This window comes from Pelodiscus sinensis, chromosome 20, assembly GCF_049634645.1.
Source record: "Pelodiscus sinensis isolate JC-2024 chromosome 20, ASM4963464v1, whole genome shotgun sequence".
Taxonomy (NCBI): domain Eukaryota; kingdom Metazoa; phylum Chordata; order Testudines; family Trionychidae; genus Pelodiscus; species Pelodiscus sinensis.
Window position 1 is genome coordinate 25,391,026 of NC_134730.1, and position 144,179 is coordinate 25,535,204.

Below are 144,179 nucleotides of genomic sequence, written 5' to 3' on the forward strand. Positions count from 1 at the left end.
AGGAAGGAGTTAAACCCTATGGCTGCCTTGTGCACCAGGGCCCAGGGAAGATGACAGCAAAAGCTTCAGCCAACCTGGGCAGAGGAGGGTGCTAGGGGATGCAGCAGTCCCTTGATCCATGATGCAGGATGGAAGCTGCTGACGAAGAAGATGCTAAGCCACTACCTGGAGGGTTGATGTGGAGCCTGCAGGTTCTGGGTGCAAGCAGGCCAGATCAACGTAATTAATGAGATAACTGGCTCTGTGAGAATGGGGAAAGAGTATAGACATGATCTACCTTGACTTTAGCAAAGCTTTTCTTGCAGTCTCTCTCAAGATTCTGGCCAGCAAGTTAAAGCAGTCGGACTAATGAATGGACTCGAAAGTGGATAAAGTTGGCCAGCTCGCTAGGCTCAGCTGGTAGCGATCAATGACTTGATGTCTAGGTGGCAGCTAGCATCAAGCGGAATGTCCCCGGGGTTGGTCCTGGGGCTGGTTTTGTTCAGCATCTCATGATTTGGGTGATGGGACGGATTGCTCCCTTAACAAGTTGGTGGTTGGCATGAGGAGGGTGGTGAAGCACAGGAATGGGTTACCTAGGGAGGTGGTAGAATCCCCGGCCTGGGAGATTTTGAAGGCCTGGCTTGACAAACCCCTGGCTGGAATGATTTAGTTGGGATTGGGCAGTGCCAGTGTTGTACAGAGCTTTGGCACATGCAGGACTCAGCTCTTCCTGGGCAGTGCCTTGGGCCAGAGGGTTTTGGGCTTTTCTGGGGTGCTGACCCAGCCAGAGATAGTGGGGGAAGGAAGCAGCCTGCCAACCAGGTCTTTGGTGAGCTGAGTGCTCCAGCCAAGGACTTTTGCTCTCCACACAGAGCTGGGAAGGCAACAGGGGATACATGTAAAGTGCGATGGGTGGGCAGATGAGGCGACACATAACCAGCCCCTGCCTGGCATTTGCCTGCCCACACCAGCCTTCCCAGCTCACTGAGCTCAGCCAGTGCCAGCCGGAAACGGGATGGGGGGACGCATGCTGCATCTTTACCCAACCACCAACCTTGCACATCCACCTCCATCATCGGCCATTGGACTCTCCTGTTCACCACCGGTGGGAGGGCAGTTGGTGAGCAGGGATGTTCCAATATTGGGGGAGGGGGGCACAGAAAATATGGGACAACTGCAGGAGAGGTTAAATATGGGTCTGTCCCTTAAAAATGGGATGTCTAGTCTTCTACACAGAGGTAGCTCTGAGCTCTCTCCCTCAGGTGGTTGGCTGGTTGTTTCTTGCTCACATGCTTAGGGCCTAATTAATCGCAATATGTGGGGGTGGAAAGGAATTTTCCCCCAAGTCAGTTTGACAGAAATCTTTGGGGAGAGGGGTTGCCTTGCTTTGTGGCATATGGGTGCAAGGCACTTGACAGGATTATCTGATATCTCATTTAATTTCCCTCCGGGCCTCAAGCATTGGACCCTCCTCTTGTTTGCCCCTGGCACGTAATAATCTAGTCTTCTGGGGATGTGATACTTTGCTCTAATTTTGGTTGCTGAGTTTAGTGAGCGGATGCTGGATGGTACTGATGGCCTATGATATTCAGGAGATCAGGTCTGGTGACTGCTTCTGGCTTTAAACTCAATGAATCTATGACCTCTACCTAGCATGCTACCAACATATCAGGGGATCTCAAGCTGCCCCAAAATTCTTTCAGTGACAACTTGCAGCGGGTTCATTTGCAGTTCTAACTGCAGCCGTTTGCTGTAAAACATTAACATTAGTCTCGATGAGCTCAGAGTTAAGGTTGTGCATTTGTGTGCACTTTGGATAGTTGCAAAGTGGATGTGACCATGTGTGCATGCACTTGGGAGATTTAAAAGCAAGTGAGTCAATGTCAGTCTTGATACTAGTGTTGGCTTAATTGATGACTTTCTAGATTTTATTCTTATTATGATCTAGTGTTTGTGTTGAAAGGAAATTCACTTGTGTAACTTTAATTTCAAGCTAATGATATTGTTTTAATATTCCCCAGTGGAAAAAAAATCAGGCCCGGATCTGGCTATTTAAATCAGCATCACATGCATATTTCCTTTCAGGACCTTGTTGCTAATTAAAATACACAATGCATTCCTCAGGGCTCAGAGACTTGCAGCACAGCAGAAAAAGATAATAGTTTAATTACTAGAATCTGGTACCCTTCCAAAGTATACTGTGTCAGCTTGAGGAATGTGAGGTTGGGAAACACAGGGAAGTTGGTATTTGAAAAAACAACTCTCAAGGTGAGTCTTGCAACATAATGCTAGCTGCACTTTAGCGAAAGACATCAGATGTCTGGTCCCATCTGCTTAGTAGGCATTGCCTTCAGCTTGTGTGCGATATATTGTATGTCCTTCTTATCCAGGCTGCTATCGAATAAGAATGGTCATACTGGGTCAGACCAAAGGTCCATCTAGCTCAGTATCCTGTCTTCCAATTGTGGCCAATGCCAGCTACCAGAGAAACAATGAACAGAATAGGTGATCATCAAGTGATCCTGGCTAAAGACCACTGATGGACCTATCCTTCATTAATTTAACTAATTCTTCCTTGGACCTTGTTAAAGTCCTGGCCTTCATGACATCCTTTGACAGGGAGTCCCACCTGTCGATTGAGTGTTGTGTGAAATTGTGATAGGCTGTGCAGTAGTGGGCGATATTTCAATGGGCATTAGGATCATGCCTAACTAATTCATCTCTTACTGCAATCTGGTGGGAAAAAAATCCAACGGCCAGGTCATGGCCACTGAAGGCATCATTCATGGTGAACCATCACCAGATAGTTAGTTGTTGATCAAAACCAGGAAGAGGTATTTGCTACAAAGAAGCTCTAAGCAAAAGGCGTGCGATCTCCTTTCACCTTACTTAGGCATTCACAGATGGCTCCCAGTGAAAATATTTTCCATTTGGACCACTTTCGAGCCTCCCAGGCAAGAGATGGGTGTAGTGTTCTCACCATAGCAACATCGCTAGGAAACTACGATTTTTCCCCATTAAATGTAGACAGAGGTCAAATGTTAAGTTATCCAGAAGGATTCACTCACTCATATTCTGCTCCATTCCTCATTTCTTTGAACCTTCTAGCATGAGTGGCCTCCATTGATTTTTCCCCTAGGTCTCATCACTATTGGTCAAATTGCTTTTTGATCTGCAGCTTCTGGTCTCTGGAAAACTCTTCTTGTATCTCCATGGACTCTCCAACTTCATTCAGATCTTGTTTGGAAGTGTTCGCTGTCCCTGTTGCCTGTAATCATCTTATTTCTCTTTCATGTCTACGGGCTACTTGACTCTTTAAAGCATTTGGAGATTATGGCTTGTATGAAGGATGCTATAGAAATAAATGTATACAAGTTGCACCTCCCTGGTCCAGCACCCTCAGGACCTGACCAGTCCCGAACAAGGGAGTTTGCCATATCAGGAGAGGTCCCCACTACTAGCCCCCCAGCTTGTTAACCCTGCCCACTGCCTGCTGCTTCTGTCCCAGTTGGCCACTGGCACTGGCCAGCAACCGGCCCCCTTACCTCTGGCTCCAGCCTGGGCTGCCATGGGCCGCAGTGTACTCCCAGCCCCAGCCAGGGCTGCTGTGGACTCACGACCCTGTTGTTCTGGGCTGCCACAGGCTACCGGCTAGAACTACCACTGGCTGCTGGCTCTGATTGGGGGTGCCGGCTCTGCTTCTGCAACTGCCAGATGCTCTGGACTGCCAGCCCCACTCATGAGGCTGCTGGATGCCTCAGACTGCTGGCCTTGATGCCCAGGGCTCCCAGCCCTGGCTGGGGTGCCCAACTCCAACCCACTGCCCCTGGGCTCCCGGCCTCAGGGCTCTTTGGTCCAGGGACATCCATGATCCTGCTAGACCACAGATGTTGCCAGACCGGACAGTCCCAGCTTAGGGAGGTCCAACCTGTACTTTATTTTTCTATAACACCCTAAATATCCCTCACAATAGATTCCCTGACTAAGAATGTGTGTGTGTGTTGTTGTTGCATGTAGGGGACCTTAGTTAACATCAAATCCTTTTCTGGCCAGGCACTGTACAGCCACAGAATAAAATACCCCGTTCTCCCAGAAAATGGTCTGCCTAAGATGAAGACAACATGGGTGACAGGGGAAGGATCACTTGATAAATCACCTGTTCTTTTCCTTCCCTCTGGGGCACTTGGCTTTGCCCACTCTTGGAAAACAGGATCCTGGTCTGGATGGATCTTCAGTTTGACCCGGTCTGGCCGGGCTTATGTTCTTCTCAGCCCTTTCATCCTCCAAGCTGCTGTGAGGCTTCCAGGTGCTAGTGGCTGGCAGGGCCTTTGGTCAGTGGGCTAGCGTAGGGTGATGTGCATCTCATGACAACGGCATATACAAAAAATGCCAACCCCCAATGCCACTTCTGGCTTCACTGAAGGGTTGAATAATCAGCGCGGTAGCCATGTTAGTCTGAATCTGCAAACGCGGCGAGGATTCTACAGGCCTCTTTCCTCAGATCCCACTAAGGAATACACTAAGGAACGGCATCATCTGCTCAGGACACTCCCCCCACAAGCACAGGAACAAATTAACACACCCTAAGGCTGTGTCTAGACTACATGCCTCTGTCGGCAGAGGCATGTAGATTTGTTTGTTCAGCAAAGGTAAATGAAGCCGCGATTTAAATGATCGCGGCTTCATTTACATTTACATGGCTGCCGCGCTGAGCCAACAAACAGCTGATCAGCTGTTTGTCGGCTCGCCGCTAGTCTGGACGTTCCCCCTGTCGACATCAAAACCCTTTGTTGGTATCCCCGTCACTCGTCGTGGAATGAGGTTTACCGGGGCTGCCAACAAAGGGCTTTGATGTCGACAGGGGGAAAATCCAGACTAGCGGCGAGCCGACAAACAGCTGATCAGCTGTTTGTCGGCTCAGCGCGGCAGCCATGTAAATGTAAATGAAGCTGCGATCATTTAAATCGCGGCTTCATTTACCTTTGCTGAACAAACAAATCTACATGCCTCTGCCGACAGAGGCATGTAGTGTAGACGTACCCTTAGAGTCCTGACTGGGGTTGTTCTATCTATTACCCAAGATCCACAAACCTGGAAATCCCGGACACCCCATCATCTCGGGCATTGGCACTCTCACTGAAGGACTGTCTGGATATGTGGACTGTACTCCGACCCAACGCCACCAGCACTCCCAGTTACCTCCAGGACACTACTGATTTCCTGAGAAAACTACAATGCATTGGTGATCTTCCAGAAAACACCATCCTAGCCACCATGGATGTAGAGTTCTCTACATAAACATCCCACATGTAGATGGAATACAAGCTGTCAGGAACAGTATCCCTGATGATGCCACAGCACAACTGGTGGCTGAGCTCTGCGACTTTATCCTCACACACAACTATTTCAGATTTGGTGACGGTATATACCTCCAGACCAGTGGCACTGCTATGGGCAACTGCATGGCCCCACTATACACCAACATTTTTATGGCTGACCTGGAACAACGCTTCCTCAGCTCTCGTTCACTTACGCCCCTTCTCTACCTACGCTACATCGATGACATCTTCATCATCTGGACCCATGGGAAGGAGACTCTGGAAGAAGTTCACCACGATTTCAACAGCTTCCACCCCACCATCAACCTCAGCATGGACCAGTCTACATGGGAGGTCCATTTCCTGGACACCACGGTGCAAATAAGTGACGATCACATAAACACCACACTATATCGAAAGCCTACCGACCACTATGCTTACCTGCATGCCTCCAGCTTCCATCCCAGACACACCACACGATCCATTGTTTACAGCCAAGCACTGAGGTACAACCGCATATGCTCCAACCCCTCAGACAGAGACCTACACTTACTAGATCTTCAACAAGCATTCTGTAAACTACGATACCCACATGAGGAAGTGAGGAGACAGATTAGCAGAGCCAGACGTGTACCCAGAAACCTCCTGCTACAGGACAAGCCCAAGAAAGAAACCAACAGAACACCACTGGCCATCACCTACAGTCCTCAGCTAAAACCTCTCCAACACATCATTAGTGATCTACAACCCATCCTGGACAATGATCCCTCACTTTCACAGGCATTGGGAGGAAGGCCAGTCCTCGCCCACAGACAACCTGCCAACCTGAAACATATTCTCACCAGCAACTATACACCACACCATAATAACTCTAACTCAGAAACCAATCCATGCAACAAACCTTGGTGCCAACTCTGCCCACATGTATACACCAGCAACACCATCATAGGACCTAACCAGATCAGCCATACCATCACTGGTTCATTCTCCTGCACATCTACTAATGTAATATATGCCATCATGTGCCAACAATGCCCCTCTGCTATATACATCGGCCAAACTGGACAGTCCCTACGTAAAAGAATCAATGGGCACGAATCAGATATTAGGAATGAAAATATACCAAAACCAGTACGGGAACACTTCAGTCTCCCTGGACACACAATTTCAGATCTAAAGGTAGCCATCCTGCAGCAAAAAACTTTGAGACCAGACTTCAAAGAGAAACTGCTGAGCTACAGTTCATCTTCAAGTTTGACACAATCAACTCAGGATTAAACTCAGAATGGCTCACTAACTACAAAAGCAGCTTCTCCTCTCTTGGAATTCACACCTCCAGATCAGCTACTAGAAGTGGGCCTCATCCTCCTTGATTGGATCCACCTCGTCATCTCTAGCCTGATTCTGGCCTGCATATTTATACCTGCCTCTGGAAATTTCCACTACATGCATCTGACTAAGTGGGTCTTTGCCACGAAAGCTTATGCTCCAACACTTCGGTTAGTCTATAAGGTGCCACAGGACTCCTCGCTGCTTTTGTGATTTAAATAAGCATCTTGTAACATCTCGTGTCACTGGCTGAATTTTGTTTTTGTGGACAAGTGTGTCACCTGTATCATCAATGCTGATTTACAAAGGGATTGTAATTCTAGGAGAGTGGTGAATCTTTGCAGCAGGGCATGACTGCAGTAGGAGGTGTGGCTTTTATCCTTAATCACTCTCCTCTGGAATAACAAGGCACAGCTCAGCCAGGTGCATCTCATTTTCCCAGGGAGTTGATTATCTCATGATAACCACATCCTCTGAATTTGCTTTGCTACTATATTTTCTCAGGTTCTCATACAAAGGAGCAATTAAGATTAAATTGAATTGACCAGCGAAGTGTGGGGGGAGGGGAAGAGGTTAGTTAGTATCAGTCGAGAAGTTTGCCAAGTGACGTGCCTCTTTTAAAGGACACTGACTGGACAATAAATCAAAGAGAGATGTTTCTAAACTGAAATAACGGCAGTCTACTTTTAATTTTAAACTGGCGTGCCCAACCCATTACATTAATGCTTCAGATTGCCATGCAAACTCTGAACTCTGTTGGAAGCTTGTTGGCATTAAATTCATTTTTGTAAACCAAGTGTCACTGAGGGTATGTCTGCACTACAGAGTTTTGTTGGAATAACGGCTGTTTTTCCGACAAAACTTGAGGAACATCCACACTGCAATCGCATTTTTCCGCAAGAAAATCAAAAGAACAGAGGAGGTTTTCTGGCATTGGTAATCCTCATTCTATGAGGAAGAAGCCTTTTTGTGAAAAATCTCTTTTGCAAAAAGGCATCTATGGATGGGGAAGAGGGAGTTCTTTCGGAAGAAGAGGAAAGAGGAAAAAGCTCAGGTGTCCTGGCCACTCCATCCATAGCAATCACCGCTTATATACAAAAGAGCATCCATTCAGTCTGGATACTCTCATTTGAAAAAGCAGATCGCTTTTTCCATGCATGTTTGCAGTATGGACGCTCTCTTTTGGAAGAAGTTTTTTTCAGAAGATCTCTTCCGAAAAAAGCTTCTTCCGAAAGAAGCCTGTAATCTAGACATAGCCTGAATGTCTCATAGCTGAGCAATAATTTTATACTGAAGAGCAAACCAGTCAATATGAGGGTCTTATGGTGATGTAACTGTTTTATATACTGATCCAACACTTTTCCAAGGAGGGCTAGTACCAATACTAGAACTGGTTGGATACATTCTTTTTCTTTTTTGAAAATATTCATTTATCGCAAAAAACCTGCTAAAAAGTACTGAAAAACATTTTTTTGTTGTTTCTGGCCAAAAAGTTTTGGATTTTTGTGTTTTTCAAAAAATGAGGAAAGCAGATACTTCCGATGAAATCTTTCATTTAATCAAATGACCAGTTTTCCAATGAAAAACGTTAGATGGAATTCTTTTTTGGCCAGCCGTATGCATTAACAGTTGCTCAGACTGTGAATGAGGAATACTTTCGATTTACATTCATGTATTCAGAATCAGAACTTGGCCCCAGGGCAGGCAGATTTATAACTCTTGACAGTGTCTGGTTTAGTATTTCTGTGCCAGAAACCATTTGCTCAAACCTTGGTAACACAGGAGTAAGTCAGTGGCAGTTACTAAAGCTAGAACTGGCTAAAATTGACGTGAGCAGAGAATCCATCAGTCCAGCTGGTCAAAGGAAGTGTGTGCTTCCTTACTTCTCTCATTTGCCGCAGTTTTACACTGGTGTTACTCCACTGACTTGGTGGCGTGTTAACTGCTTTATTTACTGCTGTAAAATCCAAGAAGCATTAGGCTTAGTGTCCTTATAATTCATACAATTAGCCATGATCTTCTAAGACCCCTCCTACGACATGTTCCCCAGAGTACTGCTGAGACATTTATTTAACCAGAGAAGTATTTGCTTGGGAAAGGATATGCTTGAGTCCCATTCTATCTCTGGATCCATCAACCCGTCATCTTTCACTGGCAGAAAAGGGACAACTCTTTAAGAGTTAGGCATATCCTTAATTGGAAAAATCAATGATTTCCAACAAACTGCACATACCGATGCCTTTTTTGAAGGGAAGGATGGGCAAGAGGTAAAGTTAAGCTCTAAGAACATAAAATGGCAATGCTGGGTCAGACCAATGGCCAGATGTTTCATGGAGAAAGAATAGAATAGGGCAATAATCAAGTGGGCTTTTCCCTATTGTCCCATCGCAACCACCCGTGTCTGCACTGCAAATAAACATCATTTTGTAACTGTTTTCTGAGTAGGAGCAACAGGGAATAGCTGTAGAAATGAGACACAAATGGGAATTCTCCATAATAGGTGATCTGTAATATTCAGTATTAGGTCATATTCCTCTACATCGGGGTGGGCAATAAAATGGCGGGGGTTCACCAGGGTTGCCACTACATTTAATGCGCCTCCCCAGGTACAGGCAATCGCAGCTCCCATTGGCCAGGAACAGCTATCCGTGGCCAATGGGAGCTATGATCCCCCATATCAGTGGAGGCACAGGTCAACACAACAGTGTGGGGCCCCTCCAGGGGCTAACCCTAGCAGACCAAATCTGGCACATGCCCCAGTATTGGCCCACCTCTACCCTACATCCATTTCAACATCATGTGCCCAAATGCTGGAGTAAAGACTGAAACCATAAGGTCCTGAGCCGTAGGCGAGGACATCACCAGGTAGAGTCAGAGTCAAGCGTGAACTGCTTTGTCTTAGAGACAGAGCATTTCTGCATCTCTGAGACCAGCATGGAGAGTGGTAGATTTTAACGTTCATAGGCAAGAAAATGTGTCAAGGGCTAGGATCCAGGAGTCCTGTCTCTGTCTCTTCCACCAACTTAGGGAGTGGGCCTGGAAAAATCACTTAACCTCTTTGTGCGTTGGTGTCTCCCCACCTGGAGAATAGGATACTAATCTTTCATGGCTTCTATACAACTTAATGAATTAATGTTCCCTCAATCACTGATTTGATTCCATTGAAAGGTGTAATAGACATCAAAAATAATATTAATACAAATGTGAATATCTCAAAAGTGACTTCATACGTCTTACCCCATTTTCTTATTACATGTTGAATCTCTCACCCTTGAGACCTGACTGGTGTCAAATCAGAGAATTTGCTGAACGGTAGGTCAAGATTGTCTAGCAGCATTTCCAACACTACCACTACTTACTGGGCTCTTAGAAGACATGTAGGAGTAAAATAGAGTGAAATAGCACAGAATACTGAAAGCCAAGACTGGTGGTGATAAACAAGCTTTATCTTACCTCAGGAAACATGGCTACACCCTCAGGAAGTGGACAGCTGTCGAACAAAAATCATGCCGGACCATGGATGTTGCTGGACCAGAGTATGCCAGACTAGAGAGGTTCAACCGGTACTGTTATGCCTAATTCTTCAAAATACCTTATAAAGCTGTTAATAGTCTCCTTATCGGGAGAGCCCAGACCTCTGTGTCTTGTAGTAATGCATCCTGCATCTAAAAAGAAAAGGTAAGTGGTATAGAAAGTGTCTGAGAGCTATAAACCCACCCCTGGTGAAGATGAAAGCTTTTTGTGAGGCGGCCAAGTTCCAGATTTTTCAAAAGTTCGAGTGGAAGTCAAAAATGCTAATGTCACCCGGGTTACTTCCTCACGGCCATTTAAGTTTTGATCCCTGATAAAAGTAGTGAAATGAGCTAGCCCCTTTTTCCTTGTGTGGAATGTGACTTGCAGAAGTATATGGTGTGGTTAAGGGTCTGATTCTAGAAATACCTGCTCAAGGAGCAGGGCCAATCTTGGGATATATGGAGCATTCCGCAGTTCTATTGAACTCCTGCCCCTGTGCCTGAGGGGAGCCATTTTTTAGAGATGAGATTTTATAATCTTCAGCAATGCACTAGTGGAATATTTTTAAAACAAACTTTAAACTAAGACCCGGTCGACGTACATAGTCAATTCAGAAACGGACAATATATACCTGGGGTTGACAAACGCCCGTTAGATGGCGTCATTGCCACTTGGAATGGCTCTTATATAGGTTCAGTGTTCTGCTAGTAGGTCTGGCAGGTTTTTTTAGTTTTAAGTTCAACAAATCCTCTCCAGAGGAAGCGGCGCCAAAGAACCAGGAGAGGAAGAGGCGGATGGGTGGACATAAAGAACCAGCAGTGTCCCAAATTTTTGGGTGCCCTATGCAGCTGCGTATTCTGTGTATGGGTAAGGACGGCCCTGTCAGGAAGGGCAAATTGCATCCTAACATTTTTAGATTTGGTCACTTCACAAGTGTATAATTTTTTTATGCCTCAGTCTCCCAGGGGAATATGTCTGCCAATGGGAAGGGCAAAGTGAGCAATTGTCCTGATGGATGGCAATTCAAAAGGGCCCAGGACTCCTGGCCAGTGCCTCTACCACAGCAGCAGCGGCGGTCAGAGCCTGGACCCTTTTAACTCACTGCTGGAGTGCCACACAATGCACTCTGGGAAGCTCGGAGACTGGGCGGAGCAGCGTGGTTTGCTCTAGGTGGCATTGAGGGCTGGCTACCCTGGCCCCGCCCCTTCCACCTGAGGCCACGCCCCTTCTGGGCCCCTCCCACTTTGCCCAGGGGCCCAACGAGGCTGTTGGTTCTGCGGGAAATATGTTAAAAAATGCCTAATTTTACAGATTTAACTAGCCAAAACTTTACATACCAAGTCAGTGGCGAAGCCAGCAATAGAAACCAAGGGCCAGAAATGGATCTGAAATGTAACACAATGTCCATAGACTATTCATAGCTGCTCCTCCCTAGCAACTATTCCCACCTTTAGTTCCAAGTCCAGCGCAGGGATGAAGTGTTTGGAATCTGCAATTTTTGCAGAACTGAGACCTCTGCCTTAAGCTGACCCATGGTGTATAACTTAGCCTGTGAACGGAAATTTCAGCAGTGCCTGGCCTGTAGTGGATAGAATTGGTTCTTTCCTGCAATCCAGTCCAACACATTTGAAAGTGAGACTTTTGCTGTATCGACTTCAATGAGATCATGTCCCTCATAGGAGCATTTGGATGACATTGGCTGGAAAAAAAGTCAGTTCAAATTTGCTTTCAGAAATGGAGAATGATAGGGAAATACTTGGGATAAGCGTGGGAGGAGGCCGCTCAATAGAATCCAAGTTGACCAGGAATGTTCAAAAAAGTTCTGCTCAGGAATTTTGCAGTGAGGCAGACAGATCCAGGTATCTTTTCCCCCCTGAGGGCAGTGTGGGAGGCTAAAATATTTTTCGCCCACATTTGGTTCTTCCATCTCTCACTTGGAGTTTCATCCCTTCAGGAAAGGAACAAATATTTTAACTGACGAAGGAAGTGCTGGGATCCAAAACCAAGCCCTGAAGTGTGAAGCTATGCGAAAGGGCTGGCGGTGTTGGTATTTTGGAATTCAGGTGTGGGTGGTTTGTGTCTCTCTCTACCCCTCTGCAAGCTCCAACAAGGTGCTGTTTGAGAAGCCCCAGCAGAATACTGGAAATCCCCAGGCTCATACAAAATATACATTTTTTCTGGCAGTTCAGACAGTGAAGTTTTAAGGAATGTCTGACTAAGAGGGTTTTCTCTATCCAGTTTTAATAAACATCAGCCAAAACTTTTTCTTTGCAACCTATATCTTCTAGTGGGCAAATACTCTAGCACTGTGAATGTCCATCTGAGAATCCACTGATTTCTGCTGCAAAGTGTTATCAGGGAAGAGAGCAGGGATGTATGAGCTAAATTCTACTTCCGAGAATTTATAATCCACCTACCTAAAACTCTTGCTGCAGCTTCAGTTAGTTACAGCGTTCTTTGGGTTCCACCCTAAAATTTCATGTAGAGGAGCTGTGCACTGAGGTTATGTCTACACTGCATGCTTATTTCAAAATAAGCTATTCTGAAATACTCCAAAATAACTTATTTTGAAATAGCACGTCTACAATACAGGGATGTCTCAAAATGAGTCAGAGGCAGGCTTCCCTAGTGTGGACGTGCTATCTTGACTTAGAGCCCCAGGAGGCACTGGGGAGTAATTAGTTTAAATGACCCTGGGAAGGAGCTATTTCAAAATACCAGCAGTGGAGCATCCACACTCCAGCTATTCTGAAATAGCTATTTTGGAACACACATTATTCCTCATGGAATGAAGTTTACAGAAGTCGGAATAAACCGTCTGTTATTTTGAATTTATTTTGAAATAACGGAATTGCTATGTAGAAGCTTGCATTGTTATTTCGGATCAACGGCCGTTGTTCTGAAATAATGCTGCTGGGTAGATGCACCCTTAGTAATTAGCTGCCATGTGCACTTCCAGAAGTAGCTGCACTTCAAGGAGGGGGAGAAGGAATGCTTGTCTGATGTATATAATAATTTGCTGCTTAAAAAGCCCTTTGACCTCTGGGTGAAAGAAACAGACAGTCTGAATGAGGATCCAGGGTTTTGATTTCCACCCACCTCTAACATCCTAAGGAACTTTAAGCATACTTGAAATATAGAAAATGGGATCTACTTCCACATTTTGTAGCATGTCTGTATTATGGACCACCCCAGTCTAAAACATCCCAAGATTTTGGTGTGTTCAAAACCCTGAATCTGAAGTGTACAGTATGTGTCCATCTCTAATATATTAATAGATATCGAGGTCACTGTCATTCCCTTAATTACTGTTGGAGAGACAAAAGGATTATAAGAATGGGTTGCTTCTGTAACTTTCACTTTACTAAACTAACAAAAGGCTGTCGAAGAAGCAAACAGTTTGTGCAGAGGTATTTATAAAATGGAGGGGACGCTTTATGCTTCGCTTCTTTGTTGGGAGCAGGTCTCATAAAAAAAGTGGAAGTCACACAAAACTTTAGCAAAAGGGAGAATTTTTATTTTGTTTTGTTTATTCCAAAATTGTGTCTGTTATTTTCGACCAACTCTATGAATTATACGGGACAGGATTGCTGTATCTTTCTTTGTTTTATTAAGTTCTTCCAGCTGCAGAAAGAGTTTGCAGATAGACACCTCGGCTACGTCTACACTGGCCCCTTTTCCGGAAGGGGCATGTAAATTTCACGAGTCGTCGTAGGGAAATCCGCGGGGGATTTAAATATCCCCCGCGGCATTTAAATAAAAATGTCCGCCGCTTTTTTCCGGCTTTTAAAAAAGCCGGAAAAGAGCGTCTAGACTGGCCCCGATCCTCCGGAAAAAGTGCCCTTTTCCGGAGGGTCTTATTCTTCTTCAAAGTAAGAATAAGACCCTCCGGAAAAGGGCACTTTTTCTGGAGGATCGGGGCCAGTCTAGACGCTCTTTTCCGGCTTTTTTAAAAGCCGGAAAAAAGCGGCGGACATTTTTATTTAAATGCCGCGGGGGATATTTAAATCCCCCGCGGATTTCCCTACGACGACTCGTGAAATTTACATGCCCCTTCCGGAAAAGGGGCCAGTGTAGACGTAGCCCTCTTGTTTGGGGATAAAAGTAATGCACACAGGACAGCTTCCTGGATGTTAGACCTAGACTTATCTCCTAAGTTCCTTGCATCTCCAGTATCTGTCATTTTGGGCCTTGCAGTTGATATGTGATTGATGTATGTATCCTTCCTAGTATCTTTTGAAATGATTGCCCTTGGCATACCAGTGTCTCCTCCTTCCTCCTTTCATACTGAAGCAAAATAAATATACAGGATGCCAACAGATGGCAATATTTTATCATCATTACACAATGGAGAGCCCTTTCTTCTGCGGCTTAGTTAAAAGTTTGCATCGAGCTCTTCGTTGTGAGACAAAAGGCGCTGAAGCTTTTGCTTGTCAAGCCCAAGAAAAACCTCTGGAATGATTTTCAGTATGTTTTGCTATGTCACAATTTTTACAACAGTCACTTAGAAAGCTGCGTCACTTACAATGGCCGATGGAATCACGCTTTGCCCCAGCTGGAAAGAGAAGAAAGCACCGTGAGGAAAATGCACATGGAGTTAAAGATGACTTTGTTTTCAGGAAGAAAGGGTGGAAAGCATTTGGAAAGGATTGGACTCGATGACCTCCTGAGGTCTCCTCCAACTCTATGCTTCTATGATTTTTTAGTCTGTGCTGTGAATGTTGCAAGCGGAAACAAGTGAATGCCTAAAAGACTGTTGGTGATTAGATCTGGAGGTATAAAAATGACAGATTAAAGTCCTATTTCATCAAAATACCTTGGCCCCCACTTAACTTTTTCCCAATTCTGCATATTGAAAAAGACGCAAAAAGCGATTGGATATTTATATGGCCATCAAGAAATTCCCAGAGATATAACTGAGGCTTAAAAATATTGGAAGAGATATTTGGGGTCCTGCAAGACTGTATTTGGGGGAAAATCCATGCTAGAATCTGAGTTTACAACAGTCACTATGGTTTGGACAATGTTTTTCATATGATACTTTTTCCCCACAACTGTAGAATGTGGACCTCTTGTTTGTGCACCGTATGCATAGTGGATGAGACTGACAGTCAGAGGAACCAGTGTTTCAGATGTATTTTAGATGGAAAAGGGAAGGGTTTATCTGAAAAGAACTTCCAAACCTTGAGATGCTCACTAGTTCCTAATAGCTCCAGCTTTGAGAATTAGATGTGTCGTCGTAGCAGGAGCACCAGATTGAGAATTGTCACTGTCCCTCCGACTCATTTGAGGCATATATTTTAACTTCTCTGCCTCTTCCGCCATCTATAAAATGGGGTAATTAAAAAGACCTGCTTCAAGGTGTTGGCAAATCGACCACATTCAGAAGAGAGTTGCGTATTTCAATGGTGACCACATGTTAGGCACCTAGGAGTGTGAAGTGGAAGAGATGACTCGTGTTTTGATAATGGTGGGTGGAACGGACTATCCCATGAGTCTGGATGGAGTTAGGAAGGTGGAATGGCCGCCTTTTTGAATATTGGGCTCTACCCAATAAGAGTTGTTGGTTCAATGTGACAACACTTTCCCCAGGTCCTACCCTTCACAATTTCTCTGCCCTTTATAAATACATTCTCACCATTTTGTAACATTTCCACAGGCAGCATGCAAATGGAAAATAAGACAACATAAAGCAGTGTCCAGAACTGCCCTGGGGTGAAAATGATTGTTTATAGGGGTATGTCTACACTACCCCCCTAGTTCGAACTAGGGGGGTAATGTATGCATACCGAACTTGCTAATGAAGCCCGGGATTTGAATTTCCCGGGCTTCATTAGCATAAAGCCGGCGCCGCCATTTTTAAAAGCTGGCTAGTGCGAACCCCGTGCCGCGCGGCTACACGCGGCATGGACTAGATAGTTCGGATTAGGAAGCCTCTTAGGCGCCGGCTTTATGCTAATGAAGCCCGGAAAATTCAAATCCCGGGCTTCATTAGCAAGTTCGGTATGCATACATTACCCCCCTAGTTCGAACTAGGGGGGTAGTGTAGACATACCCTATCAATTAAGCCTATACATAGTAGCTTTCCTCTTTCTCTTAATCAGGCCTGGTCTACACTGAAGGGGAAAGTTGACTTTAAGAGACACAACTCCAGCTACATTAATTATGTAGCTGGAGTCGACATTTCTTAAATCGTGCTTTCAGGCTATCCACACAGTGGGTATGTCTAGACGACATGCCTCTGTCACCAGAGGCATGTAAAATAGCCTATCCGACATAGTCAATGAAGCTGGGATTTAAATATCCCCAGCTTCATTAAAATAAAAATGGCCACCGCACTGTGCCAGCTCAGCTGATTGTCGGCACAGCGCAGGACTCAAGATGCGGCTTGTTCAACAAGGGAAGCCTTTGTCGACCGCTCCCTTATGCCTCGTGAAACGAGGTTTACAGGCTTCATTGACTATGTCGGGTAGTCTAATTTACATGCCTCTGGCGACAGAGGCATGTAGTCTAGACATACCCAGTGGGAGGTTGACAGAAGCAAATACTCCCGTCAACTTCCCTTACTTCTCGTGACAAGTGGGACTACTGGCACCAATGGGGTCTTCACTAGACCTACTAATAAGAATTCTAGAAGATTGACCTCCAGAGGCTTCATCTTCTCTGTAGTGTAGACAAGACCACAGGGATCCAACAGCTTCTTTTCCCTCTTACACCTTCTAGCACTGAAGCTTCCATGTAAGCGGAAGAGAAACACATCTACTGCTGCCGGGGCAGACTTGTGCTGACATTTAATCCAGAAAATAAGAAATCCATTAGCTTTGGGCCATATTGGACTGCATGGAAAGAAACTTTACATGAGCATCTTTACATCCATCAACCCTCTTGGTTCAGGAACATAACCTTGAATGCAAACAGCCAACGACTATTGCGAACAAGGAATTTGTTGTGGGGAAAGGTACAAAAAGGAATGTAACATGTCCCTTTTCTCTCCTTCACAAGCAGTTCATTTAAGGAGAAAAAAATGGTAGACGGGGTCTTTCTTCCTTTTTTTTTTTTTTTTTTTTTTTTTTTTTTTGGCCAGGAATTTGTGTGCGTGCGTTCATATAAAATCTTCAGTGAAGCCTTATTGACTATCTCTGTTGTGATTACAATAGCCCATGCAGGTATAAACCATGCTTCATATCCTGTAACAATACACATCTGCTCAGAGCCACTAGAGTGGGGGCAGAGCTCAAACGTCGAAATCCACAGGCAATAAAAATGAAACCACCAGAAAACCAGCTGCCATTTATTTCTTTTTTAAAATGTTTTCCCTCTTTCTTTCCCTCAGCAGCTTTTCCCCATGTTGAAAAGGATCCCCTGGTCAAAAGACAGCAGGCAAGCTTGTAGAAAGCTTTGATAGTCATTGATGTGGAACATTACAACACATGGTAGTAGCATGAACCAATAGTGAGTCTCCTCTCTGGGTGGACCTCCCTCCAAGAATAACCTCTGTTCATTATTCTTTCAGGACCCCCTCTAGAAGTAGAGAGCCCATTCTTCCACCGGTCCCAGGACTGCCTGGGTCCCAGTTTGCCTTTTTCCATCAGTATTGCTAAAGCAAATAGCACACAGTATTTACTAGGTGTGATGTTTTAAATCATATTCATCTAACCAATAAAAGGATTTATTGCCAATAAAAGTTCCACAGAGGCATAGCTTATTCATAGAGAAGACGGTCGATGAAATCACGCTTTGCCCCTGTCTGGAAAGAGAAGAAGGCACCGTGAGGGAAACGCACATGGAGTTAAAGATGACTTTGTTTTGGAGGAGAAAGGGCGGAGAGCGTTTGGAAAGGATTGTACTCCTGAGGTCTCTAACTCTATGATTCTATGATTTTTTTTGTCTGGGCTCTGGATGTAGCAAGTGGAAACAAGCAAATGCCTAGAAGACTGTAGGGCTACATCTACATTGGCACCCCTTTCCGGAAAAGGGATGCTAATGAGACGGGTCGCAATTGCAAATCCGCGGGGGATTTAAATATCCCCCGCGGCATTTGCATTTACATGGCTGCCGCTTTTTTCCGGCTCGGGGATAAGCCGGAGAAAAGCGCCAGACTAGACGCTATTCTCCGGAAAATAAGCCCTTTTCCGGAGGATTTCTTATTCCTACAATATTTGTAGGAATAAGAAATCCTCCGGAAAAGGGCTTATTTTCCGGAGAAACGCGTCTAGACTGGTGCTGTTCTCCGGCTTATCCCCGAGCCGGAAAAAAGCAGCAGCCATGTAAATGCAAATGCCGCGGGGGATATTTAAATCCCCCGCGGATTTGCAATTGCGACCCGTCTCATTAGCATCCCTTTTCCGGAAAGGGGTGCCAATGCAGACACAGCCTTGGTGATTGGATCTGGAGGCATAACAATGACAGATTAAGGTCCCATTTCAGCAAAAGACTTCATCCACTGCTTAACTTTATCCCAATTCTACACATTGAAAGAGATGCAAAAAGCGATTGGATATTTATATGGCCATTCAGAATTACCAGAGAGATAACTGAGGCCTAGAAATATAGGAAGGGATATTAAACCTTGGCTTTCATGGCTTAGGCCAAGTCACTAAGGATTTGTCTACACTACAGTGTTATTTCGAAATAAGTTATTTTGAAATAACACGTCTACAACAAAATGCATTTCGAAATAGCATTTTGCTATTTTGAAATCACACATCCACATTGAGTGGACTCTGAATCGCATTTAAGGCAGGCCGGAACCAGTTCCAGCAGGGCACCAGGTCAGGATTTACTGTGTGGGGCTGCTGCCTGAGGCTATCTGAGGTCTGTGCTTAAAGGGTCCCCCCTGGACAGCCGGTTCTCAGGTTTCCCTGCTTGCTTGTCTACCTCTGTGAGGGACAGCAAAGCATTTTGTCTCTGTGTGCTCTGATTGCCCTCACTCGGGACACCACAGCACTTGGTAACATGTAGCCAGAGCTGCCCCTGGGCACTCTGGTGCTTCTCTTGGATACGTTGCTGCGAGCCTGGCTGCACTTTCTGCAGGCTGCCATCCGGGAGGTCCCTCAGGGGGCTATCAGTATCCAGGAGGCCCTGCAGGAGAGCTTCCACCCTGAGGAGCACTAAGAGCCTCCCTGGTCTGCCCCACTGGGGGCTTTTGCCTCATTCCTCCCTCATATCCTTCCACTTACCCCTCCCTAAACCCCCTTCCTGATGTCAAATAAAATACATGGATTTTCATGAACACAAACTCTCTTTATTTAACAAAACTGGGAGGGGGAGGGAATGAAACTCTGGTGAGACTGGCAAAAGGAGGAAGGAGAGGGGAGGGAGGAGGGAGCTGGAAGGAGGAAACAAGGGGAAGAAGGGGGAGGGGAAGCTCAGGGCCCAGGGTTGTGGGTCTTGCCGGACCAACTTGATTTTCATGTGAACCTCCTCCTGGGTTTTCATGTGGCCTTTGGTGGCCAGGCTGGCAGCTATCCTGCCATAGATGGCCGCGTTCCTCCGTCTAGTGCTGAGATCATGAACGTTGGGGGCATCCCCCCAAAACCTGAATAAGGTCCATCATCTCTGCCCTGGACCAGGAAGGCCCCCACCTTCTCCGGGCCCTGGTAGGCTGCTGGGAGCTGGCAGACTGCTCCTGGGGAGTGGCAGAAGTCTGGCTGCCAGTGGCTTGCTGGCTCATGTTTTGGGGCCACTGGGTCAGGTGCAGTGACTACTAGCTCTCGGCTGGAAGGCTTGAGCTGGCACAGGAACTGTGGCCAGAGTCAACCCCTTTAAGGGGATGGGGGGAGGGAGAGAAGTATTCTTGGTTGAGGCTGGAGTGGCCACCAGGGCACCCTGGGAAGGCTGGAGGCCCCCTATTTTGAAATAAGTGTCTACACAGCACTTCTTTTGAATTAGCTATTTCGAATTTGGTGTTATTCCTCGTAGAATGAGGTTTACCAAATTCAAAATAAGCTGATGGATCAGGACAACTGGAGCCAATGAAGACTGAGACTCTGGTTAACCTCTCCTCAAAGTGCATGAGGAGTGAGGAGAGATGGTGCTGTGGAGGGTCTGGGAGGAGCAAGCGCAAGCAGGTACCAGGAGGAGGAGCCTGCGGTAAGGAAGGTGTTGAGGAGAACAGTGGAGAAGTGGCCCAGGGCATCATAGCTGCCACACAGCTGATACTGGGCACTATACAGGCAGCTGATATCATAGAGCCCCAGAGCTGGAACCTGGTGTAGAGGACAGACCTCAATTCCTCCCTCCACCAACACCCCAATTCAGCACTGAAGAAGGACTAGTTTTGATGAAGGGGTCTGTCTTGCCCTATACCTCTAAGAGAGGCATCAGAGACTATGGAGTTTGGTCTTCTTTCCTGTCCCCATGCTGGCCAATGATGAGAGTGGCTGCACAAAACAGCAAGCTGGTGTCCCAGAGAAAGACTATGTCTAGACTAAGGTGTTTTCGAAAAAGTGGCCTTTATTCAAAAAAACTTCACTTGCGTCTAGACTGGCGCCACTTTTTTTTTAAAATAAATCGAAAGAACGTTGCAGTTTTTTCAACAGTGGTAAACCTCATTTACGAGGAAGAATGCCTTTTTTTCGAAAGAGCTCTTTCGAAAAAAGGCATTCTTGACTACAAACAGGACTTTTTCGAAAGAGAGCATCCAGATTGCATGGGTGCTCTCTTTCGAAGAAGAGGATTGCTTTTTTGAAAAAAGTTGTCTGTCTAAACGATCTCTTTCGAAAGAAGTGTGTAGTCTAGATGTTGTCAACGTGTCTAAACGGAAAGCGTCTGTTTGCTGCTGAGGCAAGCCATCCGCCCAAAAGTGCAGGACCTACCAAAATGCAGAAAGAGCTTTCTCACAATGGCTGTATTATTTTTGTGCTGTGCATGGCTTCACCCTTATCTGTGCTGAATTTCATCTGACATTTTGTTGCCCAGTCGCCACTGTTGTCAAATCCCGCCCCTCTTTTACATCTTTCCCATCAGCTTTGGATGGCGCTATCTTGAATATCTTTGTATCATCTGCTAACTTTGATGCTTCACTGCGCTCTCTCTTAATGAATTGGTTGAACATACTCCCCAAAAGGGAGATGACTAAGCTGACAGTGTTGGGTTTTTTTTTAATAAAATAAAAATGAATCATATGTGCTTCCCAAACCATAGCCCTGGCCACATGATTGGTTCGCTTCCAACAGGCTTGTTCCAGAACTTGCAACACCATTGCTTCTCTTCTCTGAGTGGGCAGATGACTCAAGCTTTTGCTAATGCTGTGGACCACACATGACATTTAGTATGATCCCTTTTGATTTATCACGGAAACAGTGTATTCAGGGGGGTGAGTACCAGACTTGTGGCTGCTCCAGGTCAAAATCACAGGCGAAGCATGCTGTAGCTCATCTCAGCTTCCCGTGTGTGTGAGTTAAGGTCACTTCATAGAGGGCCCTTCAGCGATGGCTGTTTTCTGGACTATTCGGCAACTTTCTCGAGGCTACAGCAGAGTCTCTTGTGCCGTAGGCACTCAGCATTCATGGGGCTATCCGCCCCAAGGAGGTAGAATGATGATGATATTCAATTAGCTGTGATTAGTTGTTGCGGGTCAGTTTTACACTGCCAAGACATCACACTCGCTTGTGGGTCACATTGCACAGTATACAGCTGGAAAAGTAGTGATAGTGGAAGAAACAAGACAAGGACTCATTTGTATAAAATTCCTGCTTCCACGACCTATTGTAAAGCTTAATTTATTTACTACAGAGATCTTTGGAAGGAAGGCACAACCAAAGGGCATTTTGCTGTTGTCTCAGTGAAGGCGTTAAACCAGCCGTGGCCAACCTGAGGCTTGCGAGCCTCATGCGGATCATGAAATCTCCCCCCCCCCCGTGGTTCTCTGCAGCTCTGCCCCTGCACCCCCAAAAATGGCCCTCTCCTCTCCTCCCAGCTCCCTGTGTTGATCTGTGCATGGAAGACGTCTGGCACAGCCATGAAAGATTAGACTTAAAGATAGTGGTGGGAGCCTGCTGTGGCCAAAAAGACTCAAAACACGTTTAAATGCATTTTCTTAAAGGGGCAGAGCTTTTTTTTTTTTTCCACCTCGACAATTTTGCCCTGGTTCTTCATGCTGGATCCATTGCTATCTTGGCTCTTTGCTCAGAATGGGTTGGCCACCCCGCATTAAACATAGGTGACCACCTGTGTTCCCTGTAAGCTAAGAATTTGTGTGGCCATGCAGGAGAGATTCAAATGCCATCCAGCTGATTGGCAGAACACCCACAATGCCAATGGCTGGCAGCATGTGTTCCTACTGGTGGTGCACGTGGATTGGTGAACAGAACAAAATTTATTCTGTGCACAGATGGGAAAAACAGAATAAACATGGGTGACTCAGACCTACTTTCCCGTGGGATCCTGCAGTGCTCATGGGTTAGAGTGACCTCTCATTCCTGCTGTGGGGTCACAGATGGAGATGGTTTTAGTGGTGGTCACTGCTCCCTGCTTCCAATCTCCCCATTTAACAACTGCACCAGTGTAAATTAGAGACCCTCTGGCATTTTAGAGCCTTATAGATCATAAGCCTGTCCCTGACAGAGTGTATCGGAGAGGCCAGTCTTCTGGTATCTATAACAAGTCATCTGTGGGCAGAATCAAACCTGGGACCTCTGGTGCTTAGGGCATGAGCATCTACCACATGAGCTTCAAGCAGTCTCAGTGCCACTAGATGGGACAGTACCACCACACTCAGCAGGTGTATGGGTTATACTTGCAACCTCTGTCCTGCTCCTGAATTGAAGGAGCCATTCACCAAACAGCTTGAGCTTTCTGGAGAAAGATCAGTTAGATCTACATTATCTATCTGGTATATGGACAATATCTTGTATGCCTGGCTTCAGAGCATCTTAAGAAGTATATAGATGTAGAAACCACACTCTGAACATGCTTTTTTCTTTTGTTTTCTTCCTTTTTAGGGAGATAAAAGAGGTTCTGGCAAAGATGAATCTTGCATTCTGTTCTGACGGCGATATGTTTGTTGTGGTCATTCTTAGCAATCCTGGGGCTTTGTGGTTGGCTGATGTCTATATCTTCAGCTAGAGACCTTTCACCAAAAGGAAAAGTTCTCCTCTCTTTGTCAGACTGTAAAACCGGCCTGCAGCTTTGGTGTCATTCTTGTGCAGCAGTGCTGACATCCTGAAACCCAAGTGTAAAAAACCCTCTGCAGAAACAGAACCTTCCATGAACACAAAAACATCCAAGGGTCCCTGAGTTTTTATTATTTCATAGAAAGGCCAGAAACTCTGGATTTCAAGTTGAATGACTTGCGCTGGATTATGAGATGCACATTAACACCTTCACATTCATATATATGTGAAAACTAACTCCAATTAGCTTTTTTTTAAAATTGAGTTTCCTACTCTTGATGACTAAGTGTGGATAATGAAGTCAGGATCACTTTTTCCACTCCACCCAAAAACCTGTTGCAAGTTTTCCTGATATTTTGTGCCCTCTCTCCACATCAACCGTGCTTTTGTAATTTTGCTAATTAATGGGTTTGTGGATAGTTTCACATGATGATTTATGTTCAGGTTTAAAATGCTATAGATATAGATATAGATATAGATATAGATATAGATGGGGAGAGATGGAGAGAGTCTAAATATGAAGGTGTAGGAACCTGGATGCATTGTGAAAAGTTAGGTTTTTTTAATCTCTTTTTATTGAAAATATTAGAAGATAATTTTCTCTTGAGTTTTCAATAACATCTAATTTTAAAGCTTTAGAGGGGTAGCTATGTTAGGCTGTAACTGGAAAAACTTAAAATACAATGAATAATCTAGCAGCACTTAAAAGACTAATAAAACATGTAGTTGGTATCAAGAGCTTTTGTGGGGACAACCCACTTCTTCAGATGCCTGGAGTTATTAAAGGTCCAGTTCCAAAATAAATAGGGGATGGGGTGAAGAGAAGGAAGGGAAAAAGGGGGGAGGAAGTCAATTAGAGTGTTTATGGTACATGAAGCTGATAGAGAAGGTGCAACTTTTTCTTAAGTTTGGTTTTTTAAGTCATTGGGACATGGAAGTTAGTGTGTTAGCCAGGTCATGTTTTATTCATACCTTTGTAACGGGTCCCAAACTTGTGAGCGAAGTTAAATTCCAAGCCTTTCCTGTGTATTTGGCTTGTGGAATTGGCCTGAAACAACACTGTGACTTTGAGTTCCATTAACGAGTGCCAGGGCAGGTTGAAGTGTTCTCCAACAGGTTTCTGTGTGTTGCCTTTTTGGATATCTGATTTGTGTCCATTAATTCTTTCCTGTAGATACTGTCCAGTTTGGCCAATATGCATGGCAGAGGGGCATTGCTGACGCTTGATGGCATAGATCACATCAGTGGATGTGCAGTTAAACGAGCCTCTGATGTGGTGGCTGATGTGGTTGGGTCCAATGATGAAATCACTTGTGTAGATGTGTGGACAGAGTTAGAGTTGGCGCTGGGGCTGATTGCAGGGGTGGGTTCCTGGATGAATATGATGGAGGTGTGGTGCGTAGTTACCAGAAAAATTGTTTGAGGTTAGGGGGTTGTCTGCAGGCAAGGATAGGCCTGTCCCCCAAGGCCTGTGAGAGTGATTGGTCATTTTCCAGGATAGGTGTAAATTGTTGATAATGCGTTGGGAGGGATTTAAGCTGTGGGCTGTAAGGGCATGTCTAGACTGCATCCCTCTGTCAGCATAGGGATGCAGATTAGGCAGGTCGACATTGCAAATGACATGGAGATTTAAATATCCTGTACTTAATTTACATAAAATGGCCACCGTTTTTGCCAACTCAGCACAGTCTAGAGGGGGATCTGTCGAGAAAGAAAACCTTTTTTGACAGATCCCTTATGCCTCCTGCAAGGAGGTTTATAGAAGGGGGAGGGGACTTTGGACAAGGGGGCGGAGCAGCAGTGAGAAGGAGTGGAGCAGGGGTGGGGCTTGGTGAAGGAGTGGAGCAGGGGTGATTTGTGGGTGGAACTTTTAATGTGAGGGTTGCCCTGAGCCCTGTACCCGGAGCATTGGGAAGGGGCTGCCTTAGACCCTACAATCCCCTTAGGGATGGCCCTGGATAGAAGGGAAAATAGCACTGAGTTGGGGGCACAGATACAGAAAAAAATAAAATTGCTTCACAGAGGTTCTTAAAGAGGAACGGCCAGGTCTGAGCACGGGGACAGAACCCTAGAAAGATGGACAAATAGAGAGTTCCTATAATAATGCGTCATAGCAGTAGGCCAGGGGGTTAAACACAAGAGGAGAGGTAGGAACACAAGGTAGGAAAACAGTTGTCCTTGCCAAGTTTTGTATTGATTCAGAAACAGGTGACCTAATGCTTGCATGATGCAAAACTAGAGATGCCAAATGATGTAAACATTCATGTTTTATCACAGGTAGCATTTAGTTTTGCTTCTGGACATAATAATAAAGGAAACATCTTAAGAACATAAGAACGGCTGTACTGGGTCAGACCAAAGGTCCATCTAGCCCAGTAGCCTGTCTGCTGATAGTGGCCAGCTCCAGATGCCCCTTAGAGTGTGGACCGAAGACAAAGATCAAGCAATTTGTCTCCTGCCATCCTTCTCCAGCCTCTGACAAACAGAGGCCAGAGACAACATTTCTATCCCCTGGCTAATAGCCTTTTATGGACCTAACTTCCATGAAATTATCTAGCTTCTCTTTAAACTTTGTTATAGTCCTAGCCTTCACAGCCCCCTCTGGCAAGGAGTTCCACAAGATGAGTATCTTAATGATACTTCAGCTGTTTCTTTTTCAAGTGAGGGTATGTCTACACTTGCAGCCTATTTTGGAATCGGGCTTCAAATGTAGGCATTCGGAATTGAAAATCAAGCCTGGGATTTAAATATCCCATGCTTGATTTGCATGTTCCCAGCCGGGCGCCATTTTTGAAATTTACAAGCCCAAAGTAACTGCCCACGTCTACACGCAGCAGTGAAACAGACATTCGAAATAAAGCCCTATTCTGAAATACCTGTAAAACTTCATTTCAGGAGGAATAACAGGTATTTTGGAATAGGGCTTTATTTTGAACGCCCGTTTCTCTGCTGCATGTAGACACAGGCAGTTACTTCGGGCTTGTATATTTAAAAAATGTAGCTGGGCCGGGAACATGCAAATCAAGCACGGGATATTTAAATCCCAGGCTTGATTTGCAATTCTGAATGCCTACATTTGCAGCCCTATTCCAAAATAGGCTGCAAGTGTAGGCATACCCTAAGGGTATGTCTAAACTACATGGCTCCATCAATGGAGCCATGTAGATTAGGCTGATCGGCAAAGGGAAATGAAGCCGCGATTTAAATAATTGCGGCTTCATTTAAATTTACATGGCTGCCACGCTGAGCTGACAAACAGCTCATCAGCTGTTTGTCGGCTCAGCGCACTAGTCTGGACGCTCCCGTGCAGACCTGAAAGCCCTTTATCGACCTCCCTGTTATGCCTCGTAGGATGAGGTTTACCAGGGAGGTCGATAAATGACTTTCATGTCGACAGGGGAGCGTCCAGACTAGTGCGCTGAGCCGACAAACAGCTGATCAGCTGTTTGTCAGCTCAGTACGGCAGCCATGTAAATTTAAATTAAGCTGCGATTATTTAAATCACGGCTTCATTTCCCTTTGCCAAACAAACAAATCTACATGGCTCCGTCGACGGAGCCATGTAGTTTAGAGATACCCTCAGTAAACATGTACATTGTTTCTTGCAGTATGTGTAGATGTAGCTGGGTACACACGTATCTACTTCCGTTGTTGCTTTGCTCCTACGTCCCTGCTGAACTGTGAATTTCAGCTCAACCATGTCTTTATGGCTTTTTTTGTGTGTGTGTCTACTCAGCTGCGATTCTGAGATGCAACTAGACAACTTGCTTTGGGCCAAAATTCAAAGGAACATCAAAGAGACTGTTACGAAAAAATGAATAATTAAACTTTAATTAACAGCTGTCATTTTTGGCAGGTGCAAACTTATTACTTCCAGGAAGGATATTTTTTATGACTCTTTCTGCAATCATTACGTTAAAAAAAAAAAGACTTGTGCCCCATAGGAAAGTAATGGGATGCAAGTCACTGTTTTAATTTGTGGTCAAAGAATATGTCTGAGTCTTTTATGGAAGGAGGTAACAAAGTGTGTTTAATAGGTAAATAAGGAGAGGTGATTGCAGAGAAGAACTGAGATTTGTCATCTTTTTTTTAGTCTCCAAATGTCATATGCAATTATAGACTACTAGAACTGGAAGGGACTGCAAGACCCCTCAAATCCAGTACCCGGCACTCAAGGCAGGACCAAGCACCATAGACCATCCCTGACTGATGTCTGTCTAATCTGCTCTTAAAAATTCCAACAATGGGTATTCATCAACTTTGCTAGGCAATTTATTCCAATTTTTAACCACCACGATTGTTAGGCAGTTGTTCCTAATGTCCAGCTAAAACCTCCTTTGTTGCAATTCAAACCCATTGGTTTTTGTCCTGTCATCAGATGGTAAGAATAATTGTTCTCCCTCCTCCTTGTAACAACATTGCTTGTTGCAACAGTGCTGCTGAAGCTGTGTTGGAACCAGGATATTAGAGAGCAAGCCAGGTGAGGTAGTATCTTTTACTGGACCAATTTCTGGCAGTGAGGGTATGTCTACACTAAAGCGTTATTTCGAAATAAGCTATTTCAAAATACTTAATTCAAAATAGCTTATTTCAAAATAATGCGTCTACACACAAAATGCACTGAGTGGACGCTGAATTGGATTTAAGGCCAGCTGGAACCAGGTCTGACAGGGTATCAGGTCAGGATTTACTTTGTGTGGCTGCTGTCTGAGGCTATCTGAGGCCTGTGCTTAGAGGGACACCTCCCCTTCCCCCCGGACAGCAGGTTCTCAGGTTTCCCTGCTTGTTTGCTTACCTCGATGAGGGACAGCAAAGCATTTTGTCTCTGCGTGATGTGATTGCCCTCACTCGGGACACCACAGCACTCTGCAACGTGGAGCCGGAGCTGCCTCTGGGCACTCTGGTACTTCTCTTGGATGCGTTGCTGCGAGCCTGGCTGCACTTTCTGCAGGCTGCCATCTGGGAGGTCCATCAGGGGGCTGTCAGTATCCAGGAGGCCCTGCGGGAGAGCTTCCACCCTGAGGAGCACTAACAGTCTCCCTTGTGCCTCATTCCTCCCTCACGCCCTTCCACTTATCCACCCCAGCCCCCCTTCTTTATTTAACAAAAATGGCGGGGGGAATGAAACTCTGGTGAGACTGGGGAAAGGAGGTGGGAGGGGGAAACCAGGGAGGAGGGAGATGGAAGGGGAAAGCAAGGGGAAGAAGCGGGAGGGGAAGCTTAGGGGTCTCGCCGGACCATGTGAACCTGCTCTTGAATTCTCATGTGGGCTTTGGTGGCCAGGCTGGCAGCTATCCTGTCATAGATGGCCGTGTTCCTCTGTCTAGTGTGGAGATCATGGACGTTGGGGGCATCCCCCCCAAACCAGAATAAGGTCCATGATCTCCACCCTGGACCAGGAAGGCCCCCGCCTTCTCTGGGCCTTGTCAGGCTCCTGGGAGCTGGCAGACTGCTCCTGGGGAGCGGTCGAGGTCTGGCTGCCAGTTTCTTGCTTGGGTCATGCTTTGGGACCACTGGGTCGGAGCAGTGACTGCTGACTCTGGGCTGGCAGGCTTGGAGCTGGCACAGGAACTGTGGCCAGAGTCTACCCCTTTAAGGGCTTCAGGGAGGGGAGAAGGGAGAGGAGTGTTCTTGGTTGAGGCTGGAGTGGCCACCAGGGCACCCTGGGAAGGCTGGAGGCCCCCTATTTCGAAATCAGTGTCTACACAGCACTTCTTTTGAATTAGCTATTTCGAATTTGGTGTTATTCCTCGTAGAATGAGGTTTACCAAATTCTAAATAAGCACTCCACTATTTCAAATTTATTTCGAAATAGCAGTTTGGTTGTGTAGATGCTGGGAAAGTTATTTCGAAATAAGGGCTGTTATTTCGAAATAACTTTGCTGTGTAGACATACCCTAAGAGAGGCAGACTTCTAAGCTCAAACAGGGCTGAAGAAGATTTCTGTGTAAGCTCGAAACCTTGTCTCTCTCACCAGCAGAAATTGTTCCAACAAAAGATATTACCTCACCCATTCAGTCTTTTTTATTCTCCAAAGCTGCTTACCTTTCAGTATATCTCATTAGGTTCTCAGAAACCATGGAACCTTCAACACCTCTCTTCTGATTTAGGGTATGTCTACACTACCCCGCTAGTTCGAACTAGGAGGGTAATGTAGGCATACCGCACTTGCAAATGAAGCCCGGGATTTGAATTTCCCGGGCTTCATTTGCATAAGCGGGGAGCCGCCATTTTTAAAACCCCGCTGGTTCGAACCCCGTGCAGCGCGGCTACACGGGGCTCGAACTAGGTAGTTCGAACTAGGATTCCTATTCTGAACTACCGGTACACCTCGTAGTACACCTTTGCAAGTGCGGTATGCCTACATTACCCCGCTAGTTCGAACTAGCGGGGTAGTGTAGACATACCCTAAATCAGAAGAGAGGTGTTGAAGGTTCCATGGGGTAGTGTAGACATACCCATAGGGATCAGAATCTGTAAACCCTTTATGAGATAGTAAACTGGAGTGGAAGGATGGCCCAATGGTTAGCATACTGATGTGGGCTTCAGGTGACGGGATTTTAATTACCTGGCATGTTAAGGACACCTTCAGTAAAGGCATGTCTACACTAGGAAATAATTTCAAAATAACTTGTTTTGAAATACTTCAGAGGGGTAGCAGAGTTAGTCTGTAACAGGAAAAACTTAAAAACAACAAATAGTCTAGTTCAGCCATGGCCAACCCATGGCTCGCGAGCTCCATGTGGCTCTTCTTTCCTTAAAGTGCAGCTTGTGAACCCTCCCCCATGGTTCACGAATCTGCCCCTGCTCCCCTAGAAATAGCCCCCTGGCTTCTGGTTCCCTGAGTTCACCGGGTGCCTGGAGTCGTCCGGTGCGGCAAAGCAAAATGGCGCCGGCAAGATGGCACTGGCCAATGGGAGCCTGATGTGGCCAAAAAGCCAACATGTTTTTTTTTTAAGGGGCAGTGTTCTTTTTTTTTCCTCAACAACTTTTTCACCCTGGATCTTTGTGCTACATGCACAACTATTTTGGCTCTTTGCCTATAATGGATTCGCCACCCCTGCTCTAGTTGTTAGTCTTTAAGGTGCTACTACACTATTTATTGGTTTTTAATTTTTTTCTTATTTTAAAATAGTAACTCCCAAAATAACTATTTTGAAATAGTGTGGCCACACTACAGGGAAGCCCCGAAATTAGTCCGAGGCAGGCTCCATTAATGTGAACACGCTACCTTGACTTAGAGCCCCAGGAAGCACTGCGGAGAACTTACTTTGAATGACTCTGGAGAATAGTTATTTCAAAATGGCAGCAGGCGAGTGTCCACACTACTTCTATTTTGAAATAACTGTTTTGAAATAAGTGTTATTTCTCATGGGCTACATCTGTACTGCAGCACTATTTCAGGATGCCTTTGGTATCCCGAAATAGCTATTCTGCATCTTTTGAGCACGCCCGTTATTTTTTCTATGCCTCTGTTCCTCATCTTCATAAGGGGGACAGTAGAACTGTCCTGAATCCCAAGGGTGTTGTGAAGCTCTGTCACTGAACATTGTGAAGTACTCATGTCCTACAGCAATCAGAGCCATATAAGAACATACGATAGAACGCCGATAAGTGGTGCCTCTTGAAGTCAATGAAAACCACCTGCATAAGAAGGGATGGCTTCTCTGAGTATAGGATTGTAGGACTAGACCCTAAGTATTTCGTATGATTCATTGGTCATTGACACAGCTCAAATTCTTTCATTATGTACTTTTGTTAGGCTCCTCACATGATAGCCGCAGAGAGAATCTTGGGTGATTCTCATTCCAGTCTCATCATGAGGGCAGGATCTGCCTTTTTTTAAATTAGTTTAAGTGGGACATTGCCTTCCATTGGGCAGGATGCAGGACCGGGTCACACAAGTTCAGGTTTCTGTTCCCAGCGCTAAAGCTGCCCTGCTGGATGACTTTGGGCAAGTCACATCAGCCCTTTGGTTTGCCCATTCCTGGAGATAATACGATCTATTTTGCCAGGATGCTCTTAAAAGTAAACAGCAATAAATTTTGCTATGAATGAGTCTACAGTAGTAAGACTGACTTCACTGCTATAAAGAATGTTGCTTTGATTCATCACTTATTGAAAAGCAGAATTTTTGGCAGGTGGGGGAATCAACTGTGTTTTCCTTAGTTCCAGTTAATAAAAGGACCATAGCAATTACCGTTGCTACTAATTGCACAGTGCTGGAGCCAAAATCCATGGAAGCCTGCCATTTAAGATCTCCGTTTTGTTCAGTGTGCCTTGTATTAAACCTGTGTGTGTAAGGAAAGTGATTAATTTAAAATGTGTGTTTTACCCACAAATAAGAAGAGTCTAGCTTTAGCCATAGCTAGAAGCACAGAGATACCAGAGGGGAAACCTGTACCTACAATCAGAATTTTTTTATATTGTTTTATATACAAATGGATATTTATAATAATACTTGGCGACTTTCTATCCAGCTTGTCCCAAGTTGCTGGCATGTGTATTAACCCTTAGCACCTTCACTAAATGGAAATACGAAGAAGTATGATTGGGTTCTTGAAATGGGAGCTTGCATCACACTTCAAAACTCCCACCTTTCCATTATGATACAGGCTGAACCTCTCTAGTCCGGCACTCCAGCAACATCCATGGTCCAGCATGATTTTAGTTAGCTGGATGTTCACTTATGGATGTGGCTAAGTTTTCTGCAGTCCCATAAAGTTTATTTACAGCCACCAGTCCTGGCTCTTGGGGTACGTCTAGACTACAGGCTTCTGTCGACAAAGAGCGTCTAGACTACATTGAGTTCTGTCAACAAAGCAAGCTGCTTTGTCGACGTGGTAGTGTAGACGCAAAGGACAGTTTACATGCAATAACACCTTCTGTCGACAGAAACTCTTTCGACAGAAGGCGTTATGCCTCGTAAAATGAGGTTTACCAGCGTCGACAAAACTGCTGAGTTCTGTCGACGTTATGTCGACAGAACTCAGCGGTAGTGTGGACGCTGGTATAGTTTTGTCAACAAAACCCTGTATTCTAGACACACCCTTTGTGTTCTGTGCTGTTGTTTAGCTCTAATTTACCCCTAAGTGTCTTCTAACAGCCCAGTAAAAAGTGGAAGTATTATTAATGCTGCTAGACAATATGGACCTCCCAGGGTTCGGCAAATTCTCTGGTTTGGCACCAGTCAGGTCCTGAGGGTGCTGGAGGAGAGACATTCAACCTGTAGTTGTATGAGCACCTTGTTTGCTCTGCAGTAAGGTTTATCTTCCCAAAAGGGAATCGAGATCAGTTGTTCAAGTGGTCAGTCAAGTTGATCTGGATTGTTCCCTTCATGGTACCAGGTGTCAGCTGGAGCAGAGCATGGTCCAAACCTCACCGGAGGTATTCCGCACCTCCCAGAATCCCGTAAATATCCTGTAGGCTGCGGTGCCTGCCTGAGCTTGTGGGCTTTCCTGAGCGATGTTGAGCTGTCAGCTCTTCTGCCTCTGTCAGCACGGGCTTGTTTTATCTTGTCCTCCACTGAAAGAATTCCCACAGAGCGAACAATAAGGAAGGTTCAGGTACAGGTTACAGCCTCCCAGTCATCCAGAAAACTGACACAACAGGAGATGAATTTGACTGTCTCTCTTTTCTACAAAGCTTTTCCTAATGTGCAAGAAAATAGGAAGAATAAACAAATCCTCTTGTTCTGGCCATTCTGCTCCTTTCATTATTGGTAGCGCCAGCAGGCTCCGGCGGAGAGCGGGTCCTCATTCTGGCTTGTGCTGGGCAACCATACAATAGGACAGTGCCTGCCCTGAGGTGTTTGCAGTCAAAGACAATAAATACTTTATTGTCTTTAATAAGGACAAATGCAAAGTGTTCCACTTAGGAAGGAACAACCAGTTTCACACACTCAGAATGGGAAGCGACTGTCTAGGAAGGAGTATGGCAAAAAGGGATCTAGGGATTGTGGACCCCAAGCTAAATATGAGTCAACAATGTGACGCTGTTGCAAAAAAAAGCAAACATCATTCTGGGATGCATTAACAGGTGTGTTGTGAGCAAGACATGAGAAGTCATTCTTCTGCTCTACTGTGCACTGATTAGGCCTCAGTTAGAGTCTTGTGTCCAGTTCTGGGCACCACATTTCAAGAAAGATGTGAAAAAACTGGAGAAGGTCGAGAGAAGAGCAACAAGAATGATTAAAGGTCTAGAGAATATGACCTCTGAAGGAAGGCTGAAAGAATTGGGTTTGTTTAGTTTAGAAAAGAGAAGATTGAGGGGGGACATGATAGCAGTTTTCAGGTATCTAAAAGGGTGTCATGAGGAGGAGGGAGAAAGCTTGTTCATCTTGGCCTCTGAGGATAGAACAAGAAGCAATGGGCTTAAACTGCAGCAAGGGAGGTTTAGGTTGAACATTAGGAAAAAGTTCCTAACTGTCAGGGTGGTTAAACACTGGAATAAATTGCCCAGGGAGGTTGTGGAATCTCCATCTGTGGAAATATTTAAGAGTAGGTTAGATAAATGTCTAGCAGAGATGGTCTAGACAGTACTTGGTCCTGCCATGAGGGCAGGGGACTGGACTCAATGACCTCTCAAGGTCCCTTCCAGTCCTAGTATTCTATGATTCTATTAAAGGACTGGAGAAAAAGGAAGCAATGGTGAAAGGAAAGAGTGAGTGGAGAGAATGAAAAGGTGAAGAAGGGAGAAGATGGGTTTTCATAGGCATGAAAGGAAGCCCACAGACCAAAGCTCCTACATGAAGCTGTGCTGGTACAACTGTACTGATGGTAAGTCAGGGTCATCCATCATCCCTGAGGCTAATGGGATGTGATGTGATGTGATGCTGTAGCAGGCCTTCAATCAAACCCACACATGATCAGGATGGGTATGTCTATACTACCCTCCTAGTTCGAACTAGGAGGGTAATGTAGGCATACCGCACTTGCAAATGAAGCCCGGGATTTGAATTTCCCGGGCTTCATTTGCATAAGCGGAGAGCCGCCATTTTTAAAACCCCGCTGGTTCTAACCCCGTGCAGCGCAGCTACACGGGGCTCGAACTAGGTAGTTCGGACTAGGCTTCCTATTCCGAACTACCGGTACACCTCGTGGAAGCCTAGTCCGAACTACCTAGTTCGAGCCCCGTGTAGCCGCGCTGCACGGGGTTCGAACCAGCGGGGTTTTAAAAATGGTGGCTCCCCGCTTATGCAAATGAAGCCCGGGAAATTCAAATCCCGGGCTTCATTTGCAAGTGCGGTATGCCTACATTACCCTCCTAGTTCAAACTAGGAGGGTAGTGTAGACATACCCGATAAGAACAGTAGAGAGACCGTAGGCCCTGGTCTACAACTAGGGAGTTACTTTAAAATAACCCCCTTAGGTTGAATTGATAAGCAGAGCAGCCACACGACCACGCCTGTTGTTTCGAAATAACGGGCTGGTTATTTCAAAATTTCTTCCCCTGCTTCCTTTGGGGAATAACGCTATTTTTGAAATAGTTTTTTCGAAATTGCGGTAGTGTGGATGCTCCAGTGCCGCTATTTCGTCATAAGTGCTCTCCTGAGTAATCTGAACTAATTCCTCCCAAGTGCTTGCTGGGGCTCTAAGTCGAAGTAGCGCGTCCACATTAACGGAGCCTGCCTCAGACTAATTTTGTGCCTTCTCCATAGTGTGGACACACTAGTTCAGTTTTGTATCAGAGGGGTAGCCGTGTTAGTCTGAATCTGCAGAAGCGGCGAGGAGTCCTGTGGCACCTTATAGACTAACTGAAGTGTAAGAGCATAAGCTTTCGTGGGCAAAGACCCACTTCGTCAGATGCATGTCATCATGCATTTGACAAAGTGGGTCTTTGCCCACGAAAGCTTATGCTACTACACTTCAGTTAGTCTATAAGGTGCCACAGGACTCCTCGCCGCTAGTTCAGTTTTGTTATTTCGGGAGTTATTAAATCGATTTTTAGTTACTGTGAAATAGTTTCCTAGTGTAGACAGGTCCAAGTAGCTTTTTACACTGGATTCCCCAAGCCCAGTCCCGCCAATTAATCACCTCAACCAAAGAGGTCACCATTGCTTTCAATGGCCTTTCACTGGGGAAGACAAAAACAATGCTGGTGTGGAATCTGAGTCTAGCAAACATCAGCCCAGTGGTTTGGTTTACATTAAGCTACAGCTGAGTTGTGGGTTGCTTTTCATCCAAAAGCATGGAGAATAGTCATTAGCATCTCAAGGTGCTAACCTTTTGGGGCTTTCCTTTGATACTGACCACCGAGATACAGGGTCATTTGGGTACCAGATGACTCTGTAATCTAGGAGACACAGACATAACCAATTTCAGTGGCTGGAAGCTTGAAACGAGACACTTTCAAAATGAGAATAGGGGAAAATGTTGAGACCCCTGAGAAGAAGTAAGTGTTGGCATTCCAAGGAAAGTGAAATCTTTCCATCGAGACCAAAGTCTCTCCTCAAAGGAGTTGATGTAGTTCAACCACAAGTTATTGGGCTTCATCAAGGAATCAAGGAGTGAAATCCTATGGCTTTGTTTCATGAAGGTCATCAAAGTAGATGACAAAGTGTCCCTTTTTGGAGAATCAACAACAGAACTAGGACAGATGATGAAGCATGATTCCATCTGAATGCTCTCTCTGTAATCAAGGTGCAGACACGGAACTGGTTTCCTAAGTATATTCCCTGGCCACATTGGTCAATTAACTAAAACAACATAAAGAACATTTTGAGATATTTAAGAGAAGACATTCTCAAAATTGACCCCACTTTTGTGGTTTGCACTGAGACTTCCTTGAAGTGTGGGAACCTCCTTCTAGATGGATTTATCAATGCAATCATCCTATTGCATTTTGTTCAGCAAGTCCTAAGCTGACTCCATTCTAATTGATAATTGTATGGGAGACATCCCTGGTGGTTAGAGTTGTCAGTCTGGTAAATATCTTATTTTAACAACTGAAGAGCATTGGCATCAATGTAAATGATCTCTCATGATTTACAATGAAAAGCAGTGGGTGTGAGTTGTAAATATTCATATCAGATCCATTCCCAGAGTAGTCATACTTGCCTATTGCAGCACAATTACTGGCTTTTTAAATACGATTTAAAAATAATTGGCAGGGTAGTTTTGGACCCTTGACAACAGTTCTGTTTGGTTGACTTCCTTTCACCCAAACTTTCTTACCACAAGTTGTTCAAGAATGGAGGAAAAATGTTGACCCAAGAAAAGCCAAAGTTCATATGTGATTGTGGCATAGGTTGAACCTCTCTAGTCCAGAAGTCTCTGGTCTGGCAACATCCGGGGTCTGGAATGATGTTAGTCAGCCAGATGTCCACTTTTCATGGGTGTGACCAAGTTTCCCAGGTTCCCATCAAGTTTGTTTACAGCCACCAGTCCTGACTCTCAGTGTTCTGTGCTGTTATTTAGCTCTAATTCACCCCTTAGTGTCTTGTAAGAGCCCAGTAAGCAGTGGAAGTGTTGGTCATGCTGCTAGACAATTTGGTCTGGCAAATTCTCTGGTTCAGTACTAGCTAGTTCCTGATGGTGACGGACTAGAGAGGTTCAACCTGTATGAAGAATTTTCCCGCTTGATATTCCTGTTTCCAGAAGGCAATGCATTGGCATCAAAATGAAATTCTGGAAGCCCAAGTTAAGGATATGAATAGTCCAATGGGCCATATAGATGCTCTAGTAGCTTGTTAAATTATGGCTTGGGAAACAGCCTCTAAACAGAATCAGAAGAGAGAACAGAGATCAGCTCCAAGCACTCAGACAAATGTTTTTGACTGAAATAATCCCCAATGTCATAATTTCACCTTAAGCATGCATTATAAACGTGATACATTTGCATAATGGATTCCTGATCTTAGTTTAATTGTGAGGCTGTGTCTAGACTACATGGCTCCATCGATGGAGCCATGTAGATTAGACAGATAGGCAAAGGCAAATGAAGCCGCGATTTAAATGACCGCGGCTTCATTTAAATTTACGCGGCTGCCGCGCTGAGCCGACAAACAGCTGATCAGCTGTTTGTCGGCTCAGCGCGGCAGCCATGTAAATTTAAATGAAGCCGCGATCATTTAAATCGCGGCTTCATTTGCCTTTGCCAAAAAAACAAATCTACACGGCTCCGTCGATGGAGCCATGTAGTTTAGACGTACCCTGAATTTGTTCAATGTCATCACAACATTAAGCAAGAAAACTAATCCCACATAATCCACACTGCTGATTTTTTTAGGATTAAATGTGGATCAAAGATACTTACACCTTTCTTGTTGAACACCCTATGTATTTGTTTTCTGACTTCTGTCCAGATCCTCTTCTGAAGGAGATAAAGGTCAAATAATGCAAGAAAGTTGCATAAGGATTAAACCAAACTCCCAACAACCTATTATTACCTATGTGCAAGTGAATTTAAACCAGTGTTCCAGAAGTATGGGGCTCAAGATGCAAGCATCCCTTATCCTGAAATATCCAATCTTCCTCACCTGAGATAGAATCCTAGAACACTAGGAGTAGAAGGGACCTTGAGAGGTCATCAAGTCCAGTCACCTGCCCTCATAGCAGAACCAAGCACCATTTAGATCAGCCCTGATAGATGTCTATCCTACTTGCTCTTAAATATCTCCAATGATGGAAATTCCACAACCTCCCTAGGCAATTTATTCCAGTGTTTAACCATCCTAACAGGATGTTTTTCCTAACGTCCAACCTAAACCTCCCTTGCTGCAATTTAAGCCCATTGCTTCTTGTCCTGTCATCAGAGACCAAGGGGGACGATTTTTCTCCCTCCTCCTTGTAACACCCTTTCAGATACTTGAAATAGACCCAGATATTCAAACACCCTGCCCGTAACACATTTGTGGTCTCCAGATGCTCTGGTTAACATTTCAAATAAACAAAACAGGCAATATTAAATTGTCGAATGCTTCTAGAGCTAGAGAGATTGCATCTCTAGTAGTAGGCACACATGTAGGGCTACATGGGTTGTAAAAATTAACCCCAGCAGATGAAGCTGATCTGTGCAAACAGAAAATAGGTATCTGCAGCGCCAATGCTTGTCGAATTTCAAAGAGCTCCATGCGTTTGTTGCCATTAGGCTGCTGCAAACTTTCTCCATGCTTACTCCCCGAGGGTCACATCTTATAATAGGAAGCCCTCAGACCCTCTGTCCCTATCAGCCACATGCATGAGAAATTTCCCCAAACTCTCACCCTCTTAGGGTGTTGCCAGGTGCCAGCAAGAGTTTTCTCAGTTTCAACACGCCGTTGGCTCCAATGAAGGGCAAGGCAAAAGGATGGTGTGATATCTGCGCAAGCGTGGGCCTGCAGAACCAAAGCAGACCTGGGGGTGGGAGTGAATTTCAAGCCTTGACAATCTCCCTTTAACCACCTTGGAAGGAGGGAGGCCTTATTATCGGTCCCAATGCCTTGTTCTCATTACCTCGTCAGCCAAACAGTTTTATTAGGGAAACAAGTCTACACAATGAGTCAAGCAAGCAGCTGCTCTGCTGCGGACCTGGGATGGTCCTGTTTACAGAAATGAGTCTGCTTCCTCCCTCCGGGATGTTTTCCTTCTTTTGGGGCTGTAAAAAAGGTACAGCCATTTCTATAGAAATTACGTGTTAGATGCTGTCCAGCGACAGGGAAATAAAGGTTTTGTAGTTGAAGCACTGGTCTGGCATTCAGGAGATTGGCCTGGAATGGCAAAAGCTTCCTGTGTGATATTGGGCAAGTTCTACAATTTCTGCCTTCATTCCCTACCTGTAAAGTGGCAAGAATTATTCTTTTCTCGCCCTTCTATTTGTCTTCTCTATTTAGATTGTAAGTGTGACCCACACGCCTACTGGGGTTGTTCACCGTCCCATGGAGTGGCACTTAGACCACTTACAGAGGCTATGTCTATGCTACGAGTTTACTCTGCAAAAATATGCTAATATGGGGCTCATTTGAATGAATCACAATCTCATTTGCATATTTTCTGCCGATCCGTTTTTGCGCTAGGGGTCTTTGTGCAAAATCAAGCAGTGTGGATATTTTCTTTTTGTGCAAAAAACCCTTTTTCCGCAAGATCCTTATGCCCCAAAAAAGGAGGTATACCGATCTTGCGCAAAAAGGGGGTTTTGTGCAAAAAGAAAGCGTCCACACTGCTTGTTTTTGCGCAAAAACTGATCGGCAGAAAATATGCAAATGAGATCGTGACTCATGCAAATGAGTTCCTCGTTAGCATATTTTTGCTGAGAAAACTCGTAGTGTAGACATAGCCAGAGAGAATGAGTTTGCTCTACAGCCTCAGCTGAGTGCTAGAAACATTTGTAGCTCGAGCAGTAAAGATTCATGCCCTAAGTTCTGAAGGTCCCAGATTCTGTACCGCCTGTTGGCATTAACATAAGTTCTAGGGGGGTAGGGATGGTCTGTTACCAGGTGTATGTACAGTGCCTAGGACAACAGAACTTCACTGTCAGTTGAAATTTGTAGACACTGTAGGAATCAAAGAGGACCAGCCGTTCCATTCTCCTAGTTTAGATGGTGTTTGCGGTGGGGGCCCCTAGGGACTTGATGTCACACGCACATCATCCCACTTGATTTGAAACATCATAAAATCCACACACCCACCCCGTGCATACATTTCAGCTCGACAGTCTTGACTCCAGATGGAGATCCTTCCCCTACTCCATGTATCCAGTTAAAAGCTTGTCATTTTCAGAAATAAACTACCCGTGTAGGTGTGTTGTGTTGTTTATAGAATGTTGCATAATGCAAGTGTTGTTAGAGTGCAGGTTTGTGTGTGTTCCAGGCCTTCTGATAGGTGGTGCAGGGAGGGAAAGGGGATGGTTGCCTCAGGGCCTGGCGATTTCCTGTGCTACGTCTACACTACAACGAAAAGTCAAAAAAAGATACACAAACGGCAATTTGTGCATCTTTTTCCGCTTTTCTTTCAAAAGAGGCTTTTCTGAAATTTGGCGTGTCTACATGGTGCCAAATTTCGGTAAAACCTGCTCTTTCAAGCCATCCTTTATTCCTCGTAAAACGAGGTTTACAGGGATGGCGAAAGAACGCGTCCGCTTTACTGAAATGCCTTCCTTGGATGCGGCATTGCTTTTCTGGGATACCTCCGATATCCCAGAAAAGCGATGTAGCCTCTGTGTGCTCCAGGCAGTCCTAAAGGCTGGAGGGGCATGCCGCAGTCTGGGTGGTGCTGAGGCTTGGCCACTCCCAGCCCCACTCCCTTCCTCCCAACCTTGTCGAGGGGCCAGCGAGGCTGTCGGCTCCCCTTGTATGTTCTAACCAGATACTATCTCCAGCTCAGCAACTGGCCTGCTGGATGACCATGGACAAGTCACTTCCTCTTTATGTGCCTCAGTTTCCCCCTCTGTAAAATGAGGATCATGATGCTAACTTACTTTTTAAAAGCACATTGATATCTACTGAAGTTATGACTTTTATGTTTTCTTATGTCGGGGTGAAATTTGAGGAATTATAGGATATTATGAGTAATGCAATATCTCATTGTGTCATTGGCCAAGGCCTCCACAAGGGTTACCACCATTCTCTTTGAAATCTGACTTTCCACAGCAGGCTGGTGTCACTGTGGAGTAAAAGGAATTTAACTCCTCCTTCCCTTGCTAGTCAGCCATTCCCTCCTTCCCTTGCTAGTCAACCATTTGAGCACAGGTTGTAGAACCTCCCCCCAGGTCTCTTGTGTGGGGACCAGAGGCAGAAACTATCTATTAGCCCTTTTTACACCCTTGGCATTTATGGGCCCCAAAGTTCACCCCTCTGCTGGGAGGTCTGTATACATGTATCCCCATATTATTGGCTGGGAAATGGAGACCAAGAAGTGATGGAATGTACTGAAGGCCATCATGGGAGGTCATGTCACAGCTGCAATTACACAGAGAATTTCCTGCGGTGGCCCTAACAGTCTCTTTAATCATCCCTACACAAAATGGTTGTTCTACAGCAGGATTGGTCTACCCTGTGCCCTAATCAAGACTCTCTAAAGAGACAGAGACACGTTTTGAATCAGCCACCTTACCACAGAAAGGGATTTCTGTGAAACACTCCTGGCCCAATTCTTCCCTCATTTATACCAGTGTACATTTTTGAATAGTCTGGGTTTACACTAGGGGTTAACGAGAGGCCAAATACGTGCACGAGCTGACTTCCATGACCAATCTGATTGCATACTTCAGTGAAGAGAACCCTTTATTTAGCTCTCTGCCTTATCTGGTTGGCTCATCGATCTACGATGTTCGAAGGTGGGGAATTGGGTTCATTTCAATCCTTCTCCTGTTTAGACCTGCTGCTCCCAGCTCACTGACAGATGGATGGACGTCAAAGGAAAATATTGTTCAGGAAGAAGAGCGCTTAACCCCAACAATTGAGGTCAACGCTGTCAGTAGCTCGTAGATAGATTCACGGTCAAAACAAGCTAACGCTGGGTAGGTGGCCCAGCGCTGCGCTGCTATGCAGGAGATCTGGGCTGGATGTTGGATAAGCAGGGAGCTAACCACTCTGCCCTCTAACCCCATGGGAGGTGTCATTTCCACACAGCACCGCTGATGCTCTAAATATGGCTTACGCCATGACACTGGATTTTGGCTTGGGGCCAACACAAGTCTAAAATTAGACTACCGGGAAATTTGTTTTCCAGGACAACAGGAAGTCTAAGATCACCCCAATGAGGGTTAAAATCTCTCCCCACTCTAGTATGAGGTCTGTGTAGGATGTAAAGTAGTTCCAAAAACCATCCATAGGGGGAGTTGTATTCAGCAGTGGTCCCCAACCACTGGAGGTTGCCGGGCACCAGGGGGAGTGGCTGTTCGCCTGCCGGGCACCAGAGGGTGGGAACACTTGCGCGCCCGGGGCCGGTGCTCCCCTCCACCAAGCGTCGCGCGCCCGGGGCCGGCACTGGCGCCCCCTCCAAGCACCGTGCGCCCAGAGCGCGGGCGGCCAAACCACGGTGCTCCCGGGGCCGGTGCTCACCGTGCGCCATGCGCCTGGAGCCGGCTCCGGCACCATGCGTGCGCCACATGCCCAGGGCCAGGCCAGCCCCGAGCACTTGGCAGGTGCACACAAATGCCCCCGCGGTGCCCGTGGGCACCGTGTTGGGGACCACTGGTATTCAGGGTTGTAGCCCTGTTGATCCCAGGATATTAGAGTTAGACCATTTCCTGTTGATGGGAGAAACAAGCATTCGAGTTTACACAGAGTTGGAATCTAGTCTTGTTGGGCCCCAAACTCTAAAACCAGCAGGAGAACTGGAATCCAGTCATAGCGGAGGGGGTCAGAAGCTAATAAACTGTCAGGATGGAAATGAATAACACATCCCCATTGGTCTGGACACAGGCATGACAACACTGTCTATTTTGATTGGAAATTCCAGAGCATCTCAATCTGTTTACTCTCAGGTGGAAGAGATTTCTCCATGCTACTTTCCTTTCGCAGGCTTCCCATATTTCTGTACTGTACAGTTCGGAGCTTTGGGAGGAGGTTAATGTTTGGTTTGTGGTTAAAATACAAAGCAGGAGCAAGGGAAGTCTGCTTTCCAAATAAAGCCAGAGACAAGCTAAATAAAGATGTGCTAAATCTATTGCTGGTTTGTTTGTTTGCAAGCCACACGTTGGTTTTCCTTTTGGAGGTTTCTTAAAAGAAATAAAAATACCATCAAATGCCAGGAACCAAGGAATATTTAAAATGATCATGATCTTTGGTGTATCATTGTAATTAGAGGGCTAAATCCAGTCTAGATTTTTGGGGGGTCCATGTGCTGCATAGTCTTTCTCTATATATTTTAGAGTGCATCTGTCTGTCTGGGAGTCCATTTGTTCAAGAACTCCTCTTAAATGGTAAGCACTAGGGCCACCAAATTTGGTAGGCACCTTCCTCTTCCCCTAACTTAAGCAACATCAGGGTTTGGTTGTGCCAGGACAACCGGAAGCCCTGGGAAAGAGACTGTTTTCCAGAATTTGCAAAGTGAGGGGGTGCTGTTCGGAGGGATGCAATATGAGAGTGGCCACTTGGGGGCAGCGATCCTGCAGGGAAAAACCATCCTTTTAGAGCATTCCCCGGGGGCAGCTGTACCATCAAGAGGTTGATCAGCAGAGCAAGGGCTCCACTATAAACGATATGGAGGCAGTCTGGGGGAACGCCACCTAGTTTTGCAACCTTGCTTGTTGCAACATGCAATCTTTATTACAACAAATCCATGCTTCTTTGCAGTCATTAGGCTAATCAGTGTGGGTGGGGGTGGCAGGGAGGAGAGGAGACTGGCACTGGAGAAAGCTAAGGAAATTACACAGACACTGTCCACCCCCAGCTCTAACGTTCCCTTTCCATGTGGCTTTGGGATACAACTCCAATCCCACATGTATTTGGAAAGCCTCATGCATGCTCTGCTGATTAAAAACATTCTAGAACCAGGACTAGACAGTGCCAAAAACAAAACATGGAAAAGAGAGAAGACGTAATCTAAAGATTAGACAAAGAGCATAGACACTGAGCATTTGCATCCAAACGCTACCGTGGATGGAATGTATTAAGTCATTAGAGCAAAGGACTGGGAGCCAAAAGTCTTGTGTTCTATTCTACCCTTAGCTTTGTCGTTGATTTGCTTACTAAACGTGGGTCAAAGAAGTCACTGAGGCTGAACATTTCACAAATGCCAACTCATGGGGGGTACGCAACTTCAGGCACCTAAACAAACCTGCAGATGCTCATCAGGTGCCCAAAATTCTGAATCTAAAAAAATAAGGTAGAGCAAATCAGTGGACGCTCTGGAACATTTTTTTTCTTTTTCTCCTTCAGTTTGCTCCTCCATCAAATCTGTCCAGGGAAATAGAAACTTCTCAAGGCTGTTAAGAAGCTTAATTACTGTTTGTCAGTGCTTTGAGATGTGTAACTATGAGGTGTCTCAGACGTGGCAAAGCAATCAAGTGAATCATGATCTGACATGTCACCCGTGGGTGCTACCGTGTTTTGCTCCATCTTCGGAACAAGACTGTCTAGAAATGACATTTTTGAATACAGTGCAGGGCTGTTTGGAACATGCGCTCCTATCCTCATCCAAAAGATACCACCTTCCAGAGGCACTAGGCTAAGAGAAGAATGTGAAGATGGCAACTTCCAATAGTTTGATCAGTTGATAATTAAGGCAGATTTTTCATAAGAGGTAATCTTACTATAAATTTGATGCCCCTAAGTATTATTACCCCTTTGACCTGAGCCAGTTAGACAATATTCAAGGCCTTGCAGACTTATTCCCATTCGGGTATGTAGTGTATTAAAATGCTCCTTGATTACTCTCAGGAGCTTAGGTAGGATTAATTGTGCCACCCTGTTTTAGGGGGCAGCCTGTTTTGTCTCTGTCTTTTCTTGTATTAATGTCTTGTGTGGCTTTGAACCACAAAGAGTCATGTTAGCTTGAAACCTTCCAGCAAGAGTACGTTGTATTTTTAATCTAGCATCTTTATTTGTATGCTGTGAAACCTGGCAGGATGAGAAATCACTTATTCCAGTCTGGTATATTCTTTTAACACAATTTTGTTAATTTAAAAAAAGGTACACAAATCTCGGTTTCCTTAAACACAGTAGAAACAAACAGCACCCATCTCTTTCCTTGCTCAGTAGTCCTCACATCTGCTGCTCAGGTGACCTCTGTGTCCAGAAATCGCTGTCTCTGCTTCATCTGAGGCTCATGGTCAGGACTTCTTTTCCAAGGCCTTCTTCGAGTGTTCTGCCTCTAATTCATACAGGCTGCAAAATCCCCTACTCCTCCTAGACCCTAAATTCTGCTCTGAGCTGATAGGTCCTGAACCAAAGAACTGAGTCCAGTTCTGGGTGCCACATTTCAGCAAAGATGTGGACAAATTGGAGAAGGCACAGAGAAGAACAACAATTTTGTTTTAAGTTCTAGAAATCATGACCTTTAAGGGAAGATTTAAGCATGTAGTCAACCTGTGGAACTCCTTGCCAGAGGAGGCTGTGAAGTCTGGGGGTATGTCTACACTACCCCGCTAGTTCGAACTAGCGGGGTAATGTATGCATACCGCACTTGCTAATGAAGCCCGGGATTTGAATTTCCCGGGCTTCATTAGCATAAGCGGGGAGCCGCCATTTTTAAATCCCCGCTGCTTCGAACCCCGTGTAGCGCGGCTACACGGGGCTCGAACTAGGTAGTTCGGACTAGGGTCCTATTCCGAACTACCGGTACTCCTCGTTTCACGAGGAGTACCGGTAGTTCGGAATAGGACCCTAGTCCGAACTACCTAGTTCGAGCCCCGTGTAGCCGCGCTACACGGGGTTCGAAGCAGCGGGGATTTAAAAATGGCGGCTCCCCGCTTATGCTAATGAAGCCCGGGAAATTCAAATCCCGGGCTTCATTAGCAAGTGCGGTATGCATACATTACCCTCCTAGTTCGAACTAGGAGGGTAGTGTAGACATACCCTAGGACTGTAACAGAGTTTAAAGAGAAGCTAGATAATTTCATGGAGGTTAGGTCCATAAAAGGCTATTAGCCAGAGGATAGAAACGGTGTCCCTGGCCTCTGTTTGTCAGAGGCTGGAGAAGGATGGCAGGAAACAAATTGCTTGATCATTGTCTTTGGTCCACCCTCTCTAAGGCACCTGGTGCTGGCCACTGTCGGCAGACTGGCTACTGGGCTAGATGGACCTTTGGTCTGACCCAGTATGGCCATTCTTATGTTCTTATGTAAGATGGAAATAATTGGGTTTGTTTAGTCTGGAAAAGAGAAGACTGAGAAGGGACATGATAACAGGTTTCAAGAACCTAAAAGGCTGTTACAGGGAGGACGGGGAAAATATTCTCCTTAACCTTTGAGGATAGGACAAGAAGCAATGGGCTTAAATTGCAGCAAGGGAAAATGCCCTAACTGTCAGGGTGGTTAAACACTGGAATAAATTGCCGAGGGAGGCTGTGGAAACGCCATCATTGGAGATATTTAAGAGCAGGTTAGACCTGTCAGGGATGGTCTAGATGGTGCTTGGTCCTGCCATGACTGCAGGGGACTAGACTGGATGACCTCTCAAGTCCCTTCCAGTTCTCATATTCTATTATTCTAAACATCAAGTTTGGGACTTACACTTTTGAGGGTTTACGTGGGTTCTTTTTGTGGAACTCACTTGCCTTGACTTGTGAGTAACAAATAACAAAACTGTTAAATACAGTCCTAACCCCCCAGGCTGAACCTTAAAGCTTTTCCAGCATTTTTCACACCTTCCTATGGAACTTTGAAATTTTGGGGAGAATCTCCCCTTATTTGCCGCAATGATAATCTCCCCAACTTCTACGTTGTGGGGAAAAGTCGGCTGCTCTCCAAGGCAAACTAAGCCACCCATAAATGAACACAAATTAAACCCGCTGACAAAACTCAAGGCTGCATCACTTCTGGCCAAGTGCCACTCCAAACAGGCTGCAGGCTGGGGAAGGTGGGTGTTATTTATCAGAGACACATCTCTTCAGGTTTCATAATAACTGCCTTTCAGGAAGAGCTCTAGTTAAAACAGTTCTCACAATCATGTTTGTTAGCCCAGGGTGCAGCAGAGCGCTCTGGGAAACAGCAAGAAAAAAGATGTTTATTGAGGTCAGGCTGAGCTAAGAGTGGAGAATGGTCCTAGAGGTGTTTTTTCGTTCCAGCAATAATACAACCTGCCATTTGTTATATTTTCTTTGCACAGAATCAATGCAAGATTCCTCAAATTAACCAGACAAAGATTAACCTGACAATGCAAATCATATTACAGATGACAACTTGGTTTTCAGCCATATGTGAAACCCTTGATCAACCTACTAAAGACAATAACGAGTACATAAACTGGATATTAATTGGAGACGGTACTGTCAGTTTTTCTGTCGTCCATAGGAAGACCTGAAAACTCATTATCACAGAGAAAAATAAAGCCTACAATGTCCCCTAAATTGCATGTAGTGTAGTTATAGCCAGTCCTCAGAAAGCTTATCCCTCTCATCAACCGAAGTTGATATGATAAACGATATTACTTCACACACCTTATCTCTTTATGGTCCCATAAAGCAGGACTACTCAACTTGCGGCCTGTTTGTTTGCAGCTCGCGGTGTGGTTTGGGTTTACGCAGGGCTCAGCACACAGCCTGTGGGTGGCACCCTTTGAACATGGCCTCCACTGAGAACATGCTCCACAACAGCGAGGCATCTCCCAGGCAAGGTGAGCACTGTAAGATACAAGCGCACGGGCTGGCTGGAACAGATGGGTACAAGGTGTTGGCATTTCTAGCTCCCAGAGAGGAGGTGCCGGGAGCGCTGGGGCATTGTGGGAAGTGCTGGCTGCTTAGCCTTGTGGGCAGAGCCTGAGAGGTGCTCATTGGCTCACACTGGCCACATTTGGATCTGGCACCACAGGTTAAGGCTTAATCTTTGTATTGGTGCCCCTCAGTGTGAAAGAAGCTATTTGCATATATTTGCATGAATATGCAACCACACTTAAGTTGCAGCCCTCGGCATGTGCTGAGAGTATCGTTGTGGCCCCTGGGGCTTCCAAAGTTGAGTAGCCCTGCCATAAAGTAAGTATAATATTAGTCCCATTTTACAGATGTCAAAACAGAGGTGCAGTGTTGGAATTAGAAACAGAGCCTAGATCTTTTAATGGTATTCTGTCTCACAGACACATTAAAAAGTATCCCTTTCTTTGCTGCCAGCCACCTCCTTATGCACTTTGCTAGCTGCTGCATAGGAGAATTGTGTTAATATGAAGAATAATACTATAACTTTTTTTCATCAAGGAAAAGCGATTTCACTCCTTTCCAGACCCACTAACAAGGGGGCAAAAGGGACAGTCTCCCCTGTGCCCACTGATTCTAAGGGGCCCGGGGCATGTGGTGGGTGGAGCCTTGGGCCCTTTAAATTGTTCCAGAGTGCTGCACTGAATGCTCTGTGCAGTGTTGAGTGCTGGGGGGGAGGGGCTGGTGTGGTGTACTCACTGCTCCAGCCCCGCCCCTTCTACCCTGGCTCCGCCCCTGACACAAGCAGTCATTCTTCTGCTCTGCTCTTCATTGATTAGGCCTCAACTGTACTGTGCTCCGTTCTGGGTGCCACATTTCAGGAAAGATATGGACAAATGGGAGACAATCCAAAGAAAAACAATAAAAAGGATGAAAGGTTTAGAAAACATGACCTATGACAGAAGATTGAAAGAACTTGGTTTGTTTAGTCTGGAAAAGAGAAGACTGAGAATACATCTACACAATAGTGCATAGATCGAAATCAGAAAGGCAATTTGAGCTATGCAAATAGCGGATCTTATTTCAAGATAGCCTATTTTGAAATTGGTGCCATCCAAACAGTATTAATTTTGAAACAGAGCACTATTCCCATGAGTCCCTTAATCCTCGTGCAACAAGATTTATGGGATGTCAGAATAACAAACCTGTTATTTTGAAATAACGGGCTTGCTGTTAAGACATGCAGAATGCCATTTCGGAATAATGGACATTATCCTGAAAGAACACCACTTTGTAGACATACCCAGAGAGAGGACACAACAGCTTTCAAGTACCTAAAAGGGTGTTACAAGGAGGAGGGAGAAAAATTATTCTCCTTCACCTCTGATGATAGGACAAAAAATAATGGGATTAAATTGCAACCAGGAAGATTTAGACTGGACATTAGGATAAACTTCCTAACTGACAGGGTGTTTGAACACTGAAATAAATTGCCCAGGGAGATTGTGAATCCTTCATCATTGGAGATTGTTAAGGGTAGGTTAGAAACACCTGTCAGGGATGGTCCAGTGATGCTTGGACCTGCTGTGAGGACAGACGACTGGAGATGGAGACCCCTCAAGGTTCCTTCCAGTTCTGTTATTCTATGATCGTGTGAACTCATCTAGTGGTTTTATGAACTAATATTAAGCCAGCAACCATATTGCCACTTCTTTTTGACCTCACCTACCACTGAACCCAGGTGTATAACAGTTTAAAAAACAAGTTAATTAGCCAGCCTGCCTCTTAATCTCTTGTCTTGTTTGTACTCACCTGTTTTCCTATCTGTAGTCAATCTATTTTCATGTGTGTCTACTTATATAATCATTAATCCAGTTTCTTTAGTTTCAGCTCCAAGAGGGACATAACTTAATCAGTTTCTTGCCAAGCGAGTGTTCTCTCAGCACCTGGAGGGTGTTTTGTTTTTTGTTTTTTTTTAACTTTTGTCTGAAATATAGAATTTGCCTGCAGACATTTACATCACATTAAAGGTTTTGGTTTTGGTTAGTTTTTATTTTTTAAGAAAGATACCAAAAAATCCTTGCAAGAAGGAACAAGTGAGCTGGTTTTCTGGTTATGACAGGCTGAGCACAGACCACCATTGGAACAAAAGGAAATAAACCAGAACCATCAGCGGTAATTATAAAGTACACAGAACAAAGGAGGATTCAGCACAACTGCATAGATCCCATAAATGTTTCTTTAATAGATTTATGGCGTGACTCAGAACGACTAGGAGAGGGGCTGTGTGATGGGGTAATATGTTCACAATTGGTTCTAGCTGTATAGTTTGCTTTCCTTTTTAAGCCCTTACCGGGACTCCTGGCACAACTTCATAGAACTCATCACGTCCAATTCCAGAAGAAACCATTGTCATCACCTTGTCTGATCTGCTGTATGAGAGAGGCTATAAAATCTCCCCCTCCCCCCAGTAATTTCTGGATTGTATAATGTATTACAAAAAAAATCCAATTTTGATTTAAAAATCGGAAGGGATAGAGAATTATCCTGAAAGAATTATCCCAGTGGTTAATTACCCTGGCTGTCAACGCAAATTACACCTCACTTCCAAAGACTGAATTTGTCTCACCTGAACGTCCAGGCTTTGTGTCCTATTTGACCTTTCTCTGCTAGCTGAAGCAAAATGCAGGACAATGTAGCACTTTAAAGACTAACAAGATGGTTTATTAGATGATGAGCTTTCGTGGGCCAGACCCACTTCCTCAGATCAAATAGTGGAAGAAAATAGTCACTACCATATATACCAGAGGATACAATTTAAAAAAATGAACACATATGAAAAGGACAAATCACATTTCAGAACAGGAGGGGAATGCGGGGGGGGGGGGGGAGGAAGGAAGGTAAGTGTCTGTGAATTGATGATATTAGAGGTGGGGAGACTGGGATGTTTGTGAGCTAATGGTATTAGAGGTGATAATTGGGGAAGCTATCTTGGTAATGGGTAAGATAGTTTGAGTGTTTGTTCATTCCTTCTCGGAGAGTGTTTGTCCAATGTACATAGCAGACGGACACTTTCCGCACATGATAGCATAAATTATATTTCTGGATGCGCAGGAATATGTGTTCTTGATCTTATAACTCACTTGGTTAGGTCCAATAATGGTATCAGCAGAATGAATATGTGGACAAAGGTGGCCATGTGCCGAAAGTGTTCACCTGCTATACATCTCAGACACTTCGCCAAAGGATTAATGCCCACAAAACAGATATCAGACAAGATCACAAAGAAAAAACAGTTTCTTGCCATTTTAACCAGAAAGGACACTCTCTCAATGACTTAACCACCTGCATTCTGCTACAAAGACCTTTTACCTCTGCACTTGAAAGGGAATCCTCTGAACTGTCATTCATGTTAAAATTCGACACTCTCCGAGAAGGAATGAACAAACACTCAAACTATCTTACCCATTACCAAGATAGCTTCCCCAATTATCACCTCTAATACCATTAGCTCACAAACATCCCACTCTCCCCACCTCTAATATCATCAATTCACAGACACTTACCTTCCTTCCTTCCCCCCCCCCCCCCCGCATTCCCCTCCTGTTCTGAAATGTGATTTGTCCTTTTCATATGTGTTCATTTTTTTAAATTGTATCCTCTGGTATATATGGTTGTGACTATTTTCTTCCACTATTTGATCTGAGGAAGTGGGTCTGGCCCACGAAAACTCATCATCTAATAAACCATCTTGTTAGTCTTTAAAGTGCTACATTGTCCCGCATTTTGCTTCAGCTACCCCAGACTAACACGGCTACATTTCTATCACTTTCTCTGCTTGGTCTTTCTCTGCTAGAGGCTTCCTGCCTCTCCTGGCACCACAGACCATGCAGCGCCCCAAAAGCAGCCAAAAGCAGGCTTCCAGCCAAAGGGAGCATGGAGCTAGTGCTCGGGGCGGGGGCAGTGTGTAGAGTCCTGTGTGCTGCCCCTTCCGCCTCCGGCCCAGGAGCCGGGCCTGCTGCCAGTCGGTGGGGGACAGTACAGTCGGTGGTGCTGGGACAGGCAGGAAGCTGCCTCAGTCCCCCCACTGCTCACCTGATCCCCCAGATTGACGCTGACCTGAGAAGGGGAGACTTTTGCCTTCCTTTGCAGTGTGTGGTTTTGCGTCTCTTGCCAGGATTATCCGGTAACGTCTTATTAACAGGCCCGGCCAAAGAGTTCACGGGGCCCAAGGCAGTACACTGTGTTTGGCTGAGCCGCTCCGGCCTGATTTCTTTAGCTCCTTCCTGACCTCCAAAGTGGGCCGGGGCCTTAAGGGTACAATGAAGCCCTAAGGTGTCTTCTACTCATTTGGCGAAGCATCTAGCCCATTTGTGGGCAGCAACAAAATACTAAATATCGTGGCATCTCCGGCAGAGCCATGCAGTTTGGCATGCCAAGCAACTATACAATCAGCGTTTGTGGAGATGGATTTAAACTGTGCTGGTCTGGCTAAAAAGCAGGGTGTGAGGGGGTGGAGGGATATTTTAAATCTCCCGATTTAGTGGCTCAGCTGAAATTGGTATGCTACTGAATGCCGCCTCCAGTAAATGTGCTAATCTCTCCCCGTTGTTCTTTTAAAAAAAAATCTAAACACTGTCGAACAAATCTGAAGGGAAGCCACTATGAAATTCAAACCAGGAAGTCCGTAATTCCTTGGCCGTGAAGGAATGATTTGACAAGCAAGATGTTACAAGCTCTAGTGAACAAGGGCAGTGATTTTAGGCCCAACCTCTCATGTAGTGTGCAGCAGAGTCCTGTGGTTAACACAAGTTTATACCTATTGTTTTTTACACGCTTTTACTGAAAGAAGGTTACCACCCTCTCTTGCTTGGCCCACTAGCTTTGCTATGGTGTGGTGTGTATGTGGGCAGAGCCAAAGCCCCTGCCTCACCCTCTGTTTGCCCTTACCTCGTTTAGAGAACAAAGTGCTTCTGTAGGAATAGGTTGGTAGCTGACTCTACGGATAATTACTCTATATGGGCAATGCCAAATGGAGGGAACACAATGCCGTATAGAACAGTTTTTCTTAAACAATGTTCCACATCACACCTGTGTGCCACGAGGCAATTGGAGGTGTGCCGCGAAGAACAACAGAGTTCAAAATGGCAGCCCTTAAAGGGACAGGAGACTTTTTTTTTTTTGTTCAGTAACTTTCCCTCAAACCCTTTTTTCCTTTTTTTTTCTCAACAAAGAATCCTTGGTGATCCCCATAAAAAAATATATTGTTTGGTGTTCCTCAGTCTTAAAAAGTTTAAGGAATACTTCTATAGAAACTTTAAAACCAGTCAAGATGAAACCCATTTAAGAGAGTTTTTTTTTAAAGTCATGTTTGCTGGCAAGATGAAGATTCCTGGAAAATGAGCTGTTTGATTGATAGCCCAGTTCCAAACTATTAAGATTATTGTAAATTGTCCTGTTTGGAAGAAAAAACAATGAACATTAGACAGAACGTTGAACCTCGGTATGATTCTGGTCATAATCTCGTTCCCAAATATTTTTAATGTTGCTAATAGATGAATGACCTGTTCACCAGCATAAGACCATACAATCTCTCTTTCTGCACCTAGAAGTCTGTTAGCATGGTGCATTGAGCTAGCAGATCATAATCCGGTTTCTTGTTCCAAGTTCTGCTTTGTGAACCCTGGCCTACACTGGGGAGTTATTTTCAAAGTAATGAGCAGATTGTCCACACTCCCAAGCCCATTATTTCGAATCTGTACTCCTGTTTTCCCAAGGGAATAAACTTATTTTGAAAAAGTTATTTCTGGAGTAATTATTTCCAATGTAGTTATTTCGAAACAATTTCCTAGTGTAGACATGCCTTAAGAGTCCAGAAGACTGTAAGAGCTAAAGAGTGCATGTACACCCTTTTATCTTAAGTATTTTATTTTTCCTTTTTTCTGTTTTTTATCCTTTGTTTTTTTATTAGCTGGGAGACATCCCCACCTTTTTATAACATTTGATTTTGGGGTGTGAAAATGTGGCTGTGAGCATGCTTGTGTGTGTGAGTATAAAGTCTACACAGGGAAGATGCCATAAAGTAAGTTCCCCAAATTTAAATAGCTATGAAAGATTGTCTCATAAATTAACTAAAGATTGTCCTGTGTTAAAAAGTCCTGAAAAGTTTGAAACTGGGCATCTGGTAAGCAAGACTATGTCTACACTGCGGAGCTATTTCGGAAGTACCCCGAAATAGCTATTCCTCATCTTTAAAGAAGCCCGCTATTTCGAAATAGATTTTGAAATATCGGGCATGCTATTCCAGTGTCCCTATAACCTTCATTCCTCAAGGGTTGAGGGACATTTTGAAATAGTGATTTATTTCAAAATTTCCTCAAAATAAGCTACGCAATTTGCATAGCGAAAATTGCATGGCTTATTTTGAGGTAAGGGGGCAGTGTAGTCGCACCCTAAAAATTGTCAAAGTTTTGTTTTCAAGAGCAGTCGGGTAACGTCTGTTTTATTATATCTCTTTGAGTGGATGGAAAGGAAAGAGCTAACCACTGCACAAGCAGAAGGAAGCTTCGTAACTGACTTCCTGGCAGTGTTTTTTATTAGCTAATTTGGTAATTATCATAATAATGATGATGATGTTATTATAAAATTTTGTTTTAGTATTAAGACATGTAACCAACTCCATATTACAAAATTAATATTTGGTAACATACTTTAGCCAGGGTTTATAATAGCCACCTTCTGAGAATCTACTTTAAAATGAAGTAGATTAATGCTGATTAAAAAAATACTGATTAATTTTACCATTGATTTGATTTGATTATATAACTCATTTCATGATTTATTCCAATCCAATATCGAGTCTTGTTGATTTTTTATTGAACATTATATTGCTTTTTCCCACTTGTTATTGGCAACAGCGGCTTAGCTTTGAACACATTGGCTATGTCTACGCTACACTTCTTTTTCAGAAAAAGGTACGCAAATTGCGCTCTGCAATTTGCGTACCTTTTTCTGATTCTTTTTTCGTAAGAGGCTTTTCTGAAATTTGGCCCGTCTACACTTGGCCAAATTTTAGGAAAACCTTCTCTTTCAGAAGAGCCCTTCTTCCTCGCGAAACGAGGTTTACGGGGCTTCTGAAAGAGTGCGTCTGTTCTTCCGAAAAAATTTCAGAAGAGCAGACGTGTTCCCTGGATGTGGAGGAGTTTTTCCGGGATACTATCCCAGGAAAATCTCCGTAGTTTATACTTAGCCATTGATTTCTATTTTAAGTGTTTTAATAACAATAATACAAAATATTGAGCCTTCAATAACATGGGTCCAGAACCTTGGAGGGGGTCTGGCTGTACACCAACTGATCAGCCTACATGCCTGACCAATTCCCCCTTATTAGCCTTGGATTCTCATGGCTGAGTCATGAAAATGGAGTTGAAGAAGTTATTTTTCATTCCCAAGTAAATGAATCACGTATCCCTGAAAGCTCTCCTGCCCGGACATTAGTCTTGTGACCTTTAGCCATGCCATGCCACCGGGGCCATGGCGCATTGCAGGAGGGGTGACTCAGCCTCTGAAGTTGACCCCGCTCTAGGTGGTAGGTGCAAATGTTGTGTAAATAAACGCTGGCAGACAGGGCCAATGGCAAATCATGGACCTCAGCATTGCAAAGAGGGAAGCTATTAACTCACTGTTTGCAGTCTGGAATGAAGTAGATTAATTAAACATGGCAATGACATGAAATGTTATCTTATCAGTTGCATTCCACACTTCCAAAAAAACAGGTCCCAGAACAGTCCTTCAACCCAGATCAATGTGACATCTCTTGGCTGAGCACTATACCACAAGCACATATCGTTATTCCTCCAGCTAGCCCCAAACCCGGAATTTTTCCTGCAAAATTCTTTTTGGCTGGATTTGCCTTTCAAAATGTTCCCATTGGGAAATGGTAAGAGCATTAGAAAAGTGGAAGGAAAGACATGTTTCACTTTTAAAAGAAATACTTCCAAGATTGTATTACTGTTGTCTGACAAAACTTGGAAAACGATCAAAAAAAATGTGTCTGAGGTAAAAGGAGCTACAATTTTGAAATAAACCAATATCCCAAAATCTTCATGTTCCTCCTCAAAAAACTTTTCATTCAAAAGAAAAAATCGGAAAGTGACAAGGGGTATCTGAAAATCGTTGTTCACAAAAACATTTGTTTTGATGAGACCTTACGAAAATTATTTTCTTTTAGCCAGAAACTTTTCAATTCTCTCTCGCTATGACTCCTATTGACTAGCTTCACAGCAGGTGATAAAGCAACCTCTTCTGGGGCAGTGATGTTCTGTTCTCCGGTTATACAGCGCCTAGCACTATGAGGTCCTGGTGCATGACAGGGCACCTGAATACAACAATAAAGTTTTACCATGGTTATGCCTTGCTACTATTTGCACTGAGTGGGGTTGCTCATCATCACACCATCATGGAGATTCCCTGAGGGCTTGTCTCCACTACCCCACGGATCCATGCCCCAGCAATCAATCCACCAACCATTGATTTGTTGTGTCTGCTTAGACATGATCGATCAATCTCCAAGCAGTCTCCCATCTATGCCACTACTCCACAAGGATGAGAAGGGTAGATGGTGTCGACAGGAGCACAGCTCCAGATGACCTTACCACACACAAGATTCCATGGTAAGAATGTCGACCTCAGCTATGCTATTTCCATAACGGAAGTCTCACAGATTAAATCGATGGTAGCGGCTAGTGTAGACAAGACCTCAGGCTGCATACAAGCCAGACAGGATGAAAGTGCATGCAGCCTTGTAGCTTCCATCCTTTTCCTTTAGAAAAGGAGCCTCTAGACAAGGACTACTCAACTTTAGAAGCCCTGGGGGCCACAACGTTACTTGTAGCACATGCCGAGGGCTGCAACTTAAGTGTGGCTGCATATATATGCAAATATCTTTTTTCACACTGACAGACATGAATACAAAGTTTAAAGCAAGACTACAAAACACACAGGCCCCATTTAAGTCAGTTCTGCTGATATTAATAAAATGAGATATTTACCTGATTTCCACCCATATGACAGCACTTTGAATGAGCAATGACAGTCCAGGAATTTAACTACTACAATGCATATCCACAGAAGACCATTATATTGACTACTTTTTTGTTTTGGCTCCCACCTGTGAACCGCATGCTGAGCCCCGCGTAAACCCAAACCACTCCACAGGCTGCAAACAAACAGGCTGTGGGCAGCGTGTTGGGTAGCCCTGCTCTAGAAGGTAATTTTCTGGTCATTTTCTTAGTCAGAGTTCATCGTACTAAGGAGGGAGGACACCTTGCATCTAGCAGGAGGCAATTTTGAAAAAGGGTGGTGGAAGGCAAAGAAAGGTTAGAAAAGCAGAACTTGACAAACATTGTCTAAACATGCTCTTCCCACCCACTTGTCCCAGTTGCGGTCAGGAGAAAATTGCAGATTTCTTTGTTTTGTTTTGTTTCGTTTTTAATTGGACCAACTCTTAATTTCCTGCTTCAGTGTTCACCTGTGCAATGTCATTCCTGAGAGCCCTGTGTTTGAAGGTTCAAGATATCCCATAGAGATAGATAATCTTTTGAGTTAAACAGAGTTGTTAAGCTCATGGTATGATACATTTGTTAGTCTTTAAGGTGCCACAGGACAGCTCGTTGTTTTTGCAGCAATACTACTATCATCTGGCCTCCGGGCCGCATCTTGCCCAGCCCTGTTGTAACCAAATGTATATTAAAGGTACTGATGATTACCTATGAGTATTTGAATGGACCAAAAATAAGGCGAGGAGTGATTCTTGAGTGTTATTCCAGGGCTGCAGATAGGACTGGACAGTGAGATGCAAGGACTTTGGCTATTTCTACACTATGGACTTAGACAGGTTGTACCTCCCTGGTCTGGCATCCTCTGGACCTGACTGGTCCTGAACTAGGGAATTTGTTGTACCAGGGGAAGTCAATGCCAGCCCCTCTGTGGCCGCCAGCTGGGGGGGCTCCACTCCGATAGCAGCAGAGGGGCCAGCGTTGACAGATAGGGAAGTGGGGGTACTCAAGAAAAGAGGCACGTCAGCTGTGGACCTTCATGGCCAGAGACAAGGAGCTCAGCCCAGCGGCCAGTAGCAAAGCCCCTGCTGGACTACACTCCTGGCCTCCAACGCCAGCTGTGGGTTTGTGATCCTGGCCCCCAGCGGTGTGGTTCCACAGCTGCTCTACCTCTTCCACATCACCACCACCCCCACTCCTTGCTCCTCTCCCTCTCTCCCTGAGCTTGAATGCCACAAATGAGCTGTTTGCAGCATGCTAGAAACTCTGGGAGGGCAGGGAGCAGATGCTAAGCACTGGGCTCTCAGCTTTTCCAGCCCCAGAGTACCCAGGGACGCCGCAGGTCCAACCTGGACTGATGTAGCTGCATCACTCAGAAGTGTGAAAAATCCACCCCTTGGAGAGGTGTAGTCATACTGACAGATCCAACATGGCTACTCCCTCTTGAAGGAGGACTAATTATGCCAATGGGAGACACTCTCCCATTGTCACGGTAGCTCCTCAGGAGGAATACCTCCGACCTTGTCTAAACATGGTAACGCTGACAGGCGGAATCAAACCTGGGACCTCTAGAACTTAGAACATGAGCCTCTGCCGCATGAGTCGAAAGCCAGCTGCCTGTTTGCGAAGGTGGTAGAGCACACTCATTATTCTCCCTGTGAGTGCTCTTAGAGCCCCTGTATGGGACAGTGCACCACACCCAGAAGGCGTGTGGTTATATCAGCACAGTGTTGAGCTTCACTGTGGATGCAACCTGGAAAGGATAGGCTGAAGTTAAGCCTCTAGCAAGTGGGCTATCTCAGACTGTCATTGGGAGCCAATGGAAGTGGTAGTGGAACGTCCATTAAACTAAAGAGGAGAGCGCACCAGAGAAGATATTTTAGGGGTTCAGAGATAGAAGGACCTTCTTCATGGAATCATAGAACACTACAAATGGAAGGCACCTTGAGAGGTCATCAAGTCCAGTCCTCTGCCCTCACATCAGGACCAAGCACCATCTGACCATCCCTGGCAGATATTTATCTATCCTGTTCTTAAATATTTCCAGTGATGGAGATTCCACAACCACCCTAGGCAACTTATTCCAGTGATGCGTTGTACGTTCTCTGTGCATCTCTCCAGCTGGTCTTAGAATCACAGAATACTAGAACTGGAAGGAACCTTGAGAAGTCATCAAGTCCAGTCCCTTGCTCTCATAACAGAACCAAGCACCATTTGGATCATCCCAAATAGATGTCTATTTAACCTGCTCTTAAATATCTCCAATGATGGAGATTCCACAATCTCCCTAGGCAATTTATTCCAGGCTTCATCTTTTCCATCTTTAACTCCTCTCCACCGGTGATTCCTCCAAACATTTATTCTCTTTTTGGCAGCTGGGTGGGCAAAAGAAATGCATTTTCCACCCCCAAATCCACTGTCGCTACTCACAGGCTCCTGTAGCGTGTTTTCAGCCACTCCAAGAGTGCAAAACCTCTACTGAAACTACGCAGAGGCTTTGCAAATCCAGAGATTAATTGGAAATGAGGTGGATCAGACTCGCCCACATTGTTTTCTTTTGTGCCAGGGTTAACAGACGTTTTGAGTTAAAGTAAGAAACAGCCAGGAAAAATGTGCAGATGCCTAATTCTCTGCAGGATTTATAATATTATATGGTAAGCATTTGCACCCTACACAATAAAACTGAGCTGGCTTTACTACATATAAAAGAAACCAAAACAAAAAAATCACAAGTTTGACAGTAATTAGGTTGAATAGACATTTATTTTATCCTTTTACTAGCAGGACCAATTGTGATTTTATGCTCTGAAAAAGCTCATTTTAAAGTTTTAATGTATGAAGTCGCTTTGCCAAACCTCGCCTAATATTATTGCGTTAAATAGATGGTAAAACGCATACTTAAAACCCTCCATCCTGTAAAGAACCTGAGAAAGGCAGCTAATGAGAGTTGGGTCCTGAAACACAACTCTCAGGCGTATATATGTTAGCTGCAGTACTCAACGTCTTTGCCCATCCTTTCCAGCCCAGGTCCTTTTCAGACATCATCGGCCCATGATGTCCAACCAGTTCTGAAGCAATAGCCACTATAATGGCTACAGCTGTAGTGAACTAGCCGCACTCAACTAGCCAAATAGCCACATGTGGCTAGTGGCGAGAGTGTTGGACATTATGGTCCAATCTCCTATTTATTTCTAACCACCCACTCATGACCCTTTCCACAGCCAAAGCAGGAAAAATAAAGTCTTGCTGGCACTGTGAAACTCCTCGGAGAAACCATCACTGTCTTTTGAGGTAGATCCCCCTTGTCCTTTTGCAGCTCGTCTCCCTGCCCTGGGCCTTCCAAAAAATTAACAATATTTGGCAGCGTCTCGGACAGACCCATTTCACAGCCAGGCACAGTGGGTCCGGTGAGACTGTGGAGGGGTTTCGGGATACCAGAGATATCCGGAAAAATTCCACCGCATCCAGGGAACGCGTTTGCCCTTCTGCTTTCTTTTTTTGCGGAAGAGCAATCGGACCTTTTCGGATGCCCCTGTATTCCTCATTCCACAAGGAAGAAGGGCCTTTCGAAAGAGGATTTTTTCCGAACTTTGGCCCAGTCTATTTCGAAATTATTTTGAAATAACGGAATAGCTGTGTAGACACTCGCATTGTTATTTTGAACTAACGCTAGTTATCTCAAAATAACAGTGCAGTGAGATGCACTTCAAATTTAGACACATCCTAAATTTGAAGCGAGTAGCAGAGGTAACTCACGCTCTGTTTAAGCTAGAGCCTGTAGCCACCAGAGCCGAACTCCCACTGCTGTTATGCCACATGATGAAATTGACTTTCAAGAAAATAAAAGGCTACGGAAGTGCCTTGCCCACAGCGAGACTGGCCAAGCTAGGAATTGAAGCTAGGTCTCTGAGGCTCGGGCCAGAGTCTTATGCACAAATTATTCTCCTGCCCCCAGACTAAAGTTTACAAATAAGCTAAGAAGGGATTTGGGTGCTTAAGTCGAGTAGGCTGTTAGCCTTTTTTGCTACCTTAAATGTATACTGATGAAAGATAGGCAGGTAATATCACATGACTAGTACAGGTTGGACCCCCCCTTGTCCAGTTTCTTTGGGTTCCGACCGATCCCAAACAAGGGTTCTCGTGTGGGGCCAGCAGCCTCCCAGCAAGTTCCCCTCCTGGCTGCTGGCCCTGCTATCAGCCTCTATCCACAGGCTGCGCTGGGCTATGCTGCTGGCCTCTGGGCTGCCTGCTGGACTGTGCTACCTGCCCCAGCAGCTGGGCTGTGCTTGTGGCCTCAGCCTGCTGGCAAGCCCAGCCCACTGCAAACCCTGGCGGCACTCCCAGCCCCCCCCCCCCCCCCCCCCCCGTGCTGCTAGCTGAGCTGTACCCCCAGCCCTCCAGCCAGGCTGCACACTCTGGCCAGGATCCTTGCCTCCGTCAGGCTCCCTGCCCCTTGCCCCCAGGGTTGCCAGCCGGCCTCTGCTCCTTGCTCCTGGAACTGCTAGCCACCAGGGGTGCTCTGGTCCGGCAACACCAGAAATTCCTGGACCAGAGAGGTTCAACCTGTACTATGCAACCGGCAAAGAGGATACTTGCAGAAAGAGCTGTCTCCTTCGTCCCACATGATGTGCTCAAGACAGTGAATATGTGAGGTTAGGGGGAGATAGAAACTGGCCTCTTGGCCACCCAGTTAGATAAAAGCGGCTCGCCTGAGCAAATCGCCATTCTAGGCTCATTGGGGTTTGAAACACGTCAGCTGCCCAGTGCCTCCAAACAGGTTAGGCAGTTGTTCAGGATGCTGTGGTACAGCCAATTCCCAGGGTTACAATAACACCCTTGAATGATCAACCAACTCTGGGTACAGGCGTGGAGCGTTTCCCACAGACACACCCGACACATTCACCTTCACACTCCAGATGCTCCCAGGAAGTAACAACAATGCCCAGAGCTAAGCGGAGATAATTACACGAAAATGGGCCCACGTGGGAGGCTGGATCTTGCCTAAGAGTAGCTGGGTGAATGTTTCCGGTGTTCAAAGTTGTCACAATGATTTTTAGGACCTACTGCAATTAGTGGCGATCGGGGCTTTCTTGCGCAAAACCGCGTCTAGATTGGCACGGACGCTTTTCCGCAAAAAGTGCTTTTGCGGAAAAGCGTCCGTGCCAATCTAGATGCTCTTTTCTGCAAATGCTTTTAACGGAAAACTTTTCCGTTAAAAGCATTTGCGGAAAATCATGCCAGTCTAGATGTAACCATATACTTTAAGGTAAGAAGGGACCATCATGATCACGAACCATGACCTCCTGCATGTTTTAAGACATAGAACCTCACTCAATCATTCCTGGGACCGACCCCAAACCTCTGAGTTACCAAAGTCTTCAAATCACGGTTTAAAGACGTTGATAATCCATCCTTTAAACCCCTTTACACTTACAAGTGTCCCACGCTCCAAAGAGGCAAAACTCCCCATGGTCTCTGCCAGTCTGACCCAGGGAAAAAATTCCTTCCTGACTACAAATATGGCAATCGGTGAGACACTGAGTATGTGGGCAAGATCCTGCTGCTAGACCTCTGGAGTAACTCAGAATCCAGAGGCAACTCTGCCCCTCCCCCAAACTGGGAAAGGGCTGGAGCAACCTGCCTCTGCCCCCAAGTCCTTCCCCTCCTCTAGCCCACCTTTGCTCCTCCCCCACCCCACCTCTTCCCCTTCTGCTTTCCCCACCCTTGCTCCTTGCCATTCTTGCCCCTCACCCACCCCACCTCTTCTGCTTCTGCTTTCCCCACTAGGGCACTGCCAGGGAGAGAGGGTGGAGAAGCAGCACAGACTCCTGCTGATGGCGCCAGCCTCTGGCCCTGATAGTCCTCCCTGGCTGCTGGACAGCCCTTTAGGTGTCTGCACCCACCCGACACTCACTGGCAGGGGTGGGGAAAGTACAGCAAGGTGGCCCCAGCTCATGCTGCACTGCATCCTGGGGGTTCTGACCTTCTCCAGCTGGACAAAGAGGCAGGGCAGGGGCAGAGCAAGTGCAGGACAGGTTTTGGGGCTTCACTAGTCCTCCTGCCAGGTGCTGGCCAGTCCCTCATGCTTCGGGAGGGATGCATGTGACTCCTCATGCCCCCCCACCTGTCTCCCCTGTCAGAATCATCCCCATCCAGTGCCCCATCATTGGCCATTAGAGATATTTGCTGCTTGCAGTCACAGATTAGCTCCATGCCATTGTAGGCTGCCCCATCGTATTGTCCACTCAATAAACTTATCAAGCTCAGTCTTGAAACCAGTTAGGTTTTTTGGTGGCTAGTTTATATCCACTTGTTCTTGTGTGCACATTGGTGCATAATTACATAACTCCTCTCTTTCCCTGGCATTTATCCCTCCGATGTGTTCATAGAGAGTAATCAGCCATATTTTGGTTAGACCAGCGGTTCTCAAACTTTTTGGGCTCCGGAGCCCTTTACATGCATAGAAATTTATGCGGAGCCCAGCGGTCCACTGATTGTATGTGTTGTACCTATCGATGTTTCCAGTTTGTCGACCTCGTGGAGCCCCTGGAGATGTCTCGTGAAGCACAGTTTGAGAAACACTGGGTTAGACTAAACAAGCCAAGTTCTTTGAGTTTCCTCTGACAAACACCAGTCAAGGATGGTTGAGGTGTACCCAATCCAGCCTCAATGTGGGGAGATGGGTGAGAAGATCACTTGGGCTATGTCTACACTGCACACTTACTCCGGAATATGCTATTCAGGAAGAAATACTCCGAAATAACTTATTTTGAAATAGCACGTCTACACTACATGGAAGCCTCGTAATTAGTCCAAGGCAGGCTCCCCTAATGTGAATGTGCCACCTTGAGGAATAATTACTTTTAATTACCTGGGGGAGGAGCTGTTTTGAAATAGGAGCAGTGGAGTGTCCACGCTACTGCTATTCCAAAATAGCTATATTGGAAGAGGTGTTATTCTTTGTAGAATGACGTTTCCAGAATCCAGAATAAGCCACTCATTACTTCAATATTATTTTGAAATAATGGAATTGCTGTGTAGATGCTCGCAAAGTTACTTTGGAATAACGGACGTTATTCTGAAATAACACTGCTGTGTAGACGCACCCTTGAGGTCCTATCTAGCTTTACATTTCTATCTGGGACTTGAGAAATCTTTCCCCCCAAAAAAGCATTTTCAATATGGTGACGTTTTCTACCAGCCGTTTGTTTCCACGAAACTGCCTTTTCCGACTCTTTGGTTGAAAAATTCATGACCATCTCTACACAGGGGTGTCTGGAGCTGAATGAATGTGTCTGAAGCACATTTTTGAACTTCAGATATATGCTACTGGATAAAACCAAGGTAGTGGTTTGTCCTACCCAAGCGAGAGCTGTTGAAAGTTATGCGGAACCAGAAACTGGCTTTATTTTTGTAGGGCTGCTCATCTGGACTGAGGTATGTGCACACATATGTTGCTGCAGGGATGATAGCTCTAGTGCTGACCTTGGTGTCTGGTGTATAAATGCATAATCCACATGTGCCGAAAAGAATTATGATTTTCCATCTTAAAAAGCAAAATAGCAAGGCAACAAAGTTTCCCGAAACCTACCAGCTTGACCCTGTGCCTTTAATAATATTACCTTCCAACCTGTCCTGGGGCTTTTTTTTCACCCTTCATGAAAAGGCTGGTTGGTGGACTGAAGAGAAGTAAGTGTATATCTTAATAACAAGCAGCAGGAATATTGTTTTATCAGCGATGGCAATTTCCCATCCACACGCCCCCTCCTTCTGGCACTTGTTACTGTGGTTGGGTTAGGTCAATGCTTTGAAGGCTGCGTTCAACAGAAGGGAAAAAAAAATCCTGTTAAAGCTGGAGACCTATTTCAAAACAGATCTTCACAAGTTTCGTTATTAATTATGTAGAAGCTAATGTTTTATCAGGCCACCTTGCCAGTGTTAATGAAGGTTATTAATCCCTTTTTAATAGATAATAATCTTGGGAAATGCAAAATGCCAGGTTGCACAATTTTGCTTTAATTAAAGCCCAGACAGCCATTTCAAACCAGGGTTGGCTAACGTTCTTCATCGTGGATTTGTTTAAAGTTTTTTTAGTTTTCCTGGGATGGCAAGATCCAGTCTGCTTCCTCAATGGCCTCTTATTAAACAAGGGTTATACCTCATTCCAGGGGGTATGTCTACACTACCACCCTAGTTCGAACTAGGGTGGTAATGTAGTCAACCGGAGTTGCAAATGCAGCCCGGGATTTGAATTTCCCGGGCTTCATTTGCATCTTGCCGGGCGCCGCCATTTTTAAATGTCCGCTAGTTTGGACTCCATGCCGCGCGGCTACACGCGGCACGAACTAGGTAGTTCGGACTAGGCTTCCTATTCCGAACTACCGTTACTCCTCATGAAGTAACGGTAGTTCGGAATAGGAAGCCTAGTCCGAACAACCTAGTTCGTGCTGCGCGGCACGGAGTCCAAACTAGCGGACATTTAAAAATGGCAGCGCCCAGCAAGATGCAAATGAAGCCCGGGAAATTCAAATCCCGGGCTTCATTTGCAACTCCGGTTGACTACATTACCATCCTAGTTCGAACTAGGGTGGTAGTGTAGACATACCCAGGAGGAGTAACAGGTAATTCTAACTAAGGACTTAGTTCGAATGACTGTTTAACTGCTGTGTGTAGCTGCGGGCAGTTAGTCCGGACTAGTGGCATTTAAAAATGGCGGCCAGACGGGAACATGCAAATAAAGCCTGGGTTATTTAAATCCTGGGCTTCATTTGCTAGTTTGAATGCCTACATTAGCCTCCCTAGTTCGAACTGGGGGCTAGTGTAGACATACCCTAACTGTTTTTGATCCTCTTAAATGCAAACAACAAAAGTGCAGTAACTTGGAAATTAAAAACCTATTGGTAGCACAGTGATGAAGGCACTGTTTTTTGTTTTTTTTCCTATGAAGGGTTTGACACCATTTTATTTGAAAGCACAACTGCTTTAAGCAAATAATGTTTAATGCTGACTTGGGCCATAAACCTGTGTTCAGGCTTTCAGTGAAAGTTGCATTGTATTTCAATATTTACAGTGCTATTGTATATTCACAGATGTTTTTAATGATCATTTTATATGCATTAGCGATTAAATACAGGAATCATATAGGGATGGTCCTTACAGTGTTTTAGTAACCGGTGGGTATTAAAGCAATGCGCATGGTATGTTACTTGGTATAACATAATCCCAGGGAGGTATTTGTCATTAACCTATAATACAAGTGTGCTTAGAGGTCCCAGGAGAGATCCAAACTCCATTGTGCTAGGTGCTATTTAAACATATGGTAAGAAACAGTACCTGCCCCCAAAGTGCTTACACATACTGTAAGCTCTTGTGCACTCGTCTACTCTTCAGCATGTGAGAAGTCCTGTTAGCTTAATTTGCACTCACTTGGCACTGGTGTGGTGACCACAGAAGGGGCAGGCAATAGTGAACAGGTTGAACCTCTCTATTTCGGCACCAGACGAGTGCTGAACCAGAGAATTTGCTGAACCATGGGAAGTCACTATTATCTAGCAGCATTACCAGCACTTCCACTGCTTACTGGGCTCTTGGGAGACATTTAGTGGTAAATTAGAGCCAAATAACAGCACAGATCACGGAGAGCCAGAACTGCTGGTTATACACAAACTTTATGGGACCGTGGGAAACTTGGCCACACCCCTAATAAGAAGACATCCGGCTAACTAAAATCATGCTGGACCATGGATGCTGCTGGACTAGAGAGAGACGGACTATAGTGGTTCAACCTGCAGGAAGCCCGTAACCTCTAAAATTGTACTCTGCTCCATCCCCTCATTCACTTCAACAGGAACTGTGCTGAAATTCAATTCAGAGAATGGTCTCTTTTGATCATCCCACCAAGATCTGTGGCTCTGCACCTAGTGGGTCTATTTCTGTTGATAAGCACCCAAATTCATCCCCATCACCACCTGGCCCCATGTACAGCCATTGGCCTTTTCATGAGACACCCAGGAAGACTGGGTAAGATATAAAGCCCTAGAGGAAGTCACATGGCAGGGTTAGGTTCTATTCAGCTGGTTTCTTGAATTCTGGATATTGGACTAATTCCAGATTCCTTGCCCTTACCCTTAGGAGGAAACTTAATGACACTCATGTACAAAAGAGCAGCCTCGATGATTCAGTGGCACTTCCAATGTTAATCTCTGAAGCTTCCACTTTCTTATGTTGACACTCACAAGGGAGAAAAGAAGGCTCAGCCAGCATGAGCTGACATGACTTTTCTCTTTAAACATGTCAGTGGCAATCCAGTAATTAAATCTCTGAGTGCTGATTAAGAACCACTTTTTAAAGGGTGTTTTCTGTGCAATTTTGAGACTGCTATTTGCCAGGGCATTGATTCTAGCATGTGCATGGCTAAATCTGCAGGTACATTCGGAGGTTAGATGGTAGCAGATCCACCTTTTATGTAGCTGGATGTCTACTTTTCATGGTTGTGAGCAAGTTTTCTGCAGCCCCATAAATTTTGTGACAGTCCTGGCTGTCAGTGTTCTGGGCTGTTATTTAGCTCTACTTTACCCCTAAATTTCCTCTAACAGCCCATTAAGCAGTGGAAGTGTCAGTCATGCTGCTAGACAATATTGACCTCCCATGGTCTGGAAAATTCTCTGGTTCGGAACTGGTCAGGTCCCAAGGATGCTGGACTAGAGAGGTACAACCTGTACAAGGTGGATCAGATTATTTAGTATATCTAGACAACCCATATTTCAGGTGAATTGGCTCATTAACATGATTTTTACTTATTAATTCAAAGACTGTTCTTTAAAATTTGTCACAGCAATATCTAGAAGCTCTACTCTGGATCAGTTTTCCCCCATAGTGCTAGGCACTGTACATCTCAAGAGGGCACAAGAATTTCATTTCTATTCATTTCCTATTAGACACTGCTCTGCTGGAGAGTATACAATGGAAGGAGCCAGTGCTGGGAAGGGATCTGCATTGGCTGACCCGTGCGTCTGCACAGATCCAGTGATATGGTCCAAGCCTAAGCAAATCTCAGAGTTGGCTAACACAATGGAAGAACGGTGCCCCTTGTCATTTTCTCTCCCTGTGCTTTGTTTAAAATGCGCTCTATAGAAGAGGCGTGTCAATATAGCCAACGGTGCAATTCGAGCCTCTCTTTGAGCTGAAAAACAGCCAGAACAAGAGAACTTGGTAAATTTCTTGGCTGTCTGAGCAGGGAGGATTTGGGTTAACAAGGCCAAGAGACTAACCTATCCGAGTTCCTCCCAGACAGGGTTGAGCCTGGTTGGGCGGAGTGGTGCAACCTTAGCGTGTGCTGCCAATGTGCTCTGGGTAAACACAGGCTACTCTCTGGATCAACAGAGCAGCGTTGGAACCTCATTTTCCAGTGATGTCGACCTGGCACCTTTCAGCAGCACTAAAATGACTTTCAAGCGGGAGGCGGGGGGAGGAGTGGGAAGAATAACAATGCTAAAAAAAGGATGGCTATATTTAGAGGAAAACGAAGACCTCGTTGGTCAATGTCCAAGGCATGTGGCCCAATGACCTAATTGCCATCCAGTAAAAGAGATGGGAAAAGCTGAAACTGGAAAACTGAATCAGTGTGGTGACCTTTAAGAGCTGGAGTTAAAAGAGTGAAGTTAATGCCACTACCTTAACATTGTTTTGACCGTTCATAGCTCCGAGGAGGCAGCCAGAGTTATACTGCCAGGGCCTGTCCTGGTGAAACTCAGCTGCTCTGAACGTCACAAAATGTCATTACTGAAAGCCTCGCCTAAATTACATCTCTTCATAAAGAGCTTTCCCCACCAGACAGTCCAAGCCATCTGGGCATAGTTTCTGCCTTTTAAAAATTATATATATTACTGATCCTTAGATTTTTGTCACTTGACGGCCATTTCGTGCAGTGTGACTGCTCTAATTGTTTTACTGTTCATTATAGATCAGTAGCACCCACAGGCCCTAGCTGAGATGGGGGCTCAATTGTGCGAGGTTCAATCTGAACAAAGAAAGAGACAGGAAGTGACAGGCCCTACCCCCAGATATGCAGCAGAATGCATATAAACATGGCCTCTGTTTTCCTGTGCTGTTTCTCATTTCTTGAGGCCAGGTCTACACCAGATGACAAAACAGAAGTAAGATTCACAACTGCAGCTACGTGAATAACCCAGCCGGAGTTGGTGTATCTTAGTTTGAATTTCCGCAGCATCCGCACTGCACGAGATTGTAGAATCATAGCACACTAGAACTGGGACAGATCTTGAGTGGTCATAGAGTCCGGTCCTCTGCCCTCATGGCAGGACCAAGCCCCATCAAGATCATCACCGACAGGTGTTTGTCTAACCTGTTCTTAAATATCTCCAGTGATGGAGATTCCACAGCCTCTCTAAGCAATTTATTCCCATATTTAACCATTAGGAAGTTTTTCCTAATGTCCAACCTAAACCTTCTTTGCTGCAGTTTAAGCCCATTGCTTTTTGTCTTATCCTCAGAGGCCAAGGAGAATAATTTTTTCCCCCCATTTGTGATACCCTTTTAGATACTTGAAAACTGCTGTCATGCCCCTTCTCAGTCTTCTCCTTTCCAGACTAAACAATCCCAATTTTTTCAGTCTTCCCTCATAGCTCATGTTTTCTAGACCTTTAATCATTTCTGTTGTTCTTCTCTGGACCTTCTTGAATTTCTCCACATCTTTCTTGAAATGTGGTGCCCAGAACTGGACACAATACTCCAACTGAGACCAAATCAGTGCAGAGTAGAGTGGAAGAATGACTTTTGGTGTCTTGCTCACAACACTCCTATAAACTCTCCCATTGACTTTCCTTACTGCTGATGTCCTGATGGAATACTGCAGTCGACAGGAGCACAATCAGCAGTCGATTTAGCAGGTCCTTACCAAACCCATTCAATCAAACTCTGGGAGATCCATCTCTGGAGCATCAATGTCCTGCTATGTGGAGACAAGGCCTGAGAGTGAGAATAATGACAATTCCTTTCCCTGATCTTTTATTTGACTTGTTTATTTATATTTAAACTGTAAATTATGTTGGATAGGGATTGTCTTTTTTGCTCTTTGTTCAGTACCTTGCACAATGAAGCAGTGCCTCTGGTGTGACCTAACTGCAGGCACAAAGTGTGTCTGTGTGTGTATTATAAATTGCTTTATATATAATATAAATTGTTTCCCCCAATTCCTTAATCTGTGAGGCGAGGAGGAGGGAGAGCTGGTTTCTTGAATGATGCAACTCTATTTTACATTTTATACTCTCCAAACAAACCCACACGCTGTGTAAGCCGTAGACAGACGGAGATTTGTCACTCTATTATTGTTTTACAGTGTCAGTTCCAGACACTTAAACGTTGCTGGAATGCATTGGGGGGTAAGAGGCAATTGTGTTTTAAATCTCAAATGGGGTAATAAACTGCTGCCAGAAGCTAATTGTCATGAAACTCAATCCTTTATAATATGTTACTGCTGTAATGGGACTACTCAACACTGCTGCACAGGGGGTTTATTTCACCATTAGTTGTACGTTAAAAAAAAAAAGAAAAAATCAGATCACAGTTTTGTTCCCCAATTACAGTTGTGCTCCCAGCTGTTGGTCTAAGTACAATTCTCAAAGCGATCAATGCACTTAGTACATTAAGCTAGTGGTGGAGGGTACTATTTCCCATCACATTTTATAACTCACAGTGGATTTGCTTCCTACCCTCTTTCTTCCATCCAAGATGTCCTGAGAACGTTGTGGCCCTCCTGTCAAGAGAAAATGAATCGACTGTGCAGGAGGCCGGGAGGCCAGAGGTGTATTGGAAGCAGCGGCATGGAACACTCGGACTATGGTGTTTTTATTTTCTTTTTATTCCCACATTAAACAATATTTGAGCTCAGGGTGGTCAGCCCAATGGGTGGTTTAGCAAGCTGAAGGCAGCTGAAGAATGAGTATATCCATCATATATTCACTTCCATTTTAGTTCAGTCTTTTTTGTCCCAAACTGGGGTGAACTAGCCATGTCATAAGCTGTAACCCTGCACCCAGTATTTGGACTCAGCCTTCAATGGAAAATACTTGGATGACTGCAAAAAATGCAATTTTGTTTTCAAGTATTTTTTTCTTCTTCTGTATTCTGGGCCAGACAGATTACAGAGGTGGCAAATCAGCACCAGAGAAGCTATGGATGTGTCTAGACTACAGGGTTTTGTCAACACAAGTTGGCTTTTGTCAACAAAACTATACGGCTGTGTCTAGACTGGCAAGTTTTTCCGCAAAATCATCTGCTTTTGCGGAAAAACTTGCCAGCTGTCTACACTGGCCGCTTGAATTTCCGGAAAAGCACTGACGATCTCATGTGAGATCATCAGTGCTTTTCCAGAAATACTATGCTGCTCCCGTTTGGGCAAAAGTCTTTTTATGAAAGACTTTTGCGCAAAAGGGCCAGTGTAAACAGCACAGTACTGTTTTCCGCAAAAAAGCCCCGATCGCGAAAATGGCAATCGGGGCTTTTGTGCGGAAAACTGCATCTAGATTGGCCATGGATGCTTTTCCGCAAAAAGTGATTTGTGGAAAAGCATCCTGCCAATCTAGACGTGTTTTTCCGAAAATGCTTTTAACGGAATACTTTTCCGTTAAAAGCATTTTCGGAAAATCATGCCAGTGTAGACGTAGCCTACCTGTGTCTACACCACCGCCGCATTCTATTGACAGTAAGTCGATAGAACGCAGCAGTTTTGTCGACAGTGGTAAACCTCGTTGTACGAGGAATAATGCCTTTTTTCGAAAGTACTCTTTTGAAAAAAGGCACTATTGCATGGAAACTGAGCTTTTTCAAAAGAGAGCGTCTAGACTCTGTCGAAAAAGCGGCTTGCTTTTTCGACAGAATACTGATCGTATCTGTCGACAAAGCCTTTGTCAAAAAAGGCGTGCAATCTAGATGTAGCCTATTTGAATAGCCTTTTGTGATCCCACTGGAAGAAAAGGTAGTCAAAAGAGGGAATTATTTTTATGAATTTTGTAGCATTTTTTATCATTTTTTTCAGAATTTTCCAATCAACTATGAATCTACTTTCATGAGACTGCCATGGCAGTTTTTTCTAGTCTCCAGTTCTGCAAGCAGGGATGCAAGTATCTTTACTCTTCAGAATAATACCATGAAACTCCTCAGGTCTACTCACAATGTTCCTCACATGTCTCAGAATTTGCAGGATCAGAGGCTTAGTTTTGTACTAAGCCTGCCCTTTTGGGGGATGTTGGTTCTTCAATCCAACTGATCTCAAGTTGTTTAGTTTATGCAATTGGCATTATTTCTTCCCTCCCGCCCCCATAATGGCAACTCCCTCATAGAGGACCTCTGCTGTTTGTTGCAGGTACAGTGACTTTATCTAGAGTGGATTTCTAAAGCGGAGCTCTGGTTCATAACACGATGTCTTTGAAATTCTTAAATCAAATTAAAATGAATCAAACTCTTAAATTAAATTTGAAGCACTTAAATCAATAGGACTGAAGTAGGAGAGGATGACTGTAGCAGGAGCAGAATTGGTCATTGGCACTTTGGATACCCTGTTGGGGTCTACACGATTCTTTAACAAAGCTGCTTTGCTTAGTATATAATTAACAAGATGAGTTTATCTGATTTGCCAGCTGGGTGAATTAGTCTCAGCTCCTAAATCCAAACCAGACCCTTTTATGTTAGTGCCTCGTCTAATGTTACCGTGTCGTTACCGTGACACCAGGACATCTCTGTATATCTGTAAGGCTTTGTCTACACTTCTGGGGAGATTCGTGCTGCAGGATTCGATCTCCCAGGAGTCAGTTTAGGGGATCTAGTAATGACCTGCAAACTGCCAGCTGATTGCACTCCTATCAACTCTGGTACTCCTGCTGGCTGAAGAAGAAAAAGGGGAGTCAATGGGAGAGTTTCTCGTGCTGACTCCACCTAGTGGACATGTAGCGACAATGCAAACTAAGATATGTCAACTCCACTTACGCCATTAATGTAATAATATATGGAGATATACCTATCTCATCGAACTGGAAGGGACCTTGAGAGTTTATTGAGTCCTGTCCCCTGCCCTCATGGCAGGACCAAGTACCATTCACATCACTGGAGTTACGTCCCTTAGTTCAACATTGCCCCATGGTGTAGACCAGGACTAAGAAAAGATTTTTCCAACTGGAACTTAGTGAACTGTTCTGTTGAGCTAGTATTTCTCTTTTGGCTCCGGACAACATGCCCTTCCATAGCTGGGTCAGCTTTGAAATGCTTACTCAGGGATGCATTTTTGACATCTAAAGCAATATATCATCGGTTGTATTATTTCCATCACGGAAGTACCTACAAATCCCCATCAATGATCAAGACCCGTTGACCCAAGCACTGGACAGACAAATAACAAAGACGACAGATCACCTCCCATATGACTGAAATGAGACATGACCAGTGGATTAGCAGACACCCAAAGCAATATAAGATTTAGTACACACATTAAGAGCCCAGCACTCAAGACCACAGAGGGCAAACCTGTGGGGTAAGTGGGTGCCTTTTTTTTTTACACAATCACATGTCAGGCCATAACCATTAAGCAATGAATTGTGAGTTCTCTCTGCCTCCCACTCTGTTCAAGATGGGATATATGGTTTATACAGAGCAAATTAGAAACAAATTGCATTAAACCCTTTAATCCCAATACAGCAATGCGGCGGGAGGGGGATTGTGGGTGGATGGGGGGAGGGCGCTGTTGAAATTTGAAGCTGTTAATCTAACTCAAGCTTACTCTTTCTTTAACCATAAAAGTGCATGTTCAGTCATTGGGGCTTGCTACTTTCAGTCCTGTTTGTGCATTTCAAATTAGCCTTAAATGAAGGAAGAAATAGGGACAATTTCATCTCTGGTGTAACCATATTGGTGTCCATCAGGGATGGTTAAGATTTATAATGATTCGTACTCCATAAACAATTTTCCTGTTGAAAAGTTTCATCTGAAGAAGTGGGTTGTGCCCACGAAAGCTCATGATACCATGTCTGTGTTTTGTTAGTCTCTAAGGCGCTGCAGGACTATTTGTTGTTTTTTAAGTTTATCCATGTACAGACACTTACGGTCTTCCCAAACATGGGCAAATAATGCTGGCCCTGTGGCTACAAAGGGCACAATCAATATGCAAGTGGTGACAGATGCAGGAACTTCTTGTGGAGCTCTTGCTGTATTAAGCATATGTACCATTGTGGGCAAGGGATTGCATGTCATTCCACGGCAATGCGGGACAACAGTCCCTCCAGGAACTAAACACAGTGGAGCGTGATTAGACAAATTAATTCGGTTTGCACCATCTCCTGCTGAGTCTTGCTTGTACTAGTTTAAACTGGATTCAGAAAGCAACAGTCACAGAGAAGACTTTTGGGTAAGTAGCCTGAGTTTAAACTGACTCGGGGCCTTCTTTGGGGTACAGCAAATGGACAGACCCTTCTGTCTGACAGAGACTCCTTTTCTTCCTGGGAAGGATGGGAAGAATTTTGCCTGACAAAGGGTCCCATGAGATTGATGGATGACTTCTGGTTAGCAGGCATATAGTTTCTTTTATTGTTTTCAATATGCCTTTTTCTGTAGTCCTTTCACCTGAGGGAACAATGTGCTTATGTCAAATGTGCCCTATGGTAACTCATAACTTGTGGCTGTTACATAGTTGATAGTCTCTGAAGAGAAAACAAAATGCAGACTCTGGCCTGGTATAGGTGGTCAAGCCTGCTGGGGATAACACAGTGTAGGCAGAGAACTAGACAGCCTGAAAATATCCCAGTCAGGAGAGAAACGTGGGTCTTTGCCCAAGAGAGCTGATAACAGAGGAGCCCAGAGTCTAAAGCTGGTATCCTTGGTGGATCACAGAGTGGGGAAATACAGATGTAGATTAGCCAGATCGGCAGAGGGAAATGAAGCCGCGATTAAAATAATCGCGGCTTCATTTAAATGTAAATGGCTGCCCCGCTCTGCCGATCAGCTGTTTGTCGGCAGATCGGGGCAGTCTGGACGCGACGCGCTGACAAAGAAGCCTTTCTTGATCGGCACAGGTAAACCTGGTTTCATGAGGCTTACCTGTGCTGATCAAGAAAGGCTTCTTTGTCGGCGCGTTGCGTCCAGACTGCCCCGATCTGCCGACAAACAGCTGATCGGCAGAGCGGGGCAGCCATTTAAATTTAAATGAAGCCGCGATTATTTTAATCACGGCTTCATTTCCCTCTGCCGATCTGGCTAATCTACATGCCGCCGTCGACAGAGGCATGTAGTCTAGACACAGCCAGAATGTGATATTGTTTCTATTTTCCGGAAGTAACAAGTATTAAGGACCTTAAAGATGTGGCTTAAAAATTCTGTACGTGAGCAAAGTACATCTCTACAAGACATTCGGTGCTGATAAAAGGGGAGAAGACATAGTCCCTGGATACCAATGCCCTTTATCTACAATATGTTTTAGAAATGTTGTCTGTCTACCTGTGTGCCAATCCATCCATCTGTGAGTCCATTTGTTCAAGAACTCCTCCTCAATAGTAAGAACTAGCAACACCAAATTAAGTAGGCAGCTTCCTCCTGTCTTAGCTTAAAGCAAAGTCAGGGTTTGGTTCCACCAGGACAATGGGATGTGCCTGGAATTCTAATGTTTCTCATAAAATGGAAAGGGAGGGTTATAGCAGACGGGACAGTTATACTGTAGAATGACCACAGGGGGCAACAAAGGGCCAGAGATGGGGATCAGGACAGATATAACCCCATTAGGCCAGCAGGGGGCAGGGGTGGAGAAAGGGACAGCTCTCTACTATATATTTCAGAGAGGTTGTCTGGTTTTGTGTCTGTTTGTCTGTGTGTCTGTCTGTCCCCCAGCCAGCCGTGGACAGGCATTTCTCACCAGGCCTATGTCCATGGGTGCAGGAGACTGGACTCGATGACCTCTCAAAAGTGTTCTATGATTCTATGAAGCAGTAAGAGAGGATTGGGGTTGTCCTCTCTCTCCCTGGGGGCAGCCTGCAAACTGACCCCCTCCTCCCCAGCCCCACCTCAGAACAATAATTAAAGAAGAAAAACAAACCTTATTTGAGTTAAGGATCCAAGCCATGCCAAGTAAATCTAGTTTATTTAATAAATGTAGCACCAATGCCAGGTTCCCCACTTACCTGCAGGTCTCTCATAGAAGAGCCTCCTATTAATAGTTCATCTGCTATGTCCATTCAAGGCCAAGTCCCTGCCTCTTGGCTGAGAATTCAAACAGAGGTGCCAGTTGTATTGATGGTGATCTGTACTGTTAGCCATATCCTGTCCATCACGAACCCGACTTAGGCCAACTCATCATATAGAAGGCAGTTGAAAAGCAGTCGTGTGGTAATAACTGAAACACTCAGTTAAACTGGAATCCATGAGCTCAAGGTGAAAAGTCTCTGTGTCCCGCTGCCAGTCAATCAATCACCTCCTGGGGTGGAGAAGCTGATGACGGGCCTATTTGTTCCATTGAAACACATTCAAGTTTGAGTTTAAACATTCTGGAGATTTCATTTGCTCTTTCTAGCTTTAGAGACGGAGATTTTCTGAACATGGTTAAAGAATTATCTGTGTATGTCCTAAGGTGAACTTAAGACTTGGTGTAAATAACACAGCCGGTCCCAACATTTCTAATGTCATTGAAATACATTATCCCAGTGTCAAAGGTCAATCAAAATTATACAATTCTGAAAAAAATTAATGGAGGTGTAAAAAAAGTAACAATTTGGTTGTAAAAGCGGGGGGAGAGACGAAAAAGCCATTTCCCTCTCCCCTCCTTGCTTTTAACAAATAAACTTTTGTTTCTATTGAAACTGGTTGAAAATTCACACGTAAAGTGTGGTCATCATAGATTTGCTGTCAGACCAGGAGGGTGTATTGCGAAGGGTCATATAGGTTCGGTTGTAGACCTGGTACAAGATGCAATTTGGTAAAGACAAGTGCAAAGTACTACACGTAAGAAGGAAAAACCAAATGCACACAAGCAAAGGGGAAAATTAATGGCTAGCTGATAATTCCACTGAAAAGAATCTGTGGTTCTAGTGGTTCACATATTGAATATCAGTTAACAACGTGATGCAGCTGCAAAAAAGGGCTAGCATCATTTTGGGCTGTATTTAAAAAAGGGGGGTTGTAGACAGGTCAGTGGAGGGAATTGTTCCACTCTGATTAGCATTGGTGAAGCCTCAGTTGGAGTTTTTGTCTAGTTCTGGGCACCGTATGCTAGGAAAGATGTGTCTAACTTGGAAACAGTCTAGAGGCGAGCAACACAAATGATGGAAACGCTTAGCAAATTCAGGCAGGCTGACAGACTTACCAGGCTCCTGGGCAAAGTGGGGGGGAGGGGTCAGCTCCACACTTCTGGAAGGGGTGGAGCCTCAGGCAAAGGGGTGGGGTTAGGAGTGCTGCCCAGAGCGTGCCACGCCCTCTACCCCCCCAAGGCCTCCGAGCTGCTCGGAGTGCTTCATACTCCAGCGACGATTTAAAGGGCTCAAGGATCTGACCGCCCCAGACCTTTTGGAATCACTGTGGCCTGGGGCAACTGCTCTCTTGCCCCTGCCAAACCTGACTTATGAGAAGAGGTGTAAAAAACTGGGTATATTTCATCTTGAGAAAAGAAGACTGAGGGAGGGACCTGATAAGTCCTCAAATGTGCCATCTATGAAGAAGATGGTGAACAATTGTTCTCCACGTCCACTGGAGATTGGAGAAGAAGCTGGTTTAATTTGCAACAAGGAGTATTCAGGTTAGATATTAGCAGAATTGTTGACTTGAGTCCCACGAATTGAACTTGAGTCCAACTTAAGTCGCCTTGGTAACTCGACTCGGGTTCATTGTTTTTTACTTGAGATTCGACTTGAGACTTGCTAATTTTGTTAAATCGACTTAGTGAAAAAATTGTCTGAAAATGCCGATATTGATGGCTTGTACAAAAGTGACTTGACATTTTTTAAATTAAGACTTGAGGCTTGACTTGGGACTTAACTCGAAAGTGACTTTAGGGACTCGATACTCGACTTAAGACTTGAATTGTAGTGACTTGAGACTTGACTTGGACTTGACAATGACGACTTGAAGACAACACTGGATATTAGGGAAATCTTTCTGGCTCTATGTGCAGTTAAACCCTGAAACAGGCCGCTCAAGATGTCCACTTCTGTCCTCGGTAACGGGCCCTTGGCCAAAGTTGGTTCTGGCTGAATTCTTGCACCTGAGGGCTTCAGGATCCTTCTTCCTGCAAAGTGAAGTTAATCTGGGCAAAGGCATGCCTGGCCCAAGTGCCCATTGTGTTAGGGGCATTTCTAGCATGTCTTTGGAAAACTCTGAGCTGGTTCTCCTCTGTCCCAGTCAATAGAGCTAGAGAGGTTTAGCAAGTCACTCTCCCACTTGATGGCCGTGGCTCTCCTGTTAGATGGTCTTAAGTGCTACCAGGTGAATACCCTGCATGCTGCCCAGATGTGTATCGAGAGCTTCCACAAGATGTGTTTCAAATGTCTTCCCCAGGCCTGCTGACGGGAGGCTCCACCCCTTCCAGGGGCATGGAACTGGGACCCACTCCACCTTACCCAGGGACCCGGCAAATCTTTCAGCTCTCCTTGCCTTCCCTTATGCTCTGCTGAGTTTTACATACTGGCAGTTGAAGGGATGTAACACTGCTTCCTCGTACACCTGCGTTCAGATTTCCCACTCAGTCAAGGGAGCTTTAGGTTCTACCCAGCACTGCTCAGAACCAGTGGTCCCTCTAAGCTTTTCCATCCATGTGTGGAATATTTTTTTCTGTGCACCAAGGCATATACAGATGTGCACCACCAGTAGAAACACATGCTTCTGGCTCTGGGCCCTGGGAGCACTCTGCTAATCAGCTGGGTGGGATTTGAATGTCTCCTGGATGCTGGTACAAGTGTTCAGATTACAGGGAACGCTGCTTGGAATGCTGCTTGGAACGACCATGCTTTTGTCATTCTGAAACATTTTGACTTTAGTGTCGTCTTATATTACACTAGAGCAGGGTAAAATTAATCAGGAGAGTCAAAAATGGCACATTTCGACCTTCCCAGATCAAACCATTTTTGTAATGATTCATTCAAATTTCCGGTGAAATCATTTCACTCCTGAAGGATGTTTCACTGTGGTGGAATCAGCATTTTGCCAGTGGAAAATCTGTTCTATCAGAAATACTTTGAGCTGAATAAGAGTTCACATTGCACTTGCACAGATGGGGGTCAAGAGGGAAGCTCTTGGGTGAATTCTCAAATCTCTTGCTTCTTCCTTGGTTTCGCTATGAGCTAAATTAAGCTTCAAGGGCACAATCAGAAATTTGGTAGGTAGAACCGTCTACAGGTATTAGAGGTGCACACAACCGTGTGTAAACAGAGCCCATTTTAAAATCTGTACAAGAGAGGTTGATTGTTTTGGCTTCTTTCCTTTGCTCTAGGGTGAAAGAGAGGCAGCCTTCCCAGGATATTGTTGGTACAAAATTGAAAGTTGCAATTTTTATAATCAGTTGCTGTGTTCATGTGCATGAGAGAATTGGGGGAGGGATGGATATCTGAGAGCATAATCACTCTTTTATTCCTGGAAATCCTTTTCCCTGATTTATGCACCCTCTTCCCCTACTTTTCAAAAATATTTTTTTTACAATGCAATGATTGCTTCAATATTATGCAGGTGAAAGAATTAAATAGGTAGTTACTGGCTCTGTGCTTTATTCTCTCTTTTCATGGTGCTGTACATTTTATGCCATATACACGAGACAATACTCTACTTAAAAAAGTCATTCCTATGATGCTGTTAATGTAGGTGGCTTTTTTTAAAAATTGGGGGACAGATCCTATCAACTGTTGGGCTACGTCTACACTGACACCCTTTTCTGGAAATGCTTAAAATGGAACAGTTTTCCGTTATAAGTATTACCAGAAAAAGCACCTCTACATTGGCAGGATGCTTTTCTGGAAAAGCACTTTTTCCGGAAAAGCGTCCATGGCCAATCTAGACGCGCTTTTCCGCAAAAAAGCCCCGATCATCATTTTCGCAATCGGGACTTTTTTGTGGAAAACACTACTGTGCTCTCTACACTGGCCCTTTTCCAGAACAGTTTTCTGGAAAAAGGACTTTTGCCTGAACGGGAGCAGCATAGTATTTCTGGAAAAGCGGCTGATTTCTTACAGTAGATCATCAGTGCTTTTCCGGAAATTCAAGGGGCCAGTGTAGACAGCTGGCAAGTTATTCCGGAAAAGTGACTGATTTTCCGGAATAAGTGGCCAGTGTAGACACAGCCTTGTTGTTTAAAGGAAACCGATTTAGTCCAGAGACTGACATGCCCCTTGTCCTGGAGAACACTTAAATAGTCTTATGTGGAAACCCTTACACAGATACCTGCAGTGAGGGACACAGAATACAATAAGAACATAAGACCGGCCATACTGGGTCAGACAACAGGTCCTTCTAGCCCAGTATCCTATATTCCAACAGTGGCCCAGGTGCCCCAGAGGGAATGAAAAGAACAGGGAATCATTACATGATCCTTCCCCTGTTATCCATTCCCAGCTTCTAACAGAGCGTAGGGACACCATTCATATCCATCCTGGCTAATAGCCACTGATGGACCTATCTTCCATGAATTTATCTAGCTCTTTTTTGAACCCTGTTAAAGTTCCAGCCTTCACAACATCTTCTGGCAATGAATGAAAGACTTCCATAGAGTACCACTTATCTACACATGCCGTTTCACGAGGACCTAATAGGATTACTCACATAAGTGCTACTCAGAATGAATAAGGACTGGGAGGCTGATGAAGACATTTTCCAAGGCGCAAAGTGCCGGTAGGTGTCCAATCCTCAGGGCAGACAAGAGGGGAGAAAAAGAGAAGAAAAGGAAGGAGAGGAAGGAACAATTCAATTATCAGCAGATGTCGAGAGTATCGTTAAAAAGGTTGTAAGGCTTGCTGGAAGAAGAATAAGAGGGATTTGACAGAGAAGGGTGGATACTTGGCAGAGCAGAACATGCTATAAAACTGAAAAGAAGTGTATACAATAGTAAGGAAAGAAGCCAGGCTGTTGAAAGGAGGAAAAGCTGGGTTTACACTAGCAGTCCTTAACCCTCAGATAAAGACCAGCCAAAATGCTTCCTGCAGTGTGCCAGGAGTCTTATTCATTTCCTAGCATCGCCTGTGCTTTGCCCTTCCTTAATTTCCGCTACAGGTAGCACCTCACAAAACTGGCTCTCTCTGGTCTGACAGGACCGCAAATGTTACTGGAACAGAGAGCCCTGGAAGGCTGGGACCAGAGCTGGCATCTGAAAGCCCAGCTGAAGCCAGGGGCAGTGGGTCAGCAGCCCAGCTAGAGGCCAGAGTCCATAGCAGCTGGTGCCGGGCTGTAGCCCCTGACAGCCCATGGAAGCAGGGCCAGAATTGAGGCTGGAGCCCATGACTGGCTGTAGTAGCAGGGGCTGAGCCCGCAGCTCGGCACCCTGGCTGTGGCTAGCCTGGCAGGCAGTCCATCCAGGGCCAGAGGTCGGCAGCAATCCAGCTAGGGTGGTGGTAAGTGGGGGCCAGAGGCAGAGGGGGCAACTGAAGAGAGAAACGGCACTAGAGGCACTGAGGGGTGGCAGGCTGAGGGGGTCAGTAGTAGGGGATTTCCCCTGATCCAGCAAATTCCCTCATTTGGGACCAGTCATGACCCCAGGGTGCCGGACCAGGGAGGTCCAACCTGTAATGTTGTGCACTGCATGAAGGTAACACATAGATTTGGTCCAGAGTGACAGTTCTCTCCCTGAGTGACGTGTTTCCTTTACTGGAAAATAAGGATTGGGGCCAAGATTAAGATACAATTGTTTAGTCGTTTTCCATGCCCTGCTCACTGCCATTAATTTAATGACCCAGTCCTTCCATGTTTTTCAGGCTGAAGGATGTGTGGAACGTCATCTTCTCCAAGGACTTCCGTTGTGTAGCAAGATGTTCTGGGAGAGGTAGAATCCAGGATGGTGAAAGCAAGATCTGAGGATGTGTCTACAATGCCCCATAGGTTGAAATAAGCGAAGAACTTATTTTGAAATAGCTTAATTTGTCATTTGGTGCTGTCTACCCAGATTTGGTGCCAAATTTCGAAATAACCTGCTGTTCTGAAACATCCCTTTCTCCTTGTGGAATGAGGTTTGAAGGGATGTCAGAATAGCGATCCCGTTATATGTCAAAATAACGGGTTTGCTGTTAAGATGCGTGATAGCTATTCCGGTATCCCAAAATAGTGAAGAGGTATAGACATAGTCTTAGAGATCAGTTGTCATTTATTGGATAGCATACACAGCAAAGGACTGAGGGCACCCTATGAATACCCTATGAATAATCCATCATAAACTATGTTGCTTCATTTAAAACACAGACCTAAAGTGACATCTGTTTGCCATGTAAAATATCTCTGCTACTGTATTTCTCAGAGCCACGTGATCTTTAGCATGTTTGTATTCAGGCAGCAATGACATATTTTCTTAAAGATGGGCCCAACCTGCAAAGTTACAAGAGATCCTGGTTGGTGGGCTAGGTTTAGTCCCAAAAGAAGGAAGGCTCCGAATGGGACATTGAGGTCTGAAGCCAAGCTCTTCCCAACTTCTAGAAGGTTTAAGTGTGGCTGCTCTCTAATTTCTTGGCAGGGCGTTCTCAGAGAAGTCCCATCTGAGGTGTTGAACCGAGACTCAACCTGACAGGTGTTTGATAAGAGGAATTTTCTCTTCCCAATTTGGTCTTCTGCCATCAGAAACAGGGAAGCTAAGTTGGAAGCAACAGCATACAAGCTACTTCACTGACTCCTGGTCTCTCCCCTTAGCTGTCAGGGCAAGAAAGTGTAGCCACATCCTAGGAAGTATGTCCCATTATCCACAGTCCTCCCTGCCAATACACCAATTATCTCCTTCCCTTCTAACCATCTGTGCCTCATGGTCAGCAGGGAACCTATGAACCCAAACCTTGCAATCACATGATGTATATTAAGGAATAATCACTCATTAATTTTTAGTTCATTTACAAACAGGCCTTCAGCACCATTCATTGAAATGATTTATGTGTACCCCTCCAGTGTGTTTGGGAAAATATTATCTCGCCTTGAAGCAGTTGGGGGCTTTGGCACTATTGTGTGTTCAAGACCTGTGCGTCGACTTCACTCCATTGGAAGCAGGACATGGGGAGACCAAATCCCCTTGGGCACAGCTGACCTTCTCTTGATGATTTCAAGTTCCTCTGGAGCAGGACAATGACTTTGTCACTTGAGACACACTTTATATAAGATCTAACTTTTGCAAACATTCAAGTCATTCAAGCACCTTTTTTTTTAACAATTGTTACAGGATTTTGTAACTTCTGTTCCTTTCTGGCTGCGATTCGAGAATCCTTTCTCTCCCTCCCCCCTCCTCCTTGACAGCAATCGCTAGTTGTAAAATAATAGACCATCAGCCAGCAATAATTTGCAATCCAAACAGAGTTGACGCTCTCTGACATTTATTGAAACCTCAGACCCTGTTCGCTGGTTTCAGTTTTCCTCCCTTTGCTCTGTTTTTACAGACAGACAAGTACTTAGATTTGGGTTTAATAATGAGGAGAAATTTCGTCTTGGCCCAGCTTTGCTTGTGTTGGCTGCACTGGGGACTTGCAGCAGACGGGCGGTTGGAGTTAATTACGCTAAATGGTGAGAACATTATTTGACCCCACTGGTTCGGCACCAGATGGTGTATTTGCCTCTGAGAAACCAGCACAGACGTAACGCTTTCAAGGCTGGATGGGGAAGGATGACCTATTTGAAGTTTAGTCCTTGTTCTGCCCTGGAATAAGCCCGTGACAAACAAAGCAACAGATGATCGTGTTCACCTTCAGCCACTTGGGGCGGATTAGGGCGTTGTTCTATTTGTGCTAGCAAATGCACCAAAGCCCAAAAGGAAAAAAAAAATCCCTCCTGCTAATCGTACAGTTAACATGCTGCCAGGACAAGGTATCAACTTTGGTAAATCCTTCCTGGAAAGTGAATTTTACATTCACGGGCCAGACATGATGGAATTTAATGTTTGAAAATGATTAAAGGATTTTGTTCTTTCCTAGTAGCAAGTTCATTTATCAAGGTGGCAGCCATGGTGGCCCTAAGAAAGCACTGAAATCCAGCTGAACGGCTGAGCCTACAGTGGTCGGGGATGGGGATGGCCCCTGTGGTCTTCGCACATTAGGGTTGGGGAAAGCCATCTTCAGAGAAGAAAAGCAGGTAGTGTGCTAGTAGATTATTATTGGCACTTAGCTCAAAAACTGCTCATTGGAAAGTGAAGATGTGAAGGAAAAGTTGAAATTCCTCGGATTCCTTGAATAAAACAGTATAAACTGTTTTGTATTCCTCTTGCAACACATCTGGAGACTTAAACAGTACAAAAAGAACATGGATGCTTTTTAACTGCCAAGGCAGTATTATTTTTAGTGGTTTTATTGTATGCACCGTACAGACAGAAGTCCAATGCCAGAAGAAGCTGAATACGGTTTTCCATGTGTCTTCCTTTCCATTGGATGAAGTCATTTACCTGTCACTGAAGGCCTAAACTTTCTTCTCCTGTTTTGATGTGAAGAGGGGGGTCAAATCTTGCAGGCAATGCACAGAACTATGGATTAGAGTTTAGGAAGGTCAAATGCCTTTCAATTTACTTTTAGGAAAAATATCATTTTTCTTTTTAAGGGTGGAATTCCATCGGCGTAACTCCCTTGGGTTCAATTGATGTAAGCCAGAAGAGAATCTGACCCAAAGTGCATTATGTTAATTATGTGGGATCTCAAATAGTTTGGGGGTATTTATGTATTTATACAACTCACTTCATTTTTAACTTCATTTCCAGAGCTTTCCCATAAAAAAATATGCATTGTCCATTCTGCTTGTGATTGGATGTGGGTTGTCCATAAGTAATATGACACATTTTGGGGGTAATTTCTACGACTCACCCACCCTTGTAACACTTTGAAACATAGACACAAACATGCAAAATTAGATACCCACCCACCTCCTAATGCATTACGTAAATTATGGACAGTCCCATAAGTACCGTGTTCCACCACAAAGCAGGAGCAGTTAGCAGTAAACTATGTCCTCACCTTATCCCAATAGTTGTAGTGAGGGAGACAGAGGTGAGGAAGTACAAGCACTTTTTTCAGTTGAACTGTTCGAAAGGTCTCCTGCGTCAAGTTTCTCCTACTGTGTTTCATTCTGAGTTTGGTTGCTGGAGAGTTGTTCTCCAATAACAAGCTTATGAACAAAAAAAGAGAACCCACTGTTCATTCAATGCCAAACACATGCATACAGGTACACCGGAGTGGCGTTATAGCTATTTCTTCCCTGTATTAATTGGGGCATCAGATCAACTGAACCTATTGAGTTTTTGCATATCTACTCCCATCTAAGAGGTGGCTACATTTCGGTGGTGATGAAGTGATGCTCTGGTGTAATTTGTCAAGCACTTCAGAATGCTTCTGCTAAAGAGGGCTAGAAGGACAGATCCGCTATATCTGAAGTCAATGCAGCTCATCTGACTTGCACCAGTTGAAGATCCATCCCCGTAATATTTAAATGTTAAGCTTGATTCTGTGAACTGGTATCTGGAGCTATGGGACTGACACAAATAGTCTCATTAAACTCAAGGCCATGTCTACACTAGGAGATTATTTCGAATTTACTAAGTTCAACATCTGGGCACCTGATTTTGCACGTTCAAAGTTCCGTGTCCTCAGGACGGGGAAGAATCAAATGTCGTCTGAGGAAAGCTCCGTTAATGTGGACGCGCTACGTCAGACTCAGAGCCCCAAGAAACACTCTGGGGAGCTGCGGGAGGCCTCCTGGAGGCCAGTTAGTTCGAGTTAGAGCATCCACACTAATGTTATTTCAGACGTATAAGTTCCAAATTTGCTTTATGCCTCATGAAAAGCAGGACTACAGGATTTGAATTCCATGGGTCCTTATTCCGGAATAACTGGCTTGGTAGTATGGATGAATTGTTTACAAATTCGATCTTGGGGGTGTTATTTTGGACTAAGGTCCTACTGTAGACCAGGCCTCAGTAATTGAGTTTCCACTCTGTTTGAATAAGGACCCTATTCAAACAATTAATATTGAAAGAACTTACCACAGATATGTAACTCACACACCTACTGGGTGTGGTTCATTGTCCCATGCAGTGGCACTTAGAGAAAGAATGAGTCTGCTTAGCTGAGAGCCAGCTAGCTTTTAGCTCATGCAGCAGAGGTTCATGCACTGAGGTCCCAGGTTTGGGCCTACTGTTGGCATTACATGTATATTCATCAAAATGATATGCTTACCTCAAGACCCATTTGTTTCAATTGTTAAGCTTCATAATCTTTTTCTTCAAACCAGGAAAAAATGCTTTGCTGCAAGGGGGCTATCAAAGAGAGCTTTAGATTCACCCACCCACTGTGATGTTAGCTGTAATTTATTTACTATGAAGCAGGAGAGACATTAGCTCAAATTTTCAGAAGCAGATTAGGCTGAAAAGATTTATGACAGCGTTTGGAAACATTAGACTTAAGACAGCATGCTGGAGCATGACAAAATGGCAGGTAATAACAGATCTCATTAAAGACTGTTTATTTAAATTGAACATTATCCTGTCAGGGATATTTTCTCTGCTGCATAGGTCTTATTTTCATCTACATCAAATATTACCAATTGCAGGCACCGAAGGATGTGCACCTGGGGACAGCTCAATATACACATTTGTTCCAGTTGCTCACAAAGTATAATTTTTTCATGAATAATTTGTGGATAGTCTTTGGAAAATACAATGCAATCTTCAATTCCTCTTGATTCTCCATCTCTGTCTGTATTTGCTCATCTCTACAGTATACCTAAGGGGCTGTATCTAGATTGCATCCCTTTTCCATAAAAGGGATGCAAATTAAACACAGCGCAATTGCAAATGAAGCAGGGATTTAAATCCCCCCCACTTAATTTGCATAAACATGGCTGCTGCTTTTTTCTGGTTTGGAGCTCTGCCGGAAAAAAGCGCCAGTCTAGACGGGGATCTTTCGGAAAATAAAGCCTTTTCCGAAAGATCCCTTATTCCTCTTAAAATCAGGAATAAGGGATCTTTCGGAAAAGGCTTTATTTTCCGAAAGATCCCTGTCTAGACTGGCGCTTTTTGCCGGCAAAGCCCCGAGCCGGAAAAAAGCGGCAGCCATGTTTATGCAAATGAAGTGGGGAAGATTTAAATCCCCGCTTCATTTGCAATTGCACTGTGTCTAATTTGCATCCCTTTTACGGAAAAGGTGTGCAATCTAGACACAGCCAAGGAATAACATTTTCAAAAGCACCTAAACCGTATTTCAAAGTCAATGGGAATTAGACTCCTAGGTGCCTAAATCACTTTTACGCATGGGACTTTGGGTCCCACGAGGATGCGAAAATTGTATTCTGTAAATGAAATCCTTGTTTCATTAAAGTCAATAGCAAATTCCACATGGTCTTTGGCGGGGCCAGGATTTCATTTAAAATCTTTATATTCAAAAGATCTAGTGAATATGCAGAACCTCTAAAACCAGACTAGGATGTTTGGTTCATTCTCTCCTGGGCTCATTGTGGGCTGTGTACAATTTACATTCTCATTTTGCCTTCTCCCAGGTTGTGGTCCTCCTAACTCTCTCCTGGTATCTTCCTCCTCTTCCCATTTCCTCAGCTCAAACAAAAAACCCGCAGGGTCCCAGAGTATGACTTTCCCTAAAATCCCTAAAGATTACCCAGCCTGAACTAGCTCCTAACTCCCATTTGCCCTCTTATCAAGAAGCATATCCCATCGACTGGCCCTCAGATCTGTAATGTTCAACAGCAAAGTTTGGGAGACTATTATAATCCACTTCAGTGACCTTGCAGCTCTTACGTGGCTCAAAACATTTAGCTCAATACATGTTTTGTTGTGCTATTTTTACAGATCTGGAGGTGGTACTCTTAGGGATAGTGTCACATGGGCAGTCAATAGTGTCACTGTTCTCAGTGGCATTTGTTCCCATGCAGATCTGGGGTTTTGAAATGCCATCAGTGATATACAAAGTACACTTCTTCAGTATTTTAAATAAGAATTTGGTGCTGTGAGAAAAAATTTAGCCTGCATCTCAGTTAGAACTTTCAATCTCTGAAACTGTCAATACCAACTTTCAGTTGCTACATTTTTATTTGCAGTGAACAGAATTGTTGACAGCACAAATTATTTTCATATGGATAAGAAAAAAAGAAGAAACGAAGAGGAAACAGCCGAATTAAGTCAGTATAGCAGAGTTATAGCAATTATATATATGTATATCTAATCCAGACTATCAACTGGTATAAAATTGCTCTATTGAAGTCAGTGGAGACATGTTGATTTAAACCGGCTAGCTATCTGGTCCATTGCCTTTATAGTTGCTTTATAGCATTACATTTTTATCATTCCCTCCCAACTTTCCTCAAACCAGACAATTATTAATCTCACACAGGCAGCAAGCCATTCCATTTCTCATAATTCTCTTATTCTGGTCAACCACATTTCTAAGGATGGTATTTGGGATGGAGGATGCAATCAGAGTGATGAGAAATGTCGTGAATGTGTGCAAAGAATTCCAAACGTTAATCTGTCTTTATTGAATTGTGGAAAATCAGGGTATTTCCCAAACGTATTAGACACAAGGATTTTTGGGGGGCTGGGGAGAAAGAATATAAGAACGGTCATACTAGGTCAAATCAAAGGTCCAGCTAGCCCAGTATCCTGTCTTCTGACAGTGGTCAATACCAGGTATGCCCCAGAGGGAGTGAACGGAACAGGGAATCATCACGTGATCCCTCCCCTGTCATCCATTTCCATCTTCTGACAGAGGCTGGAGACACCATTCCTACCCATCCTGGCTAATAACCATTGATGGACCTATCCTCTGTGAATGTATCTAGTAAAGAAAGATTTATATTCCTGAAATGACTTTTGAGGGCTCCCGCCCTCCCCTCACCCACAGTATGTTTCAGAGAGAGAGGTTTGTTTAGTTAGAAGCTGGTTGTTGATGAAGATAACACCCAAGTTAACAACATCATGTTCTGGAGGCTGATGAACCAGAAATGCCTGAAGCTGACACAAAAACACAATGAATGGTCACTAATGAGTGAAAGAGGCCAATTTTCTCCTCTTTAGATCATATTTTGGATGGCCCTCATCTGCAAAACACTCCTACCGTTCCATGGGCCAATTCCTCACCACTATAAATTGGCAAAACACTATTGACTTCAGTAGAATTACATCAATTGACGCCAGATTTAGGTTTTGTCACTCAACATTCCATGTCCTACCTCCCCAAAAAGACCACAGCTGAAGTGTATTTTTACCTCTCACATTTGACAGGGACCTCTTTGCCAGAAATCCATCAAATCCATTTAGCAGTGACATATATACCAATGACATTGAACCTGAATCCAGAAAGTACTTTACCTTTACTTCCTTATAAATCTTACTGCTCTATTAAGCCCCGTTGAACAGCTGGCAGACAGCGGTCTACGTTGTTTGGCAGATCGGAGCAGCCAGTTTTGTGGTAGTGCCCATACTGGCATCTCTCAGTAGAACACTCAGCAATTTGGAACATACCATTTAACAGCAAGAGAGACAACTAAACAGACAGCTCGCCTGTTCGACATCCCAAGAACAATCGACTGGAATGGGCACAGGGGTGTGAATTAATGAAGTGACAGTTATGAGGCACAGCGGCAGGATAAAAGGGAATTTCTAGGGGAGTTTAGAGTGGCTTGTGCAAATTCTAACTTTGCTGATACACCTTTATTAGTTGGGCCCAATCAAATGTCCGTTGGTAGTAGTGGAAAGATTCTCATATGGGACAGATACAACAAACCAGATTTCCAAAAAGCAGTTGGTTTTTACTGTCAGCTATAGATACAAAACTATGTCACCACAAAAATAATCCACATCCATATTTCTAGTCTTATTTTAATTTCTTCATCGCTAAGTCCCCATCCTCAAATCCTATGGATTTTTTGGGGGGCTGAGGTGGATGAACAATATAAATAATTGTATGCACAATTTTCATTTGCTTTATTTTCAGTTTGTTGCAGCTGTGTCCCCCCCGCCCTTCCAATTTAACAAACTAATGGCACATCTTCATTCTGTGGAAGATCACTGCTGCAGCAATCAATTTTCCAGAGTTTGATTTACCAAGTCTAGTTAAGACTCACTAAATTGAACTCAGAGGGCACCCCTGCTGGCATCTGGTATTCCTGTTCTTGCCCAGAGTAAGGGAAGTTGACAAGAACATTTTCTCCTTTAGGCCTCCCACTCTGAGGACACTACCAAGCCAAGGCCAACTATGTATTCTATGTAGCAGGGATTGCTAACTTTAAGCAGAGCTGCTGGGTCTAGTGTAGACCTGGCCTAACACTGATGTGGTTGTGACCCACCAATACACATTTTCATATACACAGGGGAAAGAGTGAAATTTAGGGGGATTTGACTTAGCAGAAAACAGCATGATAGCAGCCAATATCTGGAAGTTGATATTTAGTGAGGCATTTGATATGGTCTCGCATGATATTCTTATCAATAAACTAGGCAAATACAACTTAGATGGGGCTACTATAAGGTGGGTGCATAACTGGCTGGATAACCATACTCAGAGAGTAGTTATTAATAGTTCACAATCCTGCTGGAAAGGTATAACAAGTGGGGTTCTGCAGGGCTCTGTTTTGGGACCGGCTCTGTTCAATATCTTCATCAACGATTTAGATATTGGCATAGAAAGTACGCTTATTAAGGTTGCAGATGATACCAAGCTGGGAGGGTTTGTGACTGCTTTGGAGGATAGGGTCATAATTCAAAATGGTCTGAGGTAAACAGGATGAAGTTTAATAAAGACAAATGCAAAGTGCTCCTCTTAGGAAGGAACAATCAGTTTCACACATACAGAATGGGAAGCGACTGTCTAGGAAGGAGTATGGCAGAAAGGGATCTAGGGGTTATAGTGGACCACAAGCTGAATATGAGTCAGCAGTGTGATGCTGTTGCAAAAAAAGCAAACATCATTCTGGGATGCATTAATAGGTGTATTCTGAGCAAGACACGAGAAGTCATTCTTCCACTCTACTCTGCGCTGGTTAGGCCTCAGTTGGAGTCTTGTGTCCAGTTCTGGGCACCACATTTCAAGAAAGATATGGAGAAATTGGAGAGGGTCCAGAGAAGAGCCACAAGAATGATTAAAATCTAGAGAACATGACCTATGAAGGAAGGCTGAAAGAATTGGGTTTGTTTAGTTTAGAAAAGAGAAGATTGGGGGGAACATGATAGCCCTTTTCAGGTATCTAAAAGGGTGTCATAAGGAGGAGGAAGAAAACTTGTTCATCTTGGCCTCTGGGGATAGAACAAGAAGCAATGGGCTTGAACTTCAGCAAGAGAGGTTTAGCTTGGACATTAGGAAAAACTTCCTAACTGTAGTCAAACACTGGAATAAATTGCCCAGGGAGGTTGTGGAATCTCCATCTCTTGAGATATTTAAGAGTAGGTTAGATAAATTTCTATCAGGGATGGTCTAGGCAGTATTTGGTCCTGAGGGCAGGGGACTGGACTCGATGACCTCTCGAGTTCCCTTCCAGTCCTAGTACTCTATGATTCTATGAATAGAAAAATTCCATTATGACATAACTTTTTAACCAGGGAGGAAGTTAAACTTCAGGGAAGCTGAGCCAAAGAAGTGCACGTGGAGTCTTTAAATCCGACTCGATTAGTTTCTAAAGATATGTCTACACTTCATGGCTATTTCGGGATACCTCTGGGATACCCTGCATCTACACAAGCTGCCCATATTTTTCAAAATAACAGATGTGCTATTTCAATATCTCAGTAAACCTTATTGTATGAGGGATGAGGAATGGCTCTATATAGCACATTATTTTGAAATGTGGCACTGTGTAGATACGCCAAATTTCAAAATAAGCTATTTCAGAATAGTTTCAAAATAAGATACGCAATTAAGAAATTTGGTGCTTTATAGATGCGCCCTAAGAGAATTCAACCACCAGTTAATGAGCTTGATTGTGTCATTTAGATAGCGAAGAAAAATTCCCTCCAGAATGGGAATTACTGAGTGAAATTCTGTAGTCTGTGTGGCTCATACTGAATTCTCCTGACTGGTTTACCCTGGATGAATCTATAGTGACTTTTCAGCTCACATGCTCAAAAATTTGTAGGAAGTGAATTACACATATTAAGGGTTAGTTCCTCATCTACTATGACAGCTGCAGAGGAAGCTTTTCACACGTTGCCCCAGTCACGGCCCTCAAACCTGATCTAATGGGGTAAAAGTGCAGCAACTTGTTCCTTGGACCCCTTTGCTGAAACAGGTAGTGAGGTAGCTATTTTGACCTAGTGATGGGGGATGTTCTATGAATTAATTGATTGGCCTTTATGAAGAGGTCTCCCCCAAAATGTTTGGCATGTTCTCACATTACATTGGGACTGCGTCTATACTGGCCAGTCTTGGGCAAGAACATATGCAAATGAGGCACGGCGATAAATATCACCGCGCCTCATTTGCATACTTAATGAGCTTCCATTTTTGCGCAAGGGGCTTTTGTGCAAGTGCCATTCTGTTGCTTATTTTCAGGCAGAACAGCGCTTGCGCAAAAGGGTTTGCGCAAAAGTGTAGACTGCGCCTTCTTGCACAAATGCCCCTTGCACAAAAATGGAGACTCAGTAAGATATTTATCACCGTGCCTCATTTGCATATGTTCTTGTGCAAGACTGACCAGTGTAGACCTAGCCAGAGTGAAAAGTACAGCAACTTTCATTCATGAATAGCAATTCACTTTTGGTTTGATTTGGTTTGTTTCCTCCAAAGAAGGCAATGCTGTTGATTTCATTGAGGATTGTGTGGTATTTTTGTCATTGAGCAAATGGAGATAGTGTATGTAATGTCGCTGTAGCTGTGTTGGTCCCAGAATATTAGGGAGACAAGGTGGGTAAAGTAATATATTTTATTGGACCAAGTTGGGTTGGAAAGAGAAACAAGCTTTACCAGGGCTCTTCTTATTACTATTGTTGTGGCCCATTGTTCTACCTGAAGAAGAGCTATGTTTGGCTTGCTCGCTCTCACCAGCAGAATTTGATCCAATACAAGATGCTGCCTCACCCAACTAGTGTCTCTATTTGAGACATAACCACTTTGTAACATCCCCGTCCTCAAACTGCACACACTAATTTTAAGTTCCGTTTCCTACTCCTACTCCATTTTCTCCTGTATCCAATTCATGTGTCACTCCCCTAATCCATTGTTAGTGACATTTTCCTGTATGCCAAAAGCTGGTGAAAGAGGCCATGAGTGACTCCATATAGGATCACACTTGGTGGTTGTTGTCTGTGGCTCTGGATGAAAACTATGGGATGCCTATTTACCAGAGGATCTGATGAAGCGTATGTGAAAAAAAGGAAACATCAGCTTTGTGGAGCTGCTCTTTAATCCCGAGCGGTGCAGTGGAAAATACCACACCAGAAAAATCAGAATGTGGGTGTTCTTTTCCGGCTGGAACGATCATTTCTTGTTGGTTTGTGCCGTGTTCTGCCTAGGCTGCATCTGTCTTGTTGGTTGCTAAACAACTCTACTGCACCCAGCCAAGCCACAGAAGCAAATTTGAAACTGGGGAGAGAACTTCACAAAAGTATTCAGCCTCAAAATCTTAAATTGCCAGAGAACCCAATATCATTCTCATGTTGACTGGCAATATTTTCTCCCACCCACTATATCCCATATGTCTCTTGTGCTTAAAGATCCAAATTTAGTTTCCTACTGTTTTTCAGATTCAAGGGGAAAAATCTTATTCGCTTTGCCAATGCATGTCAATTAATATAGTCTTCACGTTAGCTCGACACAAATTTGCTACCGTTCCTCATCTGGGAATGCTACATGAGTGGGCATGAATGGAGCTCGTTTTCCTGTCTAATAGTTATTAGTGTTGATCAAAAATAGGGGAGCGGTGATTTTCATGTTTTTCACATTATTTTTGCTTTTGTTCTATCAGCCAGCTCTGTAGCTGGTGGAAAAAAATGGGAATGGATGTGAATTGGGAAAATGCCATTAAAAGTTTTCCTTGTTCTTTATTTTGAAATTTGAAATGTCCAAAAATTTCAGATTTGGGCCAGTTCTGACAATGTGAATAATGAATAAACACAGAGTTACCAATGTCATATTTTATTTATTCAGTTCCATCAAACATTGATACATAGATGATCAGGGATCATTCTCATAATTTCACAAATGGGAAAACTCAGGCCTGGAGGTTTATCCCGGAGGGGCAGTGATGTTCAGAGGTGGAGTCAGGTCTCTTGACATCACCTAACCATTTTTACCATCCTATTTTGACCATCTGTTTGTTTCCTTCTGTTGTCTCCCATCTTATATTCAGACTGGAAGCTCTTCAGAGCAGATACCATCTGTCTGGGATGTGTCTGTGCAAAGTTTACTACAACGGTATTGTGGTTCATGAGTGGGACCCCATGGTGCTGCGACACAAACTAAGTAATATCCATAGTGATGTTTTCTGAAAACTGGAGTGGCAGCCACCAACCTATTCCATATAGACCAGGAAAAAATCTCAGTATGGCTAAAAAAATAGCCATGTTCCAAAGTGGATTTGAATCAGTTAGAGAGATACAAGAAATAATCTAAAAAAACCCAACAAGAATTCCTGTGGTACCTTAAAAATGAACAGATTTGTTTAGGCAGAAACCTGCTTCATCAGATGCATGGTGTGGAAACTGGAGCCTGGAATAAATATTCTGAGAAATGGCCTATATCTTATTATCATTTCCCTAAACTGTCCAGACTCCCACCTTAACACACACACACTAGGGGTATGTCTAGACTACATGGCTCTGTCGAAGGAGCCATGTAGATGAGTTTACTAGACATAGGAAAATGAAGCAGCAATTTAAATAATTGCTGCTTCATTTACATCAAAATGGCCACCCCCTGTGCCGATCAGCTGTTTGGCCGCACAGCTGGGCAGTCTGGATGCGCCGCGATCGACAAGGGAAGCTTTTGTCGACTGCTCCGTTATGCCTCATAAAATGAGGTTTACTGGAGCAGTCGACAAAGGCTTCCCTTGTCGACCACGGCATGTCCAGACTGCCCCGCTGTGCCACCAAACAGCTGATCAGCACAGCACGGCAGCCATTTTGATGTAAATGAAGCGGTGATTATTTAAATCGCTGCTTCATTTTCCTATGTCTACTAAACTCATCTACATGGCTCCGTTGACGGAGCCATGTAGTCTAGATATACTCTAGGTTACTAGATATAGTCCAACCAGGCTACGTGGCCCATCAGGGGCAATCAGTATTAGGCATTCAAACTACAATTCCAATGAGGCACCATGGCAGCTCAGCAGGAGACCTATATTAATGTCACAGTGACCTGAGACAAAATATTTCCTTTCTATTTTCTTGAGGGCAAATATTGATTTTGAAGAAAAAAAATCTTATTTTCCAGTAGGGGGGGCGGAAGGGATATTTTGATGGAAAATTTGTGGCCGATGCTAGATGTTGCAAAAACATCATTGTCTTCTTTTACTTTTGTATTTAAATAATTTAGTATTTGATCTTCCAGCAGACTGCTCCCAAAACTTACAACTCCCCAAGAGTTCTCTGCCTTTCTCTCTCTCTCTCTCTCTCTCTCATGGCTGGTCCATATAAAAGTCAATGGAAGCCAATGGGACCCAAAACTGTAGCCTACAAGATTACTACAATGGTATTTATCTGAAAAAGCAGATGTTTATCTGACAAAGCAGATGATATGCTTTTGGTTGATTTATACTAATTTATTATTACATTCATTATAATATTTGGTATAGATACAGTACGTATTATGTTGTAGATATTCATGGTAATAAGCCGTAATGCAAGAGATTATCATGCCTGTGTCCTGTATGGACAACTAAAGCATATTACAGTAAGATTGTAGAAGAAACCTCTGTCCCAAACACAATGCTTACTCAAATGTCCCTCAACTTTGGAGGGAGGACAGGTAAAGGAGCTATACCTATTTTGAGCTGGTTCACCCAACAATAGAGCCAGTCAGTAACTGCAAAAGAGGCAGCAAAGCAAAGAAGTTACTAGAAAGGTCCGAGGTAATGGTTTCCAGAATGAAATAATCCTCATTAATATATACAGTAAAACTCCAATAGTCCGGCATCCAATAGTCTGGCACTCCTGATAGTCCGGCATCAAAATGGCAAGAGCCTAGTGAGTGAGCTTCGGCAAAATATGAGTCACAAGATAACAGAGGCAGCAGCTGAACTGAGCAAAAAGGGTAAGAAAGGCTTAAAAAACTAAAATATTACAGTATACTTTATACAGTATGTACAATAAAAAGGGTTAAGAACACTTTATATACAGTATATAATGTATACAGTATATATATAACCATCTTATAGTACCTCCTGATAGTCCGGCATATCTGATAATCCGTCACCACCTAGGTCTCATAGGTTCCGGATTATCGGAAGTCTACTGTAGTGTTAAGCATCATATTAGCTAATCTGTAGAATGAGTGTGCCCATAAATTCTTAGGGTGAGGATATAGAATATGGTCATGGTAGGTTGGATCAAAATCAAGCAATGCCAAATCCCCATAAATATACATGTTGCTTAGTTTAGTGAGCACTTGCTAGGTCTTTAATGGTACATCCAGACAGCGGTGCAATTTTGGGATATGTCCAGTATCCTGAAATAGCATTTTCCGTGTCTTAACAGAGTGCCTGTTATTTTGAAATAACAGGCTTGCTATTCCAATATGTTGGTAAATCTCATTCCAGGAGGATGAAGGGACTTGTCGGAATAGCAGTCTATTTTGGAATAGCGCTGTGTAGACAGCGCCAAATTTCAAAATAAACTATCTCGGAATAAACTACGCAATTTGTGTAGCTCAAATTGCGTAGCTTATTTCGAGCTACCGCCGCTGTCTAAACACATCCTAAGTTCTCTGGGTGCTCCAGGTACTCTGGTTCATTCTGCTGCACTTCTCCACTGCTCATGTACTTCAAACAACTATTAGTTTAGTTTCATTGTACAGCAAAGCTGCTACACTCTACCAGCCTGGACCTTCAACTTCATTGACATGCTAGGGTGAGGCTAGTCCTACATCTCCTAACACTGGATCCACAAAACCCACTGAAAACAATGGGATTCTTCCCAGTGATTTCATCCAATTGTGTCTCAAGACTGTAATCTGTTAACTGAAGGAGGAGAGGCTTGTGCTTTTAGTGCTGAAGGCTGTGGGTTCAAATGGACCAGGTTCTCAGACAAAGGGAACACCTCATCCCAAGTGAATTCCTTGCAATCACTCATTCTTGTGACGTGGGGAGAGGAGAGGCACTTTCTCAGTTTCTGGTGAAAACAGTTAAATACCTCTCTCTCTCTCTCTCTCTCTCTCTCTCTCTGGCTATGTCTAAACTGCAATTAAATCCATGCCACATCCAAGGAACAAGTCTGCTTTTTTGAAAAAAAATTAAACCTGTAAACCTTGTTCTATGAGGAAGAAGGGATGTGTCAAAAGAGCAGGTTTTTCCAAAATTTGGTGCTATGTAGACATGCCAATTTTCAGAAAAGGCTCTTTCAACTGAAAAGGGGGAAAAGATATGCAAATTGCAGTTCGCAATTTGCATATCTTTTTTTCGACTGACATAGAGGCTACATCTAAACTACAAAAGTAAGAACCCTACCTGAGGACCACATTGCAATCCATGAGGCAGGCAGTGTGTGGTTACATCTGCTCCTAGCCATGGGCAGTGGGTAATGCAGGCATGGGAAGGCATTGCCTTCCCAAAAGAGAGGGTTGGCTCTGCCCATGCTCTGGCTGGCAGAGAAGGCTGGGGCTTAGTGGGCCTATCTGACCTTCTGAGAAGGGTGGGACTGTGGGGGCTGCAGCTGCCTGGCTGCTCCAGGAGCTGGGGCTGAACAGGAGCCACCAGGCTGCTCCAGAAGCCAAGATGGGGCTATTTACCTGCTCCGGGCCCGAACTGGGCAGGAGAGTTGCGGTTGCCCAGTACTCTGGGGCCAGAGGGGTGGAGCTGTCTGTATGTCTGCCCAGCACTGGGATGGGGGATGCACTAAGTTTGAGCTGCAGCCAGCAGAAGGGGCAAAGCCTTGGGCAGCAGGAGCGGGGCTGGTGCTTGGCTCCCCAAGCCAGCCATTCACCCACCACCTCTGTTCCTGGCTACAATGATAGGCTTGGTCCTTTCAGAAGGAGGGAGTTGTCAATGTGAGGTAAGGAAGTCTCAGATGTTGGCACCACTAATGTGGCAGACAGAAGACACGCCTGGAGCACAACGGCCCACCGCTCATCTGTTTTGTGTTCTCCCCACTGCCTGAAAATACTTCCTCTAGGTAACACGCCCCACTTGGCGGTCCTACTAATTAGTTAGAACTGCTGTATATTTGTTCAAATTTCCCAATCCTGAATCTCATCTTCACGTATTGCCTTATGCTGCTGCAACTCTGGCTAAAAGAAGAGGTTAAAATTAATTATAGTCTTTGGCTGGGGGATCAGCCACAGATGTTGGATTATTATTATTGTAATGTATTTGAGAATGACAGCAGGAATGTGTGGAGACTGACGGGAATCCGTGAAATGAAACAGGCATGTTTAAACCACAGCTGAACCTTAATTCCCTTCCTTCTGCTAATAATAATAAGAGATAGGAACGGAAGCATGAAGGCCATGATCTATGCAAGAGCAACCTCTCCACGCACCCCAGGAAGCCACCGCTGCAATGGAATTGTTCTGTATGACTCCACATTATTGCTTGATTGGCCAATAGTAGGAGCATGTTGGTGCTGACTTCTTTGATACAAAATCTAGTACAATGGGTCGATTTAATCCTGCCTCTGCACGGTGAGATGGACTAGATGACCACTTGAGGTCCTTCTGGTCCTGTACTTCTTTGATGCTATGCTTCTCTCTAAGGGGATGTCTACGCAAAAGGGGAAGGATGACTTAATTACATAACTGAAGTTGTCGTATCTTGTGTCACTGTCCACACAGTGGGAGGTGGACAGGAGCAAACGCTCCTGTTGGCTTCCCTCACTCCTCATGAGAAGCAGAACTACCGGCACCAGTGGAGCGCCCTCTCAATTCGAATTAGTCTCACTAGTTCCACTAAATCAAACCTTGGAAGATCAACGGCAGCAGCGTTGATCTTCCACGCAGTGTAAACTTGGCTTACGGGGTGTTCACTCCAGTTTAGGGACCAATGTAAGTGGGTCTTTCTCCATTTTCTATAAAACCCACTTAAGCTCTGTCTGGTTTGCTGGTCTGCTATACCACTTTGATGCTGGTAGAACTCCATCAATTTCAGTGCATCTTTCCTCATCAAACGGGGCTTAAATGGCTCATGGGCCGTGTATTGATCAGGGATGTTTTTCATTTCCTTTATGAATTGCCTTAAATCTTCCAATTTCTAATTCTTCTACCTCTGTTGAAGAACCCCAAATATCCATTTAGATCCCAAGTCAATGGGGTGCTCTTTTCAAGGATAGTTGAGAGCTCTCGGTGATTTTCAGAAGCTTCCCAGCCTCTCACAATATCAGATCATAGAATCCTAGGGTTGGAAGAGACATCAGGAGGACATTGAGTCCAACCCACTGCTAAAAGGAAGATGATTCCCAGAGTTTAGTCAGGCCGAGACTTAAAGGACTCTAGAAATGGAGATTCCACCTCCTCCCTAGGTAACCCATTCAAGTGCTTCACCACCCTCCTAGTGAAATAGTTTCTCTTAAGATCCTTAAGGCTGCTTTATTTCAAGTGTTAGAGGATATTAATGGTTTAACACTATAAAGCAGGAATCGGGAACCTTTTTTTTGTCTAGGCCCACTGACTCAGAATAAAATCAGTCAGGGGCTGCACACAAATGAGAAGCAAAAATCTTGAAACAAACCTTCACTGATGTGGCTCCTATTTGAAAAAGAGAAAGACACTCCCCGTAGTCCCCTCACACACAGGAGCTAGAGGTGCCAGCTCTCAGACTGGTACCTTAATCCTTGTGAAAATTGACCCCCAAATGTATCCCTAAGGAAGCAAATACACAGGGACATCTCATGTGCCAGTGATGTTAGTGGCAAACTCTCAGCTATCAGTTCTCATACTCACACCGGTGTCATTCCATTGATTTCAGTGTATCGTTTCCCCACTGCTTCATTTAAATGAAGTTATTCTGGTATAACAAAACAGAAAATTACCAATAACCACTGGGGGTGTATCTAGACTACAGGGTTTTGTCGACAAAACTAAACCTGCGTCTACACTACCACTGAGTTCTGTCGACATAATGTTGACAGAACTCTGCAGTTTTGTCGAAGGCGGTAAACCTCATTCTACGAGGAATAACGCCTTTTGTCAACAGAGTTCTGTCAACAGAAGGCGCTATTGCATCTACATTGTCCTTTGCGTCTACACTGTCATGTCGACAAATCGGCTTGCTTTGTTGACAGAACTGGATGTAGTCTAGATGCTCTTTGTCGAAAGAAGCTTTGTTGACAGTATCTGTCGACAAAACTTCTATCGACAAAAGCCTGTAGTCTAGGGCTACGTCTACACTGGCCCCTTTTCCGGAAGGGGCATGTAAATTTCACTAGTCGTCATAGGGAAATCCGCGGGGGATTTAAATATCCCCCGCGGCATTTAAATAAAAATGTCTGCCGCTTTTTTCCGGCTTTTAAAAAAGCCGGAAAAGAGCGTCTAGACTGGCCCCGATCCTCCGGAAAAAGTGCCCTTTTCCGGAGGCTCTTATTCTTACTTATTCTTATTCTTACTAAGAAAAAGCGGCGGACATTTTTATTTAAATGCCGCGGGGGATATTTAAATCCCCCGCGGATTTCCCTACGACGACTAGTGAAATTTACATGCCCCTTCCGGAAAAGGGGCCAGTGTAGACGTAGCCTAGGTGTATCCTGGGTGTCACAGCAAAGACCCTAGTGATAAAATTTCAGTAAGCACAGCCCAGGTAGTCACTTTATCTATATATCTATATTTTAGAGTGTGTCCATCTCTGAGTGAGCCTCTCTGTGCGTCTGTGAGTCTGTTCATTCAAGAACTCTTCCTAACCTGTAAGAGCTAGCACCACCAGATTTGGCATGCAGCTTCCTTTTGCTCTAAATTAAACCAAGGCCAGGGTTTGGCTGTGCCCAGAAAATGGGAAGTGCTGGGAGTAGGACTGTTTCCCCAAATATGGAAAGGGAGGGGGTAGAGAGGAGGCATGCAATACTAAGAGTGGCTACCAGGGGCAGCTGCAGCACCAACAGACTGGCCAGCAGGGCTGGGACTCCACCATCTTGTTGCTACAGGTAGGGCGGTTTTGGGGGACTGCCGACATAGCCTTGCTCATCCCAAAACAACCCCTTCTCATCCCCAGACACTCTCTCCAGCCTTCATTTTCCTTCATTTTTGGAAAAAAAATACAGTCATTAAAATACAACTGTGACTGCGCATTGGGGTTTCCCATCTCCTGCACCCCCGTAGTGGCACGGACAGACTCCACCAGCCAGTAGAATAGAGGGAGTGTATTGCTTCTCCAGGATATAGCTCAGCACAGATGTAATCCGGTTACAGGGCCAGGCCTGTGATGTCTCAGCCCTCCTTGAGATGGGGGAGACTGGGCCCTTAAATCCCAGCTCCTTGCTCAGGCTGCTTCCTCCATGATTCCAGACAGAAACTTAAAAAACTCTCTTCCAGCCCTTGCACCCCCCCCCCCCCCGCCCCCAGCCAGGTGCTGGTCTCCGCCTTCCTCCCTTTGTCTGCCTCCCTGGGAGGCTGAGCCTGGGTGTCTGGGTTAATACACATTTGGGAAAGTCACTGAGAACCTCCCATCACAGCGCAGGGGGACCCCGGGTCACAGAGCAGACAGCCCCCCCACTACACTACGTCACAACAACATGTATATTTTTCATTTTTTTAAAGGCTTCAGTTAAAGACTTTCTAGCAATGCTGGGAACATTTGCTAGTATTCTCTATCGGAACAAACAATCTAAACATACCCATTCTATGCATTCAAACTCTGAGATGTCCAGCGTTTGCTCAAGTGTTTCTTCTACTAGGGTTGGTGTCAGGGGGTTTTGCTGGGCTGTCCAAACCAGGAGGTTATTTGCACTCCCTACCACAGACTGTTTAACTTCACACGGTGCCTGCTAAAGATTTATGCCATTTGTCCGAATCATCCGGCAATATAAATAGATTAATAAAATAAGCCATTGTGTGTTTAAAAAAGGCAGGGGATTGGCTGGTAAGAGCCGATTTATTGAGTCTCTCACCAATGTGTTTTAGGAGAGTCTAGGAATTGTAGGTGCCCAGCTTGCAATACTTTGGGTGGCGGACTTTGGCTGGGTGGCATAACTCAGCACTTCCTGAAAATCAGGTCCAACCACTGGGTTGCCTGTAGTCACTTTTGAAAATCTTGCCATGTGTCTACAACCAACCTTTTAGAGACTCAGAGGGGCTGCTGTGTGAATCTATAACTTTAAAAACAATGAGTGGTCATGTGGCACCTTAGAGACTACCCAAAAGACACAGCATCATGAGCTTTCGTGCATCTGATGAAGTGAGTTTTATCCCCCGAAAGCTCATGATTCTACGCATTTTTGGTAGCCTCTAAGATGCTACAGGTCCACTCGTTTTTAAGGTTTCAGAGACGTAGCCATGTTAGCCTGTTTCAGCAGAAACAACATGCAGTCGGGTGACACCTTAAAGACTAACAATTTGACTAGGGCAGAAGCTTCCATAAGCTGTGGCTTTACACACGTGCAGAATGGGAAGCAACTGTCTAGGAAGGAGTACTGCAGAAAGAGATCTAGGGGTCATAGTGGACCACAAGCTAAATATGAGTCAACAGTGTGATGTTGTTGCAAAAAAAAAAAGCAAACATGATTCTGGGATGCATTAACAGGAGTGTTGTGAGCAAGACATGAGACTTCATTCTTCCACTCTATTCTGCGCTGATTAGGCCTCTATTGGAGTATAGTGTTCAGTTATGTGGAGAAATTGGGGACGATCCAAAGAGCAACAAGAATGATTAAAGGTCTAAAGAACATGACCTATGAAGGAAGACTGAAAGAATTGGGCTTGTTTAGTTTGGAAAGGAGAAGACCGAGAGGGGATACGATAGCAGTTTTCAGATATCTAAAAGGATGTCACAAGGAAGAGGGAGAAAAATTGTTCTCCTTGGCCTCTGAGGACAGGATAAGAAGCAATGGGCTTAAACTGCAGCAAGGGAGGTTTAGGTTGGTGTGACGGGACGCTCTCGCCCTGCACGGGGGAGCGGCTCCAGGATGCGCTCTGCAGCTGGCAGCCTGGGGTAATCTGGCGTTGTCTGGGCTTTACGGCCGCCATTCAGCCGGCGCCGTCAAGAGACTTGGAGCCCGGTGCTGGCCGGGAGCAGTGGGGGCATCAGGCGCGTTGCCATGGCAACGCAAAGCCAGGCGGACGCGAGGGGTAGGGCCTCCAGGGGCAGCCGGGGTCACGGCCCTGGTGCGGCTTTTAAAATGGCACCGACACTGGGAATGCAGGGGGGAAGCCTCCTCTGCAGGCACCGGCGGCAGAGAAGGGGGTTTACAGCCCGAGACACTTGGTTCCATCGACGGACTCCACATCTGGCCCACGGCCGTGCGGTAAGGTAGCCACCCGGAGCATTGGGCGCAGGGTAACGTCAAGAGGGGCGGGGAAGGAAGTGGCCCAGGGCAGAGCCTGGATCAGCTGGTGCGCTGGCAAGTTACGGTTACAAACCCCGCCAGCCAGACCGGATCTCGTTTGATCCGAGTCCTTAGGGCCCTGGGCTGGGGCCCGTGAGTGGGGGTGGGCCTGGGCCCCGCTTTCCCTCCCTTCCCACCAGGGGGTCAGAAAAAGAGGAAAAAAACACAGCGGGGATCAAAACCCCGGACTCACTTACTTATGGGAGCGACGTGCTTGGGGCGTCACAGTTGGACATTAGGAAAAAAGTTCCTAACAATCAGGGTGGTTAAACACTGGAATAAATTTTCTAGGGAGGTTGTGGAATCTCCATCTCTGGAGATATTTAAGAGCAGGTTAGACAGACTCCTGTCCGGGATGATTTAGACAGTGCTTGGTTGGTGATTTCTTGAGGTTCCTTCTAGTTCTAGTAATCTATGATACAGAGAAGTGTGTGTTCCAACAGTGTTAATGAAGCTAGAAGTAGGTCACATCCTCCCTGACTGAATTAGCCTCATTAACACTGTTGTTAAACTAGAAAGGTGCCAAAGGACGACTCCTTCTTTTATAGGGTGAAACGCTTTGCTGAGTGTCATTTGTCCTCCTCAATGGGGAGGCACCAGTTTATCCAAGTGGAGGATCTTGCCTTCAGATCCTCAGCTTGGATACACGAGTGCCTTAGAAGTACCTCAGTCTCAAAATCCCATGCTGTGACTGGTGCTATTCCACAAGGGACCCTCATGATGGGAATCAGTGTAAGCGGCATGCTGAGGTTTTGCCCATATAACCCTGTTCCAGAGCCTTTTCTCCGAAGGCCTAATGTAGTGATGGGCAACCTAGGTTAGTGAGTAGGCTGCATGAGTGGTCCTCCTTCATCTCAGAGGGCCGCAAGATTGTTGTAACCAAGACGGTCTCCTAGAATAGGGTAGTTTTGCTAAGTGCGCTTGCGAACATAGAATATGCAGAGTGTGCTGATTGAACCATAGCAGCTGGGACAGAGTCAGGCCAGAGGACTACAGAAGAGTGCTAGCAGGAAAGTATGTGAGCTCTAGATTAGGTAGGTCTCTGTTCTCTGGATAAACTGGCAGGGGCTGGCTTAGAACCAGCCAGAATGTTCCAGAATCAGGCTGGACAATGAGGCCAGTTGGAACACCTGGAGCCAATTAGGAGCCTCCCAGAGCCAAGGGTTGAGCAAAAACCAGCTGAGACTCGTTTAAAAGGGCTCCTCTTCTGTTAGTTCAGAGACACACGAGGAGGAGGGAAGGAGCCTGAGATCTGAGAGAGAGGGAGAGGTGTCTGAGTGGGAGCTGGGGTCTGCAAGTCAGGCAGAGTGCACTGAAGGAGCAGGATAGGCAGCTCAGGTACCAATGGAAAGGTACTGGGAGGGATTGTTTGGGGAAGTGGCCCAAAAAATATTTGCCAGACTGAAAGAAGAACAATATCTGTTGCCGCTGCCTATGGGGCCTTGAGCTGGAACCAGAGCTGGCCCAAGGTATGGGCCAGCTAGGCTACCACCCAGGGTGCTCCATTGTAGGGGGCGCTGTGCGGGGCTGCCAGGCCGGGCAGGGGTGGCACTGCGCATGCCCCACGCACCTGGGGCGGGGCCATGCATGCGCTGGGCACCAGGGGGAGGTGCCACGCTCCCGGGGCGCACGAATGGCTCGGGCCGGCCCTGGCTGGAACCCTGATAGTGGGCGGGCTCAGGTTCCCCCAACCCTCCTCACACCACTACAGAGTCTGTCCCTGGATAGGAAAACCAGGATTATAATGGGGTTTCCCCCCATGCTGTGGACTAGCCTGTGATGAGGATGGCTCAGTAGTGGCCTCTAGGAAAAGAAGAGGCCGTGAGGAGAGTCACAGTGAGCCTCTGAGGCAAACGCTGTCTGTTGGAAGTGCACGACCCACGGACACAACCAGAGCTCTGCCACACGGCACTTTGAATGGATGCAGAGGGAATGCCCGACTTTCCCAGTGACTGTTGCGTGCAATCAGCACCCGACTTCATGTGCTCTGGCTTTACGTGCGTGTCCCTTTAGTCATTATTCACCGGGAAGGGAAAAAACCCCTATGCAGACAGAAACCAGCATAATCTGGCAATCCTGCACACGGACAACAGTAAACAAAATGTCTTCTGGACCACACTTACAGCCGTGATAGGCCGCTTGTGATCCTTAGGCCACAGGCTGCCCACCAGTGGCGTAATGCGTAGCCCACAGAAGTCAGTTGGAGTCTTTCCATTGCCGTCAGTGGACTTGGAGGTAGCCGCAAGAGCGCTGCTTGTTAGCACAAGTGGAGAATTTGTTTTTAAAAAAATGCCTAGTGTAGACAAGGCCAAAGTGAACAACATCAGAAGCCTGATCATTTGTCATGCACAGTCACCCAAAACCATTATTTCTTTTACACTCTGTAATTTCCAATCGCCTTGTGTAAACAGTGCCCAGATTTATTTTTGCAGAGTATCAAAACCACTTAGCATGAGTCACAAGCTAGATCTCAAGCAGATAATTTTCTCCTAATAGATTTTTGGGTTAACAAGATAAAAATTAACATGAAAATGATGATGTGCTGACTGAGGGAAACCTGGTTTTATTTTGTGCCCTATTTGTTTTACAAGGGAAGTCTTCAAATATCTATGCAAGGGCAAAATATTTAAAGTGTTTGCACATGTTTCCCATTTCCATGTCATGCGATTCATTCACAGCCAGCCAAAGACATCTCCCTTTTGTAACGTTTTTTTTAAATTGTCACAAAAGACTGCAGAGGTGCTTTTGTGCCTTTCTGTCTCCCTTTCTTCCAGCTTTGCAAAGCGGCAACCAATCCTAGAAGCTAAGAAACGGGCCCTGGACAAGACTCAAAGGGTTCTGGGGTGTCCTGTGAATTGCTTTGTCTACTCTGTGAAAAGGTGCAAAGTACAGAACTAAGGTGTGTGCATCATAGTGAACCACAGCGGCTGCACTTTGATAATGCAGATTAAACATGATGTTTTTACTGCCAAGTCCTGCCTCCAGTCAGGGTTTTGCCATTCAGTGTGTTGGGATAAGGGTAGTGGCTTTCACCCTGATAAACAGTCCTCAGTGTACCTACTAATTATTATTCTATATCAAGGTAGCACCCATAGACTCCAAGAATAATCGGGGCTCCATTGTGCTAGATGTCGTGCAAACCCAGACAAGTTGAACCTTTCTAGTCCGGTACTCTCTGGTCTGGCAACATCCATGGTCCCGCATGATTTTAGTTAGCCAGATGTCCACTTATTGTGAGTGTGGCCAAGTTTCCAGCAGTCCCAAAGTGCTTGTTTGTAGCCACCAGTCCTGGCTCTCAGTGTTCAGTGCTGCTATTTAGCTCTAATTTACCCCTAAATTTCTTCTCAGAGCCCAGTAAGCCGTGGAAGTGTTGGAAATGCTGCTAGACAATATTGACCTCCTCAGCACTGGTCAGATCCCGAGGATACTGGACTAGAGAGGTTCAACCTGTAGTAAGTGATGTTCCTTGCCTGACATGCTTAAAATCTAAATGGAAAAGCGGGCAAAGAGTGATAAGAAATTATTTTAAAACTGGAGAACTAAGACACAAAGAAATTAAATGTCTTTTTGCAAGTCACATGGTGGGTCTCTGGCAGAGCCAGGAATAGAGTTCAGATCTTCTGGGTCCTGGGTCCTGATGTGAGGGCAGGGGACTGGACTCAATGACCTCTCGAGGTCCCTTCCAGTTCTAGTGTTCTATGATTCTATGATTCGGTGCCCCCAGCTAGTGCTCTAACCAAAAGGAATACTTCCTCTCTGGAGCAATGTGTCAGACCCTAGCAGCTTACAGGAATGGTGGTGAAGCATTTAATACAGTGGAATCGATTTATAAGGAGAAAATGACTTTGGCTTCTGGGTCTGACCCCAGAGACTGGATGTTGCGCAGAGCAGGTGGGGAAATCTCAAAAAGTCTCCAGTCATACTTGACAACAGAGAAAGTGTCTATCACTCCACATTGAAACTCCAGTGAGAACTTTGTAACCAGCAAGGTAGCAAATACAAATGTTCAGTTCTGTCCTCCCATCGTGCCGTGGTCGCTACTTTAATTTGGCAGTTGTTAAAGAGACCTTGAAGATGTCAAATTTTGAGGAGGAGAACGTTATCACAGAGATTACAGTTATCTTCTACTTTGAAATGTAAGACTTTTCACACTCGCCCAAGCTCTTTGGCAGAAAGTTCTTCTCTTCTGTCAACAAAAGGTCCTCCTCCCCCTGCCCGAAAGCATGAAAAAAACGGGGAGGAATGGCAAGGCCTGCACATTTTCTTGTCTTCAATATGAATTATGAGCACAATTTCCCTAAGCAGCACTGTAGAATGTGGTGGCTCATACTCTAATCTCGTTCTATCTTTTTATCCCAGGGTAAATCCAGCATCTCCCTCCATTAAGGAAAGTGAAGTGACTCTGGTTTTGTAAATGACAGAAGAATTCAGCCTACAGCTTTTTGCACTGAAGGCCAAATTGGTTCTGGTTCTAGTTCTCAGAGAGCCCAGTTTATGCAGGCTGCTATTTTCATGAGATTTCAGCTGCATCAGACACAGGACCAGAAAATCAATGCCTTCTCGTTTGGATCAGACACAGAGCCAGATATCAATGAACCAACAAACTGCCACGCCCTATTAAGGTGGCTCTGGATCTGGGAATCTGATTTCATATCCTCCTGAATATGGAAGAGGTTTTTTAGTCAAGGGTCCACCTGTGGTCATTTGGATAACAATATACCTGGGTATGTCTACACTACCACCCTAGTTTGAACTAGGGTTAATGTAGGCAACCGGAGTTGCAAATGAAGCCCGGGATTTGAAATTCTCGGGCTTCATTTGCATGTTGCCGGGCGCCGCCATTTTTAAATGTGCGCTAGTTCGGACTCCGTGCCCACGGCTACACGCAGCATGAACTAGGTAGTTCGGATTAGGCTTCCTATTCTGAACTACCTGTACTCCTCGTGGAACAAAGTTCGTGCCGCGTGTAGCCGCGGGCACGGAGTCCGCACTAGTGGACATTTAAAAATGGCGGCACCCAGCAACAAGCAAACGAAGCCCGGGAAATTCAAATCCCGGGCTTCATTTGCAACTCTGGTTGCCTACATTAACCACCCTGTTCGAACTAGGGTGGTAGTGTAGACATACCCCCTCAGAGTCCATGTGCTTCATATTTGGTGTCACGTTAGAAAACTCTTTCTGTGAAAGAGCCATAAAGCCGAGCGAAAGAACGCAGGGCATTCTAGAGCCAAATCCTTGTCTAGTGTAAATCAGTGTGGCTCCTTCTGCTTCTGATTTACACCAGAAGGCCTTGCCTCTGGGGTTGAAGTGATTGATCCTGAATAAGGCTAAGTCGACACTGTAGGCTTCTTGGGCATGAAGCTTTTTGCGGAAGAGATCTTCTGCAAAAATGTATTGTGCAAGAGCATGTCCACACTGCAAAAGCTCATCGAAAAAGCGATGTGCTTTTGCACAAGAGAGCATGCAGCCTGCATGGACGCTCTCTTAAAAGGAAACTCTGATTGCTAGTTACAGAATGGCCACCAGGACAACTGTGCTTTTTTCAATAGCCTCTTTTGGAGCAAAAAAACCCCTCTTGCCCATCCACACACAACTTTTTGTGCAAGAACTCTTCCACAGAAAGGAGTTCTTCCTCGTAGAAGGAGGAATACCTACACCAGAAAAAACCCTCTGTTCTTCCATTTTACTTGTGCAAAAACGTGCTTAAGGCGTGGATGCTCCGCGAGTTTTTGAGCAAAATCTCTCTCGTGCGGACCTAGCCTGAGTTTAGCTTCCAGTGAAGTCTTGCAGCAACTCCAGAGCACCATTTATTAGGCATCACCTGGAAGCCACTATCCCCCCCCCCCTTTTCTTTTGGAACATTCTCAGGAGGCATTGGGGAGCTTTGACGAAACACGCCAGGTTGGAGGTGCAACCAGCCGAATGAATCCAGCCCATTTCATAGCGTCATGGAATCATTTCCTCTCACACATTCGGCCCTTGTCAGCAGTTTGAATGGGAATCAGAAACATGTCCTTGAAGCCGGCTGGAATGTAGCTTAATGTAGCAGGGCCAGAATCAGTGAAAGAAGAAAAGCGAAAAAAAGTTTCATGGAAACTTTTCTACTGTTGAATTTACTGTGAAGCAGAAATTAATGAAATGTATTAACAAAGAAAATAAACCTTTTGCTCTCCAGGCAGCAAAAGGGGACGGTTTAGGAAATATTCTCTAAATAGTCTCCCCCACTTGCCTGGATCCAGCCCCCAGGGTTCCCCTCCCCCCGCCCACCCCCACTTTCCCACTGTGAGGCTGCAGCACACGCAGTCTACTAGCCTGGGATGCCCTAGGCTCTGGTATATGAGGGGAATGTGGGCTGTCTTTCCCCTTCTCAGTTGGGAGGGGGGCCATGTCTGTGAGGAATTGGGTTTATTTGTTTTTTTGTTTTGCTTTGTTAGTTTGCTTCTCACTTGTGTGCGGCCCCCAACTGATTTTTCTGTGGGCCAGCAGCCCCCGAAACCACCCTTGGTTCCCTACCCCTGTATTATAGCTAGGAACAAACCTGGGTCTCCTGAGGATTTATCCATGCACTATCCACTAGACCATACTACCTCCTTATTTTTCATATTCTAGTTCAACTGCCTTTGTGTAAACATTCTCTCGCGCGCTCTCTCTTTCTCTCTCTCTCTTGTTTTTTTCTATCTTGGTGCCTGCTCCTGTTGAAGCCAATAGAATTTTTTTTTTGTTCCAGTTGCCAGAAGGAGCAGGCCCATGATAAGCTGGCAAACTCTGCCTTCTTATTAATTCTTTGTAGCAGCACCTACGGGTTGCAACATATCAGGCATCTACCAGTAGGTTGTACGAGACAGTCACTGTTCCGCAGAGTTTACAACCTACGTATACAAGATCAAAAAAGCAGCAAGGGAAACCGAGGCCCAGAGAGTTAAAGTGACTTCCCCAGAGCAGACTATTGCCAAGAAAGAGAACAGAGCCAGTTTCTTTTGATCCCTACCCAAAGCATTAGAACAAACCTTTTCCATTGCACCCCAAATGTTGGAAAGCCCTTTGCACAGTAGAGTAACAATTTCCCAAGAGAAACATTGGTTTAAAGTTCAATATACAGTTGAGTTTCAAGTCCAGCACCATCAATGCTCTGGCATGATTTTAATTAGCTGGATGTCCATTTATCATGAGTGCGACCAAGTTTCCAGCAGTCCCATAAATTTTGTGACAGCCACCTGTCCTGGCTCTTAGTGTTCTGTGCTGTTATTTAGCTGTAGTTTACCCCTAAATGTCTTCTAAGAGCCCTGTAAGCACTGGAAGTGCTGGTAATGCTGCTAGACAATATTGGCCCCCCATAGTTCAGCAAATTCTCTGGTTCGGCACCAGTCAGATCCTGAGAGTGCCAGTCTAGAGAGGTTCAACCTGTACTTAACAGTGGCTTTCAATATGAGAGTCATAGGAAAGAAAAAAAAGCTGTTTTCTTAAATAAAAATGGCTATTTTTTTCTTTCCCCTCCCGCCTTAAAATCTCATTCACATCAATTTTATTCCATGAATGAAGCCTGGATTGCTAAATTCTATAATCCTTCCCCCACCATATCTGAGGGTTTCATAGAAATCCTAGAAGAAATGCTCTATCCAAAATACCTACCCACTCTTTAGCATTGATCTCTCTATTCATCCACACGTATTTCTATGAGGACTGGCGGTAGAGTGAAAGAAAAACCTGACAGGCCTCTGCACATTGTAGGGTACTTAAAATATCTCCTTAAAATGTAGATTTTGACTTTCTGCCCAGCACTGCACTCAAAGTTTTGCCATTAAGTCCTAATTGCTAAGTAAATGTTCACTCAATATTTCAGTCAATATTTCTCCTTGGAGAACAAAGAGCAATCATTTCCATGTTTTGTTTCAGTATCCTTTTTTTTCTTTGCTTGGAGAAATCCCTTTATTTTATGTGACTTGCAAGTGACTAATCTTCTATCTTGGAGCAGATCACATCTCTCTGAAACCAAGGGGAAACGTGCCAGATTTCCAAGAGTTACTCCTTCCCAACCAAAAGACAGATTTCTCTTCTCCGGGGCTATACTCACCACTGTTTCCCCCTAGATATTCCTGATATGTCCAGAAATCATGCTTGGTTCCCGGTTTGGAATCAGACTCCTTTTTGTCTCTCTCACAGGGTGCGTCTACACAGCATCCTAAACTCGAAATAAGATCCGCCATAGAATCCTATTTTGATTCTATTTCGAAATAGCTTATTTTAAAATTTGGTGCATCTACACAGTGCCAAATTTCGAAATATCGCAGCATTTCGACACCTCTCTTAACCCTCATGGGATGAGGGTTACAGAGATGTTGAAATAGCACACCTGTTATTTCGAAAAATATTTTGCAGGAACACACGGCTTGTTAAGATGTGCGGGGATAAAATAGCCACCCTGTGTAGACATACCCATACAGAGCAGGAAGCCAATGGCTCAAGTCCAGGACTAGGGCATAGGAAACATAGAAAGCTCCTGGATTTTATTGGCTTCATAAGATGCATGGAATTATTTTAGTTAAGCTTTAATATAATGGTTCTGTTATGTGGCTCAGCACAGCCAGACAGAGTCACCAGGACAACACAATTGAGTGCAAGCATGGTTTACCAAGAGAGCAGCTATATATTACTGGACAGATCCCCTCTCTCCTCATGAGAAGAAGTCCACTTTTTTTGTACTTTGTCTCAGACTTGCTTCCCTACAGCAGGGTTCCCTACCATTTGGAAGACCCCACATCCAGAGGGCAGGGGTGGGGAACCTTTCTGGGTCAGGGGACCACTGACCCACTGAAAAATCAGTCAGGGGCCACACACAAGTGGGAAGCAAAAAACCAAACCCTCACAAGCATGACCCCCAACTAAGAAGGAGAAAGGCATCCTCCACATTCCCCCCACACATCAGAGCCTAGAGAGGCCCAGACTAGTTGCTTTTGTATGTTCCAGCCCCATGGAGAGGTGGGGGAGGGGGGGGTGGAGCATCTAAGTGGGCTCCTCAGCCTCAGGGACCAGATCCAGGCAAGCCAGGGGTTTCATCCAGCCCCCAGGCCTTAGGTTCCCCACTCTTGCATTAGGGGCTGTGTGGGGATGAACCACATACACAGTTCCAGCCAGCCCAGTAACTCAGGTACAGTTTGCTATAAAGTTCTAGAATAAATTACATGCATAAGTACCCTGGCTCAGGGTCAGACTTTCAAAAGGGCCCAAGACCAATTTTCCCAGGCACGAAAGAATTGGGCTCCTTGAAAATACTTCCTAGATTGTCTCGTCTTCAGGGCAAGACTAGTCTTTTCATTCTGTTTGTGCGGCGCCTTGCACAAAGAAGTCCCAGGCCACAAGTGGGTCTCCTAGGCGCTACTATCAACGTAAATAATAATCATGATTGTCGGCATAAGTGTCATGCGCCACAATATTGGTGACACATTCCAAAGCCCGTTGTGCCCTAAGGGATCTGCTCACAGAGGCTATGTCTAGACTGCAGGCTTCTTTCAGAAGAAGCTTTTTTTAGACGAGATCTTCAAAAAAAAAAGTCTTCTGAAAGAGAGCGTCCACACTGCCAAAGTGCATCAAGAAAGCAATCTGCTTTTTTGAAAGAGAGCATCCAGACTCAATGGACACTCTCTCACATGTATACAGTGATTACTATAGCCACCAGGGTACCTGTGCTTTTTCCTCTTTCCTTTTCTTCCGAAAGAATTCTCTCTTCCTCGTCCACGCACGCCTTTTTGCGAAAGAGCTTCTTCCTCATAGAATGAGAGTAACCAATGCCGGAAAAACCCCTCTGTTCTTTTGATTTTCTTGCGGAAGAACGCAATTGCAGTGTGGCTGTTCCTCAAGTTTTGTTGGAAAAATGGCTTTTTTCCAACAAAACTCCATAGTGTAGACATACCCAGAGGGGACCACATGTGTGGGACTCTCCTTCCCCTCCCAGGGAAACAATGGGGTTCTCTTACCCTTGGCAGTGTTGATTCCTTCTCTTGGACCACAAGGAGGGTATCCTGTTTGACCAGGGAGAGCAAAGCCAGGGAAGGAGTACATGGACCAGGGGCGATCTCCACAGCCCACCAGAGCCACAAAACTCCCAAAGGAAATGTAAGAAGAATGGCAGCTGGATTAACTTTCCCACTGATGCTATGGTGAGGACCACTTAAAAGGGATGCCAGAGGCAGCCATGGTCAACAGCGTTGGTGAGCAACTGCACTGAAGTGTAAGGCAGAGGTGTTGGGTGTAGTTGATCAATGCTGGAGTTGTAAAGTTTCCACTTGGATGGTCCTGGCTGCTCTACGATTTCTAATTTTTTCAGTGAAGGCCATTTTTGGTAGAACATTCCCCTATCTCAAAGAGCTCCACCAATTGCCCATCTGAGAAAGGAACCTGCTCCACTTCCCAACCCCGGCAGCCCAATCCCTCAGCCTTTTGTCCCCCACACCACCTCCCTGCCCCAAGGGCCCAATTCCTCAGCCCTTTGGCCCTGCCTCTGCCTCTCAGCCTCGGCAGCCCCACTCCTTCTGCTCACTGCTCTGCTGCCTGCCCCCCAACCTCCCAGCCTACAACTCTGGTGGTCTGCACCACTCTCCCTTCTGCCTAGCCCCACAGCCTCCCTGCCCTGTTCCTGCCCCCACAGTCCTGAGCACAGCTCACAGTGGTACCGCCCCACTCCCCAACAGTGTGTATGGGCTCGGGCTATGTAAACAGCAGCCAATTGTTGGGAAGATATCCCAGAATCTGTTCTACCCTAGGCATGTATGTCAGGGAACCTCCTTCCAGTCATACCTTTTTTTGAACTTAAATCATCTCCTGACACTTATTTGACATCATGATCCCTGTTTTACGAAAGTAATTAGACACTTAGTTTGAAACCTTAAATCATTGTGAAGGTACCATGCAGCCTCCAATGTACCTGCCTTTTACACTGTTGCTAATGTCAGTGAAACTGGAAGTTTCTAAATTTCTTGCTAACCCAACCAAGGCCATGACGGTTGTATTAGACTTGAGGGTATGCAGTTAATATTGCATCATTCTTGTAAAGCGCAATATGTGGAAGATATTTACAGTGCAATCATAACCTGGCTTGTAGTCATTTATGTGAGGCCAGGTCAATATGGGGGGGGGGGGGTGATTTGATTTTAGATATGCCACTTCAACTACAAGAATTGTATAGGTGGAGTTGATATACCTACAATCGAATTTCTTTAGAGTCCCTACTACAGGAGGTTGACAAGATAAACTCTCCCATTGACTTCCCTTGTGACCCCATGGTGTGCCAGGTTTGACAGGGGTACCATCAGCATTCGATTTAGCGGGTCCTTACTAGACCTGCTAAATCAAACCCCAGAAGATCGGTCTCTGGGTAGATAAAGAAAAGGCCTGAGTGGTGGACTTGGGGACATGGGAAGTAAATTTTAAAGTGCAGGAACCAAGGAGAAGGTAGTAAAACCATCTTCTGAAATATCTTGGGTTTTGTCTTAGAATTCTTCACATCTGAATAAATTCACCCCTCTGAGTTTTTCAATGGACGTTATTCTTCTCCGGTGTGAAGCATGAAAATATATAGCCAGGCTCTGGTAGGGAGTTTGGCATTTGGTGCCATCAGCAGTTGATGCTTTGAGAGGACAATTTGTGATGAAAATCCAGATCTGGGGTTCATTGGGGAGCAGTGTTCCCTGTAAGCTGTGTACTTATGCAGCTACTCAGGAAAGATTCACATGCCACCCAGGTGATTAACAGAGTGCCCACAGCTAGGTTTTGTTTCTACTGATGGTGCGCTTTCACATGTGCCTTGGTGCACATAACAAATCTTATTCCACACATGGATGGAAAAAATTAGAGGGCACATTGGTGGGGCGTACAGAAAAATGGCTTTTCCAGTTATCAGCCAGGGGAACCTGTCCACATCTACTAGCACAGATAGAGAGAGAAGAAAATCCAATTCAGGTCTCTCTCGAACCCTCCCACAACACTGGAAACGGTGGGCCACGTGAAACCTATAAATAGCTGCATGACTTCAAGCTCCTTCTCAGACATGGAGTAAAAAACTTAAAATGCTCCCTAGGGAAAAACATGATCTCTTCTCCATGTTTGAGTTGTCAGTTTTGACAGGAATGATACAAGCTAATTAAATTTGTGTTAATTTATTTTGTCTGATTTGGTGACTGCCTGTCACACAAATTGCTCACTAAGTCAGACTTTTCTTTCTTGTAGATTTTCCACTCTTTCTCCCCACACCTTCCCCTCTGCCATTAGGTAAAGGCAGGGAAAGTGGACTTGTTGAACTCAAATAAACACAAAGAGCACTTAAGTTCAATCCACCCTCAATACTTTACTTCAGCTTCTTGTGTCTGCTTCAGAAAGAAGAGATTTAGAAAGCTCCGATTAAGGGGGACTGTTGCTTTTTCTTTCCAAACAGCTATGATTTGGATGAAATATTAAAAATGGGAGTATGGAATGGACAGGGGGTGAAGGACAAAATGTATTCCACTCCAGATATAAGGTTGCCCTTGGATTTTCACTACTCTCGGAATGATCTCACATTCACCCGCTCTTCCCTGTCCTGATTCTATCCTGAAAAAGAGCTAGTGTCATGTCTTCCTAATTCCTTTTCCCTCCACTCTGGTTAATGTTGGAGCCACATGCACCTCAGGAGCGTTAGTGCAGAGGGTTTTCTCCACCAGGCAACAGGTATACCTCTGTCAGCACACACTTTGCATTGGGGAGTGGGACTTGGTGAAAGGATACCCACTGGATTTGCATTTGTGCCATCTCTACCTTGGTATAACATTCTGTAGGCTCTGCTCTGTAGCGATGTAAAGGGTTAATGGGTTAACCAATAAGCATGCCCTTTCCTGGCATGCTTACCTGGGTAACCGGCTAACTGGTGGGGGCTGCCATGGCGCAGTGCATGGCTAGGCCCGGCCTGGCTGGAGCAGCCCCCACCCACACTATGGTATGACAGGCCTGGCTCGGCCTGGTCAGAGCAGCCCCTGTCTGTGGTGCACCATGAGTGCGGGGGCTGCTCTAGTCTGGCCGGACCAACTGCACTGCACCACAGCCCCCATTGAGGTTACCAGGTAAACAGTTTGGTTAACCGGTTAACCACCTAACCGGGATTTTACATCTCTAATTTTATGGCCAGTGCTTATAGCTCTTAGAGTGACCATTTCCAGAGGTAGACAACAAGGGAGGGAAACCCTGAGATCCCAGACTGTACGCAGCCAGCAAACTATCTCTCTCTGGATTCACTACACAAGACCCGTCTCCTGTGGCATTCAAGAACACTGCAGCCATCCAAAGATTCCTAGCTGAGGGTACATCTAGACTGCAAGCTTCTTTCGAAAGAAGCTTTTTCAGAAGAGATCGTTCAAAAAACTTCTTCTGAAAAAGCACATCCATACTTCAAAAGCGCATTGAAAAAGGGATCTGCTTTTTCAAAAGAGACTCTCTCGCATGTAAGCTGTGATTACTATGGGTGGAATGGCCACCAGAGCACCTGTGCTTTTTCCTGGAGGCCTCTTCTTTCAAAAAAGCTCCCTCTTCTGCATCCACACATGCCTTTTTCCGAAAGAGCGCTTTTGGAAAAGGTGTTCTTCCTCATAGAATGAGGTTTACCAATGCTGGAAAAACCCTTCTGTTCTTTTGATTTTCTTTCAAAAGAATGTAATTGCAGTGTGGAAGTAGGTGAAGTTTTTTGGAAAAATGGCCTTTCTTTCCCAAAATCCCCTGTAGTCTGGATGCACCCTGAGTGGGCATCTTTAGACTAGACAGCAGTAGTTCTTGGTGACAATTTTGAGCCTCACATATGTGTGTCTTCCTTTGTCTTGGTTTCATCCAAGTGCACTGTTCTTTGACTCGTCTTGAAACGATTCCACTGGCTTCGTCCATCCTGCCACATCTCATTCAGCCATCTTGTCCTCTCCTAGAAAGCTGTTCCAGACTGTAAATCTCTCTTCTCCTCACTTGCCCTTTTCACCTGTGAGTGAAGATCACGTCCCCACCCCTGGAACATTTTTTTCTCACACGCCTGTCTGAGCTATCCTCACTCTAGCCCCTATTCCTGAAATCGCTTCCTCATCCCAGTGCCAATCCATCCCTTTCTCCTTTCATACCTCACCTAAAAATCCACTTCCTCCACTAAGACGGGTGCTCTGTCTTACTCTGTGAAAGAGGGAAACACAAGAACAAGAAAAACCCTCTGCTACTCTGTTCTCTTTTGCTCCACCTAGTGCTTTTCCTCCCTATCTATACTCCTTGATGTTCCTTATCTTCTGTGCCTTGTGTACTGCTACATAGATTGACCATGCTTAAATAATACACATACTGGCCTCCGAAGATGGCTGGGGAAACCACATGTGCAATTATTCCAGTTCAACATGTGCTGCCAGAGTGTGTCATCACCATTTCCAATTCTCATCGCCATGAAATTCTGTGTGTGTAAACAAAATGCAGGACAATGTAGCACTTTAAAGACTAACAAGATGGTTTATTAGACGATGAGCTTTCGTGGGCCAGACCCACTTCCTCAGATCAAATAGTGGAAGAAAATAGTCACAACCATATATACCAAAGGATACAATTAAAAAAATGAACAAATATGAAAAGGACAAATCACATTGAAGAACAAGAGGGGGATGCGGGGGGGGGGGGGGGGAAGGAAGGTAAGAGAGTGCTATCTATCTTACCCATTACCAAGATAGCTTCCCCAATTATCACCTCTAATACCATTAACTCACAAACATCCCACTCTCCCCACCTCTAATATCATCAATTCACAGACACTTACCTTCCTTTCTCCTCCCCCCCCCCCCCCCCGGCATCCCTCTCCTGTTCTGAAATGTGATTTGTCCTTTTCATATGTGTTCATTTTTTTAAATTGTATCCTCTGGTATATATGGTTGTGACTATTTTCTTCCACTATTTGATCTGAGGAAGTGGGTCTGGCCCACGAAAGCTCATCATCTAATAAACCATCTTGTTAGTCTTTAAAGTGCTACATTGTCCTGCATTTTTCTTCAGCTACCCCAGACTAACACGGCTACATTTCTATCACTATTCTATGTGTGTAAAGTCACTCCAATTCATCTGAGGAAGAGGGTTTTACCCACAAAAGCTCAAGATTCCATATATTCTGGTTAATCTCTAACGTGCTGCAGGACTACCCATTTTTAAGGTTACAGACTATCACAGTGACCCCTCTGAGATGATTGATTTTTTTTTTTTACAATACAAAGAAGCCATTCTAAGGACTGATTATCCTGAGAGAATCATCCAAGGAACTAGATAAAAAGCAGGACTCTAAGGTCTGTTCTTTCTTTCTTTCTTTCTTTCTTTCTTTCTTTCTTTCTTTCTTTCTTTCTTTCTTTCTTTCTTTCTTTCTTTCTTTCTTTCTTTCTTTCTTTCTTTCTTTCTTTCTTTCTTTCTTTCTTTCTAGGGGAGTTGAACCATGCAGAAATTTTGCCATTCAAAACACCTTTAAAAAGGATCCACAAAAGATGAAGTGTAGACAGGTTCAAAGATGGAGGCAATCAAAGGAGAAAATGTAATGAAAAATTAGCAGAATTTTTCATAGGATCAGGAGGAAGAAAAACAAACCATACACACTGACCTAGCCTCCAGGAGCTCTCTTGCACAAGTACAGTCTATTTCCATAAATATACAACTTGCAGGATTCATCCATCCCATCAGGGCGTTGTGCAGTGTTATCAGACTCCATGTGGTAATTTCTGCATTAAAGGAACTGCAGTTTTAAATTAAACTCTTTGGCACTGAGATCCCAACGTACGTGACTTTATGCTCATAAAGCTCTAGCAGATCCATCCCCTTTCTTGTCAAGCAGGAATGTGCCCACGGTACATTCTGCCCTTTCCTTCAACTTGCACGGCATATCTGGGAGCATGAATTCCGGCAGGTGCATTTCACAGAAGAACTCTGTAGCTGAAGCAGACATGAAGAGGTTAGAAATTGCCAAGTGCTCTGCACAGTTTCCTACAGATCTGGTCACCCCATAGATCTCTCGTGAATTTTACAACATATAAATCAAGGCCGGCGTGAGGCAAGGGAGTAGATGTACAAAAGCCATTAGGCATCTAGAGCTGCAGACAGAAGGTTTCCTGAGCTTCATGGCAACTTAACCAATGGGAGTTAGGAAGTTCATTCCCTTAGGTTTATTAGCTATGTCTACACTGCACATCAATTTTGAAATAAGCTATTCCGGAATAGTTATTCTGAAATAGCTTATTTTGAAATAGCACATCTACACTGCAGCGAAGCCTCAAAATTAGCCCGAGGCAGGCTTCCCTAATGTATACATGCGATCTTGATTTAGAGCCCCAGGAGGAATAACTTAGGGTATGTCTACACTACCCCGCTAGTTCGAACTAGCGGGGTAATGTAGGCATACCGCAATTGCAAATGAAGCCCGGGATTTGAATTTCCCGGGCTTCATTTGCATAAGCGGGGCGCCGCCATTTTTAAATCCCCGCTCGTTCGAACCCCGTGCCGCGCGGCTACACGCGGCACGAACTAGGTAGTTCGAACGTGGAATGAGGAGTAACGGTAGTTCGAACTAGGAAGCCTAGTTCGAACTACCTAGTTCGTGCCGCGTGTAGCCGCGCGGCACGGAGTTCGAACGAGCGGGGATTTAAAAATGGCGGCGCCCCGCTTATGCAAATGAAGCCTGGGAAATTCAAATCCCAGGCTTCATTTGCAATTGCGGTATGCCTACATTACCCTCCTATTTCAAAATAGGAGGGTAGTGTAGACATACCCCTAGAATGGCCCTGGTAAGGTGCTATTTCGAAATAGCAGCAGTGGAGCATCTACACACACCTTAAGGATGCTTAAGGGAGGGGTAGGAGACATTAATTGCTGCCAAAATGTTCCTCATTATTAGTACTCACATTAAGTTTCTTGGGGTAAAGAAACAGGATACCTCCAGTGATGGGCAAACAGAATGGCTGGGATGATTTAGCTGGGGTTGGGTCTGCTTTGGGCAGGGGGCTGGACTCGATGACCTCCTGAGGTATCTTCCAGCCCCCTGCCCAAAGCCCCTCTTCTATGATTTGCAGGATGTGGCCCAGCTGTTTTTCTCACAGGGTGCCTCATTCACCAATCAGCCTGGCGAGGTGTGTTTCTCCCAAAACAGCTCTGCCAAGCCGCCTCCGTCCTGACTTGTTGTTTTATCCCTCAACCCTTCCAGAGCAAGTGGGCCAAGCAAGCGTCACACTGAAGCCCAGAATGTCTGTTGGGTCAGGAAGAAATGGTGGGAACAGCTTCAAGTATTCTTTAGATCTCTGTGTTTGGAGTCTCACTAGATTGAACCCTTACTGGGTGTCATGGTCTATAACCACTCAATTTCTCAGCCACTTGGTTTACAGCTATAATAAGGCATGTGTATTTGCCATGCCAAGAGTCCAAGACCATTGTGATATCAGACATAACTCAACCAATCACTACATTGCTCTGCAGCTAATTTGCATGCCACAATTTCATTGGTTGTAAGGGGGAGACTGCAGAGGGTGGATTACTTGTCCTGACTTAATTCTTGAAAACCCGCACGTCAACACAACCAGCAAACACAATAACCCCAAACACCCACACCTCTCCACTGTAGTACACCCTCCTCATTGACCACCTGCACGAGCAATGCAAATTTTCTAGGACTGTCACTCTCTGTGCCAATCAACTAAGCAACCCTGTGCCACAGAGCAAGTGGGCCGATCCATGTGTCAATTTAGGACCAGTTGCATTGCTTGCTCCTCAAGGTTGTTCTTCCTGGTCTTGCTCCAGCTTGAAATTTAAAATTTCAGGAGCAATTATAATAATTCCAGGAGGAATTAAAAAAACAAAACAACAACCACATTTTGGAAAAAGAATGGAGCCCCATCGAGCGGGAATGTGTATGGCCAGTGTGCTCCATGGAACATCTATGGCATTGTTCCGATTTCACTTCTTTGGGAACGAGCACACGCTTGGCTGGCATGCTTGCCTTGGAACCCTGTGTTCAAGCTTGGGCAGGTGTATTGGGGTTTGAGAGGCATGGAACCTGATTCCCTTGTGCCAGACGAAACAACGTTGCAGCTGCAGTCACTGCTCGGGGAGGAATTTGGGTCGGAATGAGCAGGGTGATGGTGAGGAGAAAGCTGCGATGGTGGGTGCAGGCAGGAGTAGAAATGCAGAGGAGGGATTGCCAGGGCACCTTTGGCTGTATACACTGTAAAAGCTTGCAACTGGATGTGGACAAATGACTCTTGATGAATCAGTTGCTCTTGAAAAACATCTAAAGACCTATGAGTGGTCCTACAGCACCTTAGCCCTGGTCTATACTAGGACTTTATTTTGAAATAACCCCCCGTAGGATGAATTTATAAGCAGAGTGTCCAACACTCCCAAGCCCATTATTTCGAAGTAACCGGTTGCTGAATTCGAAATCTGTACTTTTGCTTTTCATCAGGAGTAACGCTAATTCCAAAATAGTTATTTCGAAATGGCGTTCATGTGGATGCTTTGGTGCCGCTATTTTGAAATAACGACTCCCCAGAGTAATTCGAACTCATTACTCCCCAGTGATTCCTGGGGCTCGAAGTCTGAGGTGGTGCATCCACATTAATGACTCCTGCCTCAGACTCATTTCAAGGCTTTCCCGTAGTATAGACACGCTAGTTCGAATTTGTTAAATCGGGAGTTAAGTCAAATGGACTAATTTCACATAAATAAGAGTCCGTGTAAACAGGAAATGAAAAGGGCATTGTGTTCACCGCAGCCACAGTGTGGAGTGTCACAATAATCTCTACCGTCACTACACCAGCAGAGGATTCTTGTATAGACCTGCCTTGAGGTGCTTTAAGTTGAGCATGTGAACAAGTTTTTGCATATCTGGGTCTGCTGTACAAGCAGTTGAAAAGAAATCATCTTTTGAGTTGGGCACAATTTTCTGGGAATTCATTGTGGAAGGGCAAATTTGGAATCCCACCTTATTTTTAGAAAAATTTAAAAAACAACAAATAGTCTAGCAGCACCTTAGAGACTAACAAAACACGTAGATGGTACCATGAGCTTTTGTGGGCACAACCCACTTCTTCAGATGACTGGAATATTTGCTTTTGAGGCGATAGCCACATTTTAAATCCGCAACATTCCTCAAGATGTGCAGTAATGGGCCCTGATTCACTGGTGCTTTGCTCCATGTTTACATTGGTGAAAATCTACTGAAATTCATTGCTTTCCACTTTACGCTCAGTATATGTACAAGAGTGCCAATATATTGGAATAGACTCCCTTTAGTGCAGTGATGGGCAACTTAGGCTAGTGAGTGGGCCACGAGTGGCCCTTCTTCATCTCAGAGGACCGCAAGACTATTGTAACCAACGTGGTCTCTTGGGACAGGGCAGTTTTGCTACCTGTGCTCGCATACCTAGAATTTGCATGGCGTGCTGACTGAACCGTAGCAGCGCTTTGATTGGATTCAGAAGAAGTGCACGGGTCTTGGTCAATCTTGTGTGTAAAGTGCATGTCACGTTAGTAATAACTCTAAGAAAAAAAAATCGACATGGATGAAAACCAGCAGAATCTGGCAACCCTGCATATGGGCAACAGTAAACAAAATGTCTTGTGGGCCACACGTAGAATGCCAACGGGGCACATTTGGCCTGCGGGCTGTAGGTTGCCCATGATTGTTTTAGCGTATGCACTCACGCTAATGTAGAGGCTGTGGTCCCTAGCCAGAACAGTATAGGTTGGACCTCCCTAAACCAGATGTTCCTGGACCACAGAACCCAGGGACAGAAGAGTCTAGCAGTGGGGCAGGAGGGTGGCAGAGGTGACCGGTGAGTTGGCAGGGAGCCCAGTGGCAGGGTGAGTGGGCAGCGTGGTTGGGAGCTCCAGCTCTGGCTGCCGTAAATCTCCAACCACAGTGACAGTGGATGGCCAGAGAACTCCGACACCTGCAGTGACCAGGGAGCCCCAGCCTGAGCTAGAGCTGGGGGCAGTGGGGTCAGGTACGGACCAGAAGGAGCCAGCAGCAGGCTGGGGGACTAGTGGCAGGGGATGTTCCCTGCTCCAGCAAATCCCCTTGTTCAGGACTGGCCAGGTCCCCAAGGTGCTGGACCAGGGAGGTCCAACCTGTATGAGATAAAAATGGTGTGGCCCCCACATCTCTGGTTTATTTGCTTTTGTCCGTTTGTTAATCCCAAAAAGTTACTTCACATAGCTTTGTGCGCATGTGAGGGTTTGCGGGAGACTCGGCGTGGCTTGTGTTCTCTAGGCTTAGCTAGACAACCGAAATCATATGCTGTCTTCGACAAAACTCCGGGCTCTCCTGAAAAAAACCCCTGGGTCCACTTACATGTTACATCATTTGTCATTGGACACATTGGGAGTATGTCACGGGAAAAATCTTAAAAGCCGAGATGTAAGTGCTGTGGAGACAACCTCAGCCTCAGAAGGATAAAGAAGCCTGTATCCTTTGTAAACATTTTCATGTGTAATATTTACATTTGGAACTTTCTGAAATTTTTCAAGCAACTTTTAACATGTGCCCAGATTTCAACTCCCGGGTGCACGAGAATGACATTTTATGACCAAAGGGGAGCATTTCAGCTTCTCCGCACCCCCACTCCATCCCTGAGGGATGAATGGAGCCGCATGTTGGTTCCATTACTCTTTACTCTTGGCCATATAGTTGGATGTCAGTCACCCTGGAGACGAACAACCTCAGAAAGTGGAACCACATGTTTCTACCAAAGATAAATAATAAATAGGTTATACAGATTTTTTGCAAAGAGTATTGGTGCAAACCCATTGTGCACAGAGTGTCCATGCACGCACATGTTCACACATCCTGAAAAGCAAACCTCTCTTCCCATGGTGGGCTTGCTTGGTCTGGGTGTCACCATGGACTCCTGCAGAAACACACCAAGAAAAGGTAGTAAGGGTGTTTTTATTTTCCTATTGCTATATTGCATGAATGCCTAATTCTGCAGGGAAAGTCCTCTGTCTGTTATCACAGATTTATTTTGTGCACTACCCTAGGCATTTGCCACCAGCTGAAATCACCACTGCTTTCTGTAGATACAGGAGGTCCATGATTAACACCATTAAATAGATCAACCTTTTGAAGTTCATTTTTCTGCACCTTTTATTTCTTGCCAGTTTCATGGGCCAGCAGACAACCCATGACTTAATTTTTTTCTCTGATAGTCTTACCTGATGGGTAGCACATCCTGTTAGGCCAAGTGAGAATGATGAAAGTCAACAGATGTCATGGTAACCTAGAGACAAGAGATGGAGAGTCAGGACTTTGTTCCTGATTCTTCCAATGTCTCTCTGACAGTCAGCAAACCGAAACCTCTCTCAGTGCCTCAGGGTACCAATCTCTATAATGTCTGCTGCACTGATTAGGCCTTAACTGGAGTATTGTGTCCGGTTCTGGGCATCACATTTCAAGAAAGATGTGGAGAAATTGGAGAGGGTCCAAAGAAAAACAACAAAAATGGTTGAACGTCTAGAAAACATGACCTATGAGGAAAGACTGAAAGAACTGGGTTAGTTTAGTTTGGAAAAGAGAAGGCTGTGATGAGACATGATAGCAGTTTTCAAAGGATGTTACAAGGAAGAGGGAGAAAAATTGTTCTTGACTTCTGTGGATAGGACAAGAAGCAATGGGCTTAAATTGCAGCAATTTAGGTTGGACATTAGGAAAAAGTTCCTAACCCTCAGGGTGATTCAACACTGGAATAAGTTGCCTAGGGAGGTTGTGGAATCTCCATCACTGGAGATATTTAAGAGCAGCTTAGACATCTGTCAGGGATGATCTAGTTGGTGGTTGGTCATGCCGTGAGGGCAGAGGCCTGGACATAATGATGTCTCAAGGTCCCTTCCAATTTTAGTATTCTGTGATTCTATAAAACTGTTGTATTTTACCTGCAGGAAACATAGTGCCTAAATATATCTGCCACGTGTTTATTTTTAATCAAATGCCTATTTGTTTTCTTTGATTTTTAAAAGAATTTAAAGAATTGGACTTCACAGAGGGAGATGCAGTCTAGAAAAGAACCAGGTCCAAATTTTATCCCCCAGCACCTTTTATGTCTTTCCTGGAGCCTGTGTTACTATGTTGGTCGACGAGAAGAGGAAACATTGTATTAGAAAATGTTGTCTCCGTTCCACAACCAAGAGAAGGCGAGGACTGGAGTCTTATATTTAGAGCAAGTTAGGAGGAGGGGGCATGATAAGCAGATGCCTGAATAAAGGCATTTTGTCTCACTGGAGATGTCTCACATTCCACAGCCCGTGTGCCCGGTAGCACCTGGGGAAAACACTGCAAAAGTCAGGCTTCCAAAAGTTATTTCCTGTTTGTTTTCATAGGAGCTTGCTTGCAAGCAAGGCCCTGAAACAGCACGAGTTTGTGGCGAGCGCTTATGACCCTGTTTGTTTGGCTGAGTGGGTAAAAAAAAAAAAAAAAAAAACCAACCTGAGTTAAATGGAGACCAAGAGACCTATAAAAGGACACTGCCTGTTTAGATCCCAGAAGGTCCCTTTCCTAGGAGATCTGTCCTACACAGTGTCCCAGGCTCCTGTTTGTCATGGTGAGATCCTCACTGGGATTTTTCTGACGGACCCCTCCCCGCTTCAGAACTCCCACACACAAACAAAGGGGGCTCCCCACTTCTCGACAATGGATTCATAGCAAAGAGCTGCAGTGGAGACCCAGAATATTTCATTAGAATTGGCAACAGTGTATTGATCAATTGACATATGCATGGAATCCTAGAAGATTAGGGTTGGAAGAGACCTCAGGAGTCATCGAGTCCAACCCCCTGCTAAAAGCAGGACCAATCCCAACTCAGTCATCCCAGCCAGGGCTTTGTCAAGACGGGACTTAAAAATCTCTAGGGCTGGAGATTGCCCCACCTCTCTAGGGAACCCATCCCAATGTGTCCCCACCCACCAAGGGAAATAGTATTTCCTAATATCCAACCTAGACCTCCCCCACTGCAACTTGAGACCATTGCTCCTCATTCTGCCATCTGTCAGCACTGAGAACAGCCTCTCTCCATCCTCTTTGGAACCTCCCCCTTCAGATTATCTTCATTATTTGCTGCTGTAGCTGTCCTGAGCTCCCGGAAAAAATTGTTCCAATGCGCCCCTCTTCCAGCTCTGCTCTTCCTCCCGTGGTCCTCTCATAGCTCTGCTGGTGCCCTTCACTGCTGACCCCAAGCATTTCATGCCCCCTCTTCTTCTTATCCAGGGCTCCCTGAACTATGCACATCACACCTGGCCTGCTGTACTCCCTGCTAGTCCAATCTTGTCAGAGCTTTGCCTCTGCATCCCTTGTTCGGTCATCTCTGTTCTTCTACCTCTTTCGCAGGCCCTGCTAGTTAAATCAATATGGGATGAGATCAAGCTGTGGGCATCTGCAGGGGATACCAACTGTCCTGTTCACAGTGACCAGCAGGTTTGCAATGGAAATTGACAGACACTCACAACTTCCCCGTGTCAAGGAAAGGCAGTGGAGCAGCGTCTTTTTGGTGTGCCCCAGAATTCTCACGTGGTCCCAGCATGTCTGCCTCTTGGCACGTCTTTCGTGGGCCCTTCGGCTTGACTCTGAGTACAGTGCCCTTGGGAATATAGCATGAAAGGTGAATCAACACGGGAACCTCTGCCTCTTTTCTCTCTCTCTCTCTTTAGGAAGTGGGTCTGGCCCATGAAAGCTCATCACCTATTAAACCATCTTGTTAGTCTTTAAAGTGCTACATAGTTTTTCCTTTTGTTTTAGCAAGATCAGACTAACACGGCTACCTCTCTATTACTATTCTCTTTAGGTTTAACATCATTGGTTGCTCAGAGACACCTGATGCCAGTGTGAGGATGCCTGTTTTTTTAGCCTCACCCCTGCAAGTTCACACAGTTGTGTGCTTTCCTCCACAGCCTGGTTTTGCCCGCTTGGTAGAACCACCCGCTCTGTAGAGCAGTGGGGGAGCTCGGCCGAGCAAGATTCTCCAACCATTCTGGAGTAGCCTCTGTTGATTTAGAATCATAGAATAATAGGACTGGAAGGGACCTCAAGAGGTCATCGAGTCCAGCCCCCCGCCCTCAAGGCAGGACCAAGCTCCGTCTACACCATCCCTGACAGATGTCTATCTAACCTGTTCTTAAATATCTCTAGAGAGGGAGATTCCACCACCTCCCTTGGCAATTTATTCCAATATTTGACCACCCTGACAATTAGGAATTTTTTCCTAATGTCCAATCTAAACCTCCCCTGCTGCACTTTAAGCCCATTACTCCTTGGCTATGTCTAGACTGCAAGCCTCTTTCGAAAGATACTTTCGAAAGAGCCTCTTTCGAAAGAGAGCGTCTAGACTGCATGTTGAACTTTCGAAAAAGCGGCTTGCTTTTTCGAAAGAAAGCATCCAGTGAGTCTGGATGCTCTCTTTCAAAGAAGCCCTATTTACATTGAAGAACGCCTTCTTTCGAAAGAGGAACTTTCGAAAGAAGGCGTTCTTCCTCGTGAAATGAGGTTTACCGCCATCGAAAGAAAAGCCGCGTTCTTTCGATTTAATTTCGAAAGAACGCGGCTTGAGTCTGGACGCAGGGGAAGTTTTTTCGGAAAAAGGCTACTTTTCCCGAAAAAACCCCTGAGTCTGGACACAGCCCTTGTCCTGTCCTCAGAAACCAAGAGGAACAAATTTTCTCCTTCCTCCTTGTGACACCCTTTTAGATATTTACACCCTTTTAGATATTTAGATATTTGCAGGGCTGCTTCTCGGAGCAGAGCTAATTTGATCCTAGGTAGCGTGCATCCTTTCCCCATGATCTTGTTTCAGCTCCAGTGCCCTTACTTTTGTTTCTTTGGGCTGATCTTAGGCGTGGCTTGCCGTCCTCTGCCGTGGTCAAGACCTCCCAGCGTGCAGCCTGGTGGCCCCGAAAGGAAGGTGTGAAGATTAACAGCCCAGAGGATGTATTTAATGAATAGCAACAAGGGATTAGTGACACAGTGTCACCTTTCATGGCCCTCTTTTACCAGACGAGCTGACACCCGTTTATTTTTGTTTGCGCTGTTGAGTAAACGCTGGAAACTAACTGGATTTACAGTCTACGCTCCCTCAGCTTAGAGCCTCCTTCTGTCCAATAGGCTTTGCTTGGTCTGACCATAAAGCTTATCTCCCAAGGGGATGTCAGGCCTGAAGTTTTCATGGTGTTCTGGGCCCCTTTTGAAAACAATGTTTTAAAGCTTGATTGACAGCCTGGATTTACAACACCTACACACTGACTCTGTATTCTCCCTGCCCCACCTGCCCACCTTGGGACATAGCTCCTCTGTGCCTTGAAAGCCTAGGTAATAGAAACTGTTGGAACGGTTTTGCTGCTCACACCCTGCAGCACCGCACAGCCAAAGCTCCAGTAGTGTTATTCTGCTAAACACGCTGGCAAATGCGGATACTGCGGTCATGACAAATCAGCAGCCACCTGCATCCCCGAGCCTTAAAGACATTTCAGACTCTCATTTCATGCCACCATACAAAAGCATGACAGGTATGGAGAAAGTGAATAGGGAAAAGTTATTTACCTGGACTCCTAACTTAAGAACTACGGGGTCACCAAAAGAAATAAATAGATAGCAGGTTTAAAACAAACAAAAGGAAGTTTTTCTTTGCACAACCTGTGGAACTCCTTGCCAGAGGACATTGTGAAGACCAGGACTTTAACAGGGTTCCAAAAAGAACTAGACAAATTCATGGAGATTAGGTCTATTGATATTTATTAACCAGGATGAGTAGGGATGGTATCCCTAGCCTCTGTTTCTCAGAGGCTGGAAATGGATGACAAGAGAGGGATCACGTGATAATTACCTGTTCTGTTCACTCCCTCTGGGGCACCTGTCATTGGCCTCTGTCGGAAGACAGGATGGCTAGACGGACCTTTGGCCTGGCCCAGTATGGCCGTTCTTATGTTCATAATCCCTTTGCTGTAGTGCAGCAACTAACCAAAGAAGCCATTCCATCATAGCTATTAGACCTAAGGGCGACCTAGTCATTTAGGAGCTATGTCCTCCTTTCATCAAAGTCAATGACAGAACTCCCATGACTTCCAGTGGGTTTTGAATTAAACCCTTTGGGATCCCTCCCATAAAATGCTGTGAACTAATAAGCGCTTATGAACATGCTTAATGTTGAAGTCAATGGGACTATGTGGGTGCTAACAATTAAACATGTGCTTAGAAGTTTTGCTGGATCAAGGCTTAAAAGAGCCACACACTTTGTGAGTTCAAGCCCATAGTTCACATAGAAGCCAAGGCCTGATTGTTCCTTAACAGACATGCCAAGGGATTTATCCATGCAGTTGGAAATGTTTCAGCAATTGGTCTTCTATCCATTCCCTTGCAAGATTCTATCACAAGCTCGGAAATCTCATGACCCAACATGTTTTCCTGATAGGGGCCTCCGATTCTTTTCTTAATTTCATCTCAGTGCTGCAAACACCTCTCCTCCCCTCCACTCTTCCTAAACCAGAAGTGGAGAACCTGGGGGGTCAGATTCGGCCCCCAATTTGCCTGGATCTAGCTCCCAAGTTTCCCCCCAGCATTGGGGAGCTGGTGCTCCAGACCTGCGGTCCCCATCCTGCCCAGACCCTGCACCCCCACTCCTATCCAGCTCCCACCCTGACCCATCGATCCCCAACCCTCTCTTGCAGCCTCCCTGCTGCCCAGACCCTGCCTCCCACCCTGACCCAACAGTTATTTAAGAGCAGGTTAGACAGACATCTAGACATCTCTCAGGGATGATCTAGATGGTGCTTGGTCCTGCCACAAGGGCTGGGGACTGGATTTGATGACCTCTCGAGGTCCCTTCCAGTCCTAGTATTCTATTCTATAATTCTATAACCCCCCAACCCACTCCTGCACTCTCCCTGCCACCCAGACCCCGCACCTCAAGCGCACTTCCTGGCAGCCCCCTCTCACACACTAAACCCCTCATATTTGTCCCCATCCCAGAGCATGGAGGGGGGAGCACAAAATCTGCTAGCCTGGATTCCCCCTAGGCTCCTGTGAGTGAGGAAAATGTATGTGTGGGGGGAGTTTATAGCAGTGTTTTGCTTGCTTTTGCTTCTCACTTTTGCCTGTCTCCAGACTGATTTTTTTCTGAGGGTCAGCGGCCCCCAACCCAAAAATGGTTCCCGCCCTTCCCTGTCCTAAACAGATATTCTTCTTTGGAGTCAGCACCCTTCAAAGACGGGTAGACGCTTATCTTGCTCCTTCTCCCCCTGAGTCACAACCCTCCCTCCTAGCTGCAGGTGAGAATCTCTCAAAAAGAGGCAATGCCCGCCCCTGGCAGAATCTTTTGGTTTCCTTGGAAACCTCAGAAGGTTTGGAGCACCCTGGCCAGTGGGTGGGAAACTGAGCGAGGCCTTATCGCCTCCAAGCACGTTAAAACGACACACATTGCAACTGTGTCTGAAGTGCGAGGCAGAGATGAGTGATGTGTCTCCAAATGTGCAGCCATTTTATGGCTTTTCTCACTTTCTCTTCCTCTCCTTCCCTCCCTCCCAGGAGCTGATTTCACGCCAAGGCCAGGGGCTGATAATGCTTCATGCCTGCGGAGGGGTGAGGGGGGGAAGAATGAAAAAAAGCTCTCTCACCAGCAGTGGAAAACAGAATTGTTGGTGCCATGCAACAACGATCACTTGGGTTATTTAACAAAAAATTCTAGAGACTTAATTTATACCCACAGAAGTGTCTTTCTGCAAAGTTATATGGCATGCTTCTTTTTTTTTTTTAACATTCACACAATATTTCCCACGGGGAAGGGGAAGCACTGAGGCTGTGTCTAGACTGCAGGCTTCTTTCGAAAGAGCCTCTTTCGAAAGCATCTTTCGAAAGAGCCTCTTTCGAAAGATCGCGTCTAGACAGCAGGCGGATCTTTCGATAGAGGAAATCCGCTTTTTCGAAAGAGAGCACCCAGCGAGTCTGGATGCTCTCTTTCGAAGACGGCCTCTTTACATTGTAGAACGCCTTCTTTCGAAAGAGGAACTTTCGAAAGAAGGCGTTCTTCCTCGTGAAACGAGGTTTACCGCCATCGAAAGAAAAGCCGCGTTCTTTCGAAATAATTTCGAAAGAACGCGGCTTGAGTCTGGACGCAGGGGAAGTTCTTTCGAAAAAAGGGTACTTTTTTCGAAAGAACCCCTGAGTGTGGACACAGCCTGACACAGGCAAAATGATTTTAGGGGGGTTGTTTTTAAAGTCGTTCATTCTGTGTCGGGGGGAGTTCAGTGTAAATAATGCACACACTAGTCCAGCGACAGGCCACCGAGACTAGATCAGCTCTTTCCCAGCAAGAGCGATCTCCCCACGCTCTTATGTCTGAACTTTCCTCTCTGCTAGATCCCGCTCTGAGGTCACCACTCTGAGTTTACAGGATGTTATGGACCATGTCATGTCATGTGATGTCTCGAATAGAGCAACGCTCGACTTTGCCCTCTGGCCAGCTCAGAAAAGAAGCTGTTCTTTGTGAGAAGCTTTTTGGGAGCTTTTTGGGAGGCACCAAAGCACCTTTGGGTAAAAATGTCCAACTTACTGGCCTGAAAAGTAAGCCCTTCCATCCATATTTAAGCTCCGAGTTGTGTTTGGTCTGATTTGTTCAGGTGTGCAGTGCTCATCAGCTGGAGCTCTGGCGCTCAGCATACCTGATAATGAAACCAGACTTAGCGCTCTGTCATCCCTTGGACCAGCGATGAGCCACCGAGGCTAGGGAGTGGGCCGCATGACTGGCTCTCCTCCTCAGTGGCCTCAAGATTCTCAAGATTGTCAGAACTAATGGGTAGCAGGTTTAAAACTAATAAAAGAAAGTTCTTCTTCACACAGCGTGTAGTCAACCTGTGGAATTCCTTGCCAGAGGAGGCTGTGAAGGCTAGGACTATAATAGAGTTTAAAGAGAAGCTAGATAATTTCATGGAGGTTAGGTCCATAAAAGGCTATTAGCCAGGGGATAAAATGGTGTCCTTGGCCTCTGTCTGTCAGAGGCTGGAGAGGGATGGCAGGAGACAAATCGCTTGATCATTGTCTTCGGTCCACCCTCTCTGGGGCACCTGGTGCTGGCCACTGTCGGCAGACAGGCTACTGGGTTAGAAGGACCTTTGGTCTGATCCAGTACGGCCGTTCTTATGTTCTTATGTTCTTATGTTATGTTCTAACCAAGACGGTTTCCCGGGATAGGGTACTTTTGCTAACTCTAGAATTTGTGGGGGGTGCCGATTGAACCGCAGCAGTGCTATGATTGGACGCAGAGGGAGTGCACAGTTCTCCTGGTCAGTGTGGAGGGCAATCCGCTAGCACCTCACGTCACGGGCCCCTGCTTTACATGTGTGATACGGGTAAGGAAAAAACCTACATGGCTAGAAACCAGCGGAATCTGGCAACCCTATCCATGAGCAACAGTAAACAAACTATCTCATGGGCCACACATAGAACCCCAATGCGCTGCACGGTTGCCCACCGTGGCCCTTGCCGGTAAGGTTCGAATCCTGGGCTTACGTTACAAGAGAAGATTCCCACTGTAGGGTCCCCCACAATTGGTCCCGTTGTGATTTTATTTATCTGCATTGCAAAAAAGACAACACAATTAGCAAGTTCCACTCGAAGGCGCTTTGGACGTGAAAAACCAGGAGTGGCTGCAAATCAAGATGGAGGAGCACCTGCTGGGCTGTGTGCAGTGTGGGTTGGCATGATGAGCTCTCTACCAGGGGCATCAGCGTAGTAGGCTTAAAACTGGGAATTCCTGATCAGGATTGTGGAAGAAAACATGCCTTCACTCTGCGTGTGTGAGCAACAAGTAGTTAGAGACAGTTTATTCCAGCAATATTGCAAGGGAAGAAGCTGCTGTTTTCTTCCACAGGATGGAAGCTGATGAGTAGAGCTGTATGGGATGCCCTGAGCTGGAAGAGCAGAAGGTTTTCTGGAAATGGATGACGGGAGGGATCACGTGAGGATTACCGGTTGTGTTCCCTCCTTCTGGGGCTTCTGGTATTGGACACTGTCGGCAGCCAGGATACTGGCCAAGTATCCTGTCTGCTGACAGATTAAAGCTCCTAACTGTCAGGGTAGTCAAACACTGGAATAAATTGCCCAGGGAGGTTGTGGAATCCCCATCTCTGGAGATATTTAAGAGTAGGTGAGATAAATGTCTATCAGAGATGGTCTAGACAGTATTTGGTCCTGCCATGAGGGCAGGGGGCTGGACTCGATGACCTCTCGAGGTCCCTTCCAGTCCTAGTATTCTATGATTCTATGGACCTTTTGGTCCGACCCAGTATGGTCGTTCTTATGTTCCATATCCCGTCTAGTGAGGACTTGCAGAGCAAGGGACAGAGACGCAAACTGACATAGGAGCAGCTTTCAGAATGTCTGAAACAGGCTAATTCTATGACACCCCTTCTTTTCTTACTCATGATATCCCCTGGCCCCCATTAACACACTTTTTTAAAATGAAAAGACCACGGTGATGACGCATCGGGGAGCCCCCGACCCTGCACCCCAGCTGCAGCCAGATGTGACTCTGTCAGGCAGTAGCGTAGGAGTTTTTATTGGTTCTCAGAGATACAGTGCAGTATAGGCTTAGACCTCTTGGGGGAAAGGGGTTCACAGGCCCCTGAACCCCTCTGTACTGGACTTAGTCTGCTTTCTTCATTCTTCCCCCAAGCAAGACTGCCCAGCTCCCAGGCCCTACCCTTCTCCGCCTCCCTTCCTTTGTCTCTCCCTCTAGGGAAGAGCCTTGTTAACTGCTCAGGCTGGTACTTAGGTGTCTGGGCCAATCCACGTGTGAAGTGAGTCATTGGGAATCACACCTCACAGCGCAGCCGGGGCGGGGGGACACCAGGTTACGAAGCAGACGGCACTCCCACTGAGTCATGACCACACTCCCAGAATGGTCCAGAGGAGCTTTGGAGAGGGCTGCTCGGGGGCTTTGTGCACCACGGGCTAGTGTCATGGAGACAGAGGAGCCGCTGACAATCCCATCAGAACCACTTCTCACCGTGGGGTGAAGAAATGAGGAGGAATCCAGATGACCCGTCCCAATTGTCCCTAGTGAACCCCTCCCCCATCCGTCTTTCCCCAAAATTCTTCTCAAGGAACGCGGGCCAGAGCAGCACCAATTAGCATTATGCAGCGTCAGCAGCCAGCTTCCTGGCCGTTGGTGCTGCCGTTTTTCAGGGCCTCCGACGCCTGCCTGTGCGTCTGCGGGGCCGGATTCCTGAGGCTTAGCACCTTGATTCCTGAAATGAGCCCCAGTCCTCATTCCCGATTTTAGGAAAACAACATTCCTCCCGGCGAAGGAAAATGCTCGTCCACAGTTCATAAACCATCTGCTGGAGGGGGAGGCTCGCCAGCTCCTGGCAGCCTCGCATAGACGTATATTGTCTGTGGCCCTCTGACGTGGCCCGCGGTGGGAGCCAGCTGCTGCTTGGTGAGGTGCTCTGTTCAAATATCCAACTCCCCTTCTGGACAGAGCTGTGATCCACACGCTGTGTGAACGCTGATAGAAACGCCACCACAGAGCGGCTACAGATCTCAGGATTCCTTTACATCCGCAGCCAGCTCAAAACGCAGGTCCCTGAATATCCTCGACCATGGCAGGGGTTCTGATTCAGATCCACACCCAACTTGTCTGGCTGGCCCTATCTCTGTATAAACAGATATAAACAGCCCCAGACCTTGGGGTGGGGTGGGAATTGGTCTGGATGCAGATGCTGTTGGCCGAATCTCTGCTTTCCATTGATCCTGGACCAATGACAATAAGAAATTCAATATCATTTTTTTCCCTTTAGAGCAATCGATCCTGTAGGGGGTAGGGTTCCTTCACTTCTCTCTAGCTTATTCCATGTTGACTTACCCAACCTGTCCTTAACCGTTTGGTCTCTTGGTCGGATTTGCTCTCGGTGACAGCAGCAGAAATCTACCTCTGGGCTAGCCCCAGCCCGACTTTCTTAGCACGCCATGCTTGATAGGCAAGGTGGAAATGTCTGTAGGAGAAGCCTCTTCGTCTGGACATGACTGCTGAGTTTTCACTTGCCTCTTTGGTGTGCACCGTGGGAATCCTGCAGCTGCTTCTACTGAAGTCAATGGTGGAAAAAAAAAACTATTACAGGAGCTCAGGGTTTATCTCCTCAAAAATACTCGCTTCTCACTTGGGTCTGTTTGTTCCTACTAGTAAAGTTTACAGGATGGTAGCGCCACCAAGGCCTATGTTACACACTAGTGAGATAGAGAGAGACTTTCGAGCCAGAGCAGAGGAGTGAGTCTACTACAGTTTCCAGCTACACAGCCTAGCTGTGTGGAGACTCATGCTGTTCGCCGTGCAGGCCTCCAGTCTCCAGCCTATTCACCAAGATGGCAGCCATCACATCCACGGCTCTCTCGGTGTGGCCTTCCCCGTATGCGTTAATCCTGGCCTGGCGCACGATGGCCTTCTGAGAAACCGAGGAGTCTGGTCTTCTGTGACCTCTCTGCCGATGTTCAGAAAAGAAGCCAATAGAGGAAAGTTCAGCTTGGTAAGAAGGGAAGGCCGAAGCAGCCACCGACTTGATCCTTGCTCCAAACCACCCATCATCCCCCTCCCAAGAAAGGTTACTTCTTGGCTGACTCTTTAGGAACAGAACCCCAGCACCCTCCCCACACAAAGCTGAACAAATATGGTTTGTTCCATATAGAGCTGCATTCCTGTGATAGTTGGTATCACTTTGTTTTAGTCCCTGTAGTCTGAAAGCTTTTGCTTCAGTTAGGGAATGACATCAACTTAATGGCCTGGGAGAAAAATGAAGCACTCTCACTCTCTCTCTCTATATATATGGGAACCTTATATATATATATCAAGCCATATATATATGTATGTATGTTTGTGTATGGCTTCATATATAGGGTTCCCATTTATAGCTATAGTTATACACACACACAAATGTGCATGTGTGTATAGATAGATAGCTATAGATATAAACATAGCTATAAATAGGAACCTTATATATCAAGCCATATATATAGAATCATAGGATACTAGAACTGGAAAGGACTTTGAGAGGTAATTAAGTCCAGTCCCCTACCAGCAGGACCAAGCACTGTCTAGATCATCCCTGACAGATGTCTGTCTAAATATCTCCAGAGAGGGAGATTCCACAACCTCCCTAGGCAATTTATTCCAATGTTTAACCTCCCTGACAGGTAGGAAATTTTTCCTAATGTCCAACCTACACCTCCCTTGCTGCAGTTTAAGCCCATTGCTTCTTGTTCTCCTTGACCTCTGGTGATAGCACAATTTCCCCCCCTCCTCCCTGTGACACCCTTTTAGATACCTGAATACTGCTATCATGTCAGTCAATATTGATATCAATTTAGATATCAATATAGATCATTTGGCTTGATCTATAGGGTTCTGATTTACTGCCATGTAATTCCATTGATTTTAATGGAGTTACTCTTGATTTACACTGAAGAGGAAAATCAGACCTATATGTTATATTCACTCGCCCTGAATCCTCTCCTTCATATAGGGCACAATCCAAAGCCAAGGTCTTTCCACTGAAATCAAAGGACTTTGCAACCCTGATGCTTAATGGTTGGGGCCCATCTAAAATAATTTAGCCGTAAGAGGAACTGGCCCAGGTCATTAGCTCCCGTTAACCCAGAGGAGGATCTACCCCCTGGGTCTGTGCACCGGTGGTTAGCCTGCCTCTCAGCTGGAGTCACACCATCCACACTGCTATTTTTAGCAGGCTAGCCCTAGGTCTGCTAGCACAAGTCTATCTACATGCACTAGGAGGCAGGCTTCCAGCTGCAATAGGCATTGAGACCACCGGTGCCTACATGCCTTAACAAAGTGAAATCTGACATGACCATGGATGAGGCACCAGCGGAGGGAGTCTGCAGAGGAGTGAGATGATCTAATTGATCTGCAAGAGGGATGGTCTTAACAGCTTATAGACTCATAGACTTTAAGGTCAGAAGGGACCATTATGATCATCTAGTCTGACCCCCTGCACAATGCAGGCCACAGAATCTCACCCACCCCTCCTAGAATAATCCTCTCACCTATATCTCAGATATTGAAGCCTTCAAATACTTTGAAGACCACAAGATGCAGAGAATCCTCCAGCTGTGATCTGTACCCCATGCTACAAAGGAAGGCGAAAAACCTCCAGGGCCTCTGCCAATGTACCCTGGAGGAAAATTCCTTCCCGACCCCAAATATGGCGATCAGCTAAACCCTGAGCATGTGGGCAAGACTCACCAGTCAGACACCCAGAAAGTTCTCTCTAGTAACTCCTATCATCCCTCCATTGACCTATTTCCAACTGATAATGAATGGTCAATTAGTTACCAAGATCATGTTATCTCATCAAACCATCCCCTTCATAAACCCATCTTGTTTAATCTTGAAACCAGATAGTTCTTTGAGCTTCATCTGGTATGGAGTGAAGGGGGTCTGGTAAGGATAAGCCAAAGGATCATAATTCCAGTCCCCATTGGGAACCCCATTGTTGAATCTCAGCTGTGATCTTTCACATGGTCAATGAAGTGTCCTTTCTCCACCGGTCAGCGCTGGCACAAACAAATCCAAATGAAACCCATAGGCCAGGTCTCCACCTAATGGGGAAAGTCAATGTAAGATACACAACTCCAGCTATATTAATTATATAGCTGGAGTCAACGCATCTTAAATCACGTTTTGGGGCTGTCCCCACAGTGGGAGGTCGATGGGAGCACATGCTCCCGTCACCTCCCCTTACTCCTTGTAGCACCAGTTGTCCTGCTCCTGACAGGAGAGTCCTCTTATTTCAAATTAGCAGGTGTTCACTGGATCCGCTAGTTCGAGACCCGGAAGATCAGCTGTGGCATTGTCGCTCTCCGTAGTATTGTGTTTTCAAGAGCTTATTAACAAATAACATTCCAAATCACAGCTTTGGGGAACATAACAACCCTTTAAAGAAGAGTCTTGAATTCTGGCTCTTGAATCTGACAGCCCCGGCGTTGCCAGAACCACCGTTCATCCACCGTAACATCAGGCTGCTTTTCCCATTGTTTTTTTCAGACAAGGGCAGCCAAAATGTAGCCACAGCGGAGGCCTAGGAATGTGGTATGTAACATAGCAGTGATATTTCCCCAGTGGGGGCTGGGTACCCCAACAGTGTGAATAATTATGTCCGTCTCCTGAGTCGGGAGAGGTGGAGTGACTTTTGAAGGCTGCTTTGATCCAATTTCACCTTGTCTCGTTGGCTACTGATATGACACAGAACCAAACGCTGCAGTTAAGTCAAGTCTCATGATTTTTTTACAGAAGATTGAGATCCCAGGAAAGGACCCTGGTGCCAAATTCAGACCAAGCCGCTTACAATGGGAGAGATTCTGAGATTCTTCTGCACGCGAGCCGTTCCGTTCCCAGCTAATGAACCCCTCTCCCCAGTTATGTCGGAGATCGATAAACTGGTTCTTAAAAGATCTGTAGTAAAATGTGTCAGCTGAACTCAGCTAGGATTTTATGCAGCATGTCAACAGAAAGAGACACCACAATGGAAACAACATGAGTCAGAGCTGTGCTTCCCAGGGTTAATAAATGGGGTGTGAGTCCGGGGGTGGTGAGACATACCGAAAGAAATTGTATCATAGCAGCTTGTTCCCTGTATGCCTGCTCTCCCCAGTACCTAACTGAGACTTTGTTGCAGTGTGAATTACAAACAGGAAGAACACAAACTGCTTGACAATACCCGACTGGGAAATTACCTCTTTCTCAGGCTGCCATGTGACGCCGCTGACGCCTAGACAGACAAGGGAAATCACTCATCTCTGCACTGAGTTCAGCACAAGACTCAGGAAGGAACCGTCAGTTTCACACATTCAGAATGGGAAGCAACTATCTAGGAAGGAGTCCCGCAGAAAAGGGATCTAGGGGGCATAGTGGATCACAAGCTAAACTTGAGTCAACAGTGTGACACTGTTGCAAAAAAAGCAAACGTGATTCTGGGAGGCATTAACAGGAGTGTTGTGAGCAAGACATAAGAAGCCATTCTTCCCCTTCGCTCTGCGCCGATTAGGCCTCAGTTGGAGTATTGCATCCAGTTCTGGGCACCACATTTCAAGAAAGATGTAACGAAATTGGACAAGGTCCAGAGAAGAGCAACAAAAAAAGATTAAAGATCTAGAAACCATGACCTATGAGGGAAGATGAAATAATTGGGCTTGTTTTGTTTGGAAAAGAGAAGACGGAGAAGGGACATGACAGAAGCTTTCAAGTACCTACAAGGAGGAGGAAAAAAAATCATTCTCCTTAACCTCTGAGGATAGAACAAGAAGCAATGGGCTTAAATTGCAGCAAGGGAGGTTCAGGTTGGACATTAGGAAAAACTCCCTAACTGTCAGGGTGGTTAAACACTGGAATAAATTGCCTAGGGAGGTTGTGGAATCCCCATCACTGAAGATATTTAAGAGCAGGTTAGATAAACACCTGTCAGGGATGATCTAGATGGTGCCATGAGGGCAGGGGACTGGACTTGACCTCTCGAGATCTCTTCCAGTTCAAGTATTCTATGATTCTATGATTCCAACTCCATTGTCCAATTCAGATCACGTCAGCTGCTACGGGCACCATACTTTCCAGACTGCTCCCAGCACGTTATTATTTTGTTACCAATTAAGTATGTCCACATTCTTTCCTTCCCTGGCTGGCTTAGCTTGCAGACCAGAAGCGGGTGCTTCTGCTTGATCCAGCCCTTGTGTTATATTAAACTGTCTCGGCGTTCTTACAGCAATCGAACTGAAGCAATGACGTATTGCAGAGATAAAGAATTTAAGCCATGCATTGTGGCAGAGAGCCCTTTCTGCCCCCTATTTTCATCAGCTAGGTAGCGTTTTTGTGTAGTGCCCCATACAGCCGTAAGACTGGCACTAATAAAGTCAATATGAAGCACTAGCTCCTAGCTCGTCAAATTATTAGTCAAGTATTTGGGCATCCTGCTAGCTGGTGAAATTAGCATCTTTTTAGCAGTCCAGATAATTTATTTCAGGTTATTTTACCTGCTTTAGCACTCTATAACATTTCTCGGAATATTGAGAAGCTAGGCCCAAATGCATGTCTAATGTCTCACACTGTGCCCCATGCATTTTTTAAATCCACAATGCAGCAATTACCATGGTTTCCTATATTACAATTTTATAAGAGGATCTTTTCACCAAGCTGCTGGATGTGGGGCTCTGAAAAACAATCTGATATATGCCTTGGCTCGGGAAATGGTCATACAAGATGAAATGCAGTTGTTGCAAAAAGAGAAAGAGGAAAAAAAAGAGAGAGAGAGAATAAAACCCCCCTGCAGCTAACTTTGCATCATTAATTACCCTTCTCAGATGTCAGTGAAAACTTGCTTCTATGTCTTAAAAAGCTCAGTTGGAGTGGTACCATTACAGAATTCATTTGTGAAACTTGCTACCTGATGTCCCAGAGGGCTAACGAATTTGCTGGTGCAGCGGCAGATAGGAATGTATTGAGTGACGGATCATGTTTGACTAGAAGACAGCTCCGGAGCACAAAACTAGGTTGACTATGACCGCATTACAGGTATGGGTCTGTCTGCCACCTTGCTCATGTGCCCTGGCTACTGTCTGTACACATCCCATGCAAACAAACACGCGTAGTAACTCCCCCTCCAAACCACATTGCTGGTTGTTCTTAGATTACACAGTTGAATCTTTTAAACACTCAGAGACAGAACAGACTATGCCGAACACAGAGTACATGTCTGATTGTTCTCTCACTTGCAACTCAGTGAGACAGGAGTAACTCCACACCGCTGTATGCAAGGGCCATTAAGATGAAATTCTGGCCCCTTATTCTCTTTGTAGCATGGAGCCAATAATAGATAACATCCTGTGCTCTGCAAATAATAGATAACATCCACCTCTGCATAGGTGACTCATGGTAGTACTCAGGGGGTGCCCTTTCTTGTCCCTGTGGGTGGCCCTCCCTGCTCCCCCTTTCTTCCCGCAGACACCAGTTGCCTCTGGTCCTCTGCCTTAAACACTTGAGAGTATTTTCTTCAAGCGACATTTTTCATTTCGTGACATTTACATAGTGCTCACGTCTATCGTCTTTCCAATCAAAGCAGTCACATGCCTTCCTGCAGCAGCACCACTTGCATTGCAACAATTCCTGGTAGGAAATCTACCATAGTTGCAGAGTTCATTAAAAAAAAAAAACCTGATTGTTTTGAATGAATGGCATTCTAGGCAGCTGTCACAGGACACGTCTTGCCACTGTGGTGCCTTCTGCTGGTTGCTCCAGAGAATTAGTTCTGTCCCAGCACCCGAGTACAGGGCAATATGGCCTAATGGCCAAAGTCTGTAGAGTAGCTCTTAGGTTTGGGGCAGTACAGCCTAATGGCCTGAGTCTATATAGTAGCCCTGAAGTGCAGGGTAGTATGGCCTAATGGCCCCCAGTCTGTAGATTAGCCCTTAGGTTACAAGGCAGTGCAGCCTAGTGGCTAAACGTTATAAAGGTGCCCGTATGTCGCAGGGCAGCACGGCCCAATGGCCAGAGTCTCTGAAGTTCTGGAGCTCCTGTAGTAGGTCCTTCCTCTCCAGTGTCCAACCCAGACTGAACTGGGCTACTCCTTTTTATACTACCCCAGCACTTGGAGCATGCCCGGTATGGCTCGGAGGCAGGGCTTCCTCCACAAACAGGGCATTACACCTTTCTGGCCCAGTGAGGGGTATGCTAGCTCCATCACATTTGCATTTTACCCTGGTCATCTATATCATAACATCATGTTTAGTCACTGGGGAAATCAAACAAATTAGTTAAGAGGAAATATTTAGCTGTGGTGATGCAGACATCTGCTTATTGCCATAGCTGAGTCTGAGCAGGTTAAACAGAAGGAACAGCATCACACTATTTGTCTATCTGGGGATATTGGCATTTAGAATCTGTCCATGAACCCAGTGATGAATTTTGGGGAAGGGTGAAATGAGAGGGATTCACACCAGTGTTTCTCAACCAGTGGTACAAGTACCCTTAGGGGTACTCGAGAGAAGTCTGGGGGGTACTTCAACACAACTGAAATTTGGAGAAACTGAATTTTTGTTGTAAGTTTTACAGCGCTTTATTATTTTTGTGCTTTTTATACCCAAAAATTTCATTGCTTGCCTGGCTACGATTAAGTTGTTTAAACAAATGTGTTGCAATGGTAGAAAAAAACTGTGTGTGTCTGAAAACTGTAGGTACTGGGGGTACTTCTAATTTTATTTTTTTAAAGAAGGTACTTACCATTTTTTTTTAAAAGAGGGGTACTTTATAAAAAAAAAGGTTGAGAAACACTCATGTAGAGCAGCCATTTGATTTAAGGCACAGATTTTCAACAGTGAAGATAACTACCCTTTGGAACAACAAAGGATGTGGAAGATTCTCCACCCCGCCAAGTATTTAAATCCAGACTATCTAAAAGTATTTAAATCCAGGGTAGCTAAAACAGAAGTTTCAGGCTTAATGCAGAAAGTACTGGGCGACATTTTCTGGCCTGTGTATGCAGGACATCAATCAGACTAGATGACCATAATGATAGATGAGCATCTGGCTTTAAAATCTGAGTGTATGAATATAGATTGAGGAGGCAAAATACTGTTCCTCACCATCTACCTCCAGCTGCAAGTACTACTATGTTCTGCTCTCCCCCTAACCCCCTCCGCCCACTACAGTAACTTCTCTCTCATGCCTGGAAGCTCATAATCCACTCAACATCTTGCCAAGAACCTCATCCCAGTCATTCTGTCATAACAAACAGAACCTTTTCCCCCCATGGGCTGTGTAAGAGCACCAAGGGTTGACAGAGGAGCTGACAAAAAGCAAGCAGAGGAGACGAAGTGAGCTCCAGTGGGTTCTAAGATATATATTTTTTCTAGCACACACTCCCTGTCAAATTGCAGGATACGGTCAATACAGTGAAATTACAGAGTCTCGCAAAAAATTATTCTGAATTGGGAGGATTAATGGTCAAAAGAATGTTCTTCTGGGAGTAATCTAAGTGTTATATTTACATTTGGCTTGGAATTATTTGCAGTGAGGAATTTCAAATGCAAATATTTTAAAAGCGTAGCATGTAGAGACACACTGTGGGCACTTCTGTTTTCGTTAAAAAAAAAACCCGGAGACGAAGAAAACGGTTTTCTTGATTTTTTTTTTATTGGAATCTTAATGAGACCATAATTACGACAGCATAAGAGGAAAAAATGTAGCTCTTAGACACTTGCTCTTACTGAATATACAGGGCCTGTAATTTGAAAAAAAAAAATGAAATTATTTATTTTCTAAAGTGGTGCAAAGGAAGGGGGGGGGGGAGGAGGAATGACTTAGCCAAATAACTCTTGCCCCTTTATGGACTTAGTCAGTATTTTCTTCTATTTCATATTTATAGCTGGATGGATGCTGAAAGCAGGCGTGATCTGGTTATGTTGCCTCCCTCTTCTATCCAGATTTGATTTTGTTACAGTAACATAGTTGTATTGTGAAGACCAGGACATGAACAGGGTTCATAAAAGAATTAAATACATTTTGGAGGAGAGGTCCATCATTGGCTATTAGCCAAGATGGGTAGGAATGGTGCCCTAGTCTCTGTTTGTCAGGGTGACTTGATAATTCCCGGTCCTGTTTGCTCCCTCTGGGGCACTTGTCATTGGTCACTGAAAGAAGACAGGACACTGGGCTAGACGGACTTTTGGTCTGAGCCAATATGGCCGTTCTTATGTTCTAACACAGCAGCAGATTTTTCAGCCTATCTTCCTATGCCTAGGGTAGCCAGTCATCCCATTTTTAAAG

The 144,179-nt window shown here is 45.1% G+C and overlaps 1 long non-coding RNA gene across 1 annotated transcript; it reads right to left on the reverse strand.

Annotated features, from left to right (window-relative positions):
- Positions 1 to 14,252: 14,252 nt before the first annotated feature.
- On the reverse strand, positions 14,253 to 89,128 carry LOC142819130 (uncharacterized). The gene is made up of 3 exons (XR_012896920.1): positions 89,029 to 89,128; positions 15,326 to 15,467; positions 14,253 to 14,697 (listed from the first exon to the last, which is right to left on the reverse strand). It is a non-coding gene; the product is annotated as an uncharacterized LOC142819130 (long non-coding RNA).
- Positions 89,129 to 144,179: the final 55,051 nt, after the last annotated feature.